This window comes from Mugil cephalus, chromosome 7 (genome assembly GCF_022458985.1).
Source record: "Mugil cephalus isolate CIBA_MC_2020 chromosome 7, CIBA_Mcephalus_1.1, whole genome shotgun sequence".
Lineage (NCBI taxonomy): Eukaryota > Metazoa > Chordata > Actinopteri > Mugiliformes > Mugilidae > Mugil > Mugil cephalus.
Genome location: NC_061776.1, coordinates 11,336,529 through 11,476,219, shown reverse-complemented (window position 1 = coordinate 11,476,219; position 139,691 = coordinate 11,336,529). Strand labels below are relative to the sequence as shown.

The 139,691-nt window shown below is 39.7% G+C and overlaps 4 protein-coding genes and 1 long non-coding RNA gene across 9 annotated transcripts; 1 reads left to right on the top strand and 4 right to left on the bottom strand.

The window, feature by feature from the left end:
* Positions 1–41,197: 41,197 nt before the first annotated feature.
* On the bottom strand, positions 41,198–42,302 carry LOC125011452. Its single transcript, XR_007113185.1, has 2 exons — positions 42,185–42,302; positions 41,198–41,792 (listed from the first exon to the last, which is right to left on the bottom strand). It is a non-coding gene; the product is annotated as an uncharacterized LOC125011452 (long non-coding RNA).
* A 20,367-nt stretch (positions 42,303–62,669) lies between these two features.
* ackr4a (atypical chemokine receptor 4a) lies at positions 62,670–68,540 on the top strand. Of its 2 annotated transcripts, none has more exons than XM_047588590.1 (2): positions 62,670–62,819; positions 67,176–68,540. In XM_047588590.1, the coding sequence occupies exon 2, from the start codon at positions 67,191–67,193 to the stop codon at positions 68,304–68,306; it is 1,116 nt and encodes a 371-aa protein (XP_047444546.1). In that variant the 5' UTR covers positions 62,670–62,819; positions 67,176–67,190; the 3' UTR covers positions 68,307–68,540. The 2 variants fall into 2 exon arrangements, with proteins under 2 accessions (XP_047444546.1, XP_047444545.1); XM_047588589.1 differs by lacking the exon at positions 62,670–62,819 and adding an exon at positions 63,375–63,631.
* A 1,754-nt stretch (positions 68,541–70,294) lies between these two features.
* On the bottom strand, positions 70,295–79,228 carry e2f5 (E2F transcription factor 5). Its single transcript, XM_047589660.1, has 8 exons — positions 78,948–79,228; positions 77,501–77,610; positions 77,195–77,356; positions 76,625–76,733; positions 75,661–75,985; positions 72,725–72,865; positions 72,401–72,439; positions 70,295–71,260 (listed from the first exon to the last, which is right to left on the bottom strand). The coding sequence occupies exons 1-8, from the start codon at positions 79,074–79,076 to the stop codon at positions 71,184–71,186; spliced, it is 1,092 nt and encodes a 363-aa protein (XP_047445616.1). The 5' UTR covers positions 79,077–79,228; the 3' UTR covers positions 70,295–71,183.
* Positions 79,229–79,801: 573 nt separating this feature from the next.
* On the bottom strand, positions 79,802–94,102 carry lrrcc1 (leucine rich repeat and coiled-coil centrosomal protein 1). Of its 2 annotated transcripts, none has more exons than XM_047588545.1 (20): positions 93,881–94,102; positions 93,718–93,792; positions 92,791–92,996; positions 92,564–92,629; positions 92,303–92,470; positions 90,806–90,972; positions 90,034–90,249; positions 89,314–89,507; positions 88,493–88,667; positions 87,785–87,933; positions 86,610–86,814; positions 86,224–86,363; positions 85,570–85,771; positions 84,791–84,976; positions 84,338–84,512; positions 83,562–83,725; positions 83,203–83,411; positions 82,854–82,991; positions 82,131–82,266; positions 79,802–80,045 (listed from the first exon to the last, which is right to left on the bottom strand). In XM_047588545.1, the coding sequence occupies exons 2-20, from the start codon at positions 93,759–93,761 to the stop codon at positions 79,935–79,937; spliced, it is 3,051 nt and encodes a 1,016-aa protein (XP_047444501.1). In that variant the 5' UTR covers positions 93,762–93,792; positions 93,881–94,102; the 3' UTR covers positions 79,802–79,934. The 2 variants fall into 2 exon arrangements, with proteins under 2 accessions (XP_047444501.1, XP_047444503.1); XM_047588547.1 differs by having other exon boundaries at positions 89,323–89,507.
* Positions 94,103–96,478: 2,376 nt separating this feature from the next.
* On the bottom strand, positions 96,479–136,562 carry LOC125011459 (RNA-binding Raly-like protein). Of its 3 annotated transcripts, none has more exons than XM_047590685.1 (9): positions 136,421–136,562; positions 120,353–120,630; positions 103,093–103,168; positions 101,957–102,004; positions 101,063–101,256; positions 100,051–100,164; positions 99,621–99,778; positions 97,955–97,992; positions 96,479–97,255 (listed from the first exon to the last, which is right to left on the bottom strand). In XM_047590685.1, the coding sequence occupies exons 2-8, from the start codon at positions 120,606–120,608 to the stop codon at positions 97,960–97,962; spliced, it is 879 nt and encodes a 292-aa protein (XP_047446641.1). In that variant the 5' UTR covers positions 120,609–120,630; positions 136,421–136,562; the 3' UTR covers positions 96,479–97,255; positions 97,955–97,959. The 3 variants fall into 3 exon arrangements, with proteins under 3 accessions (XP_047446641.1, XP_047446642.1, XP_047446643.1); XM_047590686.1 differs by having other exon boundaries at positions 120,353–120,627; XM_047590687.1 differs by lacking the exon at positions 136,421–136,562 and adding an exon at positions 135,957–136,384.
* Between the last annotated feature and the right edge of the window lie 3,129 nt (positions 136,563–139,691).

The window sequence follows — 139,691 nt, the reverse complement described above, 5'->3', positions numbered from 1 at the left end:
AAGTTCTTTTTTTTTTTTTTTAATTTTCCGCAGATAAAGTCGAATGTTCTGGTTCAAAGGCCGCAGACAAACATCAGTCTGTAGTTCATGCATGAGTGTGACTGACTAAAATATTCTCCAAGAACAACCCGCCATGATTCTGCACATATGCTAGAATAAATACCACGTGATTTGTCCCATAAAGATGACATCTATATAGTAATGTCTACATGTGTAGTTTAATTTATTAGTTATGGGAAATGAAGATGAATAAAAAGAGTTGCGAGGTCATCTACAAACACAGAAAATTAAATTCTGTAGGATTTAATAGAATTTTCCATTAACTGATCTGAAAACAGAGCATGCGTGTCACGACATTTTTGTGCAATTTATTTCATCAGTGATGCGTCCTCTCTTTTTTTTTTTTATAGGTGGTGTAATATCCTCAATTACGTGTCCCTGATCAAACCAAACCAAACTACTGTCAGATAATTGATCATTGACATTTCTTAAGACTTTTTAAACAACAGATGAAATGAGAGAGCTTAAAATATATCGTAAACAGTTTTGCGAAGGAGGTCAACATCAGGGTGTTTGAGTGTGTATGTGTGTTTTTTTTTTTTTGTTCTGGTGGTGCAATTACAAATTAAGTAACAGGTCACGTCAGACAACTCACACAACTTGCATAACAGATAGAACTAAAGGTACCTTCCAGACGCTCTGATGTCACTGGTGATGAAAGTGTTGTTGGTACACTACTTCTTATTTGTCCATATGATGCCAGTGAGTATATAAAGACGTGTGTGTCTTCCGTTCCTCAGCCATGGACAAAGGTTTGCTGCTGGTCCTGTTGTGTCTCCAGGTCTTCCTGCTCATCTCAGCCTTCAGCGCTGCCGATGGTGCAGCTCTGCTCCCTGATGATGATCCTCAACAAAGGCCGCCTGTGGATCTGGTGAGGACCTCGATTCAAATCAGCGTTTTTATTCCAGATTTAATAGTACAGAAGAAGATGGTGAAAGGACGGTGTATAAGTGACCCTACATTTATCTCCATTTTTCAGAGAGCACAAGAAAGCAAGGTGGGGAGGATGAGGAGTCGAATCAAGAGAAGCTGCGGGTGGAAACCAGGATCATGTAGCGCGCTCAGAAAGGTAAGCTTGCTTTACTTTGAGTTTATTTCTATATTTGAAAATGTACAATTTATTAAAAGAACATTGACTATCTCTCTCTGTTTCCCTTTTAGCGAACACCCACAAACCCCCCCAAGACCATTTCACTTCTTGATAGCATAAAAAGCAGACACAAAGGTTTAAGGAGTCAGCTTCCCTGATCAACAGAAGCTCTAAACATGCTCTTCAATGTGGAAGACTGGAAATAAACATTCTGTGTATTTTCTGCAGAATAAAACATTTCAAATCAGACATTGTGTGGCTTCATGTTTGGTACACAGCTCTAGGTGGTAAACCAAAAGTAATTTACTTTAATTTACTTCACTTTACGCTGACAAAACTACTGTAGCTTCAGGAAACAGGTGTGTGAAAGCACGTCCTATAACTGTGTTTCCATTAAAATTGAGATCTTTGATGACATCCTGAACGATTAGTGACACACCTCTAAAGAACTGGGAGACGACTAATAACATTCATGATGGCCGATGTCCCTGAATGACCTGTCTGGTGCGTCGTTTTGTTAAGCACAGGAGCATTTTGTGTCAGCGTTAGATGCGTTTCTCTTTGCTGTTTCGATACATTTTCAAGAACAGAGGTTCTCTTATATGAATGTATTGTGTTATGTCTCTGTGTTGCCAGAAGCCATGGCTGGAAGCATTATGTTTTTGAGCAGTCTGTACTATTAAAGTGAACGGAAAGGAAAACGTTCAGCAATAAACAATGAGATGATAAGAAGATAAGAAGATCAGATAAGATATCTTAAGATAAGATAAGAAGAGACAAAAGTAGTAAGAGCAGTGAGGGGCCCCATAAGCCTTTTTCTGCAGTTCTAAAAATATTATATTATTATAAGTGAAGCACATTGGCTTAATAAATTATTCAATAGCACCTTGTATTTTGGTACATATATTTATTTATACAGCACTATTTCTAAAGCATATTGGTGTCCAAAGCTCTTAACAGTAACAATGACACATCTACCATTCATTCACACAAACACACTCTTGTGCAGTTTTTGCTTCTGCGTCAATGTGATGCCGTAGCTACGGTGACAGTGCAGACAATAAAAATAAAAAAAACAGAAGGGAGGGTGACTCACTGATATAATATATTTAAACTCTCTCTTAATCAAAGTTAAAATTTTTACCGAACAAACAGTTGAATCCAATTAAAATGGAATTAAAACCATGAGGTGGCGTCTAAGAAAATGCTGGAAACATTTTGCTGATGTGTGCAGGTCACTATTAGGCAATGACTATTCTTAAACAATTCCTCTGTAGAAGAGAGTAGTGTACTTTCTCATTCTCCAATAGATGTTTGTTCAAATCACTACATGAAATGCAGACGTCTTGAGGCGCCGTCCACGCCAGACTTCAACACATTCTCGGTGGACTCCAAAAAACCTCAGCAAGATGAATCAGGAATAAATCTTTCCTTTTAGTCGTTTCATGGCCGCTCAGATTTATCTAGTGATTATCTAGTGGGAGCGTCGGCCCGTAAAGTACTTTTACATTACAGTGTATACAAAGTAATGTCATTTTTTTTACTGATGTACTTCATGCCTCGTTTACTGAAACTTTTACTAGAGGAAAACAACCAAGATCCAAGTGCAGAAGAAGAAGAACAAGTTTTTTTTATATTCTCTGCTTTGTCATTTTTGAGAAGCTTCCTTATCATTTCCCTGTGGTTTGTTGTGCAATTCCTACAGTACAGCACCCTAACACACGAGTGAAGCAACAAACCACAACTACCAAAAACTGAAAAGTGTTGAATGATCTTTTGCAACATCTATTATTTCATAGATGGCGAACAACTAAACCACTTTCTGTTGGGGAAGTGTTAATACAGTAATAAGTAAAAGGTTGGTTTTTACTCAGCCCATGGTGAGTATAGTGGTTGTGGTGTAAATGTTTAAAGGATGTAATCTCTTCGTTTCTGCTTTGTGCTTCTTTATCCATTATATTGTACAGGTGTGTTTGCTTTTTGTGGTCTTTTTTCTCTGTGCGTTTTTGATTTTCACACTGGGTCTTTTAGAAGCTGCTTCTCGTGACTAAACAGCACCTTTGTCTCTTTTTGTGGATTTTCGTAATTTTTGTAGTTTGTAGTCATTTTATTTATTTTGTGCTGCTCAGCAACACTAGGTTCTTTTTTTTTTTTTTTAATTTTCCGCAGATAAAGTTGAATGTTCTGGTTCAAAGGCTGCAGACAAACATTAGTCTGTAGTTCATGCATGAGTGTGACTGACTAAAATATTCTCCAAGAACAACCCGCCATGATTCTGCACATATGCTAGAATAAATACCACGTGATTTGTCCCATAAAGATGACATCCATATAGTAATGTCTACATGTGTAGTTTAATTTATTAGTTATGGGAAATGAAGATGAATAAAAAGAGTTGCGAGGTCAACTACAAACACAGAAAATTAAATTCTGTAGGATTTCATAGGTTTAATAGATTTTCCATTAACTGATCTGAAAACAGAGCATGTGTGTCATATTTTTGTGCAATTTATTTCATCAGTGATGCTTCCTCTTTCTCTTTTTTTTATAGGTGGTGTAATATCCTCAATTAGGTGTCCCTGATCAAACCAAACCAAACTACTGCAGAAACTCTGCTTTATATAGGAAGGATGTCAGATCATCGACCATTGACATTTATTAAGACATTTTTAAAAAACAGATGAAATGAGAGAGCTTAAAATATATCGTAAACAGTTTCGCGAAAGTGTTTTTTCTGGTGGTGCAATTGTTCTGGTGGTGCAATTACAAATTAAGTAACAGGTCATGTCAGACAACTCACACAACTTACATCACTGATAGAACTAAAGGTTCTATCTAGGAAATTATTTTTGGTACACTACTTCCTATTTGTTCATACGCTGCCAGTGAGTATATAAAGACGTGTGTGTCTTCCGTTCCTCAGCCATGGACAAAGGTTTGCTGCTGGTCCTGTTGTGTCTCCAGGTCTTCCTGCTCATCTCAGCCTTCAGCACTGCCGATGGTGCAGCTCTGCTCGCTGATGATGATCCTCAACAAAGACCGCCTGTGGATCTGGTGAGGACCTTGATTCACACGTCCTCCCTGCACCGTTTAACTGGAAATGCTGCACAGAGACAGCGTTTTGATTTCAGATTTACATGTGTAGTGACGCTACATTTATCTCTATTTTTCAGAGAGCACAAGAAAGCGAGGTGGGGAGGATGAGGAGTCGGATCAAGAGAAGCTGTGGGTGGAGACCAGGAGCATGTAGCGCGCTCGAAGGGGTAAGCTTGCTTTACTTTGAGTTTATTTCTATATTTGAAAATGTACAATTTATTAAAAGAACATTGAATATCTCTCTCTGTTTCCCTTTTAGTTTAAACTCACAAAACCTGCCAAGACCCCTTCACCTCCTGATAACATAATAAGCAGTTAGAAAGGTGGAAGGAGTCAGCTTCCCTGACCAACAGAAGCTCTGAACATGCTCTGCAATGTGGAAGACTGGAAATAAACATTCTGTGTATTTTCTGCAGAATAAAACATTTCAAATCAGACATTGTGTGGCTTCATGTTTGGTACACAGCTCTAGGTGGTAAACCAAAAGTAATTTACTGAACCCGCTGACAAAACTATTGTAACTTCAGGAGTATGTGGGTGACAAACATGAGAGACTCTCTGACGACATCTGGTGGACAAATGGAGAACTTTAGAGTCTGGTAGACGGAGATGAGCAGAGACATCCAGTATAATTGTGTTTCCATTGAAAAAATAAAGGATTAGGTTAAATAATTATTGATTATAAGAGTAAATTGATATCGTCGAGCTGGACTTTACCTGCTTTTTGTCAGATCAGTTAACTAACAAACCACAACTACACAGACTAAGGTCCATGTCCATTCTCTGATGAGTCCCAATTGTTTTAGAGGCACAAGGGAGACCTACACAATATGTTGTGACTGATTGTACACACAGCAGCTGTAGAAGAAGCAGCTGTTACAATATTCGTCTGAGCCCAAATGACGTGTCTGTTTATTTGCATACACAGGCTGAAATGGTGAGAGAATCTCAAGATGCATTTAAAAGTGTGATCAGACAAGTTTCCACTTGTTTTGTTGTGATCAGATCATGGAGACACATTCAAACAATAATCACTGTCAGGTTCAGCGACCTAAAACATTCATAAACATTGCACAAAGAAGAGAAAGACAAGAGTTCCTTTTTACTCGCGAGGAGAACGGCAGAGATACGTTCAGTTACAATCTCCTACCGCTCTGAAACGTACCTCGCCGTACCCTCTCTTTATTTCCTTAGGGAGGTCCCTGATTTACAACAAGAGTTACAGCACTAATGTGGAGGGGAATACATAGCTTTAACTCTTCACATGATACAAGCATTATCTTCTTCTTGGTACGTGTTTAATCGGTTCGACCTTGTCCTCAGGACTGTATGCTCCGTCTTCAGTCTTATTTCTGTGGCGGAGACGCACTTCCTGCATGTCATTGATGGCTCTGGGACGACTCAGCAGAAATCACGTCTCTCCACTTCTCCTCCCTGCAAAACAACTCCACAGACATATACTGTTGCACATTGGCCTACCTGGAGATTAATAGATACATAAACAATCAGAGTAAATATGGGATAACTTATGTACAATAATTCCAACAACAATAATAAAAAAAAAAAAACTAGAAGGGAGGGTGACTCACTGATATAATATATTTAAACTCTCTCTTAATCAAAGTTAAAATTTTTACCGTACAAACAGTTGAATCCAATTAAAATGGAATTAAAACCATGAAGTGGCGTCTAAGAAAATGCTGGAAACATTTTGCTGATGTGTGCAGGTCACTATTAGGCAATGACTATTCTTAAACAATTCCTCTGTAGAAGAGAGTAGTGTACTGTTTTTTTTTTTTTTCACATTTCCATGCTTCATTTTGGAGTTGCCACTTTCCCATTCTCCAATAGATGTTTGTTCAAATCACTACATGAAATGCAGACGTCTTGAGGCGCCGTCCACGCCAGACTTCAACACATTCTCGGTGGACTCGTGCTTAGAGTGGAGCAATATTTCCTTCCAAAAAACCTCAGCAAGATGAATCAGGAATAAATCTTTCCTTTTAGTCGTCTCATGGCCGCTCAGATTCATCTAGTGATTATCTAGTGGGGGCGTCGGCCCGTAAAGTACTTTTACATTACAGTGTATACAAAGTAATGTCATTTTTTTTACTGATGTACTTCATGCCTCTAAACGTTTACTGAAACTTTTACTAGAGGAAAACAACCAAGATCCAAGTGCAGAAGAAGAAGAACAAGTTTTTTTTATATTCTCTGCTTTGTCATTTTTGAGAAGCTTCCTTATCATTTCCCTGTGGTTTGTTGTGTAATTCCTACAGTACAGCACCCTAACACACGAGTGAAGCAACAAACCACCACTACAAAAAACTTAAAAGTGTTGAATGATCTCTTGCAACATCTATTATTTCATAGATGGCGAACAACTAAACCACTTTCTGTTGGGGAAGTGTTAATACAGTAATAAGTAAAAGGTTGGTTTTTACTCAGCCCATGGTGAGTATAGTGGTTGTGGTGTAAATGTTTAAAGGATGTAATCTCTTTGTTTCTGCTTTGTGCTTCTTTATCCATTATATTGTACAGGTGTGTTTGCTCTTTGTGGTCTTTTTTCTCTGTGTGTTTTTGATTTTCACACTGGGTCTTTTAGAAGCTGCTTCTCGTGACTAAACAGCACCTTTGTCTCTTTTTGTGGATTTTCGTAATTTTTGTAGTTTGTAGTCATTTTATTTATTTTGTGCTGCTCAGCAACACTAGGTTCTTTTTTTTTTCTTTTCTTTTTTTTTTTAATTTTCCACAGATAAAGTTGAATGTTCTGGTTCAAAGGCTGCGGACCAACATTAGTCTGTAGTTCATGCATGAGTGTGACTGACTAAAATATTCTCCAAGAACAACCCGCCATGATTCTGCACATATGCTAGAATAAATACCACGTGATTTGTCCCATAAAGATGACATCCATATAGTAATGTCTACATGTGTAGTTTAATTTATTAGTTATGGGAAATGAAGATGAATAAAAAGAGTTGCGAGGTCAACTACAAACACAGAAAATTAAATTCTGTAGGATTTCATAGGTTTAATAGATTTTCCATTAACTGATCTGAAAACAGAGCATGTGTGTCATGATATTTTTGTGCAATTTATTTCATCAGTGATGCTTCCTCTTTCTCTTTTTTTTATAGGTGGTGTAATATCCTCAATTAGGTGTCCCTGATCAAACCAAACCAAACTACTGCAGAATAAACCCACTCACAGACTCTGCTTTATATAGGAAGGATGTCAGATCATCGAGCATTGACATTTATTAAGACATTTTTAAAAAACAGATGACGCGAAAGAGCTAAACATAAGGAAGATCAGGGTGATTGAGTGTGTGTGTGTGTGTTTCTTCTGGTGGTGCAATTGTTCTGGTGGTGCAATTACAAATTAAGTAACAGGTCATGTCAGACAACTCACACACAATCCATCACTGATAGAACTAAAGATTCTATCTAGGAAAGTATTTTTGGTACACTACTTCCTATTTGTTCATACGCTGCCAGTGAGTATACAAAGACGTGTGTGTCTTCCGTTCCTCAGCCATGGACAAAGGTTTGCTGCTGGTCCTGTTGTGTCTCCAGGTCTTCCTGCTCATCTCAGCCTTCAGCACTGCCGATGGTGCAGCTCTGCTCGCTGATGATGATCCTCAACAAAGACCGCCTGTGGATCTGGTGAGGACCTTGATTCACACGTGCTCCCTGCACCGTTTAACTGGAAATGCTGCACAGAGACAGCGTTTTGATTTCAGATTTACACGTGTAGTGACGCTACATTTATCTCCATTTTTCAGAGAGCACAAGAAAGCGAGGTGGGGAGGATGAGGAGTCGGATCAAGAGAAGCTGTGGGTGGAGACCAGGATCATGTAGCGCGCTCGGGGTAAGCTTGCTTTACTTTGAGTTTATTTCTATATTTGAAAATGTACAATTTATTAAAAGAACATTGACTATCTCTCTCCGTTTCCCTTTTAGTTTAAACTCACAAAACCTGCCAAGACCATTTCACTTCCTGATAGCATAAAAAGCAGATACAAAGGTTTAAGGAGTCAGCTTCCCTGATCAACAGAAGCTCTGAACATGCTCTTCAATGTGGAAGACTGGAAATAAACATTCTGTGTATTTTCTGCAGAATAAAACATTTCAAATCAGATATTGTGTGGCTTCATGTTTGGTACACAGCTCTAGGTGGTAAATCAAAAGTAATTTACTGAACCCGCTGACAAAACTTTTGTGGCTTCAGGAGTATGTGGGTGACAAACATGAGAGACTCTCTGATGACATCTGGTGGACAAATGGAGAACTTTAGAGTCTGGTAGACGGACATGAGCAGAGACATCCAGTATAATTGTGTTTCCATTGAAAAAATAAAGGATTAGGTTAAATAATTATTGATTTTAAGAGTAAATTGATATCGTCGAGCTGGACTTTACCTGCTTTTTGTCAGATCAGTTAACTAACAAACCACAACTACACAGACTAAGGTCCATGTCCATTCTCTGATGAGTCCCAATTGTTTTAGAGGCACAAGGGAGACCTACACAATATGTTGTGACTGATTGTACACACAGCAGCTGTAGAAGAAGCCAAAATGACGTGTCTGTTTATTTGCATACACAGGCTGAAATGGTGAGAGAATCTCAAGATGCATTTAAAAGTGTGATCAGACAAGTTTCCACTTGTTTTGTTGTAATCAGATCATGGAGACACAGTCAAATAATAATCACATATCCACAACTCTAATTACCACAAAAGCCCATCCACGTTTATTTTATGGAAAATAATTCAGTTTTTGTGTTTTTTGTTAAAGAAAAAAAAAAGGCCTTTAATCCTGAAAATTCTTGAAATTTTGGTAGTTTTGAGCAGGTCTTAGGTTGTTTAAGTGATGCATGGACAAAATTTTTCAAGTAGAAAAATATTGATGTATGAGGATTTTAGGGCGGCACATGTACATTTTTGCCACGAGAATATAAATGACATGTGAGAGTAAAAGACACTGGATTTCACAAATTTTACTAAAGAAAAGAGTTCCTACTTCCTCGTTTGTTTGTTTTTGAGGAGGGGCTCAATTGGAGCAAAGGCTGACATCTGGTGAGTTGTCTTTGATTTATTTTGGTTGTCTTATTCTAGCATTCCGACACACTGCAAAAGTTTCTGATTCACTGAGTGCACATTTAATTTAATTTAATTCAATACAATAATTTTACTTTATATAAACGATTCACATGTTGACACATTTTGTCCTTCCTTTGAGCCGGGTTGTCACAATGATATGAAACAAGGACACACAGTCCGCAGAAGTAGGATGAGCAACTTAAAGTAAACTTAATGATGACTGACAAAAATATAGAACAAAAGGCGCTGCAGAGTTAGGCAGGTTAAATCCAGAAACCCAAGTCCAAAGGTCAAATTACACAGGTGTTGTTCAATTCTGGATACAGGCCATGATGGCAGTGTCGTCTGGTTGGTGAGTCAGCGAGGTTGTGTTGGTAGTTTCACTTTCACTTTGTTTCTGAGCAGCCTTGTATTCTTTAGCTTAATTTAACTAGGTTAAACTAAATACATAAAATAATATGCTGCTTGTTTTTTAATTTCTTAGAAAAAAAGGAACAACAGTAATGAAATAATCGCCAATTTAGATATCCATCAGTGTTTGAGATGATAAACAGTAGATAGAGGTAGCTTCAGTTGATTAATGTACAGCATCACTTAATAAATGACCGAAATCAGCTTTTCTATTTGGATGACATATATGGATCTAACGGTATGTTGATAATGTTTAGTACTGAAAGCATTCCCTAGATTTATTCTTGGTACAGTTCCTTTCTGTGAAGAACACATGGCTCAGATAGCATTTACATTTTAATAATAATTAAAATATTTAGGAAAGCTCCAAAGGACGTACTATTTGATTCATTGGATTAATTCACAAACAAATAACAGAATTAAACAGACTGATATATGTGACACCGTAGACAGACACAGTTTAACATATTGTGACAACGCCAGAAACACACGTGAGTGTAGATTTGTTTGAACTTATTGTGTCTCTTGTACCGCATGATCACAAGAAGAAGAAATAAAGAAATAAAAGGAACTGGAATAAAAGTAATTAATCTGTGAGTCAGCGAAATCGTGTTGGTAGTTTCACTTTCTATGAAAGTTAATTTTATTTAAGTTTAATTTCTCAGAATAAAAGGAAAATCAGTAGACTATGACGGACAGGTGAAACAATCGTCATTTAAATGTCTGTCAGTATTTGAGATGTAAACAGTAGAATAAGTAGAAGCAACTTCAGTTGATTAATGTACAGCATCACTTAATAAATGACCGAAAGCAGCTTTTCTATTTGGATGAAATATATGGACCTGACGGGATGTTGATCACGTTTAACCCTTTAAAGCCTGAGCAGCTGATTTTGAATTACCGTAACTCACAGTGGTTTGCGCTACCATAATTCAAAGTGTGGCTGAACACTGGGAAGTTGTGCTTTTGTCTGGAATACCTTTGTGACATCTCAAGGGTGTAACTAATTTCGTTGTTATCAACATATTCATCCAAACAATTCTCTGTTGCTGGCCTGATCCTGCGTCGCTCCCCAATTTACAGCCCACAGCAGCGGTCATCATTACCGTAATATAAGCTTTTTACTGCTACTTACTGTACTTAAGGCAAATGAGCGGTCAACAAAAACACAAATGATACCAGAACCGCGGACGCATCATCGAAGCAGGTAAATGATGGCTTAGATATTATTTATTTTTTTACATTTATGAACTGTTAAACAATGGACAATTTATTTCTGATCATACTGATTGCATTTAGTTACATCTTTAAGGGACTGGACGTGAAGACATTGACACTCAAGTTGACAGCCTTAAATATCATTTTAATGATATAGTAAGCTATAAATATGGTATAACTCTACCATTGATTATTTTTTATGAAACAGAAATACTAGAAATGAAATGATTAACCTGTGAGTCAGCGAAATCGTGTTGGTAGTTTCACTTTCTATGAAAGTCGCAGATCACTTTCTTCGTCTCCAGTCGAAGGTACTAACCATTTTGAAAAGCTATTCTTTAGCTTAACTCGAGCTAGTTGCAATAAAGTTACACTAAATACAAAAAATAATATTCTGCTCGTTTTTTAATTTCTCAGAAAACAAAGGGAAAATCAGTATGAACGACCGGTGAAACAATCGTCATTTAAATATCTTTTAGTATTTGAGATTATATATAGTAGAATAATTAGAGGTAACGTCAGTTGATTAATGTGCAACTTAATAAATGACCGAAAGCAGCTTTCCCATATGTTGCTAATGATTAATACATTCATGTTTGGTTTTACTTTCTTTAAAGAAGACATGGCTCATATAATTTTCTCATTCTCAGCCTCCAAATGAAGGCGATGTACTAACCAGTTATACAACGGTCACATTATCCCAAGGACAAGGGTTTTAATTCTATTTTTTTAAAGGTCTGAGACATGAGCCAATCTTCACCCCTGCACACCATTTAAACATTACTGCAGAAGAAAGGGCAAGAAGGATGAAATAATACTAAATACACACATTATTACTTCTGAAACAGAAATAATACATCCTTTGCAAAATAAATAAATAATAATTTAACAAAAATGTGTATGACAGACTCATCCAGCAGATGTCCCTATCGAGTTGAAGCTTAGATGTTTCATTTTTCTTTTCTAATTCTAACTGGGTTATGATGTCCACTAATTATCAAGAACAAGTATGGATTGTGGATTTCAGTGCAGATGTGTAGGTACTGGCAAACTGTACAAGACCAGTAATAGTCTGGCCATGGTTTTGACATTTGGTCTATGTTTCTTGCCTTGTGATCAAATGGAGTAAAGGAAGATTTTGATCTTTAAACACATAAGGATCACATGTTCACTTTATACCATGTATATGTTATCCAGATGTGAATGTCAGTGCAGTATCAGAGCATAAAACACAACTCATTCTGAACATTACTCCAAGCTGTCTCTGATTCATTTATGTGGCTGTAACCGATTCTTTCCACTAGATGGTGGTGTTACTGCAACTGAAAAAGAAAATGTGATGAAGAAAAGAGGGACCAAGGACATTTGATGACTATTATAAAAGTACAGTTCATGGACGGCATGTATATGTGTACAATGCAGGTGAATACTACAGACCAGTTGGCTGTGATAATATGTACGAGTGTGAATACTGCTTTAACAAGCCAATCAGGGACCGTGAAAAGATGAAGAGACAGGAGGAAGAGAAGAGAAGAGAAGTGGAGAGAAGGAGAGAGGAGACGAGAAGAGGAGAGGAGGAGAGAGAAAGAGAGGATGAGAAGAGAAGAAGAGAGACAAAAAAAAAATAAATCAAAGATTAGAAAAATCACAGCAACAAGCTGAGCAGCAGTATGAGAAAATGTGCAGGAACATTTCAGAAGAATATGAGTCAAAGGAAGATGTTAAGATGCTAATAAAACGCTTGGATGAGTTTAAAGATAGTGATGAATCAGACAGTGATGAATCAGACAGTGATGAGCTTCTAGAAATCCTCTCTTTGAAATGCAGCATCCCACATCAAAATCTCAGTCTCACTCAGCTGACGGTTGATCAACTGGGTGAAATCCTCTCAGGCCTGGACAAACTTCTGTTTGATGAATGGGTTAGTGCCATCCCATCCCTCTACACACTGCATCACACTCAAGTGTTCATCATAGAGCTGTGTTCCCTGTCCCTGGGGAGATCTGAGGGACGTTCCCAAGAAACCATCTCCAATCACCTACAGTCCCTCGTGGAGTCAATCAACCAATCAGCAAGTGATGTTTGTCAGAGTTTCCTGTTGATTCAAGCTCTGTATCTGACTCTGATGCACTTTTTCAATGACGGTAGCTCTGACACAGACGTTGTCCTCATGGCCAAACAATGGGCTGAAGACGAGCTTTCCTCTGAGCAACTCTTCCTTGTAGAATTCCTGAGCACCCTCACATCATCATTGCACGATGCAGTTGGAAGAGTCTCTGTGTTCATTTTAAAGATGGAAATCCAGTGCTTGGAACTCCTTTTATCCATACTCACTCATCTGAATGGAAAGGAAACCTATTCAGCATCCACTGAAATGCTCCTCAAACTCGTACAAACAAACCAATGGACACCAACAGAGGCCCTGAAACTACTACAAGTACTGTCACAGAAATACACAGAGGATGGTTCAATCAACAAAATCCTTACGTTGGTCCAAGTGTATGACATATCACCTGAGTGGGAAGATGAGTCTGGATGCTCTCTCATTGAGACACTTGACTTTGATGGCCCTGACAAATTCTACCAGGATTTACAAAAGACTCTCAGAGAGAAAGATGACAGTTGTCTAGGTGTAGCTCTGGAAGAATTGCAAATGTTATGGAATTTGAATGATCCTTTGATTGATATGATAAAAAACATTACCATTGGTGTCCTGCAATATTCAGAAAATGCACCAAAAGATTCACCCTTTGTGAAGGATGCCTTCAAATGTGCAACACTGGATGAAGGCTACATACAGAGCCTACTGTCTCAGCTCTGCAAAGCGTTTTTTGACACAAAAGGCTGGTGGCCTACAGTGAAGCAGATGATGCAGTGGTGTGCAATGGTGCTGACTGAAAAGAGTGGAGAGCTACAAGTGGTCAGTATTGACACAGACAGATGTGTTACAGCCATGTTTGCAGCATCACAAGTCTTCAAGGGAAACAAGATAAACATTGTGCTGAGTTCTGATGTTCACTCATAGAAGCAAACAAAGGAATGGTTTGACTTCTACAAGTACCTTGAAATGTCTGTCAACACAAACATGAAGATAACTAATGCCTCATACAAAGAGGTCTATGAAGCAGACATTGTTTATGGTACTATGGATGACTTTGTGTCTGATTACATTCTACATGGCATAGAGGTGATGGAAACAGAGAAGGTCCCACTTAGTCGTGGATTTCTCATTGAATAACAAAATCTTAGTGCTTTCCATAATCTGGAACTTTCAAGGCTCAAGGACAATGATTCCCTGGTGTTTGCTGCAGAGGTCCTACAAAACCTCCTGAATAAATTCCACAATGAACCTGTGGAACTGAGATGCAAGTCCATTAAGGCCATTTTTCAGGTGCTCAACACCAACTCAAACAAAGACATAAACACTGGTAATAAAATCATCACCATCGCAAAGAAAATGAATGGAAAGGAACTGCTTTCTAATGAGATCTTCATTTTGACCTTTCTTGAGAATCTCCTGAGACTTCTTACTGGAGAAACAGAAACAGAGAGAAATCCAACTTCTCATGCAGGCAAATGGTGTTTGGAGATTTTATTTGCCTGTGTGGAGAAATTCCAGGACTCAAAAGAACAAGCCAGAGATCTCCTCCAGATGGTTTCAAGCCTTGTAGCACAAAGACTTTGGTCAGCATCAGAGGCCTTGAACCTGCTTGGAGCTCTAATTGACCACCATTATGACAAAGGCTGGATTTCCATCATGAAGATTTTACATTTGATGGCAACATATCAGGTTTCCTCCAAGTGGACAGATGAGAACCATCAATCTCTCATCAACCTCTTACATTCACATGAAACCAAGAATCTGATCCAGCATTTGGAAAAAAGCCTGAGAGATGAGAAAACCATAGGCATTGACACTCTTTTTGAAGAAATACAGCAGATGAAAGAGGTTGATCAACAGACATTGAGAAAGGCATATGATGTAGTAACTCGTGTAACTGACCTGATCAAAACTGGTGAAATCAAAAACCACAAAGATGTACAAAGAGCAAAGAATCTGAGTCACAGCGTGGACTCAAAAGCCCTCCAGGAGATCCTGGCAGTCTTATGCAATGCTGTAAACCTGCACAAGGCTGAAGGGAAGTGGTGGCCCAGAGCCACTCAGATGATAAGCTGGTGCCTCTTGGCCTTGTCTGACACTGGTAAACTCCTGGAGATGGGCACTGGAGAAGGAAAGTCTTGTGTCATAGCCATGTTTGCAGTGCTGCGTGTCCTTCGGGGTGAAAAAGTAGACATAGTGTCCAGTTCTTCTGTCTTGTGCCAAAGGGATGCAGAAGAATGGACCCAATTCTACAAGTACTTTGGAATCACGGTTGACACAAACACAAATAAATCCAAAGATAAGGATCGTCAGGAATGCTACCGGAAAGACGTGGTCTATGGAACTATCGAAGCCTTCGCTGCAGATCACCTTCGCCAGATATTTGAGATGAAGGATGTGAGGCCTGATCGCAGCTATCAGTGTATCGTAATCGATGAAGTGGACTCACTGCTGCTGGATCAGGGAGTGCAGCTGACCTACCTGTCCAGCCCCATGGTCTACATGCAGCACCTGAATGTTATTCTGGCTATGATCTGGGGCCATGTCAGCCAGTATGATTTCCCGTCTACAGGACACCAGACATTAATACAGGGACCTCCTGCTTCATTCTTCAAGGCTATCTTTGATTCAATGGACACAGATGAAACTGAAATAAAGGATCCAATGGACATTCTACCCATTGCTGAAGAATCCAACACTGTACCAAAAGGATTTATGGAGGATATACTGAAAAGTGAAAAGGATGAACTTCTTACAAAACTGAAATCTGTGAGTCAGGATGCAGTGGTAGATTTCTTCCAAGAACTTGAACAGTATGTCCCCTACGGTTTCACTGTTTACACTTTAGAGGACACAGGTGTGCTCTGTCTGAGAAAGAGCAGCCCATACAACAACCAAGAAATTCCACAGCTTACATTTCTTGTCTTGGAGGAAGGCTTGTGTTGCACTCTTTATGATTCAGAAGAACCTCTTATCAAGGCCATTGCTGAAATAATCTCAGAGAAGATTCAGTACACCCCATGCTCAAACATTAAGGACAAAATCAGCATTCCTGGATTTCTGACGAATCTGATAGAGAGCAAAGTGTCAGTGTGGGTTCAGAATGCCTTTCTGGCAAAGCAGCTACAGCAAGGACGAGAATATGTGGTAGAAAATGACAACATTTGTCCAGTGGATTTCAGTTCCACTGGTATGATAGAACTGAATAAGAAATGGGGTGATCGTCTGCAGCAGTTTGTTGAGATAAAACACCAAATCAAACTGAGCACAACTTCAACAGTGACAAATTACATTTCTAACATTTCCTTCTTTGAAAAGTATAATGGAAAAATATATGGCACAACTGGGACTCTTGGAAGCTCAACGGATATTCTGTTTTTGCAGAACCTGTATCCAAGTCTTTTTGTCTGCAAAATGCCAACATACAGCCGGAAAAAGTTGTTTGAGATCAAAGGTACTCTGAAGACGTCAGCTGAAGAGTGGAAATCTGAAATTAAACGTGTGGTTGTGGCTCAGGTTTCCAAAAATTCATACAGAAGTGGAAGAGCTGCCCTAGTAATCTGTGAAACTATCAACAAAGCTAAAGAGATCTATGAAGAGCTGAAAAGCAGCATCCCTGGTGAAACCATTCTCTACTGCCGCAGTGACAAAGACAGTTTGAGCAAAATAGATAAGGAACTGCTTCCTGGAGATGTCATTGTTGCCACAAACCTTGCTGGGCGTGGCACAGACATAAAAGTGTCTAAACAGGTGAACAATAGTGGAGGATTATTTGTGATTCTCTCATTTCTTTCTGAGAACTCAAGAGTAGAACTACAGGCTTTCGGTCGGACCGCTCGCAAAGGGAAACCAGGATCTGCTCAAATTATCATGTCCATTGAACACTTGCAGCAGTCTTTCAGCACTGTGTCCTCTCTGGAGGAAGCCAAGAGCCAAAGGGATAGACTTGCAGCAGAAAAGAATAATCACATGATGAACGATGTTGCTGAGATGAAACTGAGGGAGGACCTGTTTTCAGAGTACTGCACAACTCTTCAAGATATTTATAAGAACACAGATGGAGATGAGAGAAGAGCTGTTGTTGCAATCATGAATGAGTTCTGGGGGATATGGTTGCAAACTACATCAGAACAAATTGAGCAGCTGAAGAGAAATGAATTGGAAAAAAGTTTGAAAGCTGATATGGCATCTGCAAAAACTCAGTGTCAAAGTCAGACTTCACCGTGTTCTAGCATTTATCACTACATCAAGTTTGGAAATATTGCACTGAATGAAAAAAAATGGGACACCAGCACCAGACTATTTGAAAAGGCCATGAAACAAGATGAAAGTTGGGCAGCCATAGCCTTTTACAACCATGCCTACTGCATTATGAAGAAGAAGGATGCAGAGTACCTCACTAAGGCCAAAGATGATCTAAAGAAGGCACAGGAGTCTCTAAAGTATCTCAGTGAGGAATCTGTGCTCTGTCATCAGTTTGTAAAAATGTTCTCTGGAGCATCGGCCAATACTGACCCATCCAGCCTTGAAAAACAGCTTACAACCAAATGCAGCATGCTCAGTTTCTTTGACAAAAACATTAGCGAGGCGATCCAAAAGATAGATGAAATAAAGGAAAAGGGGGGAAATGCAATGGCTAAAAAATCACCAATTTACTCCCTGGTGTCAAGTTCCGGAGAAGATCTCCAGGTTGAAGCATACAACCTCTACTGTCAAGGTCTCAAATATGTATTTTCTGTGGAAGAGGAACCTCGTTTCCCATGGAAAGGTTTGCTGGTGTTCTTTCTTGGAGTTCTACAGATTATTGGAGGAGCATTGCTCACTGTATTTACGTTTGGCACATTTGCTCAAGCTGGCATGGGACTCATCTCTGAAGGAATATCAGACTGCATCACTGGCATAGAGTCCATGGTGACAGGAGAATTCAGCTGGAAAGCATGGGCTACAGAGAAGGCCATTTCTATTGGTGTATGTCTTCTTTCATTTGGAGTTGGAAAGCTGATTGCAAAGGGATTCAAAACATGTAAAATGCCAATTAAAGGATTCTGCAAGAAGCTGAAGTCAATGCCAAAGTTTCTCTCTAATCAGGTTAAAGATGGCCTCAGCACTGTCACAAAGATGAATATGAAGAATGCGGTAAAAGTCACTGCTAAAACAGTAGCTAAGAAAACGGCTATGTATGGAATAGGAAAGTTAGAAGAAAAAATACTGACAGAAATACTGAACAGCGTCAAAGACGAGGTGAAAGATGGAATTCCTGACAAGGTGAAATCCAGAATAGAAAAGGAGCCCCTGGCTACATTAATAGACTCTATTATCCTCTCACACCTTGAAGATAAAGAGCAACTCCTTGACCTCCTGGAGCATGAGAACAGTAAGACTCAACTGTTGGACATTTTCAAACAGTTAAGTAGCACTGCCTCACAGCCATTCTACGCAGACCTCAGCTGGCAGAAACAGCTTATCTCATCCATCTTCACAGTGATGGACAGAGCGCGAGCAGAGGCCAAAGGAGAGATGAAGATAATTCTAACCACCATCCAAAGTGCCCACATGGTGGCCCTAGCAGGAGAAGCCATCCATGCAGTACTCAGCCTCTCTGACAAGTTTTTCTCAAACCTTCAGGAAGAGCTGAATAAGTTTAAAAAACAAGAGGGTTTTTCAGAAAAAGTGGACATAAAGGATCTCTCTGCTTCAGACGCTAAAATGCTGAAAGATTTCAAGCAGGAATTAGCCAACGCCGTCAGTGATTTATTGGCTGATGCTTTGGTGGAAGTGTTCCACCAGAAGTTCTCCACTCATATTGTTTCTCATGTTCAAAACAACATCAATGGCTTCATCACCAAGAACGTCAGGACCGTCTTAAAGAGTGACAGAACAGAGGAACAACTCAGAGCTGGACAGAACAACAAATACATTGCACACATGCCACAAAAAACAAATTCTAAACATCAGCCTGTAGGAGAGACAGGTGAACGTTCAAAGTTACATGCTGAAAACATCAAGAAATCCTCGACTGCAGGTACAATCCTTGATATCAAAGTCTTGTCAGAAGCCAGTGGCACTACGGTTGTCATCCTAACAGAGGATAGCCATGGCAGACTTACCAAAATGCAGGAGGTGAACCCAAGTACTCAATCTAGTCAAACTGTGACACTGGTCTACAGACCAAAGAGTGACCAATACCCCAATGGACATTATGATGTACACATCAACAACCAGACAGTAAGCATTGATGGTAAGGACAAGGGCTGCTTATTTCATGCTTTGGCACGAGGCATGAAACCACAGGCCAGTGAAGAACGGATTGTTTTGGAAGCAGATCGGCTCCGATCTTTGGAGGCTCAAGCCCTCCTCAGACACCCAGCTCAATGGGAGCCTTTCATCAAGCGCAAAGTCCTTACTCAAGGAATCAGAGAGGGAGGCTGGTATATGGCAGAGGGAGCAGCAAGAAAAAAGATTATAAAAAAGATTGAAGAAAACAAAATGATACTCCAGGAAGAGACAGGAAAGGTGACACTATACAAAGAATGGAAAAAATATGCAAATGAAAATCAAGGGATTGGACAGTTCATCAATGCGGACCACCAGCCACCAGTCAGTAGTATACTGGAAGCAAGGAGACTCAACCAGAATAGCAAATTAACAGAAGCCATGCTTGAAGTGGGAACAAACTCTTCTCCTCTGGATGACAAGCTGATAGATAATGTGCACAAATATCATGGTCCCGAACTTCCAGCTGTTTGTGCGCCTAAAGAAGTACATCAAGAGTTACCCAGTACAAGATCAAAAGACTTCAGATCACAGCTAGCTACCGCCATGAGCAAGGATGATGTTGTGGGCACCTTCAAACTGATGATCCTTGGTTCAATGCCAAGATTCAAGTTTCATAACAACTTCAACAAATTTCAGAAAGAAGAGATGAGTAAAACCAGACTTGACATTTTTGAAAAGAGTTATCCACAACACAGTACAATGGTAGTACAGAAATGGTTCAACCTTCTTCAAGGAAAGGGCGTTATGACAGACGACCATCTTAACACCATTACTACATGGATCAACAACAAAGGCTACGATAATCAAAATGACCCACACAGGAACCAGGTCGACCTCCTACAACAGTAAGGTAACATCAGATTTCATACGATGCTAAATTAAACCACAACTTTCATATTGATATGAATGGTACTGGAATATAACATAGGAATGTAGAAAAAATGTCATAGTCCATTGTGTGTAAAGGCTCTAGCCGTGTCTACCAGATATGGCAGGAGGTCAAAGTTCATGAGGGAACAATTGGTTCATCAGAAAACAAGGCACCAGAAATTGCAAATATGAATGGTGTTGATGTAACTCAAACATGTTTGTGTTTGGATTAATCAGTCCAACTATATATCTATGGAAAATAGACTAACGTTAGACAGTGTACTTTTCTTTATCTTGAGCAGTTGACCGAGTGTATTTCTCATCTTTACAGTGTATCGACATCTGAGACTGGTGAACAAGTACAACAAAACCTACAGAGACCTTTCACCCCGGCGGAAGAGACGTATGGATCGCTAACTGAACGTAGAGCTGCCTCTGGCCACTACAAGAAAATGTCAGCATTGGCCTTCTTGCTGAACAATTTAAAGGTGACATCAGATGCCCATTTCCACAAGTTGATAGATTTCTTTTATGACTTGATGCAATCTCTATTTGGTTTCTCAATGACAATGTTAAACTATTGACCTGGTGAAAAACAGACACATTTGTCTGTTTACTGTCTGTACCAGTAAACAGATAATGGACTGAATTGATTAGCCTGTTCCATGCTAGCACACGCAGAAAACACAGCTAAACACCAGTAAGTTGACATACACACTAATATACAGACACACTGAACATAACTAAGTAACAGCATGTTTAACAGGCCTTAACATCCTAACTTAACCCCATGGTTAACGCCACTCTCTGCCATGTAGTAGCCACCACATTAGCCCCATTAGTCTCATTTCATTCTGGTGAAAATTCAAAGTGTAGACGACAGTAAATACATTCAACATACAATCTCACCGTGCCTTATGGAAAATATAATTGTATTAATACCAGTTGGTAAAACGGTCTGGGGTAAAATGATCTAATATTAAAATGATTTCTAGTCATAATATTTTTAGTGTCTATCTATTGGGTTGTGGTTTTGTGATTAATTCGGGGTTTATTAACATTAGTTAAGTCGACCTTTAAACCATTCAACTGACTAATAAGTCTGATAGGTTAATATAGACAACTATTCATCCATTAGGAAGTAGCAAGCAGGAAGGGACGCACTTAGACTTGTGTACAGTTTGTATGTTTTAGTTTAATTATTGTGTTATATCATCTGATATCAAACTATAATCCAAGTTATGAGTTATATATTGTTGTTTTATGGTTGGTAATGAGTAATCGTAACTAACAGAATCATTAATTAATATAATCCACATGTATAGGATTTGTTTTTTTTTTTTTTTAAAGTTGCTCAGACTTTTTTGTAACAAGCCAAATTAACACAGAGGGAGGGGAAGTGTCTTGATTCTTGTACTATAGCCATTTTGCTTTAAAGGGCTTTTAAAAGTTTAACATCACATATTTTCAGTGACATGTATATTTACACACTTCCTTTTCTCTACATTGAGTAAGTGCTGGCTATTTTTTTTTTTTTTTAATGATTATTATTTGTTTAATTATTTTTATTTTTTTTTCCCGGTTTCCCTTGTCTTGGTATTGTGTGTGTTTGTATGTACAAACATTTGAATACATAAAAACATGGGCAAACAACAACTCAAGTGGGAGAAGCAGGATGAGCAACTCAAAGTAAATTTAATGATGACTGACAAGAATATGGAACAAAAGGTGCTGCAGAGTTAGACAGGCCATGTTTCCTCGTCCTTGTTCCACGTCTTGCTACCATGTTTCCTTGCCGTGTTTGATGGTTCTTTTGTATTTTAGGGTTTTTGTATTTTCCTGCCGTGCACAGCGCCTTTTGTTAATTATTAAACACCTTTTGTTTTGGAGATCCTGCCTCAATAGTCCTGCATCTGGGTCCTCACCTACCTCCTGCAACTCCTCCTACTTGACAGTTAAATCCAGAAACACAAGTCAAACACAGGTGAAATTAACAGAAGCAGAGAAAACGGGCAGATTACTCAACAGACAGGATGACAAATATCTGGACAAGAGTACATATAGACACTGAGGCTAACAAGACACAGGTGAGAAAAAGACAGGTGAGTGTAATCACAGGAGCCTGAGGAGACAAATACAGAAAGTAAAACTAAAATAAAAGTGAAGCCCAATTACAAAACAGGAAACCAGACTGGTACACAAACACAATGTCATGACAAACACTGTTCTGCAAGTTCTGCTTTCATTCAAACTCACTGTCAGAACAGTTTTACAATTTACATTTACAAGAAAAGAGAAAAAACATTGTTTTTCCTTGCTTCATTTCAGTGATGCTTCCTCTTTATTTTACAGGTGTTGAAATAACCACAATTACGTGTCCCTAAACTATGACGAAATTAGACCAAACCAAATTACTGCAAAATAAACTGACTCACTGACTCTGCTTTATATAAGAAGGATGTCAAATCACTGATATATCACTCAAAGAATGCCTAAACTATACTCTAAACAATTTAAGCTACCTAAATAAATCAGTCACATTTGTAGCTCTCAAAAATAGCTCCACAAACAATTAGTTCATAAACAAAAAATGAATTGCACATTTTTAAATTTATACTTTCATCATACCAAAGTTTTTTGCAATAACCTCTGTTCATAGTTGCTCTCCTGTGTTAAAAAGAACTTTTGCATGGTGTCTGGGAGTAATTTTGATTTTGCTCTAGGCATTATTTGCATTATTTTATAATAAAATGAAGGAATCATTCAATAATAATCAGTTTTATTGATGATATGTATGTGTGAGAGAGGAGTTTAGGGCCTCAACAGGATGCACTGAACATCCGACACTATGGGAGTGTGACTCCAGTTAGAGAGTTAGGGAGGAAGTGCTGCCTTTATATATGGCTTTAACCCTTTGATGCTCAACGTATGGACACCCCTTCTAATGCACAACATGGGTCAAAAATGACCCGCAGTCATTTTCGAGCATATTTGATGCTGACTGAGGTTTTCTTTGTTCTTACTTTCAAGTTTACGAACATGGGTAAAAAATTAAACATTCATGAAAGTGTGATTTAAAATGAATTAATATTAATTCTATGATAGTTTCAAGTCAATATGGGACCAAATAATTTTGTAATACTTGTAACATGTCTATTTGTCATTTTGTCACACAAACAGAAAATCACAGATATGTGGCTATTGAACTGAACGGTATCAGTATTTTAACAACTGGTGAACTATGACCAAACTAAATAAGAATAAACTGATCATGACAGAAGTTTGTTTATCTTGTTTCTCCTGCTCTTCTTCCCTCTCTATCTTTTCTGTTTCTATCTGGTTGGCCATAGACAGGTTAAGGTTTTACCGGAACAAAATAAATTTGTATCATCTACAAAAATAACATTTTGACAAATTCTTAACATTACAAGTATCATTTATGTAGAGTATAAACAATTTTGGACCTATTATCGATCCCTAGGGTACCCCACAAATGATCTTTCTAAATCCTGACACAGTATCTTTAATTTGCACACACTGATGTCTTCCCTCTAAGTAGCTTTCCAACCAAGGATTTACAGGACCTCTTATCCAGGGTGCCTGTGTGTTTTCTTTTCTTTTCTGTTGTTTTTTTGTACTGGTGGTGCAACTACTTTTGACAGTGTGGTCCAGGGGTCGGCAACGCTCAACACTCAAAGAGCCATTTGGACCCGTTTCCCACAGAAAAGAAAACACTGGGAGCCACAAAACCCCTTTCACATCTAAAATGAAGATAACACGCGTTTTCACCTCTATGCTAGGCCTATAGTGTGTTATGAAATGAAAGACCTGCTACAGAGAAAACGAAATTGCATTTATGCATACATAAGAGCGATTTATCCACGGTTGACTTACCTGATGTCGAAAGCTTCAATAAATAGCGGGCTGGACCTGCCGGCGGGTGTCGCACGTCGGCAGTTGTGACGTATATTTTGAGCGACAAAAAAATTAAATACATTTTATTTTAATGTTACAAGATCACCATCAATTCAAATTTAGAATTATATTTATTTTTTTAAAAAAACTAACGTACTAAAATAAAAATACATTTGAATTAAATACTTGACAGCAACTAGTAAATGTGCTGCAATGCACTGTGGGAATTAAGTGTTCTTTGGTTGATGTTACAACCATGAGTGTGGTGTGGCATTCAGTGTTATTCAGTTGTTGTGTGACTCTCGCTCGTTCACTGATGAGTGACTAGTTGCCGCTATTCTGAGGTAGTTAGCGTCAAAAAGTGAACGGCTTTGATCAGTGTCCTTGCTCCGCACCGCTCGTCACTGAGAGTCGCAGCAGAGGAACGAAAGAGCCGCATGCGGCTTCGGAGCCGCGGGTTGCCGACTCCTGGTGTGGTCAAATCACTGCAACGAAGCAAACAAATTAAGGAACAGTCCACATCTGACTACACACACACACACACACAACTTACATCACTGATTATTTCACATTAACCAAAAACCTTGAAGACACTTCAAGGCTCCTGTCGTCTTCCTCTGACGTCTGTTGAGGATAAAAGCTTTAGGCAACTTGTTCCTAATTCCTTCCTGTTTCCTCTTCACAGAGAGAAAGACCTGTAGAGTTTTTTTGTTTAGTTACAGTGAATATATGAAGACACGCACTCTTCAGTTCTGCTGCTGGTCCTGTTGTGTCTGGATGCCTTCCTAGTAAACAAGTTTGCTTAACACTGCATCAGTCACAGACCCCATAAAGCTCATCAGAGGCTCCCTACCCTCCATCACAAACATTTACCCCACATGCAGTGGGTGGCGCCATACACCCCTCACAGACACTCTTCACCCTCCTTTCATCTGGGTAAAGGGCATTTTGACACAACCAGACTGTGTAGCAGTTTCTTCGTTGAAACGTTGGATTGAACATACACAAATAAGCAAGTCTCACTCACAACCACAATAATATCACATTTTCATTCAGGGGCCGAATACAGCCCAGTCTATGTTTGAGAAGTCTTTGATTTTGATTTATTTTTGTTGTCCTGTTCTAGCATTCCCACACACTGCAAACATGCCTGATTCACGAGTTCACATTCTATTTAATTCGATACAATAATTTGACTTCATTTAAAAGATTCACACATGGTCTTTCCTTTGAGCTGGGTTGTATAGTAATAATATTACACGAAAATAAAACAAAACAAAGACACAGTCCGGAGACGAAGGGATGAGCAACTCAAGGTAAATGTAATGATGACTGACAAAAATATGCAACAAAAGGCGCTGCAGAGTTAAGCAGGTTAAATCCAGAAACACAAGTCAAACACAGGTGAAATTAAATGAAAGAGAAAAAAACAAGTTACACAGAAGCAGCAAAAACAGGCAGATTACTCAACAGACAGGATGACAAATAACAAGAGTATATATATATATATATATACACTGACACTAACAAGGCACAGGTGAGACTAATGACAGGACAAAGACAGGTGAGTGTAATCACAGGGGAGGGAAAAGACAAAAACAGGACGTAAAACTAAAATCAATTTAAGGCCCAATTACAAAACAGGAAAACAGACTGGTACACAAACACAATATCATAACAAATATATAATTTTTATTTATTTTTTTCTTGAATGGGACACGCATAACAGTTTGATCTTGTATTTATTCAGTAAGCGCTTTACAGTCACATGCTCGTTTACACAAATGCACACATGTTCACACAGTATTGCCAAGCACTGGGAGCAGCTTGGTGTCCAGTGTCCAGTTCAAGGACACTTCATCATGTGGTCTATGCCGCAGAGATGTTTGAGTATGGAGTTCAATGGAGGTTTCCCAGTTGAGATTAAACTGAAAGTCATTTTGAGATGAGCACGTGTGTGTGGAGGGGTCATTTTAATGCAGCTCACGCCCTCTTAATGGCTTTTCTCTGCGCAGAAGTGCTCAGTGAACCGTGACTATAAAGATACCTGAGCGTCTCACCACAGATGGATTCAGGCTCTTCAGGTCATAAGAACTGTGACACAACATGGACAGAACTGTGCTGCTGCTCCTGCTGACTCTGCAGGTCTTCCTGCTCGTCACAGCCTTCGAAATTCCTTTTGCTGATTCAGCAAATGTGGATCCGATGGAACCCGATCACAGATGACCTCGTCGTCAGGTCAGAGCTCATGTTGGCCCCATGGTGAGAAGAATTAACGATTATCTGCAACAACAACAACAAAAAAGTCTGTCATGAAAGGATCTTGGCTAGTAAATAACATTTGGCAGAAAGGAGGAAAATCTGAAACTACTTGGCAGAACACATTTTCTTAAAGCCATTACAGGACAGGGAGTTTAATGATGAATAAATTAATGATGAACTTCGTAGAGTGGCATGCTTGATTTAAACCACATCAGTTTTGCAACCATTTTGCAAACGGGAGGAATTTATGCAAGTCTGAGGTTCTTCGCTCGAGTGTTTCCACTTTGAGCTTTTGTTCTTCTGTGGCCTATTCTGTGAGTAATATTATTGTCACATTAAGTTTTTAAAAACGCATAATCCATGGTTAAAGATTCATTTCAATGAATTTGTATAAATGCTGAATCAATACTAACAGAGACTGAAGTTCCCAGAGCAAACACTTTGGAGATGGCGAAAAGGACAAAAAGAAACCCGGAGAAGGGCAGAATGTGCTTGAAGCCAGCTGGACGGAAAGACTGAAAAAAGACTGGGAAAGAGGGCAGGGACAGAAGACAAAAACTAAAAGATATTTTAGTCTGATTCTGATGTTACTCAACATCTGTTTTTTATTCATGTTCAGGTTTGAGCACCTGTCTGGCGCGCATCATGTTTACTGATACGAGCAGAGATGCTACGAGGGATTGCGTCAGAGGACAGAAGATTTACGGGTAGAAGCTGTGATGAAACTGTGCATATATTTGCGTCAATGTGTTATTATTCAATCCCCATCCTTCCTCTTAACCGCCTCCCCCGCTTCCACAGGGAGGTGATTAGACAGGAGGGAGCCTATAAACGCTGTTGTGTCTCCGAGCTGCACCACACTCTGGTCATCTATCTCATCATCAATCTGGTCATCATGGACAGAACTGTGCTGCTGCTCCTCTTGCAGGTTTTCCTGCTCGTCACAGCCTTCTCCTGTGCAGATGCAGCCGCTCTGGGGGCCGTGGATCGTCAACAGCAGACACTGGACATGGTAAGAAGATCCAAACACCAGCTCCAAATTCTGATTTCTGGTCAGGTCTATCAAATATAACATTGAAAAAGAAAAAAAAAAATACAGAGAGAAAATGATATCAGTAAAAATAAAAGCCAAAGCCAAGAAGTCTGGAAGGCAGCGTTTGGTATTAATCTTTCATGTGGTTTTACAAGGTGCTCAGATGTTTCAAATTCCTTTCTCAGATTTTTTTTAAAGCTTGCATTAAGATTAAAACGCATTGTTTTGAGGCGTACAAGCATTGAGTATTATGTAGAATAATAATGATAATAATAATAAAAACATTTAAATGTCTGTTTTGGCATCATAGCAACTAATGCATGTATAATACATATTTCCCCTGACTTTGCTGAAGGTGGAGGGAATAAAAATGGATGAGCGAGACAAGACCAGAAAAAGAACTGGATTCTACGGATGGCTACCAGGTGGATTGTCACTCATCGGCCGGGTAAGACCGCATGTTTCCTCCCTTCCAATTTGTACATCATCAAAAGCGCTTCAAGATTTTCACTGCAGAAGATGTTGGTAACGAATAATTATTTCTGTTTGCTCTGTCACAGTTTAAGCTAGATGATGACTCTGACATACAGGTATTGTGAATCTTGATTTTCAACAAATTATTGTCGGTGTGCGATGTTGTTGCTGTTGGAAGTTGAGCGTTGGAATGCGTTGGATTCCTCCTGACTCCTTTCTCTCTCTCTCTGCTCACAGAGACCATCTCGACAGCCTGCATTGGCTTGAAGTGCAGTGAAATAATGTAAATGCTCTTGATGCATCCGTCGCAAAGTGTAGAATCGGCGCACTCTGTGATTGATTCATTACCCTCAGCTACATGTTTGTCTCTGTTCATTTTCAGAATCGAAGGGAAGAAGACCAGAGGACTGAAGAAAGGAAGACTCGCATTAACTATGTCTACTCTTCAAGAATTTCTATCTTTGCTACAAGAGCTGTAATCTGCTTAGCTGTTTTATATTCTTATAATAACATGCAATGAGTGTATGAGCTTCATAATGCAATATGCACACGTCATCTCCCTGTGTCTGCACACAGGTACCAGCTGACGGTGATCATAGCATGCATTACTTTTTTCTGTAGGACATCCAAAGTTCTTTAGTTTAATATTTGGATTGTTTTACTCACCGAATAAAATAAAATAAAAATTCCAAATTAAAAAGTTCGTCCTTCCGTGTCTTTAACAGGTCATAATAATAATAATAATAATGCATTGGTTTTATACATTGCTTCCATTTTTAGATGGTCAAAGTGCTTTACAATTGAATGCATTATTCATTCGCACACAGTCACACCCTGGTGTTGTGAGAAAAAAAAACTCACAGCTGCCCTGGGGCAGGCCGACAGAAACGTGGCTGCCAATTTGGGCCTACAGCCTCTCTGACCACCACCAACACCACTCACTCACAAGCATAAACCTGGGGGCATAAACCTGCGGGCAAGGTGGGTTAAGTGCCTTGCCCAGGGACACATCATACAGGACACAACATACAGACTAGAGGTAGGGTGGAATCGAGGGGGACTTCAACCTTTGACCGGCTAATAATTCACATCCACACCTACATTTATGTTTGCTCACATGTACAGAAAGAAAGAATGTGCTGATGCACAGAGAGGACTCAGGTCCTTGGTGATGCTTTGTTCTGTTATTTGAGGAGCTGTCATTTTACTCATATGCTGCCTCTCTTCTTTCACAACAATCACAATATAGTCAGTGCGTTTACATGCACGTGAAAAAAAAACGAAGTATTGCCTTAATCGGAGTTCTCATGATCCGATTGAGACACCCAGATAACGCGATTGAATCGGGAGTTTTCAATCGGATGATGCGTGTGCGCATGCTCCACAACCACTACGCTGGCGTGTGACCCCAGAACAAAAACGTCCGATCGCAGAAGAAGAAGACGAGAAACGGAGCCGTCTGAGGGATAGCGCGGATTTTACCTGCACCAGAAGTAGCGCGAACATCACGTACAAGATTAAAAATGTACTATTATCTGTCTGGTTGTTGTTTAAAATGCTGGTCTGCCGCATGAACGACTTTTGTTTATTATATCACGTAATAGGTCAACCCGGAAATCGGGCCGTATTAACGTGGTATTATCCCGCTGAAAAGACACGTATCACCACCTAGTGTTGAGGAGGAGAACAGTTGTTCGATTTTCTTGCGCTGCATGTAAACTGGGACAAGGACTGTAGTCAGAAAGTCGAATTTTGAACATAGCTCGATTAAGCTCTGCATGTAAACGCAGTGTCTATTCTCTGATGAGTCCCAATTGTTTTAGAGGCACAAGGGAGACCTACACAATATGTTGTGACTGATTGTACACACAGTCCGCAGAAGTAGGATGAGCAACTTAAAGTAAACTTAATGATGACTGACCAAAATATAGAACAAAAGGCGCTGCAGAGTTAGGCAGGTTAAATGCAGAAACACAAGTCCAGTGAAGGTGAAATTACAAAGGTGTTGTTCAGTTGGAAGTGGGTTTTCCGGATACAGGCCATGATGGCAGTGTCGTCTGGTTGGTGAGTCAGCGAGGTCATGTTGGTAGTTTCACTTTGACTTTGTTTCTGAGCAGCCTTGTATTCTTTAGCTTAATTTAACTAGGTTAAACTAAATACATAAAATAATATGCTGCTTGTTTTTTAATTTCTTAGAAAAAAAGGAACAACAGTAATGAAATAATCGCCATTTAATTATCCATCAGTGTTTGAGATGATAAACAGTAGACAGAGGTAGCTTCAGTTGATTAATGTACAGCATCACTTAATAAATGACCGAAATCAGCTTTTCTATTTGGATGACATATATGGACCTAACGGTATGTTGATAATGTTTAGTACTGAAAGCATTCCCTAGATTTATTTTTGGCATTTTTATTTTTGGTTTCTTTCTGTGAAGAACACATGACTCAGATAGCATTTACATTTTAATAATAATTAAAATATTTAGGAAAGCTCCAAAGGACGTACTAATTGATTCATTAGATGAATTCACAAACAAATAACAGAATTAAACAGACTGATATTTGTGACACTGTATGTAGATACAGTATAACATATTGTGACAACGCCAGAAACACACGTGAGTGTAGATTTGTTTGAACTTAAAGCAAATGAGCGGTCAACAAAAACACAAATGATACCAGAACAAATTATGTGAGGCTGTTGGCTTTTCTACCGCGGAGGCATCATCGAAGCAGGTAAATGACAGCTTCGATTTTTTTTTTTTTACATTTATGAGACGGTTAAATTATGTTATGACTGTTATTATGAACAATGGACAATTCATTGTTGATCATACTGATTGCATTTAGTTACATCTTTAAGGGACTGGACGTGAAGACATTGACACTCAAGTTGACAGCCTTAAATATCATTTTAATGATATAGTAAGCTATAAATATGGTATAACTCTACCATTAATTATTTTTTATGAAACAGAAATACTAGAAATAATTAACCTGTGAGTCAGCGAAATCGTGTTGGTAGTTTCACTTTCTATGAAAGTCGCAAATCACTTTCTTCGTCTCCAGTCGAAGGTACTAACCATTTTGAAAAGCTATTCTTTAGCTTAACTCGAGCTAGTTGCAATAAAGTTACACTAAATACATAAAATAATATTCTGCTCGTTTTTTAATTTCTCAGAAAACAAAGGGAAAATCAGTATGAACGACCGGTGAAACAATCGTCATTTAAATGTCTGTCAGTATTTGAGATTATATATAGTAGAATAAGTAGAGGTAACGTCAGTTGATTAATGTGCAACTTAATAAATGACCGAAAGCAGCTTTTCCATCTGGATGACATATGTTGCTAATGATTAATACATTCATGTTTGGTTTTACTTTCTTTAAAGAAGACATGGCTCAGATAATTTTCTCATTCTCAGCCTCCAAATGAAGGCGATGTACTAACCAGTTATACAACGGTCACATTATCCCAAGGACAAGGGTTTTAATTCTATTTTTTTAAAGGTCTGACACATGAGCCAATCTTCACCCCTGCACACCATTTAAACATTACTGCAGAAGAAAGGGCAAGAAGGATGAAATAATACTAAATACACACATTATTACTTCTGAAACAGAAATAATACATCCTTTGCAAAAATAAATAAATAAATAATCATTTAAAAAAAAAAATAAAAAACAGTAGGTTATTCCACATTGTTGTGTATAACAGACTCATCCAGCAGATGTCCCTGTTGAGTTGAAGCTTCCAGCAGCTCAACAACAACAACAACAGCACTGTTCAGAACCAGGTGGTTTAGATGTTTCATTATTTTATTTTTTTTCTAACTGGGTTATTATGTCCATTAATTATCAAGAACAAGTATGAATTGTGGATTTCAGAACAGATGTGTAGGTACTGGCAAACTGCACAAGACCAGTAATAGTCTGGCCATGGTTTTGACATTTGGTCTATGTTTCTTGCCTTGTGGAAATGGACTCAAATGGAGTAAAGGAAGATTTTGATGTTTAAACACATTCGTATGAAAATACTCAGTCAAAACTGTTAAATCAATGTAGAAGAATAAGGACAAATGAATATATAACTAACAACCACTGACTAACTGCATGACAAGAATGTGAATGTGAAAATGAGATGCTGCAAGTGTCATGAAGTCCTACCTCCATGCATGTGCTTTGATGACTCTTATCAAAGTACAGTTCATGGACGGCATGTATATGTGTACAATGGAGGTGAATTCATAGAGCTGTGTTCCCTGTCCCTGGGGAGATCTGAGGGAAGTTCCCAAGAAACTATCTCCAATCACCTACAGTCCCTGGTGGAGTCAATCAACCAATCAGCAAGTGATGTTTGTCAGAGTTTCCTGTTGATTCAAGCTCTGTATCTGACTCTGATGCACTTTTTCAATGACGGTAGCTCTGACACAGACGCTGTCCTCATGGCCAAACAATGGGCTGAAGACGAGCTTTCCTCTGAGCAATTCTTCCTTGTAGAATTCCTGAGCACCCTCACATCATCATTGCACGATGCAGTTGGAAGAGTCTCTGTGTTCATTTTAAAGATGGAAATCCAGTGCTTGGAACTCCTTTTATCTATACTCACTCATCTGAATGGAAAGGAAACCTATTCAGCATCCACTAAAATGCTCCTCAAACTCGTACAAACAAACCAATGGACACCAACAGAGGCCCTGAAACTACTACAAGCACTGTCACAGAAATACACAGAGGATGGTTCAATAAACAAAATCCTTACATTGGTCCAAGTGTATGACATATCACCTGAGTGGAAAGATGAGTCTGGATGCTCTCTCATTGAGACACTTGACTTTGATGGCCCTGACAAATTCTACCAGGATTTACAAAAGACTCTCAGAGAGAAAGATGACAGCTGTCTAGATGTAGCGCTGGAAGAATTGCAAATGTTATGGAATTTGAATGATCCTTTGATTGATATGATAAAAAATATTACCATTGGTGTCCTGCAATATTCAGAAAATGCACCAAAAGATTCACCCTTTGTGAAGGATGCCTTCAAATGTGCAACACTGGATGAAGGCTACATACAGAGCCTACTGTCTCAGCTCTGCAAAGCAGTTTTTGAAACAAAAGGCTGGTGGCCTACAGTGAAGCAGATGATGCAGTGGTGTGCAATGATGCTGACTGAAAAGAGTGGAGAGCTACAAGTGGTCAGTATTGACACAGACAGATGTGTTACAGCCATGTTTGCAGCATCACAAGTCTTCAAGGGAAACAAGATAAACATTGTGCTGAGTTCTGATGTTCACTCATAGAAGCAAACAAAGGAATGGTTTGACTTCTACAAGTACCTTGAAATGTCTGTCAACACAAACATGAAGATAACTAATGCCTCATACAAAGAGGTCTATGAAGCAGACATTGTTTATGGTACTATGGATGACTTTGTGTCTGATTACATTCTACATGGCATAGAGGTGATGGAAACAGAGAAGGTCCCACTTAGTCGTGGATTTCTCATTGAAGAACAAAATCTTAGTGCTTTCCATAATCTGGAACTTTCAAGGCTCAAGGACAATGATTCCCTGGTGTTTGCTGCAGAGGTCCTACAAAACCTCCTGAATAAATTCCACAATGAACCTGTGGAACTGAGATGCAAGTCCATTAAGTCCATTTTTCAGGTGCTCAACACCAACTCAAACAAAGACATAAACACTGGTAATAAAATCATCACCATCGCAAAGAAAATGAATGGAAAGGAACTGCTTTCTAATGAGATCTTCATTTTGACCTTTCTTGAGAATCTCCTGAGACTTCTTACTGGAGAAACAGAAACAGAGAGAAATACGACTTCTCCTGCAGGCAAATGGTGTTTGGAGATTTTATTTGCCTGTGTGGAGAAATTCCAGGACTCAAAAGAACAATCCAAAGATCTCCTCCAGATGGTTTCAAGCCTTGTAGCACAAAGACTTTGGTCAGCACCAGAGGCCTTGAACCTGCTTGGAGCTCTGAATGACCACCATCATGACAAGGGCTGGATTTCCATCATGAAGATTTTACATTTGATGGCAACATATCAGATTTCCTCCAAGTGGACAGATGAGAACCATCAATCTCTCATCAACCTCTTACATTCACATGAAACCAAGAATCTGATCCAGCATTTGGAAAAAAGCCTGAGAGATGAAAAAACAAAAGGCATTGACACTCTTTTTGAAGAAATACAGCAGATGAAAGAGATTGATCAACAGACATTGAGAAAGGCATATGATGTAGTAACTCATGTAACTGACCTGATCAAAACTGGTGAAATCAAAAACCACAAAGATGTACAAAGAGCAAAGAATCTGAGTCACAGCGTGGACTCAAAAGACCTCCAGGAGATCCTGGCAGTCTTATGCAATGCTGTAAACCTGCACAAGGCTGAAGGGAAGTGGTGGCCCAGAGCCACTCAGATGATAAGCTGGTGCCTCTTGGCCTTGTCTGACACTGGTAAACTCCTGGAGATGGGCACTGGAGAAGGAAAGTCTTGCGTCATAGCCATGTTTGCAGTGCTGCGTGTGCTTCGGGGTGAAAGTACACGTAGTGTCCAGTTCTTCTGTCTTGTGTCAAAGGGATGCAGAAGAATGGACCCAATTCTACAAGTACTTTGGAATCACAGTTGACACAAACACAAATAAATCCGAAGATAAGGATCGTCAGGAATGCTACCGGAAAGACGTGGTCTATGGAACTATCGAAGCCTTCGCTGCAGATCACCTTCGCCAGATATTTGAGATGAAGGATGTGAGGCCTGATCGCAGCTATCAGTGTATCATAATCGATGAAGTGGACTCACTGCTGCTGGATCAGGGAGTGCAGCTGACCTACCTGTCCAGCCCCATGGTCTCCATGCAGCACCTGAATGTTATTCTGGCTATGATTCTGGGGCCATGTCAGCCAGTATGGTTTCCTGTCTACAGGACACCAGACATTTATACAGGCACCTCCTGCTTCATTCTTCAAGGCTATCTTTGACTCAATGGACACAGATGAAACTGAAATAAAGGATCCAGTGGACATTCTACTCATTGCTGAAGAATCCAACACTGTACCAAAAGGATTTATGGAGGATATACTGAAAAGTGAAAAGGATGAACTTCTTACAAAACTGAAATCTGTGAGTCAGGATGCAGTGGTAGATTTTTTCCAAGAACTTGAACAGTATGTCCCCTACGGTTTCACTGTTTACACTTTAGAGGACACAGGTGTGCTCTGTCTGAGAAAGAGCAGCCCATACAACAACCAAGAAATTCCAGAGCTTACATTTCTTGTCTTGGAGGAAGGCTTGTGTTGCACTCTTTGTGATTCAGAAGAACCTCTTATCAAGGCAATTGCTGAAATAATCTCAGAGAAGGTTCAGTACACCCCATGCTCAAACATTAAGGACAAAATCAGCATTCCTGGATTTCTGACGAATCTGATAGAGAGCAAAGTGTCAGTGTGGGTTCAGAATGCCTTTCTGGCAAAGCAGCTACAGCAAGGACGAGAATATGTGGTAGAAAATGACAACATTTGTCCAGTGGATTTCAGTTCCACTGGTATTATAGAACTGAATAAGAAATGGGGTGATGGTCTGCAGCAGTTTGTTGAGATAAAACACCAAATCAAACTGAGCACAATTTCAACAATGACAAATTACATTTCTAACATTTCCTTCTTTGAAAAGTATAATGGAAAAATATATGGAACAACTGGGACTCTTGGAAGCTCAACGGATATTCTGTTTTTGCAGAACCTGTATCCAAATCTTTTTGTCTGCAAAATGCCAACATGCAGCCGGAAAAAGTTGTTTGAGATCAAAGGTACTCTGAAGACGTCAGCTGAAGAGTGGAAATCTGAAATTAAACGTGTGGTTGTGGCTCAGATTTCCAAAAAATCATACAGAAGTGGAAGAGCTGCCCTAGTAATCTGTGAAACTATCAACAAAGCTAAAGGGATCTATGAAGAGCTAAAAAGCAGCATCCCTGGTGAAACCAGTGACAAAGACAGTTTAAGCAAAATTGATAAGGAACTGCTTCCTGGAGATGTCATTGTCGCCACAAACCTTGCTGGGCGTGGCACAGACATAAAAGTGTCTAAACAGGCGAACAATAGTGGAGGATTATTTGACAATCTGATAGATAATGTGCACAAATATCATGGTCCCGAACTTCCAGCTGTTTATGTGCCTAAAGAAGTACATCAAGAGTTTCCCAGTACAAGATCAAAAGACTTCAGATCACAGCTAGCTACCGCCATGAGCAAGGATGATGTTGTGGGCACCTTCAAACTGATGATCCTTGGTTCAATGCCAAGATTCAAGTTTCATAACAACTTCAACAAATTTCAGAAAGAAGAGATGAGCAAAACCAGACTCGACATTTTTGAAAAGAGTTATCCACAACACAGTACAATGGTAGTACAGAAATGGTTCAACCTTTTTCAAGGAAAGGGTGTTACGACAGACGACCATCTTAACACCATTACTACATGGATCAACAACAAAGGCTACTATAATCAAAATGACCCACACAGGAACCAGGTCTTCTTCCAGCCGTGTCTATCAGCTATGGCAGGAGGTCAAAGTTGATGAGGGAACAATTGGTTCATCAGAAAACAATGCACCAGAAATAGCAAATATGAATGGTGTCGATGTAACTCAAACATGTTTGTGTTTGGATTAATCAGTCCAACTATATATCTATGGAAAATAGACTAACGCTAGACAGTGTACTTTCCTTTACCTTGAGAAGTTGACCAGAGTGTATTTCTCATCTTTACAGTGTATCGACATCTGAGACCGGTGAGCAAGTACAACAAAACCTACAGAGACCTTTCACCCGGCGGAAGAGACGTATGGATCGCTAACTGAACGTAGAGCTGTCTAGTGGCCACTACAAGAAAATGTCAGCATTGGCCTTCTTGCTGAACAATTTAAAGGTGACATCAGATGCCCATTTCCACAAGTTGATAGATTTCTTTCACGACTTGATGTAATCTCTATTTGGTTTCTCAATGACAATGTTAAACTATTGACCTGGTGAAAAACAGACACATTTGTCTGTTTACTGTCTGTACCAGTAAACAGATAATGGACTGAATTGGTTAGCCTGTTCCATGCTAGCACACACAGAAAACAGAAAACACAGCTAAACACCAGTAAGTTGACATACACACTAATATACAGACACACTGAACATAACTAAATAACAGCATGTTTAACAGGCCTTAGCATCCTAACTTAGACCCATGGTTAACGCCACTCTCTGCCATGTAGTAGCCACCATCAAACTATAATCCAAGTTAGGAACTATATATTGTTGTTTTATGGTTGGTAATGGGTAATCGTAACTAACAGAATCATTAATTAATATAATCCATATGTATAGGATTTTGTTTTTTTTTAAAGTTGCTCAGACTTTTTGAAACAAGCCAATTTAACACAGAGAGAGGTCAAGTGTCTTGATGTTTGTATATTTACACACTTCCTTTTCTATACATTCAGTAAGTGCTGGCTATTTTTTATTTTTTTAAATTATTATTATTTGTTTAATTTTTTTTTCTTTTTTTTTCGGTTTCCCTTGTCTTGGTATCGTGTGTGTTTGTATGTACTAACATTTGCATACATAAAAACATGGGCAAACAAAAACTCAAGTGGGAGAAGCAGGATGACCAATTAACAAAGTAAATTTAATGATGACTGACAAAAATATGGAACAAAAGGCGCTGCAGAGTTAGGCAGGCCATGTTTCCTCATCTTTGTTCCACGTCTTGCTACCATGTTTCCTTGCAGTGTTTGATGGTTCTTTTGTATTTTGGGGTTTTTGTATTTTCCTGCCGTGCACAGCGCCTTTTGTTAATTATTAAACACCTTTTGTTTTGAAGATCCTGCCTCAATAGTCTTGAATCTGGGTCTTCACCTACCTCCTGCAACTCCCCCTACTTGACAGTTAAATCCAGAAACACAAGTCAAACACAGGTGAAATTAACAGAAGCAGAGAAAACGGGCTTATTACTCAACAGATAGGATGACAAATATCTGGACAAGAGTAAATAGACACTGAGGCTAACAAGACACAGGTGAGAAAAAGACACGAGTGTAATCACAGGAACCAGAAGAGACAAAGACAGGAAGTAAAACTAAAATAAAAGTGAAGCCCAATTACAAAACAGGAAACCAGACTGGTACACAAACACAATGTCATGACAAACACTCTTCTGCAAGTTCTGCTTTCATTCAAACTCACTGTCAGAACAGTTTTACAATTTACATTTACAAGAAAAGAGAAAAAACATTTTTTTTCCTTGCTTCATTTCAGTGATGCTTCCTCTTTATTTTACAGGTGTTGAAATAACCACAATTAAGTGTCCCTAAACTATGACGAAATTAGACCAAACCAAATTACTGCAAAATAAACTGACTGCTTTATATAAGAAGGATGTCAAATCACTGATATATCACTCAAAGAATGCCTAAACTATACTCTAAACAATTTAAGCTACCTAAATAAATCATTCACATTTGTAGCTCTCAAAAATAGCTCCACAAACAATTAGTTCATAAACAAAAAATGAATTGCACATTTTTAATTTTATACTTTCATCATACCAAAATCTAACCCCAGTTACAGAAATGCATCTCCTTTTTTTGCAATAACCTCTCAGTTCATAGTTGCTCTCCTGTGTTAAAAAGAACTTTTGCATGGTGTCTGGGAGTCATTTTGATTTTGCTCTAGGCATTATTTGCATTATTTTATAATAAAATGAAGGAATCATTCAATAATAATCAGTTTTATTGATGATATGTATGTGTGAGAGAGGAGTCTAGGGCCTCAACAGGATGCACTGAACAGAGCCGGCGACACTATGGGAGTGTGACTCCAGTTAGAGAGTTAGGGAGGAAGTGCTGCGTTTATATATGGCTTTAACCCTTTGATGCTCAACGTATGGACACCCCTTCTAATGCACAACATGGGTCAAAAATGACCGGCAGTCATTTTCGAGCATATTTGATGCGGACTGAGGTTTTCTTTGTTCTTACTTTTGAAATCAATTTATTTCATCACTGAATATTCCAACTACTATTAAAATATCTTGTTTTTGACTACTACAGATCATTACTTCCATTTTTCCTTTCATACTTTATGAACAAACATCATTTTTATATTATTACATCAAGTTTACGAACATGGGTAAAAAATTAAACATTCATGAAAGTGTGATTTAAAATGAATTAATATTAATTCTATGATAGTTTCAAGTCAATATGGGACCAAATAATTTTGTAATACTTGTAACATGTCTATTTGTCATTTTGTCACACAAACAGAAAATCAGATATGTGGCTGTTGAACTGAACTGTATCAGTAGTTTAACAACTGTACACTGGTGAAATATGACCAAACTAAATAAGAATAAACTGATCATGACAGAAGTTTGTTTATCTTGTTTCTCCTGCTCTTCTTCCCTCTCTATCTTTTCTGTTTCTATCTGGTTGGCCATAGACGGAGGTTAAGGTTTTACCGGAACAAAATAAATTTGTATCATCTGCAAAAATGACAAAAATAACCAAAATAACATTTTGACAATTTCTTAACATTACAAGTATTATTTATGTAGAGTATAAACAATTTTGGACCTATTAACGATCCCTAGGGTACCCCACAAATGATCTTTCTAAATCCTGACACAGTATCTTTAATTTGCACACACTGATGTCTTCCCTCTAAGTAGCTTTCCAACCAAGGATTTACAGGACCTCTTATCCAGGGTGCCTGTGTGTTTTCTTTTCTTTTCTTTTGTTTTTTTGTACTGGTGGTGCAACTACTTTTGACAGTGTAGTCCAGGGGTCGGCAACGCTCAACACTCAAAGAGCCATTTGGACCCGTTTCCCACAGAAAAAAAAAAACACTGGGAGCCACAAAACCCTCCATCTAAAATAAGATAACACGGTTTTCACCTATGCTAGCTATTGTGTATGAAATGAAGATGCTACAGAAACGAAATGATTTATCATAATAGAGCGATTTATCCGGTTGTTACTGAGTCGAAAGCTCATAATAGCGCTGACTGCGCGGTGTCGCACGTGCAGTTGTGGATTTGGCGACAAAAATTGAACATTTTATTAATGTTAAATGATAACATCAATCAATTGACATTATATATTTTTAAAAACTAAGTACAAAAAATACTTTGAATAAATACTGACGCAATATATATGTGCTGCAATCACTGTGGGATATCAAGGTTATTTGGTTGATGTTCAAAACCGGTACCTGCTGGTGTGTCGGCATTCGTGAGTATATTTGAGCCACAAATAAAAAAAAAAATTAATTTTACAAGCATCACTGAAACTTAATCAGAAATACACATATATTAAAAAATAATTTAATTAAATCAAAAAACTTGGACATTAAATGACCCCGCAGCACTAGTAATGTGCTGCAATGCATGTAGGAGTTCAGGTATATTTGTTCATTCTCCTGTTTACCACGTTAAACAGAGCAAAGACTTTTTTTTGTTTAGTTACAGTGAATATATGAAGACACGCACTCTTCAGTTCTGCTGCTGGTCCTGTTGTGTCTGGATGCCTTCCTAGTAAACAAGTTTGCTTAACACTGCATCAGTCACAGACCCCATAAAGCTCATCAGAGGCTCCCTACCCTCCATCACAAACATTTACCCCACATGCAGTGGGTGGCGCCATACACCCCTCACAGACACTCTTCACCCTCCTTTCATCTGAGTAAAGGGCATTTTGGCAGACACAACCAGACTGTGTAACAGTTTCTTCGTTGAAACGTTGGATTGAACATACACAAATAAGCAAGTCTCACTCACAACCACAATAATATTACATTTTAATTCAGGGGCCGAATACAGCCCAGTCTATGTTTGATTTTGATTTATTTTTGTTGTCCTGTTCTAGCATTCCCACACACTGCAAACATTCCTGATTCACGAGTTCACGTTCTATTTAATTCAATACAATAATTTAACTTAATTTAAAAGATTCACACATGGTCTTTCCTTTGAGCCGGGTTGTATAGTAATAATATTATACAATAATAACACAAAACGAAGATACAGTCCGGAGAATGATGGAATGAACAAACCTCAAGAGGTAAAAAGTGTAATGAAGGACTGACAAAAAATATGCAATCAAAAAAGTACACTGCAGAGTTAAGCAGGTTAAATCCAGGAGGAAAAGACCAAAACAGACGTAACAAAACAATTAAGGATACAAAACAGAACACTGGTACACAAACACAATATCATAACAAATATATAATTTTTATTTATTTTTTTCTTGAATGGGACACGCATAACAGTTTGATCTTGTATTTATTCAGTAAGCGCTTTACAGTCACATGCTCGTTTACACAAATGCACACATGTTCACACAGTATTGCCAAGCACTGGGAGCAGCTTGGTGTCCAGTGTCCAGTTCAAGGACACTTCATCATGTGGTCTATGCCGCAGAGATGTTTGAGTATGGAGTTCAATGGAGGTTTCCTAGTTGAGATTAAACTGAAAGTCATTTTGAGATCAGCACATGTGTGTGGAGGGGTCATTTTAATGCAGCTCACGCCCTCTTAATGGCTTTTCTCTGCGCGGAAGTGCTCAGTGAACCGTGACTATAAAGATACCTGAGCGTCTCACCACAGATGGATTCAGGCTCTTCAGGTCATCATGGACAGAACTGTGCTGCTGCTCCTGCTGACTCTGCAGGTCTTCCTGCTCGTCACAGCCTTCGAAATTCCTTTCGCTGATTCAGCAAATGTGGATCCAATGGAACCCGATCACAGACGACCTCGTCGTCAGGTCAGAGCTCATGTCGGCCCCATGGTGAGAAGAATTAACGATTATCTGCAACAACAACAACAAAAAAGTCTGTAATGAAAGGATCTTGGCTAGTAAATAACATTTGGCAGAAAGGAGGAAAATCTGAAACTGTTTGGCAGAACACATTTTCTTAAAGCCATTACAGGACAGGGAGTTTAATGATGAATGAATTAATGATGAACTTTGTAGAGTGGCATGCTTGATTTAAACCACATCAGTTTTGCAACCATTTTGCAAACGGGAGGAATTTATGCAAGTCTGAGGTTCTTCGCTCGAGTGTTTCCACTTTGAGCTTTTGTTCTTCTGTGGCCTATTCTGTGAGTAATATTATTGTCACATTAAGCTTTTAAAAACGCACAATCCATGGTTAAAGATTAATTTCAATGAATTTGTATAAATGCTGAATCAATACTAACAGAGACTGAAGTTTCCAGAGCAAACATTTTGGAGATGGCGAAAAGGACAAAAAGAAACCTGGAGAAGGGCAGAATATGCTTGAAGCCAGCTGGACGGAAAGACTGAAAAAAGACTGGGAAAGAGGGCAGGGACAGAAGACAAAAACTAAAAGATATTTTAGTCTGATTCTGCTGTTACTCAACATCTGTTTTTTATTCATATTCAGGTTTGAGCACGAAACACGCTGCTGTCTGGCGCGCATCATGTTTACTGATACGAGCAGAGATGCTACGAGGGATTGCGTCAGAGGAAAGAAGATTTACGGGTAGAAGCTGTGATGAAACTGTGCATATATTTGCGTCAATGTGTTATTATTCAATCCCCATCCTTCCTCTTAACCCCCTCTCCGGCTTCCACAGGGAGGTGATTGGACAGGAGGGAGCCTATAAACGCTGGTGTGTCTCCGAGCTGCACCAAACTCTTCAGGTCATCATGGACAGAACTGTGCTGCTGCTCCTCTTGCAGGTTTTCCTGCTCGTCACAGCCTTCTCCTGTGTAGATGCAGCCGCTCTGGGGGCCGTGGATCATCAACAGCAGACACTGGACCCGGTAAGAAGATCCAAACACCAGCTCCAAATTCTGATTTCTGGTCAGGTCTATCAAATATAACATTGAAAAAGAAAAAAAAATACAGAAAGAAAGTGATATCAGAAAAAATAAAAGCCAAAGCCAAGAAGTCTGGAAGGCAGCGTTTGGTATTAATCTTTCAAGTGGTTTTACAATGTGCTCAGATGTTTCAAATTCCTTTCTCAGATTTTTTTTTAAGCTTGCATTAAGATTAAAACGCATTGTTTTGAGGCGTACAAGCATTGAGTATTATGTAGAATAATAATGATAATAATAATAAAAACATTTAAATGTCTGCTTTGGCATCATAGCAACTAATGCATGTATAATACATATTTCCCCTGACTTTGCTGAAGGTGGAGGGAATAAAAATGGATGAGCGAGACAAGACCAGACAAAGAGCTAGACGGCAACTCTGCGGACGACTACGAGGTGCATGTTCAATCGTCGGCCTGATAAAACCTGTAAGACAAGCATGTTTCCTCCCTTCCAATTTGTACATCATCAAAAGCGCTTTGAGATTTTCATCGCAGAAGATGTTGGTAACGAATAATTATTTCTGTTTGCTCTGTCACAGCCTAAGCCAGTTGATGACTTTGACATACAGGTATTTTGAATCTTGATTTTCAACAAATTATTGTTGGTGTGCGACGTTGCTGTTGGAAGTTGAGCGAATGCGTTGGATTCCTCCTGACTCCTTTCTCTCTCTCTCTCTCTCTGCTCACAGAGACCATCTCTACAGCCTGCTTTGGCTTGAAGTGCAGTGAAATAACGTAAATGCTCTTGATGCATCCGTCGCAAAGTGTAGAATCGGCGCACTCTGTGATTGATTCATTACCCTCAGCTACATGTTTGTCTCTTTTCATTTTCAGAATCAAAGGGAAGAAGACCAGAGGACTGAAGAAAGGAAGACTCGCATTAACTATGTCTACTCTTCAAGAACTTCTATCTTTGCTACAAGAGCTGTAATCTGCTTAGCTGTTTTATATTGTTATGATAATATGCAATGAGTGTATGAGCTTCATAATGCAATATGCACGCGTCATCTCCCTGTGTCTGCACACAGGTACCAGCTGACGGTGATCATAGCATGCATTACTTTTTTCTGTAGGACATCCAGTAAAAATGTGTTTTGTTATGTCGTTGAAGCCAGAGGGTTTTGACTTTTTCTTTAGTTTATTACTTGGATTGTAAAAAAATAAAATAAAATAAAAATCCCAAATGAAAAAGTTCGTCCTTCCATCTCTTTAACAGGTCATAATAATAATAATAATGCATTGGTTATATACATTGCTTCCATTTTTAGATGGTCAAAGTGCTTTACAATTGAATGCATTATTCATTTGCACAGTCACACCCTGGTGTTGTAAAAAACAAACAAACTCACAGCTGCCCTGGGGCAGGCCGACAGAAACGTGGCTGTCAATTTGGGCCTACAGCCTCTCTGACCACCACCAACATCACTCACTCACAAGCATAAACCTGGGGGCAAGGTGGGTTAAGTGTCTTGCCCAGGGACACAACATACAGACTAGAGGTAGGGTGGAATCGAGGGGGACTTCAACCTTTGACCGCTTAATAATTCACATCCACACCTACATTTATGTTTGCTCACGTGTACAGAAAGAAAGAACATGCATATGCACAGAGAGGACTCAGGTCCTTGGTGACGCTTTGTTCTGTTTTTTGAGGAGCTGTCATTTTACTCATATGCTGCCTCTCTTCTTTCACAACAATCACAATATAGTCAGTGCGTTTGTATTGCACGTGAAAAAAAACGTGCACGTAAGGCAAAATTATTGTCTTTATCGGACCATAGCAGGATAATTTAAGTGCATGTAAGCACGTTACTCCAATTAAAATCGGAGTTCTCATGATCCGATTGAGACACCCAGATAATGCGATTGAATCGGGAGTTTTCAATCGGATAATGCGCATGCCCCACAACCACTGCACTGGCGTGTGACCCCGGAACAAAAACGTCCAAGAAAGTCGATCGCAGAAGAAGACGAGAAACGGAGCCGTCTGAAGGATAGCGCGGATCTTACCTGGACCAGAAGTAGCGCGAACATCACGTACAAGATTAAAAAATTTACAATTATCCGCCTGGTTGTTGTTTGAAATGCCGGTCTGCCGCATGAACGACTCTTGTTTATTATATCACGTAATAGGTCAACCCGGAAATCGGGCCGTATTAACGTGGCATTATCCCGCTGGAATGACATGTGTCGCCACCTAGTGTTGAGGAGGAGAACAGTTATTCAATTTTCTTGCGCTGCATGTAAACTGGGACAAGGACTGTAGTCAGAAAGTCGAATTTTGAGCATAGCTCGATTAAGCTCTGCATGTAAACGCAGGGTCCATTCTCTGATGAGTCCCAATTGTTTTAGAGGCACAAGGGAGACCTACACAATATGTTGTGACTGATTGTACACACAGCAGCTGTAGAAGAAGCAGCTGTTACAATATTCGTCTGAGCCCAAATGACGTGTCTGTTTATTTGCATACACAGGCTGAAATGGTGAGAGAATATCAAGATGCATTTAAAAGTGTGATCAGACAAGTTTCCACTGGTTTTGTTGTGATCAGATCACGGAGACACATTCAAACAATAATCACATATCCACAACTCTAATTACCACAAAAGTCCCATCCACCTATTGTTTATTTTATGGAAAATAATTCAGTTTTTGTGTTTGTTTGTTTGTTTTTTTTTTTTTTGTCAAAAAATTAACAAAATCCTAAAAACTCTTGAAATTTTGGTAGTTTTGAGCAGGTCTTAGGTTGATTAAGTGATGCGTGGACAAAAAGTAGGATATAAATGACATGTGAGAGTAAAAGATACTGGATTTCACAAATTTGACTCAAGAAAAGGGCTCCTGCAGCAATTCTAGCCACAATGATCACCAAAAAAATAAAAATTTTGGTAAGATCAGGGTTACACATTGAAAAAAATTGCACATCTCGTGAGTTTAATATACACTGTGACAGTGTCCAGGCATTAAGACCTACTTCCTCGTTTGGAGCGAAGGCTGACATCTGGTGAGTTGTCTTATTTTGGTTGTCTTATTCTAGCATTCCGACACACTGCAAAAGTTTCTGATTCACTGAGTGCACATTTAATTTAATTTAATTCAATACAATAATTTGACTTTATTTAAAAGATTCACATGTGGTCACATTTTGTCCTTCCTTTGAGCCGGGTTATTCTATTCCATAGAAGTAGGATGAGCAACTTAAAGTAAACTTAATGATGACTGACAAAAAGTATTTAGAGCCAATGAGCGTTCAAAAACACAACCTGTGAGTCAGCTTAACTCGAGCTAGTTGCAATAAAGTTACACTAAATACATACATGGCTCAGATTATTTTCTCATTCTCAGCCTCCAAATGAAGGCGATGTACTAACCAGTTATACAACGTTCTCATTATCCCAAGGACAAGGGTTTTAATTCTAATTTTTTTAAAGGTCTGACACATGAGCCAATCATCACCCCTGCAGGACATCATCTTAACATTTTAATAAACAGCGGAGTAAAGGGCAAGAAGGATGAATTAATACTAAATACACACATTATTACTTCTGAAACAGAAATAATACATTCTTTGCAAAATAAATAAATAAATAATAATTTTAAAAAAATGTGTATGACAGACTCATCCAGCAGATGTCCCTGTCGAGTTGAAGCTTAGATGTTTCATTTTTCTTTTCTAATTCTAACTGGGTTATGATGTCCACTAATTATCAAGAACAAGTATGGATTGTGGATTTCAGTACAGATGTGTAGGTACTGGCATACTGTACAAGACCAGTAATAGTCTGGCCATGGTTTTGACATTTGGTCTATGTTTCTTGCCTTGTGATCAAATGGAGTAAAGGAAGATTTTGATTTTTAAACACATAAGAATCGATGTTCACTTTATACCATGTATATGTTATCCAGATGTGAATGTCAGTGCAGTATCAGAGCATAAAAGACAACTCATTCTGAACATTACTCCAAGCTGTCTCTCTGATTCATTTATGTGGCTGTAACCGATTCTTTCCACTAGATGGTGGTGTTACTGCAACTGAAAAAGAAAATGTGATGAAGAAAAGAGGGACCAAGGGCATTTAACTCAGTGGTCAAGAATAGGTCTTCAGGATTCAGAGAAAAGTAAGTAACAATAATTTGACCATATATGAGCATATCGTGATTTTGAGGTTTTATATCAACATTCAAAATTTAATCTTATCTTTATTTTCCTGTGGTGAATTTAGTTATGCACATGTTCCCAATATGACAAAGTACAAAAAGACAAAATTAGCAACATTAAAATTAGAAAATATGACAGATAATTTGGTTGTAACCATTGGTTATTTCATATGACTTAACTAGTTATGTAGTCTGTTAATAAACAATAGTATTCAGGGTCAGTAGTTTCTTATTTTGATTGCCCTAGCTGTTACTGTATTTTCATATTAAATTATATTACTTGACCAAGTCTTCTTTGGCTTTATAACCAAATACAAACTCTCAATGGATGAGTATTCAGCTTGTTCATCTTGGACCAGTGTGTTAATTTTTAACTATTCTACATGCTAAGTAGCTACGCTAGCCTCATTTAAGAAGAGACATAAATCATAAATGGTCAGTGGCCACATAAGATTGGGGTTGTAGTTGAAAGTGCTGGCACCAGATTTTCAGCTTATCAGAGGAAAGTGTTGGCAGTTCTTCAGACCTTTGGTGACTTCTCTTGGAGGAAGTGAATGGAGGAATGGTCGCTCCAAGGGGGAAGACTTGTCTGTTTACTATCAGCATCTATGATCAATTACTGAATGTGGATATACTAATATGGACTGTCATTGTTTTATAAGGGTTGATATATGATCTATGCCATTTGTCTTTCAGGAAAACACAGGTTGTACATAAAAATCAACACTTTAAATTCAAATCATCAAAAATGGGAAACGCACCATCAGAATGTTACATGGGCGACAGCCTGAGATGCTGCAAGTGTCATGAAGTCCTACCTCCATGCATGTGCTTTGATGACTATTATCAAAGTACAGTTCATGGGCAGCATGTATATGTGTACAATGCAGGTGAATACTACAGACCAGTTGGCTGTGATAATATGTACGAGTGTGAATACTGTTTTAACAAGCCAATCAGGGACCATGAAAAGATGAAGAGACAGGAGGAAGAGAAGAGATAAGAAGAGAAGTGGAGAGAATGAGAGAGGAAGAGAGGAGACGAGATGAAGAGAGAGGAAGAAGAGAGACAAAAAAAAACTAAATCAAAGATTAAAAAAATCACAGCAACAAGCTGAGCAGCAGCATGAGAAACTGTGCAGGAACATTTCAGAAGAATATGAGTCAAAGCAAGATGTTCTAATAAAACACTTGGATGAGTTTAAAGATAGTGATGAATCAGACAGTGATGAATCAGACAGTGATGAGCTTCTAGAAATCCTCTCTTTGAAATGCAGCATCCCACTTCAAAATCTCAGTCTCACTCAGCTGACGGTTGATCAACTGGGTGAAATCCTCTCAGGCCTGGACAAACTGCTGTTTGATGAATGGGTTAGCGCCATCCCATCCCTCTACACACTGCATCACACTCAAGTGTTCATCATAGAGCTGTGTTCCCTGTCCCTGGGGAGATCTGAGGGACGTTCCCAAGAAACCATCTCCAATCACCTACAGTCCCTGGTGGAGTCAATCAACCAATCAGCAAGTGATGTATGTCAGAGTTTCCTGTTGACTCAAGCTCTGTATCTGACTCTGATGCAAAGGAAACCTATTCAGCATCCACTGAAATGCTCCTCAAACTCGTACAAACAAACCAATGGACACCAACAGAGGCCCTGAAACTACTACAAGCACTGTCACAGAAATACACAGAGGATGGTTCAATAAACAAAATCCTTACGTTGGTCCAAGTGTATGTACTATGTGTGTACTATCACCTGAGTGGAAAGATGAGTCTGGACGCTCTCTCGTTGAGACACTTGACTTTGATGGCCCTGACAAATTCTACCAGGATTTACAAAAGACTCTCAGAGAGAAAGATGACAGTTGTCTAGATGTAGCTCTGGAAGAATTACAAATGCTATGGAATTTGAATGATCCTTTGATTGATATCATAAAAACATTACCATTGGTGTCCTGCAATATTCAGAAAATGCACCAAAAGATTCACCCTTTGTGAAGGATGCCTTCAAATGTGCAACACTGGATGAAGGCTACATACAGAGCCTACTGTCTCAGCTCTGCAAAGCGTTTTTTGACACAAAAGGCTGGTGGCCTACAGTGAAGCAGATGATGCAGTGGTGTGCAATGGTGCTGACTGAAAAGAGTGGAGAGCTACAAGTGGTCAGTATTGACACAGACAGATGTGTTACAGCCATGTTTGCAGCATCATAAGTCTTCAAGGGAAACAAGATAAACATTGCGCTGAGTTCTGATGTTCACTCACAGGAGCAAACAAAGGAATGGTTTGACTTCTACAAGTACCTTGATATGTCTGTCAACACAAACATGAAGATAACTAATGCCTCATACAAAGAGGTCTAGGAAGCAGACATTGTTTATGGTACTATGGATGACTTTGTGTCTGATTACATTGTACATGGCATAGAGGTGATGGAAACAGAGAAGGTCCCGCTTAGTCGTGGATTTCTCATTGAAGAACAAAATCTTAGTGCTTTCCATAATCTGGAACTTTCAAGGCTCAAGGACAATGATTCCCTAGTATTTGCTGCAGAGGTCCTACAAAACCTCCTGAATAAATTCCACAATGAACCTGTGGAACTGAGATGCAAGTCCATTAAGGCCGTTTTTCAGGTGCTCAACACCAACTCAAACTGACACTCTTTTTGAAGAAATACAGCAGATGAAAGAGATTGATCAACAGACATTGAGAAAGGCATATGATGTAGTAACTCGTGTAACTGACCTGATCAAAACTGGTGAAATCAAAAAACACAGTGTGGACTCAAAAGACCTCCAGGAGATCCTGGCAGTCTTATGCAATGCTGTAAACCTGCACAAGGCTGAAGGGAAGTGGTGGCCCAGAGCCACTCAGATGATAAGCTGGTGCCTCTTGGCCTTGTCTGACACTGGTAAACTCCTGGAGATGGGCACTGGAGAAGGAAAGTCTTGCGTCACAGCCATGTTTGGAGTTCTGCGTGTGCTTCGGGGTGAAAAAGTACACGTAGTGTCCAGTTCTTCTGTCTTGTGTCAAAGGGATGCAGAAGAATGGACCCAATTCTACAAGTACTTTAGAATCACAGTTGACACAAACACAAATAAATCTGAAGATAAGGATCGTCAGGAATGCTATTGGAAAGACGTGGTCTATGGAACTATCGAAGCCTTCGCTGCAGATCACCTTCGCCAGATATTTGAGATGAAGGATGTGAGGCCTGATCGCAGCTATCAGTGTATCATAATCAATGAAGTGGACTCACTCCAAAAAGCCTTGAATAAGGTCAGCTGGACTTGTCGAATTTCTTGAAGACGTTTCGCCACTCATCCAAGTAGCTACTTCAGTTCTGATAAACAAGTGGGAAATTGAGGTTTAAATAGGAATAAACTCTGTGGGTAACACCCACCCGAAACTTGCTTGCCAGAAACTGGAGTCATCAGAACCCTCCAGCACCGAGCACCGACTGTACCCACTAGACAGGAGGGCAAGGACAAGGAGGGACAAAACATTAAACAAACCCTCAAAACATGTGGATATCCCAACTGGGCCTTTGTCAAAGGCGCAAAAAGATATCCCAGGAAAGACAGGGAAGAGGAGCACAGCAAAAGGAAGAACATGACCATCCCCTACATAGCTGGTGTATCAGAAAAACTGAGGAGAATTTTTGACACAAAAATAACACATTTTAACAAATCCTTAACATTACAAGCATGATTTATGTAGAGTATAAACAATTTTGGACCTATCACTGATCCCTGGGGTACCCCACAAATGATCTTTCTAAATCCTGTAGTATCTTTAATTTTCACACATTGATGTCTTCCCTCTAAGTAGCTTTCCAACCAAGGATTTGCCTGTGTGTTTTGTTTTGTTTGTTTTTTGTACTGGTGGTGCAATTACTTGTGACAGTGTAGTCCAGGGGTCGGCAACGCTCAACACGCAAAGAGCCATTTGGACCCGTTTCCAACAGAAAACACGGGGAGTTACAAAACCCTTTCGACATCTAAAATGAAGATAACACTGCATATATCGTTTTCACCTCTATGCTAGGCCTATAGTGTGTTGCATTTATGAAATGAAGGACCTGCTACAGAGAAAACGAAATTGCATTTATGCATATTTAAGAGGGATTTATCTATGGTTGACTTACCTGATGTCGAAAGCTTCAATAAATAGCGGGCTGGACCTGTCGCACGTCGGCAGTTGTGACGTATATTTTGAGCGACAAAAAAAAAAAAAAAAAAAAAAAACATTTTATTTTAATGTTACAAGATCATCATCAATTCAAATTTAGAATTATATTTAAACAAAACTAACGCACTAAAATAAAAATACATTTGAATTAAATACTCGACAGCAACTAGTAAATGTGCTGCAATGCACTGTGGGAGTTCAGTGTTTTTTGGAACGAAAGAGCCGCATGCGGCTCCGGAGCCGCGGGATGCCGACCCTCTGTGTGGTCAAATCACTGCAACGAATCAGACAAACTAAGGAACAGTCCACATCTGACTACACATACACACGCGCGCGCGCACACAACTTACATAACTGATTATTTCACATTAACCAAACACCAAAAACCTTGAAGACACTTCAAGGCTCCTGTCGTTTTCCTCTGACGTTTGATGATGATAAAAGCTTTAGGCAACTTGTTCCTAATTCCTTCCTCTTTTCTCTTCACAGAGAGAAAGACCTGTAGAGTTTTTTTTTTTGTTTAGTTACAGTGAATATATGAAGACACGCACTCTTCAGTTCTGCTGCTGGTCCTGTTGTGTCTGGATGCCTTCCTAGTAAACAAGTTTGCTTAACACTGCATCAGTCACAGACCCCATAAAGCTCATCAGAGGCTCCCTACCCTCCATCACAAACATTTACCCCACATGCAGTGGGTGGCGCCATACACCCCTCACAGACACTCTTCACCATACTTTCATCTTGGTAAAGGGCATTTTGGCCGACACAACCAGACTGTGTAACAGTTTCTTCGTTGAAACGTTGGATTGAACATACACAAATAAGCAAGTCTCACTCACAACCACAATATCACATTTTAATTCAGGGGCCGAATACAGCCCAGTCTATGTTTGAGAAGTCTTTGATTTTGATTTATTTTTGTTGTCCTGTTCTAGCATTCCCACACACTGCAAACATGCCTGATTCACGAGTTCACGTTCTATTTAATTCGATACAATAATTTAACTTCATTTAGGATTATTTTATTTTTATTATTTAAGATTCACACATGGTCTTTCCTTTGAGCTGGGTTGTATAGTAATAATATTATACAATAAAAACACAAAACAAAGACACAGTGGGAAAGACACTAAATTTCCGTGGGGAATCATATATTTTTCGTCTCTCAGAGTTGTAGCTGTAGGTCATGTTAACATTTTAAACTTTAAAAACATCGAATGGAAGAGAAGGAGAGAAGAGAGTAGATCAATTAATACAAGCATCTGGGTAAAGCACACAGTCAAGATATACAGTGTATATGAAATAAGAGTACAGTATGCTTAAAGCCACTAATCATGGAGGACTGACAACTGATAAATGCATCATGCAAAGTGTCCAGCACAGAAACACTTAAACCAAGACTAAACCCCTGCCTGCGAAATGCTGCTTTGTAATCTTTTGCCAAAAAGATGTGACCAGTTCTTATTCACATTTCGGATATCTAAGACGTTTGTATCTCTTACTCCAAAATTCCCTTTCTTACAGAATTAATCATCAGAAAAAGTGTTGCATCTGTGACAATATTATAATGTAGTTTATTGTGATATAAAACACAAATAATACAGAACAATATCAATCATTTGATCATTTTTGTGACGTGAACTTCACAGTTGCAGAATGTCCCATATTTTTATTTTTTAGGTTTTTATTTATTTTATTTGATTCTTGAAGTTGGTCATCTCGTCTCTACGGGGTTTTTCACTACCTTTAACTTCTTTACCTTTGGAAATTCAGCCGGCTCTGACTGGTCTGTGTTTACTGTGCTGTTTATTTACTGATGAGCAGGAGAAGTCACGAGTTTGCAGCGTAACGAAAGGAAGCAGACATATCTGCAAAGTTTCTCAGCTGGGATTAAACTGAACGTGTGGCCAAATAAACTGAGATGAGCATGTGCATTTGATTGAGTTGTTTTGATGCTGCTCAATAGAAATCTCCTCGTGGAAGTCGTCAGTCAGCAGTGAGTATGAAGAGGCCTGTGCAAGAACTGTGCTGCTGCTCCTGTTAACTGTACAGGTCTTTTTTATTTTACACAAAAGCAAATGTGTATTGTAACACACTGAAATCCTACATATAAATGGGACTCTTTGGCTTCCAAAAGACAGTTTTGCACGTGTATGTGTAAAAGGTAATGGTCTTTCTCGATGTTGCATTTGTGCATTTCTCCCGTAATGTTTTGACCTAAAACTGACCTGCAACTATGTTTTCTGCTGAGGGAGGATTAAGCACAGACCATATAACATAAAATAACGATTGGTATGATATTAAAAATAAAATTATATTAAGTATAAAATGAAGGGTATACATTAGACTTCCTCCATAGAATGTAAACAATAATCGCGTGTATGGGATGAAAAGGGGTTGAGGGGAAGACACGAAGGTGGAAAATGTGTAGAATGATGATGGTAGAGGAACCCATGAAGTGAGACTCTGTAAAAGAGGGAGAAAGAAGAAGACATGGCGTGGTCTAGCTCCTGAACTACACACAACGGAGGCTGTCCACTGTAGAACACATTTTCTTAAAGCCATTACAGGACAGGGAGTTTAATGATGAATGAATTAATGATGAAATTTGTAGAGTGGCATGCTTGATTTAAACCACATCAGTTTTGCAACCATTTTGCAAACGGGAGGAATTTATGCAAATCTGAGGTTCTTCGCTCGAGTGTTTCCACTTTAAGCTTTTGTTCTTCTGTGGCCTATTCTGTGAGTAATATTATTGTCACATTAAGTTTTTAAAAACGCACAATCCATGGTTCAAGATTCATTTCAATGAATTTGTATAAATGCTGAATCAATACTAACAGAGACTGAAGTTCCAAGAGCAAACACTTTGGAGACGGCAAAAAGGACAAAAAGAAACCTGGAGAAGGGCAGAATATGCTTGAAGCCAGCTGGACGGAAAGACTGAAAAAAGACTGGGAAAGAGGGCAGGGACAGAAGACAAAAACTAAAAGATATTTTAGTCTGATTCTGATGTTACTCAACATCTGTTTTTTATTCATATTCAGGTTTAAGGACACATTAATTTTCTTACGAAACACGCTGCTGTCTGGCACGCATCATGTTTACTGATACGAGCAGAGATGCTACGAGGGATTGCAACAGAGGAAAGAAGATTTACGGGTAGAATCTGTGATGAAACTGTGCATATATTTGCGTCAATGTGTTATTATTCAATCCCCATCCTTCCTCTTAACCGCCTCTCTGGCTTCCACAGGGAGGTGATTAGACAGGAGGGAGCCTATAAACGCTGGTGTGTCTCCGAGCTGCACCAGACTCTTCAGGTCATCATGGACAGAACTGTGCTGCTGCTCCTCTTGCAGGTTTTCCTGCTTGTCACAGCCTTCTCCTGTGCAGATGCAGCTGCTCTGGGGGCCGTGGATCATCAACAGCAGACACTGGACGCGGTAAGAAGATCCAAACACCAGCTCCAAATTCTGATTTCTGGTCAGGTCTATCAAATATAACACTGAAAAAGAAAAAAAAAATACAGAGAGAAAATGATATCAGAAAAAAATAAAAGCCAAAGCCAAGAAGTCTGGAAGGCAGCGTTTGGTATTAATCTTTCAAGTGGTTTTACAAGGTGCTCAGATGTTTCAAATTCCTTTCTCAGATTTTTTTTGAAGCTTGCATTAAGATTAAAATGCATTGTTTTGAGGCGTACAAGCATTGAGGATTATGTAGAATAATAATGATAATAATAATAAAAACATTTGAATGTCTGCTTTGGCATCATAGCAAAAAAAAATGCATGTATAATACATATTTTCCCTGACTTTGCCGAAGGTGGAGGGAATAAAAATGGATGAGCGAGACAAGACCAGAAAAGGAGCTAGACCGCAATTCTACGGAGGGCTACAAGGTCAATATTCAGCCATCGGCCGGGTAAGACCGCATGTTTCCTCCCTTCCAATTTGTACATCAAAAGCGCTTTGAGATTTTCATCGCAGAAGATGTTGGTAACGGATAATTATTTCTGTTTGCTCTGTCACAGCCTCAGCCAGTTGATGACTTTGACATACAGGTATTTTGAATCTTGATTTTCAACAAATTATTGTCGGTGTGCGATGCTGGTGCTGTTGGAAGTTGAGCGAATGCGTTGGATTCCTCCTGACTCCTTTTTTTCCTCTCTCTCTCTCTGCTCACAGAGACCACCTCCACAGTCCGCTTTGGCTTGAAGTGCAATGAAATAACGTAAATGCTCTTGATGCATCCGTCGCAAAGTGTAGAATCGGCGCACTCTGTGATTGATTCATTACCCTCAGCGACATGTTTGTCTCTGTTCATTTTCAGAATCGAAGGGAAGAAGACCAGAGGACTGAAGAAAGGAAGACTCGCATTAACTATGTCTACTCTTCAAGAACTTCTATCTTTGCTACAAGAGCTGTAATCTGTTTAGCTGTTTTATATTCTTATAATAACATGCAATGAGTGTATGAGCTTCATAATGCAATATGCACACGTCATCTCCCTGTGTCTGCACACGGGTACCAGCTGACGGTGATCATAGCATGCATTACTTTTTTCTGTAGGACATCCAGTAAAAGTTCTTTAGTTTAATATTTGGATTGTTTTACTCACCGAATAAAATAAAATAAAAATCCCAAATTAAAAAGTTCTTCCTTCCGTGTCTTTAACAGGTCATAATAATAATAATAATGCATTGGTTTTATACATTGCTTCCATTTTTAGATGGTCAAAGTGCTTTACAATTGAATGCATTATTCATTCGGACAGTCACACCCTGGTGTTGTAAAAAACAAACAAACTCACAGCTGCCCTGGGGCAGGCCGACAGAAACGTGGCTGCCAATTTGGGCCTACAGCCTCTCTGACCACCACCAACACCACTCACTCACAAGCATAAACCTGGGGGCATAAACCTGGGGGCAAGGTGGATTAAGTGTCTTGCCCAGGGACACAACATACAGACCAGAGATAGGGTGGAATCGAGGGGGACTTCAACCTTTGATCGGCTAATAATTCACACCCACACCTACATTTATGTTTGCTCACATGTACAGAAAGAAAGAACGTGCTGATGCACAGAAAGGACTCAGGTCCTTGGTGACGCTTTGTTCTGTGTTATTTGAGGAGCTGTCATTTTACTCATATGCTGCGTAATATTTTGCGTAAGGCAAAATTATTGCCTTAAACTATAACAAGATAATTTAAGTACATGTAAACACGTTACTCCGATTAAAATCGGAGTTCTCATTGTGCGATTGAGACACCCAGATAACGCGATTGAATCGCCGTTTTCAATCGGATAACGCGTGTGCGCATGTCCCACAACCACTGCGCTGGCGTGTGACCCCGGAACTAAAAACATCCAAGAAAGTCGATCGCAGAAGAAGAAGAAGAAGAAGAAGAGAGAAACAGAGCCGTCTGAGGGATAGCGCGGATCTTACCTGGACCAGAAGTAGCGCAAACATTACGTACAAGATTAAAAATGTACTATTATCCGTCTGGTTGTTGTTTGAAATGCCGGGCTGCCGCGCGAACGACTCTTGTTTATTATATCACGTAATAGGTCAACCCGGAAATCGGGCCGTATTAACGTGGTATTATCCCGCTGAAAAGACACGTATCGCCACCTAGTGTTGAGGAGGAGAACAGTTGTTCGATTTTCTTGCGCTGCACGTAAACTGAGACAACGACTGTAGTCAGAAAGTCGAATTTTGTGCATAGCTAGATTAAGCTCTGCATATAAACGCACTGAGTGTCTGAAGTCAACATTTGATTCCTGTCCAACTTCAAAAGCTAAAATAAAAGCTATTTGACCTGAATGGCTAACTTGCTCCACTTAAGCGAAATAAACATGTCAGTATGATAGCGGTTGTTTGTTCGTAGGAGCACAATTTAGCATCTTCCCAATGGGAGCTGACTACCGCTCAGGGGTCAGTGACACTGATCCAGCTGTGGAAGCATTAGTGTGGTTAGTTCGCTGTGGAAAGCTACTTCAATCTGTAAATTAAAGTGGAGGATGTGTACACTGCGCATTTTGTGTTTTTACAACAACACAACTGTTTCATCTTAAAAATATAGGTCAAAGGGAAAAATAGCCCCATAAAGCCATTAAATATGGCTTTTTCTTGTGTATTTAATTTAAATTTGATGGCATTTTTAAATTGCTCATCTAGATTCAACATAACTAATGTGTATAATTATTTGGCTATTATTTGTTTTTTTATGGTGTTTTTCTGGCCCTAATATTACAGGAAAATACACTTTTGCTTGAACACACATAAAAACAATCTTTTAATCAGCCATAACATAATGACCATCTGCCTAATATTGTGTAGGTCAATCTTTTGTCGCCCAAACACTGTAATATGGACAATGTGTCGCCACTTCATTGCATTGGCCAAACTGATTCTACTCTCCTAGGGACATGGACGATGCCATCTTGTGAGTTTAGCGCCAGGGTCTGCCCTGTTTTGGTATTGATGACCTAACCCACCAAGACTTCCTCCAGACTCACTCGTGTTTTTGTTTAACTAATACTACACTCTGCTCTACCTCCACCAGTTACAAGGAAATGTTGGATTATATGCTGTACTTTAAAAAATAAATAAATAAATAAATCTCACAGCCTCACGGCACCACCAGCGGTTGGCGTGGCAATTAGTGTTACGTTTCTATAGCGTCAAATAACTGACTAAAACTAGACTTATCCAAAATATTGTCACTCAAACATGCATCAACATTAACATTAACTACATAAAGTGACAAAACCCATCCTAGGGGGGAAAAAAAAAATAAAAAAAAATAGGTGTATTTTAGTGTTTTAGTTTGGTGTTTTAGCAGTCCCATCTGCTAATATGGAGCTTATGACCTATACTGTAACCACACACCAGGGGGAGCTCTACTTGCTCTGGCTCTACTTTGGAGGAGCTGTTCCAGTCTGTGATCCAGACCCATTCATGCATGGACTGCTCAAGACCTCTGAGGGTGTGCTGTGATATCCGGCACCAAGATGCACATCCGTCAACAATTTGCAAGGTGGGAGGGGCTCTGTGGATCAGTCTTGTTTGTGCCTCATGTTGCTCTGCTGTGATAATGAGATGATGGGTCTTGGTGTGAAGACTGTATTGTGTGTCTCCCAACCAAAAAACCACAAAGATCATCTCAAAATGTAAAATGCACGGTTTGTGGGCGTTCCAAAAGGTAATGTGGGATCTCCTGCAAAAAACAAATAAATAAATTTGAAAAAAAAATCAGCTGTCATAAAACAGTTAACACCCCCTTCAAACCTGCACCACTTCCGTAGTGACAGTGTACAACAGCATGGTCGCTAACATGACCTTGTTGAGAGGTCAGAGGTTGATGTCTCTGCTTCAACATGTGCATGTTTATTAACTACAAATCTCCAGGTTGCAACGTGACTCTTAACCATCAACAACGCTGCCATCTTGTGACCAAATTCTACAGTGGAGAGTGAGACCCTATCAGAACATCTAAAGTCTGCTTGACATTTTACTTGGATAACAAAACCATGTGAATAAAAGTGATGAATTTCAAAAAACGAATGCTAAACGAATGAATGAATACACAGTGAAGATATCTCTTATTAAATTTAGAGTTCAGTGCAACATATTTTCAACTACGTCCATGTACAGTCACCTCAAACGCAGCTGCATAATTTCTCCATGAAGCAGCTTGTTTGTTTTTACTGACGTGAACAGGAAATATTCGAAGAGAGGGGGGAGTGGAGATATCAGTTAAATACACAGTAAACAGTAAACATTACAGTTAAGTTAGACCAAGATCGAATCAACAGTCCGTTTGCATGTACGCCTATTTTGTAACAGCCCACCTCTGAGTTGCGTATGCAAGTGACTTGTTGTCAACGAGAATATAAAGAGCCGTGCGTTTCCCGACTCCATCAGGACTCTATTGTTCATCAGTCATGGATAAAACGGTGCTGCTGGTCCTGCTGTGTCTGCAGGCGTTCCTGCTCATCACAGCCTCCTCTCCACTCTCTGCTCAGCAGCATCCTCTGGTAACAAAGATCCACTTTGTGAAACTTTGGATTTGCTTTAGAGCAAGTACAATAGGAGATCTTTTTTTTCCCCCCAGGCACAGGAAGGAACTGAGCTCGTCATGAAAATGAGAAACCAGAGAATTAAACGAAATCTCAACTGCCTTTGGAGACCAGGACGATGTGGAGATGTGGAAATGGTAAGAACAAATATCTATTAACAAACTTCAAATCCACATTTAATGGTCAGATTTTTAAAAATGTATGTTGCTCATTACCTATTATTCTATCATTATACTATCTACATATACTATAGTACACTATTATACACCATACTATCATTGTTCAAATGTAGCTGAAATGCAGCATGTGGTTTACTTTAATTTTATCTATTGTTTTTTCGACAACTCTGTTTTTCTCCTTATAGACAACAGAGCCACCAACAACCCAGCCACTGCCGACAAAATCAAAACGCAAATCCCCCAGGAAAAGTCAGAAGAGGTAACTGCTTATGTGAACACAAATATGTGTATTAACTTCCTCCACCCAGCTGCAAATGTCAACTGTTTGAGCAGGAAACAATACGTGGTATTTATTTTGACGTGAAGGTAAAGACAGTGGGAGTGATTTAGGGTTTGGAATTGTTTTTGTTCCATCCAGACATCGAGCAGGAAGTAGGTCTCCTATAATTCATTAACACCGAAGATGGGTTGAACGTGAAAGATCGGATCCCACCTGGCGTGTAAGTTATCGACACTCGGTACCGCAGATATTGATGATATATTTTACACTCAGTGACTTTTCTCCTGTGTTTCTGTCAGAGATCAGAAGAAGAACAACGAAGACCGACGACACGAAGACCTGCGCTATTTACAGCTTTTTTTCAAGGAAGTTACTCTGTTTATTATGAACTGTATCTCTTTTTCTGATATCTGCAAAGTATTCACTGCATGGAATTTGCTTTGGTAACAAAAACCTTCAAAAATACTGCGTGGTATTAACTATATTGACAGCAGCTTTTAGTGTAGGACGACTGTTGGACCAGTTAATGCTTCTATGTTAAATATTGCTTCAATAAGAAAGCGGCGCATGCCTTTCTCACATACCAAATGTAATGACAGGAGTGCTATAGAATGGATTTGACTTACATTATTCTTGTTGTTATCACATGAAAAGTTATTACTTTATCCACTTTCACTCTTGTCTCAGTGTACTGTCGTTATTATTGTTCCAGAGATATATCCCACTTCCTAAATAAAGTGTTACTGACTTTAAAGCATAACATTCAAGTCACTTGTATTTTAAATATGAGGTTCACCCCAGGCTTCACAAACCCATATCTGCCTCATTTCAACTAATCTTTTTGCATCTGGTCTGTGGGAGGAGGCCGTGTCAAATTAATTGTAAATAAACAGAGACTTTCAGGCAACGCCCGCCAAAGGAAGAAAAAATAATTGTTTTTATCTTGACTTCATTACAGATGTAGAATCTTGGTCCTTGTGACTCTGAACAGAGGTCAGTCTTTGGGAGTACTGCTGGCCCAACACATTTGGGAGGTTTCAACTTGGCAACAAATCGACCAAATCATTCACACAGATTCTCGCAGATTTTTATTTACTTATTTTTTTCAAAGCGGTACTGGTGTCTTATTGCTGGTACAACTAGTTAGAGCTATAGGTCCAGACATTCCTATGAAACATAATGTATCAGAAACACCTGGAAGGACTGACCTTTTAGGGAGAGTGAACGAATCAGAAACATGTCTTTATCTACTGTAGGTATCAGAGTTTCATTTACTTTGTGTTGCCAGCATTGCCCTCCCTGAAAGATTTGGCAGAAACCACCCCCTGGCCTATTGCCCAGGCACATCAGGACTCGGGGAATATTTTTTGGGAGGTTCCAGCTCTTTTTTGTATCCACTCCCTAGAACACAGTTTTCAAGTCTTTGCTTTGCACAATCATAAAATATGGAAACAACTGCTCAACAACAGTTTCTTCTCACATGCCACAAGACTGCTTAACTCCTTATAATATTTTCCCTTTCCTCCTCCACATACAGCTACACAGGACTGCTTGATAAAGGGCCTCTGTGCCATATTGCTGTAATATTACCTGGAAATTAGACTATGGATTATATTTATATTTTATCCAAATGTTTTTATATGTTAGTATTCCTGCTCTGAGCCATTGCACCGAATTTAATTTTGACAATGACATATAAATCTAAGTGTCTAAGTTTATTAGTGGGTGTTTTGTACTTGACTGAATAGTTTTTGGATGTAGTTTAATGTTGAGCAGAACTAAAAGATGATACTACCACCTGCCCGCTCACTAATTCTTCCTGCTGACAGAGTAAAGAAAAATGATGCAAGATGTAGCCCCTCCCAACTGGTATAAACCTCAGAGGATCTTAAAACTGTTTGGTCTCAAGGCACCTCATTAACCCCTTTAAACTTTTCTTTTAAAGGACCACTGTGCATGAATTACAGCCACCTAGTGGTGAGGTTGCAAAGTGCAAGCACCGAGACACAGACAACAACCAAGGTCATTCCAAACTGATCAGATCATTATTCCTTAATGAAAACTTCTGAACACTATACTATAAATACTATACTCCAGTTCTGCTTCCTTATAAATTCCAAATGGTGGTCCTTTAATAGGGGCCACATATCTCACATTTGCCCCATATTATGCCCACATGCACATTCATCTTGGAATAGGCAACTTAAATTAATTCCTAAGAGAATTTTTAAAGGTTTAGGTGATGGGTGAAGACAGGGTGTAGTCCCTCCCAAGGGTAAGAAGATTCATCATCACCAAATAAAAGTTTGTTCCAATAAGTTGCATAAAATGGCAAACGTGACAACACGATCAGCAAAAATGTTATTATTCCTGTTGTGCCTTTTGCCCACTCCTTGCCAAGCGTGGCAGTCAAGCCCATGCACCACCTGAGGGCACTTCCTCTCCAATCCCAGTGGGGGTGCACAATGGGGATCAACTCACCAGCTACTACTTTTACCTAACGTGCATTTTTACTACTAAACATATCCCCAAGTAACCAAACCAGTTTCATTCAGAAGACAAGAGAGGAGACATATTTGTGTTCTCAGTTAATTAGTGCCTCGCAGAGAACAGAAGTATGTCTCTTAAAAAGGAAACACTGCAGCTCTTTGCGGTTTTAGCTGCAGGGTAATTAGCACTCTGTGTGTTGAGGTAAATGCTTTTTATTGGCAGGGCTGTGCTTTAATGATAACTAAATATTTAAGTCATCATGTTCTTTTCTTTGTCAGCATCTTTTTTTTTTCTGCAGAAATCTCCTCATTGTTATACTTCCTGTTTGAAGCAATGTCTTGTTGTTTGTGCTGCTCATCTGGTGTTGAAATGTGCTTTCCTTATGAGCGTTTGTCTCACTGTAAACATGTCCCTTCTTGCTCAAAAACAAAATATGCTCTCAGTGACGATCACCACCAACAAATGGATAAGACTGTCTTAGTTTCTGTCTCCTGTCATTTGACTTGTCTGAGTCATCCTTCTCAGAAATGTACTCACGCGACACTGCACACTGGACCGGAGGGACTATTTTAGCTTCTCACTCCGTAATCGGATTAAGTTTTATGAGGTAAACCTTTGATTTTTATCTTTTACTGGATTACGGGGGTGGATGCTATGTGTAAAATGAAACCTAGTGTGAAAGAAAAACACACTTAATTCAACTGTATTTGCCTCCTTTCTATTGAAAATAGTTTGCTGCGTCCAAACAAATCAAACACAGCTGCTCTCTAACATATGACTCACATTATAGTTTCAGCCTCTTTTTTCTTTCCTCTTCTTCGTTGTTGTGTCTGCACATATATCTTGGTACTCGGAAACATAGGATGCTTCACTTTAGACCCTGAAATGAACTGTCAAAAGGGGGTTTCTTGTAGTCAAAGAGCATCAGGTGATACTGAAGATGCCGTTTACCCTGAACTACCCTTACTATCTAGAAAAAAAACACAGAAAAGCAGAAAACATGCCTCTTTCATAAAAGTGTAGTGATTATATGCCTGTATGAGGACATTTCTGGGCCACTCTGCCGTTTGAGTGAGAAGACTTGTGAGTTAGTTTCGTGATTTGGGAATTCCTCCGATTCGTGTAAGAGACTGGGGGCGTTTTATTTCCAATCCAGATACAAAGCTCAGCCCTCATTCGTTACTGTAAATTAAAATTCCACTTGCTTTTCTTTCAGGGGTTTTACTCAACATCGCTCGTGTCGTAACTCTCCGCCCACTAGCGCTGCGCAGGTGTAAAAAAATAAAAATAAAAAATCAAACTCGCCGCTCAGACAGACAGACAGACAGAAAGACACCGCGCCAGGGACAAACAGCTGCTTTAAGTGGAGCTCACTGTTCATGGAGCAGACAAACGGGATTGGTAGTTGAATAAAACACCGTGAGTATCTATTAAACATGTGTATGTGCGGACTTTGACGAGTGAATACGTCTTTTTTTGTGTGTGTGTGCTGTGTAGGTTTACTGTGAACTCTGCTTACACTGTCGATCACTGCCGCCATCCATTGATTTTTAATTAACTATTAACTCATTTCAAGGTCTTCGTGTAGTATGTTTCAAATGATTTTTATTTTTTTATTTTTGTACTCAATGGATGTAAAATGACTCCATTACAATAAGAGCACAAGAAGCAAGGCATAGCAACAAAAGGCACTAATTGGACGTAATTAACAGTCCAGAACAATATATCATTAAAAATATCGTTAATTATTACTTATTTTAATTGTTTTGAACTGTTTTAGTTCCTATATTATTGTATCAAATACTTATATGTTATGTGTCTTGCAGTATTTACAAGTAACATTATTGTTATTATTATTTTTGGACATTTCCAGTGGAAGAATTTTACTTTTTGCTTTACTTTTACTAATTTGTAGCCTTTTTAAGCTGCCACTCAAATGTCTATACACATTCATTTTCAGTTTTTATGCATAATTTTCTAGAGGTCTGAACCAGAACAAAACTGAAATGGGTTTTCTTCACATTTCAGTTTATTTGTAAGTGAAAGATGGCAAATAATGTGTACATGGTGACATCAAGGCCACCATCTACCAGAATAATTACCAATAATTCCCCCTTGAGCAGCACTCTGTGACAGTGGGGAGGAAACTCTCGTGTAACAGGAAGAAACAGAATCAGGGTCAGGGTGGGCGGCTCTCTGCTGAGACCAGCTGGGGTTATTTAAATGACTCGTATTGATATACACTTTGTGGTTAAAAGTCTAAACAGCAATTATAATTACATGTCCTGGTGTGTGTAACGTCAAGTACAAGAACTTATATTCGAAAACTTGCCAGTAACAATCACCAATAGTGGTGCATGATAATAATCCAAAACAGTTCATGCATGTATTGTAGTAGAGTTGGTTTTCTGTGTCAGGGAAGTGTTTTCTCAGCTGCAGCTAAGGCTAATCTTCATTGTTTGGAATGCTCAAATCACTTTAATGGCTGAAAAAAGTCTTCCAGGTGGGAGCAGGCTGAGGCAGAAATCATAAAATGCACTGTTTTATGTCCAACTGCATCAGCAACACTTATTTGAACCCCTAAAACTCCCCCTAACGGTCGGCTAACCTGCAAAGCACCATCTACCTCCATTTTCTTCTTTTTCCTTTTAAATTAATTGGCGGTTGGCAAACCGGCTTGGAGGTGCATTACTGTAACCTGCTCCTACCGGACGACCTGCACGGGTAACAATAGGATTATTGTCAAACAGTTGTATTGGGCGTGTTGTCTCAGAGCTGTTTTATAAGTGAGTGCAACAAACAATGAGTGCATATTAAATACTTGGACACTGGAGCACCGTACCCTAAAAAATAAGTATTACATTTTTAGACTTCTGACTCAAGCGCTTCGTGTCTTGATCAGATAGTACGTGCATAACCTGCAGTCCTGTGTTCAGGCCAAGCACCAACTTGTGGAGTTTCAAAAATGAAGCTAATGTAGAGGTTTCAATAAGTTGCAGTTCCACAAATGACCACTGGGGGTCTCCGGGTTGAAATGCGGGTCTTCGCAGCAGAAATAAACATATTTACAGATGGGAAATAATAAAATTAAAAGTAGTAATAATAATAATTCCTTTCATGGTAAACATTTACAATATTAATTTCTATACAGCTACTTTGAGTGGCAGGTGTCACCATTTTTTTTTTTTTTTTTTACACAAACTGGTCATACTTTAAATATGCAAGTAAAGACATGTTTTTCTCCTGCACAGAAGTCAAGTGTAACGGCAACGGGTGCATTTCTCACAAACACTTTTGATAATAAGACGCCTTTCTGCAGGCGACCTTTAACCACTGCTGTCAAATAACCGGAGAGAAAGATAAAAGATGTGAAGAAAGTAGTGGAGTGGAAGTTCGATGTACCGTAGAGAGATGAAATGGAAATCTCAGGAGGAGTATCTCCAGGGGAATTTGATAGTTTATAGCATCTACTTTTGTGGAAACTATGAAGCCTCCTCTGCACTTATGTGAAAAGTTCAGGTCAGGACACAGTGTCCAGATGTCGACACCAACGGTATCAGGCACTACAATTAATCCACATTCACAAAACTGTTTGCAGACTGCAGTATTTCTTCTTTGCATGTATTTTCCCAAACCAGAGGAATGTTGGTGTTCATGTGTTTCCTTCAGTGAGGAAAGGCCTGGTCACAGCTCAGCTGTGTTGCATTTCTTCATTGCATCGATTAAATCCAGACATTAGCTCTACGATAGGTGGAGTTGTAGGAATGAATTGTCACTGACATTTGCCAAATTTATACTTTGATCTAGACGTTTCGTCTGTCAAGTCATTATTGTTGCTCAAGCAAAGGGATACATGTTTAATGAGTGAAAATATAAAAAGACCATCATCTGTTGTTATTCACCACTCTTGCAAAACGCAAAACCTTTTCTGAATAATCTGACTGAACAGACTGGTAAAGTCATAACGTCACAGTTCAGAGAATTCTCTCATTTGGGCGCCTCTTTCAACACTTGTTTGTGAAAACATGAAGCGTGTTCCTGTGGTTGTGTCATAGGAAGTTGGGCACACAAATTCCTTGGTATCATCAGCTGGAAGTCGTGAGAACCCCTGCTGGCATCCAGAGCTGTCAGCGAGGCAAAGAAATGTGTAACTCAATGAAGGAAAGGCTAAGGCGTAATGAGATGTAATGAAACCGTTGGGAATACCAACATTTTTCCTTGGATATCTTGTGACGATTCAGTGTTCTGCTGGGAAGCTTTTGGACCTGGCATTCATTCGTGTGGATGTTACTTAGACATGTAGCACCCACCTAGACCAGACCAGACACCCTCACCCCATAGCAATGACACTCCGTGATGGCAGCAGCCACACACACACAATAACAACAATGGCTTCATACAGAGCTTTTCTAAATACCTAAAGATGCTTTACATTGAATACATTATAAATCCGCCCACACTCTGGTGATGTTAAACTACCACGACTGACAGAATCACCAAACCACCTGTACATTTGACCACAACCAAACACTAGGTGTCTTGCCCAAGGACACAACGGACAGACTAGGGACAGGGCAGAATCGAACCACCAACCTTTCGGTGGACGACTGCTCTACTTCCTGAGCTACTGCCATCCCCCCCTTATAAACTTCTTTGGGACGATCCACTGAGTCCTCTCCTCTCAACCCATAGGACCCAAAGACCCCCACTAACAACACTGTGTTGCCAGACACCACAGGACACCCTCAGAAGGACCACGTCCATTCTCCGATGAGTCACAACTGTGTTAGAAGCACAAGGGAGACCTACACAATAATAGACAGTGTCATAATGTTATGCCTGATCGGCGTAAACCTCCCTCTTGCGCCATTTCACTGAGAAATACAGATGTGCGTACAATGATGTACATGGTGTGAATGTGTAAAGTCTAAAAACGTGTCATCTCTAATGTGCTTCCTCACAGCTTCATTTGAACAGCATGGACACCTTTGAGGAGGACGACTACGTCTACTACGAAAACATCAGCCACAACTTCAGCTACGATGACTATCCCTCTTTGTGCGAGAAGGGCGACGTCCGCTCTTTCGCGGCCGTCTTCCTCCCCGTGATGTACACGGTGTGTCTGGTGGCGGGCCTGGCCGGAAACGCTTTGGTGGTGGCGGTCTACGCCTACCACAAACGCCTGAAGACCATGACCGACGCCTTCCTGAGCCACCTGGCCGTGGCCGACCTGCTCCTGCTCTTCACGCTGCCCTTCTGGGCCGCAGACGCCGCGAGGGGCTGGGAGCTGGGCGAAGTCGTGTGCAAGGTCGTGTCGGCCTGCTACACGGTCAATTTCACCTGCTGCATGATGCTGCTGGCCTGCATCAGCTTCGACCGGTACTTGGCGTTAGCTAGAGTTCAAGGCAAAGACCAAAGAGGGCGCCTGCAGAGGGCGTTCACCAGGAGGCACTGCTGGAAGGTGTGTTTGGGCGTCTGGATGGCGGCTTTCCTCCTCGGCCTTCCTGATTTAATACTCTCAGAAGTGAAGTGGGCATCTAATAGAAATGTTTGCCTGGCTATCTATCCTTCATCCATGGCTCGAGGTGGTAAAGCCGCCCTGGAGGTCGTGGAGGTTCTGCTGGGGTTCCTGCTCCCTCTCCTGGTCATGGTGATCTGCTACTGGAGCGTGGGCCGAGCTCTGAGGGGCCTCCCCGTTGAGAGCAGAGGCAAGAAGTGGAAAGCTCTGCGCGTTCTTCTAATAGTAGTGGCCGTGTTTGTGGTCACTCAGCTGCCTTACAACACGCTGAAGGTCTATCGCGCAATGGATTCGGTCTACTCCTTAGTGACCCACTGTGAGACGAGCAAAGTGCTGGATCAGGCGGCTCAGGTGACGGAGAGCCTGGCCCTCATTCACTGCTGCCTCAACCCCATCCTCTATGCCTTCGTGGGGTCGTCCTTCAGGCAGAACATGATGAAAGTGGCCAAGAGGTTTGGACAGAAGAGGAGGAAGAAGAGCAGGAGAGGAGGGGAAGCTCCTGCGGAGGAGGAGGGAATGGAGATGTCGTTCAACTCCCACAGTGCATCCCAAGAGACAAACACCTTCTCAATATGAGTTACGACCAACAGACCTTATTCACCAAGAAAAGGTAGAAAAACTGCCCTGCTTTTAATGGCTTTTCTTCACATTAAAAAAAAATTTCATTGTTTACTTTACCAATGAAACTGAATTTATGCACAGTGTTCTTGTTTACTTCTGAAAACTTTATTTTAAAGTTCTGTAAATAATTAATGATGTGCTGTTAAATGCTGTTTTGTAAGAATATATATCTTTGTATGCAACTTTTTTTTTTAAAATAAAAGCATCTACAGAATTGGTAGCTCGCAAACTAAATTTGGTTCCTTTTTAAATTGTGTGGTAAAACATCACCTCATCAGCAAAAATCCACATAAAACAGTCACATATTTGCAACTGTGTGGACTTTCACATTCAAAAAAGACAAAAAAAAAAAAAAAAAAAAAAAAACAAGACTGAAATCTTTATACTTTGTTCAGATGTTTAGGCATTTGAATGTTTGAGCTACATGCGAATTATCATGCGAGCATCCTGGTGTTTAGTGTCAGTATTGCAACGTTTGCTGAAATAAAAAAAGAAAGAAAGTAAAGACAGATGGTCCTGGATCTGAACCACAGCACGTCTCTTCACAGCAGGAAAAGTACTGGTAGCACAAAAATGACTCACTCAAATGGCTTAGCTCACTCAGACGTTCAGTGGGACTCATTGTACAGGTTCTACTGTGGTGTGAAAAATCTGATGACTGCAAATCAAAGAACTGTCTGAGCTGATAGTGGTGTAAGATTAAAAAAAAGAAAAGCGATAATGTATGAACCAAGAACCTCAGACACTATTTGTTGTTCATCCTAATCTGAGTTAACTGGTGTTTTTCCAATAGACTTTTCACTCCCACTCCGTCCACAAACTCTTGAACTTCGTACCCTGCATTGCTCTCTAAACACCCACAAATAAAATGGAAAGAAACTAATCTTTGTAGAGCTATGCAGGAGCTGGAATGTCTGTCTTTCGTAGCATAACTCCCAATTGTTGAAATAACTCTTGTTCTATATTTCATTATAATAAACATGAGTAAATACTCCAGATGCACTCGATGTCACACATCTTCCAAGCCTGTAAACAACATACCCGTCTGCACCTATTAATCAGTGAGTGAAGACACTTTGCACCTCAGATATTTTTCCAGATAAACTCTCATCTTGAGAGGAGCTTGGAATTCCTGGAAAATAAAAGATAGCGGATATCAGCTCACTGGAGCGCCTGTACATCCAGTGGGATTCGAGTCTGTTTGATGTGGGAAAGCCATATTGTTTGTTTCCTGAATTCCTTTGAACATCTGAAACCCACATTTTCGGCTGCACGTCCGCTTCCCAGTTTTCCCCCTTGAGCAGCCATGGCTACAAAACAAGCTGAAAGAAATAATTTTTTATGAGGCGAAGACAGGATGATAATCAGATTGTATCACTATAACTATTTTGTAACACTGATTTAAGACGGAAACAATGTGAGTATCCACATGGGGTGCTGCACAGAAAAGGGGCAGACATTTGTAGTCCAACATTAGCATGATTAACTCAGGCAGGTTTTTATAAACATCGTTTTACACAGTTACACTATTTTTGTTTTTAACTTCTTGTAGAAAAATATCCAACTAAATGTTCAAGGTTATTAATTCTCCACTTATTGGTTGTTTTTTTTTTTTTTTTTTTTTTTAAACTTTGCCTTCCTGGAGCCCAGCTGGTATAAATCATGCTCTTTCTCTCCCATGTGGAAACCATCTATTTGAGGTTTACCATCTGTTAACAGAGCAAAACAATTCACTCAATCTAAAGGGAAGAATTAAACGTTTTAAACCAGTGGATAATGTTTGATAAACGCTACCTTCAGTACGCTTTGAGGAACCCCAACAACTCGCAAACAAACAAGTCTTTCACATGGAAAGTCCACCACATAATTTGGGATTTGTGTTTTCCTTTTCTAGGTTTGCAAATTAAACTCTGCTCAGTGCTCATCAGAAAAGGAGTGTTGTGTTTCCAGATTACATGAGTTTATTGAAAAATAAACTTTCAAAAATGTGCAACAAAAACATGGAATTAAAACAAATATAAATATACAAAAATGCCACCCAGGGCTCTTAATGTTTGATAGTTTAGATCAGGAATACAGCAAATTCACTTCTTTTAAATTACAATTAAGGCAGTCAACTAGCCCCAGCTTCATCAAAGTAGAACCTCTTTTTCTTAAATTAAGTAGAAAATATTAATTATTCATACAAATAACTCTAAGGATAAGAAAGAGAAAAAATTCTTAACAAAAACTTTGAGGCCTAAAATGGCAGCATCACAATAATTTAGAAACAAAAACTGGCATTTTCACAAGAACAAAGTAACAAAATGTAGACGAAAGATTCCTTAAATATTAAATGTCTGTTCAAACTATTACATTGGTTATGTGAAGATCCTTATGTTCCCTGAACTACATCCATCATCAACTGTGTGTTGAAGTTTTTAAAAAGGAGCCAATACTGAACTGTTACAAGTTACTGTAAATATCAACAAAAGCAAAACGCCGCCTCAGTCAACGTTGTTGATCTACGCAAACTAAAGCTGATTTTCCACCAGGTGTGGAAAAACAGAGAGATACAGAAGTGCAGCAGGAGGCTGAGAGATTTGTCCCGGCTAACATCTACTAAGGCTCCTCCCTCTGCAATGTTGTATTTATTTACCTGGTAAACCATCTAAGTCTTAATGGAGGCACAATGGCTCATGGTTGCGTAAATACCCTACGGTAAATTCATTCAGGCACTTCGCTTTTTGGCAAGTAGTAAACTGAATCTGTAAGGTGTTTGGTGAACAGCGCTTACATGTTGTTGTTTTTTTTTTAGGATGGATGTTAGAGAATCTGTAGCTGTCACAGTCGTCAGTAATTGAGGATCTGAACGTCAAACAGGTCACTCACTCCCTCATTGTCGTCCAGGTTGAAGCTGTAGTCTATACCTGTGTGTGGAGAGAGGGATCAGGAGTAATACAGCAAACACAAGAACTGAACACACAGTAGATTTCCGCCCACGCTATCAGCATGACTGCATGGCTAAGGAAGGAAATCATGGACTGGCAGGAAATACTTTAATAATTAATGGAGGGACTTCCATGAAATCTAGTACTAATATACTGTACATGATACCCTGACTTCCATGAGCTGCTTCAGTTCTATCATCAAGTCGACTTTTGGAACAATAAACATCCAATACACATGACAATGTTCTTGCAACTTAAGTAACTATGTAAGACATAGTTATAGCACTAGACAGGCCTCTGGTAACAACTTCATGCTACCTTGACCTTGAACTAATGCACTCAAGAAGCCGGTAATATCCAGAGCTGTAGCACACTGAAATATTCTCCCCACACACTTGATCACAACTGCTGGAATATCGAGTTTTAAAATGAAACTGAAGGCTGTGATTCATCATGAAATTATGAGTTGAACAATACTATGAAATTACGAAATCATGGATGTTTAAGGTGACATAAAATGTCATATCATGTTAAAACATTTACTTTGAATGATTTAATGTCATTCCGTTTTAAGTATGTCAATACATTCACGTTGAATGACTGATTTTTCCATATTTAAAACTTCCATATTCATGTTAATATATTTATGTCGTATGATTTCATGTAATTCTTTTGTGAAAATGCTGTAATGTTGTAATCGTCTCTGTTTGATCTAATGTGGACGCCAGGAAGAATAGTCTTCATTTGGATTTAAACTAGTGAGGATCCAAAAGATACAATAAACAATATGTCATTCCCATCACTCTCCTATTTAAAATATTAGCACGCTAATAAGTGGAACACAACCATTTTTGTTTCTAAATTGAGCTCAGTGAGTTAAGTGTTTTATTGTAACTAGTTTTATTAAAGGCTTCATACTTTAATTAGCCACACTGTAGTTGGTGATTTATCGGTTGCAATTTAGTGCGGTTACACGAGCACAAATTATTTTTAACCACAGCCATCAGTCATGCGTCAGGACTGAAACTTTGAAGTGGAGCCTTTTAGCCTTTTAGCATGATGTTAGGTATAATTAACATGATTTATGAAATCGGTTAATCCAGGAGTAGTGATGCTCACCATCAGTAGACATCAGCTCATCTATCAGGTCGACAGCTCCTGCAAGAGAATTCAAAACGTGTTTCTATTACACAGCATAGCATCATTCACATTCACCATTATCATCATTTGATTGACTTATATATCACATTATTTGCAAATAATTCAGTTTTCTCTTTGCTCACTTGTCCATTTCCTCTTTGAGGGAAAAAAAAACTCAATCACAACTTAGGCCTTAAACATTCACCAGAATCAGAACAAAGACAAGTAAACATTAAACTTCCCCTTAGCTTCACTGCTGGCTGCATTTAGAGCATAAACTTGGTCCCCTGCGTTCACACCCACCCCCTCCGTCGTCCTTCATGTGGTCTCCAGCGGCGCTGAGCCTCAGCAGGGTGCTCACATCCAACACAGATTGAAACTCTGGGCCCGCCAGGTCTATCTGCTGCTGCTCCAGTGATGCAGCTACTGACTGAATGTGACACTCTGCAAGAAGCACAGAAGGGGAATCAAGAGTACTTAGCTGTATAGTACAGGGTTTGGTTATTTTAGACCTAGAAACAGCCGCCTTACAAAAATTGATAATTTACTTGTTAATTTTCATGCAAAGAGTTGGACCCACTATCTGGGTTCAACTAAATGTGTCTTAAAGCTTAGCTCAGCATAAGAGATACTGCTTGTCAAAACAAAACTCTCTCTATATGGCTCTAAATATAAAAATTCATACAATCCTTTCCTTTTGAGTAACGGTCAGTTCATTCAGTAACTGTCTTTTGTGTTCCTCTTTTTGTCTGGAAGTAAAGGCTGACTGTGTTTCACTTTGACAATGCCGTGACCTGCTGTTACTCAATCCAATTTTATCTATACTTACACAACTGGTGCGACACTGACTCATCCTTTTTTTTTTTTTTTATAAACCTACATCCGGATGTGGAAGTGGTTTGTCCTTCAAACATACGGGAATGCTCTAAACCGGGAAATAAAAAATAAAAAACCCAGTTCCTTTCACGTGACATGAGGTGTGAAGGGGGCAAACCTTGAAAAAAAAATATTTTAATGGAAATCCAGGACACTTGGACTGAGATCTGTGGAATATGGAAGCTAAGTCAATACCCTGAACTCTCTGTGTGTATTCCTCAAACCATTCCTGAACAATTCTTTGGAGAATTGACTAATTATTCTGCTGGAAGAGACCTCTGGCATGAGGGGGTATAATCTTGAAAGGAATATGAACGGTCTGCAACAATGCTTAAGTGGTGTTACATGTCAGTGTGTTTTCTGAGTAAACTAGGCATAAATACCAAGCCGTCTTTGTAAAATAAGATAAAATGTGATATATTAGACCAGGGGTCAGCACAGACACCCCGACAAGTCTAAGACTACGCAGCCCCATAAAAACAAACAAAAAAACTGTGATGCGCTGTGTGTCTGACTAGGAACACCATACAGTATACTAGATGCATTTCTATAGCCAATTTTCTATCCAACAAAACTTCCTTTATACTACTGTTGTAAAAGAAATGCTGAGTTTAAACCACCAAGTGCAAAGCCTCTCCTTCTTTTTATAACAACAGATGAGAGTGTGGTGGTCTTTTTGCTTTATTTAATTAACCCACATGCATGTGCCTTATCTGTATTGTTGTGCAGGGTATTTTATTAAGAATAACATTTTTAACCTTTTATGTATGATCAGTGTGTTTTTTTTAATATTACCGTACATAGTTACTGACTGAAATGGTTTTAGCCATGTTACCATATACACTGAGCGCTTAAGTCCAACAGACTTTCAGTGGCTTTTCTGCAACATCTCTACACTCATGTAACTGAAATAACTCACACGTCAGTTAGTGTTATTGTAGACACCTAACATTTGTGATCTGAAAGTGACACTGACTACCGCAGCAGAGATAGACTTTATTTAACAACCTTTTACTTGCGTGGGTGAAGGGTGTTATTTCATATAAATATGAGAATCTGAGAAAGAAAAATTAAACCGTCACACAGAGTTATTATAGGGCCAGAGGGTGGGAACTGACGAAAAATGATCTGTCACAGATCATTAATTAATCAAAAAGCCACTGAAGTATGTCCAAGGTCTTTCAAACTGTGAACAGCTACACTACTATTTTTTTCAAATGTATATTTTGGATTGATTTGCGATCTGTGCCATTGATTTAGTTCATTTAATGGAACTATGACAGATAAAGGGATTTTAGTTTTGTTTTAATATTATCACCACAGAGTATAACAGAAGCAAGCTGTAACTTCTTTTACACTATTCAGGTCCTTGCATGTCAAGACGCTGTGACATGTGATACCTCTGAGTAACTGCTGAACAGCCACCTTTCTACAGCAAGAACCAACCAAATTCACATGATCCGTTTCATAATGTCAGCGTCCGCTTATTCATAGTGGCAGTTTAATTTCCTTGTTCATGGTGTGTGACGTTATATTGCTGTCATATACTTATATTATGTTATCTTTCACTATATTACCTTGGTAATACTGACATTTCAGGCTAGGAGACCTTTTTCCCCCTTGCTCACACTTTCACTACTTTCTGCTCAACTGCAGTTTCAAACATTTTGTAATCATCCTTTTGGTTTATATCTGTCTGTTTCTGAGTCACGCAACAGTCATTATGGCATCTGTAAAACACAAGGAATGTGCATTCCAGACACTCTACTGTTTCTAAATGTGGCATATAGTAAATATGCTACCCCCCAACAACTCTCCTAATGATGGTTTTAAAGGTCTGGCACACAACTCAAGAAAGAAAGGAAATCTAAACAATAGGTCCGTGTAGATTGTCAGTCATCTAGCTATTTGAGCCATTCATGTGAGCCTCAGGTCACATGAGTTTCGGATGAGTAACCACAGATGGCCAAAAATAAGAACTAGGAACTCCCTAGGAGTCAGAATTAAAAAGTAAAACATCTTCAAGAACAAAGAAAATCCAGCTGTTTTCTGTACAAGCACTCAGAGGACAAAGCAATAGAAAACACGACTCTGTAATCCTTGTGAGGTAACTCATAGGCTGACGACAAAATGAACTGAATCAACACTTCTTTTTTTAAGAGCGTGAACCATGAACCACTGTTTAAGGAATACTGTATGAAACCTGTGTATTATATTAGTTTTTCAAGCTGCTGAAGATGTTAGTTTATAAATATTTTTGTCCTACTGCATGTTTTGAATCAGTACAACCTTGAAAATTGCATGTAGTGGTTTTCTAGAGAAACTTCCAAAACATCCTCGAATCCCAAAGCCCCAGCCCTTACCCATCTGCACGTCAGGAGGGGTGGACAGTGGTGTCAGCGCTTCATCATGTTCAGGCAGCACCATCTGGTGGTCTGAGCAGAGAGAGTCCTGGCTGCAATAGGCGGAGGAGGAGGAGGTGGTGTTGGAAGTGAAGCATGCAGACGTTGAGAGGGGGAACCTCTGCAGACTGGCGGGCGTGCTGGGTGGCGATGGCATCAGACAGATGTCGTCCGATGGCGGAACAGGAAAGACTACAGGTAACGCGGTGTCCGAATCCTTGTTGATCAGCATGACTTGGATAGGAGCCGAGTGGCTGCGCAGATTCACCTGGTACTTCTTCTGACCCTTTGGAGCATGAGCATGTCAGGAAATATCTAGTTAAAGCAACTAGAATCAATAAGTAAAGTGTTGAAGGAATTGCAAAGTTAGCATATGACTGTAATTTCCCTCAGTTTTACTGGACGTTTTAACTTCTCTAAGCTCATGGTTCTGCTTTATTGCCAATAGGCTTACCGTTTTGGTTAACGGTCACAGCAACATTTCCAGACTGAGCAGCCAAATTTTGTCAACCCACAGTACGACAACACCAAATAGAGCCCATGGAAATACAAACACAATTACACGGCAGCGTTTGGCAGTTAAAAACATTTCCCTTCAAAACCAGAAAAGTTTACTCCCCTTTAGCATCACCTCTGAATGAACATCTCTCTAAAACTTATTCCATCATATTGTAATTGGCATTCAAAACGTTTTAAATAGACCTCTTAAATCACTCCAGTACAGCTACATGTTGACCAAAGTAACAGCAAGTGTGTTGAGAAAACCCAGCTCCCCAAGCCCCTGTCAAGCCATTTCTCCAATTCCATATTCTCCAAGATCTAGATAACTAATACATTTGACATGTGCCCAGATTTCTGACGACAGTTTTATATGAGTGCGGAGCAAAACTAAAGTCTACATGTAAAAGTCAGTGAAGAAAACTACCATTTCAGGTAGAGGCACCTCCAGCTGAGTCCCGGCAGGAGCCACAACAGCAAGAAGAGTGTCTCCACTGAAAGCACTGCAGATGTCTTCATGTGTCACAAACTTATAGGTGGAGTAGACGTTAAGGAAATAGGATTACTTTTGGGAGGAAAACGGAGACAATAAACTGGATAAACGAGACCGTGAGCATTGTGCAAGTCAGGATTAGCCTGGCTGCGATTTCAGTGACTGACAATAGCAATTATATTTATAATCCTCCCTTTATGGCGTTTTCTTTGTTTGATAAGCAAACAATGTAAAAGGATCAAGAAGGGATTTCTTTCCTCTGAAATTAGTAAATAAGGCCCCAAGAGGAATAGAATTACAAACTGTCGAGGGGGCTAATGAAAAAAGGAAAAAAAAAAAAGTGACATTTCTATGAAAAACATCAAACGCAAAAGCTCAGTAACACGTTTCATATGCAGCAAAAGAGAAAGCAGTAAGCTGATATATGGTAATTTTATGAAGTGAAAAAGAAGAAGACATAGCAGATTAAAGAAAAACAGAAAAAAGGACATCATGAAAGGATATGTACTGGTGATGGGATCGTGTTTAAGGCGTTTGATGTTCTCCTCCAGCCAGGTCTTCTGGTTGTCCAGCGCTTTCTCTTGGGCTTCTAGCTCAGAGATTTGTGCCTTTAAAACTTTTACCTGATCCAGCACCTCCTGAGTTTGGCTGCCTGTGTTCTCACCCCTTGACAGGAAGAAGACAAAGGATGAGAAAACATCTCAATCAAATGCTGCAATTTTTCACTATGAGAGTGTTTTTTTTTTAACTCATCTGAGTTGACACAAACTGTAACCAATTAAAAGTAGGAAAGCATCTTATTTTTCCAACCTCCACTGGATTATATTCTTGTTTTTCTTCTCGATCAGCCCGACACCTTCCAGTACATTGGTGATGTCGTATATCCTCCTCTTCTGCTTCACTGCCAAGCTGTCTGCAGCCTGTTAATTCGGGCAGACATCTCCGTAAAATATCTTAAGATGAACCCTTATTCATGACACGCATCACAGATTGTTTTAACAGATACTGCCAGGAAGCTTCCTTGGAAAACATAGCATGAGGTGAAATACTCTAGCGAGGCCAACAAATGAAGGATTTGGTGAATTAAGCTGCACAAACAGCAAATCAAACTCCTTGGCAGAAGAGGACAGTTATACAATAGCAGAGGAGGAGGGAGGAGGGAAAGGTTTCGAGGAACCTGCTGTGTAAACATTATCCAGCTTTGGCGCGCAAGTAGAGAGGGAAATCTCTTTATCACTGATGGGGGAAAAAAAAGAGACCATGTTTGTACAAATTAAAGTTTCGTGTACATCTAAGGATGATACAGTCAGTTACAGTCAAAACACTGAAGGCTGCTGAACCTTCTGCTATCACTACAAGTATTTTAAAAGACGTTGGCAGTAGTTGATAGCGTGGAGTGATTGGAAAACTCATTGTAAAAATATAAATAGGCAAATGATGAATGAGTTACAGGCTTCCAGCGCGAGAGACAGGAGAGCCACAAGATGAATGTGATGCGTAGCAAAAACATCACAAGGACAGGCAGACAATATAAATAAAGATTATTTTCAGCCAGGCAACCCTTTTAATCGAAGCCTCCCCAGCCTCTAAGGACAAAACATCTCTCTCTCAGGTTGCTTTGGTCATTATTATAGACATGTGCAACTACTGGCATTGAGTCACAAGCAGATCCAGTTTTATTTGAAGGGTTATGATCCAAAAAGACAGGGAACCACTGTGGAAGACAGTCAAACTGATAATAAAGGGAATTGCCAGGCTTAATATGAAGTCTGCATCCAAATCAAGACTAGTATTTTCACAGTAATTCACTAAATACTAAACAGGTTGTTTAGTTAGTTGCTGTTCAAAAATATGTAGTTTTACTTAAATGAACTGCCTTACACACGTTACACATATTTGGCCTGCTGCAGATGTACAGAGGATAATACAAGATATAACATTTTTATCACCATGTAGAGGATAAACGAGCTTGTTGCCTTTAAGCATGTAACTGAACTGTTATTTAATTGTAAACTGGCCCTTTTTGACCCCCTATTTCTTCTGTGTTTATGGACCAGAATCTTTAAGGCCGGCTAATGGCGGCTAGCTAGTCCACCTGGTAAAATAAATCAGTCCACCTGGTTGACCCCACTTGTGACTGACAGCCCTTTGTTCACATCTGTTGTGTGGCCGGTGGCACTGCTAAACACGGATTAATGCTCTCTAAAACAGCCCACGAACACGAACACCGAGCCCGTCCTCTCTCCGTTTCACTGACCACTTTCAAATCAAGGACGCCATCCTTAGCTTCTTGCAGCAGACTGACAAACTTCATGGTGAGGAGCCCCAAACTTTTCTCATGGCGACTCGGTGTCGAGCGTACGGTCTCCGTCGTCTCAAATTCCATCTTCTTTCATCAAAAGAAACCCTCACTTATTATTTATTTATTTTACCGTCTAACTACAAATAACTATCATCTTTTTCGTCTCTGTTAACTTCGACGGGACGACCCAAGTACCTGCAGCCTTTTTAAATCAACGGACGTTACGTTAGGTTACGGTTGCCACGGCAACCCTTGTCTCGCTCGTGCCGTGGAGTACCCCCCACCCCCGCCAAAAGAAGACCCACCCACCCCGATGTTGACTCCGCCCCCTCTGGAACCGAGCAGACACCACTTCAAATCACACCGACCAAATCGTTAATTGGGGTGAAAAGTTCGCAAAATAATAAATTAATTAATACTTACAACTTCTGGTTGTCTAAATAAATAAATAAATAAAAAAATGCATAACAGGTGCAAGAACAAATAGAAATCAAAACTTTCAAAAGTCATAAGTCAAAATAATGTTTGTATTATAATTTTTAAATATTCAAACATAATTTTTACTCATACTAAATCAAAAATGTTATATCTCCAAAGTATTAAACAAAATACTTACTTACTACTAACATCCGGTCTTCCAGACTTATTTTTTCAATTGTGATTTCTGTGGACTACTCCACTTTCCTATGAATGAGACAACAAATCTGCAAAACTGTACTGTTTAGTATAACTTAAACATCCTTAAAGACTACATAACATGTCCACCAAACCCACGGGCCTCATCTTACATTACAAACAGGAAACAAAAATATGCTCACGGGAGAGTTTATTTAGATAAAGCAAAATATACTGTTCTAAAATGTACAGAAATATAAGTTTGAATTTAAATATCACAAATATTTTAAAACAACAATGGCGGAGTGTTGATTCACAGTTCACGAGTTAAAAGTCCTTCAAGACACTCGTGAGACGTTTCATTTTGTCTTCCATGATTCTCTTGTTGGTTTCCGTCTCTTCTAGGAGCTGACGCATTTCTGTCTCTACTTCAAATACCTGCGGGAGACAGGTGAACAGACGACCTCAGCAACAGAAAACACTCCACAAAGGGTTCAATACTATATGTTTACGGTGCTTTATTCATAAAATTCAATAATTGTATTGTAGTAGTAGCCTGTCAGATTCAACTCCATGGCACTCAGATGACGTTTATGACTACATCGCTGCATAAAGTCCAGCCAAACAATTTAATTGGCCCTGCAGATCTTTGCTGGAGCGTAATCAGCTCCTAATGGATCAGTTCCAGACTAAATTTCTGACCGGCTTCCAGCCTTGTGTAGCATAGTCTTTTTAGGTGAAATGCAATTAAAATCAGGACATAATTAACGACTAGTTTAACACGTACACTACCGGTCAAAAGTTTTAGAACACCACACTTTTTCCAGTTATTTACTGAAAATGATTCAGTTTTTGTGTCACTGCACTCTGAAATAAAAGCATAGAACAAATAAGCAATTTGAGTTGAAAAAGAAATCATGGAATCAATTTATAGACCAAAATGTATTTTAAACCTTTGACTCATCAAAGTAGCCACCTTTGGCAGATACAACAGCTGAACACACTCGTGGCTCGTTCTTTCTACAATAGAAATCAAATATTCTTCATAAAACTTCTTCTCAAGTCTGTTGCAGAAGTTCCCATAAATGTGTGGCACTTGTAGGTTGCTTAGCTTTCACTCTTCTGCCCAGTTCATCCCAAACCAGCTCGATGGGATTTAAGTCTGGAGACTGATGTTTTCAAGTTTACCATCTTGTTCTTTTTTTCTGAGGTAGTTTTGACATAGCTTGGACTTGTGTTTTGGGTCATTATCTTGCTGTAGGATGAACCTCTGACCACCTAGGCGAATACCAGGGAATACCATTGTTGCAGAAATTAAATTGGCGTTGCAGAATGCTGTGGTAGCCATTTTGGTTCAGGGTGCCGCTCTCGCCTACTCGATGGTGTACAAAGATCCTGCGTGATGAACCGAAGATTTGAAATTTTGATTCATCAGTCCATAATACCTTCCAGTTTTCAGTAGTCCAATGGCTGTGTTTCGTGGCCCAGGAGAGCCTCTTTGTCTTATTCTGACATCTTAGCGATGGCTTTCTTGCTGCAACTTGTCCTGACAAACCTGCAGCTCAAAGTCTTCTCTTCACAGTTGAAACTGAGACTTGCTTACTACGACTACTATTAAGCTGCGCTTGAAGCTGTTGTCCTGTGAGCCGCCTGTCACACAAGCTGTTAACTCTCAGAAACCTGTCCTCTGATTCAGTTGTGGCTTTGGGTCTGTCAGACGGCTTCCTGTCAGAGTTTCCTCCAGATTCTGAGAGCCTTTTGATGGCGAAGCAAACTTTACTCACTGACACCTTGACTTTCTTTGCAATTTCCCTGTAGGAAAGACCTACATTTTTAAGTGTTATGATGGTCTGTCTGTCTTCCATTGTTAATTGCCCTTTTCTTGCCATTTTTCAGCAACACACTATTTTCTGCAGTAAAATACAGTTCACCTGATGCTCATGAGGGTCTCGTACCAGTGTGTTCCAACACTGCTTTTATGCAGACAGAGGGGGTTGTAAGTAATCAAGAAAAGTTGGAAGACCTGCAGGAATTAGTAGCACCAGCTTTCAAGGCTGATTCAATCTTCATTGCTGCAGAAATTAAATTGTTAACCCACTCCATGTTCCATATTTGCCTGTTTGTTTAATTTTGAAACGTACATTATTTTTCAGTTTTGGGTAACGAAACATTTTTTTTTAACCTCTGGCTGTTCAGTACTTACCTTTGTACCATTTCAAGCTATTCATTGCATGACTTGAATTGTAATAAATTAATGGAAAAATTAGGGTGTTATAAAACTTCTGACCGGTAGCGTACATTTTGAAACAACAGCATTGTCCTCTAAATCTTGATTTTTTTTTTTTTATTAACAATAATCTGCTATGGTAAGAATGTCTGTATATATTCTGTATATATTTTCTATGATTATCTATGATATTTTCTATTTTTTGAACTTCATAAGTAGATGTATAAACACACTGCTAGAGGGCAAATCTTAATCTAGCATGAAAACCACTTCTGTGAAAGTTGTCTACACTTTACCTTCTGATTGGCTTGCTCTATCTTTTTTTGTTTTTCATTAGCCAGTTGTAGCAGCTCAGCTTGATGGGCGACCTGGACGGACTCCAGTTGTCGACGAAAAGCATCATCCACACAGTGCAACTTCTCCAGTGCAGCTCTGCAGGATAGACAACCACAAATTAAGCATCTTACATAAGGTGAACTTTGGATGCTGTCACAATGGCCGCGGGTAAAATACAAGCATGAATTACTGTGGGTGGGTGGGTGGCTGGAAGGGCAAGCCTATGTAATGTAGTGTTACATTTAAAACGAAATCATGCTCTTCTTCTTTCAAGGGAGACGTCGCACAATAACCTTAATTACACTCTAAAAGAAAAGCCAAAGCATACTGTGACCCCACACTTTTTAGGAACCTTGTCATAACTGGTTCAGATTTTTCAATGACAGCAATTCAATCATACTTCAAGGCTTAGGGCGAAAAGCAATTTATCATCTCGTTTGACCTAGGAAAGAACTCTGTTCTCCTCCTGGATTTACCAAAGCTGCAGAGCTGTCTTGGCCTGTCCACAGCAGGCAGGTGAAGATAAGGCACATATCTTTAAAACTATCACTATCAGACCAAACAACACAAATATGAGACCAAAAAATATATATTGACACACTTTGCAGCAGCACAAAAGCATAACTTAAACGGGTTAAAAATGCAGCTAGAATAACTCGACCATTGTTGATATTGTAGCATACTTGTGTGCTTCTGCTGCTTTATCTCGTTCTTCCAGCAACAAGCGCTCCTTTGAATCAAAGTTCTCCTTCATACGCTTCACCTGGCTCTCCAGTCGAGTGAGCAGGTCCGCCTTCTCCTGCCACTTCTTACTGGACTCACTGAGAGATGAGACACGAAATAGAAAACATAAATACTTCAGAAGCTACACACAGCATTAATATTTTATTGTCCTGAGCAGCACAAGTGTTTGGGTCAGGTTACATTAATATATTTACTGATTGTAAAGCGCTTTAAACTTTGTGTCCTCGTCTCATTTTATCTTACATCCACAGTCACCATAGTGCAAACTTTGTGTGATGGGACATTTACTTGTAAACTCTTCTGACTTCCTCGAGCTCCGCCTCCTTGTCTTCCAGCTGCTGTTTCAGGTCTTCCTTACGCAAATTCAGATGTTCCAGACGTTCCTTCATCTCAGTCAGTTGGTTTGTTTCCTCCTCGTGCTGCTGCTGGAACCTCTTCTGCACTTGGACTGCGTCCTCCCTCAGTTTGCGGATCTGATCATCACGGTCCTGTAAGGACTGAGCAGGGGGAGGGTGGAGGATGAACTTAGCTAGACTCAGCGATACACATAAACATAAAAATCAATGGACATGACAAAAACTAGATGGATTCTAGCAGAACGTTTTTGCTGTTTAGCTTTGACTTCAATAATATATGCATGAAAGTACCTCTTTGAGTTTGCGAATAGTCTCTGTCTGGTCGTCCATGATTTTGGTTTTGATTCTAAGGGCGTCATTGTCCCTCTCATTCTGTTTCTTCTGCGTCTCCAGCTCAGTGCTCACTACCTCTATCCTGGCCTCCAGACGACCGCGATCCTGAGCCAGGGATGCTCCTAGTGAAGAGAAACACATTAAAATGTTAGTTTAAATTTTTTTTAATATGTTATGTAATTGCAAATAAAAAATTTTGGTAAAAAAAGCTGAACAGTTCCTGTGTAAAAGGTTGTCTCCTAAATAACCACTAGATGGCGGGCTTTACTTGATACGTTATATCAAAACTCATTTTAGCTTGGAGGCCACATACAGTCCAGTTTGATCTCAAGCAGGCCGGACCAATAACATATTAACCTGTAGGTAACCACACCATTTTTTTAGTCCAAAGAAGAGCAAGTAAATTGGGAGAATGTTTACATTTAATAAACTATCCTTTAAAAAGAATAAGTGAAATTTGGGTACAATTCTGTCCACTTTTGGCCTGCAGGCTGTATGTTTGACACATGTGCCTTATATACAGTCTATGCTTGATAAAAAATGAAATAAACCAAATAAAAAAATATGATGCTTCCTTCATACCAGCTATAAAGTAGAATCTACAAAACATCACCAGCAAGTCACAGATCTGTGCATTATAGACAGACTCATGGGACAACATGAAGTAGTAGTCTCCCATACGCTTTAAGGCTGACTCAAAGCACACAACCAGTGTCCTCCTAGTCGTGTCCTACCTTGCTGCGCGAGCTCCTGTCCCCAGATCCTCCTCTCTGCTCTCAGACCGTCTATCACCGACTCCTGAGCTGTGAGCTGTGACAACAGTCGCGCCTTGTCTTTCTTGAGCAACTCAAGCTGCAGGCCAAGACGCCGGTCCTGTCCCACCTCTGCTTCCAAGGAATGCAGACGGCTCTGGCAGAGAGACAGACAGTATTAATGATCAACGGCCATCTGTCATGGCTGGCAGATGGAAAGGCAGCTGGACCATTCAGTATTCATGACGTCTCAAAAGTAGTCAGTCTTCTACGGGCTCAGGGTGAACTGAAAAGGTAAAAACAGAAGGCTCACTTCCTAGCTGTCATATAATGTAATATTTTAAACCCAATCAGGCAATGTGGGCTCTTAATTTACTCGAATGGCATGAATAAAATAAACCCCACGTCTCCCCCTGTGTCTGTAGTGCTTCACACCTTTAGATCTGAGACAGCTTCTTTTTTAGCTTTGATGAGCTCAGAGATGCGGCCCTTCTGTTCTTTGACCATTGTTGTGAGTTCCTGCACCAGAGAGCCTGATTTCTTCTCCCTCTGCTGGCACTGGGCGAGGGTTGCCTTAAGCTCCATCACTTCGGCAGTGATCTCATCACACGCCTGCTTCACCTACAGAAGGAAAGCAAGGGTGTGGGACTGAATGTCAATGAGAAATCTAGACGTTGAACAGAGCGAAGGACTTGGACACTACCTGAGTTTACACTTTCATCAATCAGTATCAACACTGATGTTGACAAAATAGTTTCCAGAGTTGTGTATTTACAGAAAGTAGTGGCTGGTAATCTGTATCTTATTCAGACTTTTCTCAAAGGTCAAAAATGGCTGCCTTAAAGAGAAAATTGTGCAAGCCGTAGCAATCAAACATAACATTACATTTTACGTTGAGGCTGGATGAACCACCAGAACTTCTGACTTTAACAAGAGAATGTGAATTGATTGAAATCTTTTTTGTAAAGCTTCCTTCTTGTGGTAATCACAGAGTACTTGTCCAGAGTCAAATGATCCTAATTCAATCTCAGCGTGAGGCTGAAATAAATCCAACTTATCTGTGACCATAATGGAGTCAATTCAAGTTCAGCCATTTCACTTTTTACTGTACAAAGTAATCACCCATCAAATTAAACAATGTAGTGTAAAATCCAGAACAACATTACAGTGATTACAGGCCATCTGGATGGCAGGTGTCCATCTTTTTAGCAGACCTCAGAGAAGCGAGCAGCCTCGATGGTTAGCGCCATGCGGAACTCGTCCTCCAGAGCGACGTACTGTTTCCGGCCCGCTGCCAGTTTCTCCTGCAGGTCCGTCTCCCGGTGCCTGTGTCTCTCTTCCAACGAAGCCACCTCCTTCGCCACTGCCTCGCGAAAATCTGCGCCGCCAGGTTGTAAGCGCAGCTCCAGCTGTTTTCTTTGGGGAGAAGAAAAAACTAATATAGAGAAGACACTGACCCATTTGTCTTTACAGAAATGAGACAGCCTGCATGTTTTAATGTGTTTTAACATGAAACATGAACAGTAACATAAAATACAGAGTGTATATTCCAAGTTCGCTGAATGCTGTGAGAAGTGAGCTCAATGCTCAAACGTGTTAAATTAATATCATAAATGTGTAGAAGAATAATGCTACAATTAAAAACCCCTAATTTCTCCAACCAAGTGCACCTAAAATAGCAACGATCAATGTATGGACGCCAGAACTATCATCACATTTCTGATTCAAATGCTGATAAATACCACCGTTGCACCGTTGTAGCACCAAAATAAGCACATGATTTAAAAGAAGAGGTTGCCAGGGACTTTTAAAACAGGAACAACTTCCTTGCAAAACTAGTGTTTCACAGTAAATCCCTTCATTTGTACCTGTGCTCTTGTTCCCTGGATGCCAGCAGTTCATGCAGCTGCTGTATTTTGTCTTTGTGCTGTCGTACCGAGGATCTCTGGATATCCAACTCCCTCCTCAGAGCTGCTGCCTTGTTCTCCAGCTCCTGGTGCCGCTTCATCTGAGGGAAGGCCAACACATGCTTTGTATGTTTGCCTGACTGTGTCTCTGCAGAATCCCTCGGCCTCTCTGTACATAACCACTCTATGGGCTACATTAATGAAACAGTGGTACTAATAATGAACAAACAGCTTGTAGGAGAAGCAGAAACACTCGGAATAAACTCGCCTTAGTTGAGAGCTGATTAACATCACCTGACTACATCTTCATCAGTGTGATGCGCTCTGAGGGAAACTACCATCTGTACCTCTTCAGCCTGCTGGCAAGCTCTGAGTGCTTCTCCGTGGGAGATGCTTTCCTCCAGTCTGCGCAGTGCAGCCTTGTGTTGTTCTTCACTGCTGCGGGCCTGCTCCAGCTGCTGAGTTAGAGACCGACACCTCCCTTCCAGCTCCTCGACACGAGCCTGCAACTCAGAGCGGCCCGATCGCTCTTTCAGCAACAAGTCTTTCAGCCTGGATGGACAGGAAAATTTGATAAGATAAAAACCACAAATGAAACTTTTTGCTGTATATACGTATCGGGAAACCGCTACCAATTTTTGAGATGCCCTTCACTGTCCTCTGTCTTTTATCTCCCAGCGTTAAATATGTGATAACAAGTGAAACATTATACCACAGTCAGAATCTTATTTCAGGGGAGAGACGGTGGAAAGGGAATGAATCAGCACAGTGCACAGCAAAGAAACACCAAGAATGTAGAACTATGTCACAACTGCCCTTTTTCAATCTACCTCGATGAGCCACTTCTCCGTCATCTGTCTCCTGATGAGAGCAGAAGTCAACAGACACAGCTGCGTTCAGTGTCATTAGAAAATGACAGCTAAGATTGATTTGCGTTATACTGCTGACATACGCACATCACCAGGCCTCTAATTACAACCATAACGCAGATTTATCTCAGCAGGACATGATGAAAACAAAGCACAGGACAGTCACACCTGCTTCTTTGCTATATCTGCACACCACAGAAGCAATATGGCCTCACGTGTGCAACAATAGAGATAGGAATTTTTAAGTATAGATAATTACAGCCTCTGGAATTTAAATATGAGGTATATAATCAGGGAGAATGCGTAGGCTTATTATCTTTACACTAAATAGGTTTATTATCACATTCAACTGCAGCCGTACTTATAGAGGTTTGGGGTAATGGAGCCAAAATGTGCGCTTGATTTCATTAAAGGAATTCTAATGGTGGAATGGACACTCATTGTTCAAGAATGAGACAGGCGACAGGCCCTGGGCTCGAGAGAGCCAGCACAAAAGATGAAGAAGGGGGAAATGGATCAGCATCCATTATGCCATTGACAACTCAAATCCACAGAGGCAAGCTCAACTTTTTTTTCAGCACGATATCGGCTTTAGAGCTGCTGCGAGAATTCACGTGGAAGGAGGCGTCCACGTGAATGAGGCTCCTTCTCACCGGTCTGTGGTGTGCAGGGCCATGCTCTGGAGATCTTTTTCCTCGCCGACCTTGGTCTGCATGCACTTCAGCTCCTCTGTTAACTTCCTCACAGCTTGTTCTGCCTTCCAGCGTCTCTCTCTTTCCTGGTCACGCTCCTCCACAATTGTCTGAGCAGCACATGTACAGAAAAAGAGAAAACATGTAGTATAGCTTTGGCTTCAAGATGAAACATGGAACAACTTGACTTTGAGTCAAGTGTAATTGCATTGCGTTGTGGGAAATGTAGGCTTTGGGATTTTGAGGAAAGAAGGGAAAATATAACAAAAAGGAACAGAGCACACTATTCAGTAGCATAGAGCATACTCACAGTAATATAAAGTAAAAAAAAATGAATATGACAAGATAATGAGATGTAAATTGTTGCATGTTTGGCTGTAGCACTTATTATTAGTGGAATACAAATATACGATTTATTCCACCAAAGATAAACTGTTATCACAAATAGGAAAGAAAAAAAAAATCCATTGTTGTTATCTTTGTTTTGTTGTTATCAATCCATTGTTGATATCTTTTATACCATTTCTCCATTTTTATTTACTGTTGATACTGAGGCAAATCTACCATTTTGCCCTCTTCTTGTAAGGCACATAACCTTTTACTTATTACATTCACACAATAAAAATAGAAGAGTCCATTCAGCGTGTAGGTGACCTATCCATGGCGTACCCTGTAGGTTTCCTCCTCCTCAGCGGACTTGGTTTTCACATCGCCTGAGGCTGCCGCTGTTTTCAAAGGTCCCTTCCTTGTTGGCCTTGCTGCCTCTGTACCTCCTGTGCCGCAAGCCTTCCTCCTGGTGCCCGCAGCAGACTTTGAAGTCTTCTGTTTATGATTCTCCTGATCGCTGCACATAAAACAAATCGCAGGTATTGAACCGGCAGTGAAATTGATTCTCGACAGCCCTCCAGCTTAAGTCTGGCTAAATAAAGGTCAAAGCAAAAGACTTGCTCGCCTTCGTAGGTAAGCAAAGTTTGAACGACTTTGCATTGAATTCGGAGATAAAATCACCTTGGTTTCTGATGAGGACAGTTGTGAGATTGCTTAAATTAAATTGCCGAATCTTAAGCACGTGTCATCAGTGGCTGATGAAGTAAGATGAGGGGGTAGTACACAGTGGCATGGCCGTTAATCATGGGAGTGAGGTGACAGTTGTAATTTCTAACAGGGAGGAGGAAAGTTTACAACACTGCTCGGAGAGGAAAATTTATCACCTCAGTTCAGCCCCCCGATTTCCTCCGTCATTAAGATACCTGATATTAAGTCGATGCGTGTTGAACACACTGAGACACTCACTGCGGCATATTTGTGATTCATAATTGTAGATGCACACTGTCAATAATTACATCACAATCAATTCTGTGTCAGGAAATTCTGACACGTGTGTAATTGTGTTTATCACCACTCCTTCGTGTTATCAGCTTTGTTATAACAAAACCAGGCAGTACACGTGTAAACATGGCAGCTGAAATTTCTTCAATCTGATGAATCACCTGTCTGACCTCCTAGCCCTGGGCTCCTTGGTGCTCGCTGTAGATGTTAAGCTGTTACGATGTTTGGGAATCCTTGTGCGCCTCTTGTTTTCCTTCCCGCTGTCACACTCGCTTTCTGACGTGCGGTCTGTGTCCCTCTTGGCTTTGCGTACAATCGCCACCGAATGGTTAGAGGACGTACTGGCTGTGGGGGCCTGGGGCAAATAAAAATGTAGTCAGTAAATTTAAGCAAATAATTTCATACAAAGTAAGAGAACCATAATGCAATTAATCTGTTTCAGACGATTGGTTATGACACCAAATTCTCTTTTGGTACACATGCACGCAGTTTTGTTAAGGCAGGTAGGTTATTCCAAGCACACAGGCAAACAGTTCCTCCTGTGGATTTGTCACAGTGTCTTATTTCTCCTCATGCAATCCTTGACTGATTCCCTGATGTTGTCACCAGGGCTCTGTATGAGCTGTACCATCTGTTGGAGGAATCTTTGTTGTTCTTTTGGCTGAAGACAGTTCTTTTTAGGACTCTGAATAGCTTTTTCGGAGTTGATTTGTGAGCAACCTGACGTCTCCCGGATTGTATTGTGTACACAAGCTGGGATACAGTCCAAACACAACAAGTTAGTGAGGTGCTGTTTAGTTTTAAAGATAGAGGATAACCAACACAATACTTACACCAACCAATGCACACTTATTAAATCAGTGCTAGTATTAAATGTGCACCTGCTGAATGAGTCGAGACACCTGGTGCTCTAGTTTCCTGATGCGCTGTTCATTAGCGGGGGCTGCTGTGTCAGCCACGGCAGAACGGATCGGATGGAAGCACCGAGGATCTGAATGTGTGACTGGATCTGGGAGCGCTTCAGAGGCAACACGCTGGCGAAACTGGGTCAGCAGCTGGTCAATGCGGGGTGTTGTGAGAGGGACATCACTTTTAACCTATAATGGCAAGTTTCATCAATATTTTAGGCATATGACATTTCAGGGCACTTCTGAGGGTATTTCAGGGTAATGAGGAAAAGTGACACTTTATACATGTTGTAGAGTGTCAAACTGCAGCCGGTCTTGCTCAAGAGAAAAACAGATGGAAGTCCTTATATGGAAGAAACTTTTTGGTATAAAGATCAGAGTCTTGAGCTTTCACTGTCCTAGTATAAATCCACTAAATTACATATAAAATCCTGCTGATCTGTGATACTCAGATTCTTCTGCATACTTGACTTAAGTTCAAGTGTTTTTTAGGTTAACATTCATGATTGGAATATTTTAAAGACAAACTTCATGACTTTGAAATGACAGAAATGATCTAACTGTTTTAAAAATCAACGCTTTTTCTGTCACTGGTCTCGTCCTATTTGTACTACATTTAAATGCTGATTAATTAATTTTAAGAGACTCTGATTAAGTAAATGTTGATATAATAAAAAAAAAATGGAAACCTGATTTTATAATATAATTGAATTATAATCAATGGTATCATGGCATCAAAAGTTACCGCTTCATTGTGGCTTGTATCTGAGGAGAGCAGGAGGTCCACATAGTCCTCAAGACCGGGGATATCACACGGACTGCCTAGACCTGGAGGTGATGGATCTCCCAGCCGGTCTAAGCCATCCAGAACAGAGATCTGAGGAAGCGACTGCATAACAATCTCCCTAAAACCTGCAATAATCCAGGAACACAGATGCATTACAAAGCCTTGACCATTATTCAGCAGCACATCAATGGCCTTCATAAAACATCAGACGGTGTAGCAGTTTTGTCGCATATGATCAAATAATGAAATGAAGAAGAGTAACCTCTGTATGTTATCCTCATATGCACTACTGATGAACCTTACTTAATGGGAACCAAACACAGCTTATGTAAGTGTGTGTATGTGTACCGACAGAAAAGCTTGTAACAGTGCATTGAGTATGCTTTCTTATATTAAAGAGATGAAAAGAGACACTTTCAAGAGCTGCTGCTGTGAATGCGACATGACAGGAAAGGTATGAATAATGGCTGCACAGCATTACTGAACAGTTTTTTTTCATTAATATAACTTCTGTCAAGCCAACTAACAGAAAATATGTAACCAAAGATATAAAGAGAGATTAATGGACTACAGTGGCTCTACATACTAAGGTTTTATTACAGACATCACAAAGAAATCTATATACAGTATAAATCTATATAGCGAGTACTATCAATGGTTATTTATACAGTATGGATAAAATCCTTTCTATCTATATAAACCTTATATATTTTATAACCATCATTATCATGTTGAACATTTTCTGTACATGACAGTGATGTTCATCGTTGACTAATGCAGAAAATAAAATAATGTCAAATAAGAGTACTTCAGTAGAGTGATGTTCACTCTCACTGACTTGCAAACTTAGTTGATTAAAGTCATTTAACAGAACATTATTCTGTATAAAACGACAAATGTGTTCAGCTGCTCTGTGTCAATCCTTCATACATTATAGTAAACTGAACTTCCCTATCAAAAACTAATGCATTGTAATATAATAGTTCTGCACTAAATCTCCTTTCATGACTGCTAATGTTTAGTTTATGCTGAAACAGTGTGAGAAAGGCAGTAATTCAACTGTATGATCATTTTATAGGATGTAGTTTGTGGTGCTGTTAAATTAAATAGAGAGAAATAGAGTTTCTGTTATTTAGCCCAGCAAACTGATTAAAATGGGGTTGTCAAAATAATAGAAACTATAATAATAATATAACATGCGCCAGTACAACAATAGTATTACTAACCTCAGCCTCCAAAATGAAAACATAGTTGAATCAACATCTCCCTGAGTTATTTCAAACAAATGCTGGAGACCATAACCTTCATGAAGCTATGATTTTGTGCTGGACTGTTATATTAAAATGCAGTGCTGATGATCATAAGTGCACCAAATGAACCGGCAAGTTAGTGTATAATTATCCATATATAATAATATTGCACAGTATACACAAGTGGTAATGTTTCTTGTCCTACCTGGTGACCTACAGACAGGGTTGTCTCTGCCATCCTGGCTCAAAGTGACTTCTCTTAAAGCTTGTAATCCCAGAAGGCACTGCAAGAGATGATCGATGTTGTCCAGGTTGTTGCCATGGAGACTGAGGTGCTTTAGCTTGTACTCCGTGCCATGGAGATACAACAAGCCTAATGAGGAGATGAGGAATCAAAAGCATTGAATTATCTTCTGATGTCAGCTTTCACATTTGGGTGCAGGAAAAAAGACGGCAGTCAACTCACCAGTGAGATTATTTATCCGATTGTAGGACAAGTTCAATCTTGTTAGGTTCACAAGGCCATTCAGTCCTGTGTTAAAGGGAGAGGACATTAACAACTGAATGATGTACCAGCTTGTGGAGCAGTGACAGCAACGTCAGAGTAAACACAAGATCATTTAATTATTACTTGGAGAACTTGCACAAGGCTGCAGAATTTATTATTGCAATAAATGGTTACCAAGGACTCACCTTCAACCTTGGTGATTAAGTTGCAGGATAAATTTAGAGTCCTCAGGGAAGTGAGGGAACTTAGACCCTCAATCTTAGAAATGCAATTGGAAGAAAGGTCTAAGTGCCGCAGGTGCCAAGCTGAGGTGAGTCCCTCGATGCTTTGGATGTGATTGCAGTGCAGATTAAGTGATGTTACAGTGGGACTCTGTGGAATATCTAGCAAACTAGACAGAAGGAACCAAAGTCAGATTCACAGGAGAAGGTAAAACTCAGTGCACACAAGCATCTGCTTATAGGGCGATTTGTACCAATGAATGATTACTTTATTACTGTGTAGCTTTGTGTATTAGTGATTTTTAATTATTTGGTATGATAATCAAAAAAACACCAAAAGCAGCCTTTTCTGTCCTATAACGAGAAACAAGACAACATTTACAAAATTGCTGCTGATTGACTGAAAAATTAAAGATTTGTGTTTACAACCTTTCGGGATTGCAACTATGAGGGACTATGAGATCGTTAAATTTAAAAAACAATTCTCTATCTCAGTTTTTTGTATTTATAGGGTTTTTTAAAGACCCTATAGAAGTGAGAGTATTTGAGCAACACAACGTTAACATACTACCGTATTAAGTAGCAGTAACTCAAGTGTAATTAGAAAAATATGTACTAAACGATTCGCTGATTGAGAGAATCACTGGCAAATAACTTTCATAACTTTCACGTTCATAAATACACACTCTGATTAGATTGAAATTGGTTCTGGTCTTTGAATAGGATGAATATTTTTCGTCCACACATACATTACAGTGCAAAATGTTATGCAGTTGGTGTGTCAATACTATCATACCTTAAACCTATTCGCAGTTCGCACCACAAATAATAAACTGAACTTTTTATACAACTGAGCTTGATTTTGCATTATAAAGGGTTAGATGACGTTACCTTGTTATTTTCTTATCAATAAGACACAGCTCTTTGTCTCCCATAGCGACTGTGCGCAACCATCAAACGTGAAGTCTGCGAACAAAACATTACTTAACAACAAACTGCGGCTACTAAAAGGTTAATGTGCATAAAGCTTAAGATAAATCTTCAGCTAAGTTACCTAGCAGCCGAGCAGAAAGTTCAGCCGACATCGATGGAGCACAAAGGAGGCAAACTTAACGCCCGCAAAGAACAGCTTATCTTACTTCAGTAGGCAACAAGTCGTGAAGACTTTATTTTCTGACCGCCAACTCGTCATGTGTTCGGTTTGTTTCAATATTTGTCGTCGTTCAGTCCAACAGAATTAAACTCGCCGCTTCCAGGATTTCACTTCCTGTTTACATGACGCTGTTAATGGTAACATCCGGGACAGCGTCTTAGCTCCGCCCACTGCAGAATCAGCGATAGGCGTTGTAGGTTTGTCTACTTTACTTCCAACTGCATCGGCACAGCTGCATCTTAAGAGCATGCAACATTTTTATGTTTTCACTTATGTGCTTGTATGTGTACATGGGATTTAGTTAAATAATCTCCCCTTGAAGTCTATTTGGTACATGCTCTGGTTCTTTCACAACACGTGATTTTCCTCGGAAAATGCTCAAAAAAAGAATATGCTGAGGACAGTGTTTCTATTAGAAGTTGAGTTTCAAAGGTGATATTTTAATTTTAATTGAAAGAAGAGAACTCGGTTTAAAGCTGAGGAACTCTATTAATGGTATTTTCAGCCATCAATATATTTTAAAGCAGCAAGAAACTCACAAGTGGTCAGGAAACAAAACTAGTCATCAGTGACCACTGGTAAAGGCATCCCTGAATCTAAACTGACTTTTTTCCATGAGACTGGGATAAAAGATAATACTAACCACAGCTGCATTTGTGCATGGAAATGTCATTAAAATCAAATCAAATCAAATCAAATCAAACTTTATTTATATAGCATTTGTCACATATACAAGATGCAACTGAAAGTGTACACATATAAACGCATGCAACCACACACAAACTAGGGTGAGTAAATGTGTTAACACTGACCATGCAGAGTAAATGCTAAAAGCTGGGGATTATGAATAATTCATACAGAATTTAATTATGTAAAATTTCTCATTTTATGCTGAAGATGTAACTCATTAACTTCTCTATATTAGCACTTTGCCAGTTTTTGACTTACAGTATAGGTCTGTGAGTGGTGCATCCTCGTTCAGCTACTGCTAATCACAGATGTAATGTAAAGATCCTGACCCCTATTATACTCATAATTTCTCCAGCAGTTCCACGGGCTGGTGATTGATTCAGTTCATCACACAATGAACATTGTCCATATCGGAGCAGCTGCATGAGTGATCATTGTACTCACTGGCTGCTAGCCAGCGATGATAGAACCAATTATACCTGCAACCCAGCCACCGGCCCTCCTTAACCTGTGAAAATGATGATCTGGCGCTAATGAAGTGACTGAATTAGAAATGCCATCTGTTGTTGTGTCACCATCACCTCGCTCATAGGCTGTAGCTTTCAAGGGCAATGTATTAAAAAATAGATGAACACTCTCATAGCCAGTTAGGGAACCAGACTAATGTACAAGAATGTTATAATTAAATGTGAGTGGAAATTGAGCACATTTTGCATTACTCTGTGCCTTTACCTTCCCCCTGTGACTCATTTGGTTTGAAAATGGTTTAAGGTTAAAAGAAAGGTTACACAGAAGTTTAACTTTGGGCTCAGTCTGAGTTTATGCGAGGTTAATGGCAAAAACCTAGAGTCAAGCTAGTGGTTCTGTATACTTTTGCACAAATGCTAACAATGGCAATGTTAGCATTCAGGTGTTAGGTATATCTAAAAGCAAGAGGTAAACATAAAGCAGGTGGATTTAATAGATCTCAAACAAGCCTTTGTTTTTACATTTGTTTCCAGATACAGAGTGAGCTGGATGATTAAGAAGCTTTGCAGTTATAAGGAGGTATGTTTTACTATACGAGTTCAGCTTGTTAGCATGTTAACCTTTGTTACAACAAAACGCACAAGTACAGTATTGGCAGGAGAAAATGTTTCAGTGCTGCAAGTATTGTGAAATTTCCCAGTTTGGGATCAATAAAGCATCTATCTATCCATCCATCCATCCAGTCATTAACCAGAGCTGGACGAGTTAAAATTACGATCTTGCTATTACAATTTATCTTGATTGATCTGAACGCCTGCAGTGACAGAGGAAGCAGTGCGTTCAGACACATCACAATTAACATACATCTTCACATAGCTTGTTTATTCTGAAATTATATATATATATACATATATAAATAAATAAGTGCAAATCCTCTCATTTAGAAATATTTTACCCTTTAATCATATCACTAATATTTTCTTGTTTTTAATCAGCACAATGTGTCCAGCTGACATGTAGACGTCTAGAATTATTGTATAAAAATGTATTTCCGTAGAAAGGCAAAACTATCCATATGATATAAAATGAATTACTCACATGGTTTGTGTAGCACATTTGTTCAGCTTTATCTCTGCATCACAATTAACGGAAATACATTTAGTTTTCAGGCGTTTCAGTCAAAAACACAAATGTCAACGACACTTCTCTTTGAGATTTGACCATAAGTGTGTGTTTCATCACAATCTGTAATCATTATGCAGAGCAGACATCCACTATGTGGATGATTTTTTTTCTCCTTCACTTGTTTGTGAAAATGAAAGCCACAAAACTCAGACAATCTTCAGTGGGGGTTGGGAGTAGGTTTATGTCAAAAAATTCTTATCATCCATGGCTGTACAATGGATGCAATGAATACAAATGATCCATAATAGCCACATTTTTTTTTATCATGCTGGCAGCATAATTTAGTCATTGTTCGACTACCATAAACATAATATACAGAAATGGATCTCAGCATGTAGAACAAATAACAAACGTGATATGTGTACAACAGTGTGGAGACATTGTGAAGAAATTACAGTGTACATTTCATCAAAATGTCCTAATAAATAAAGCAGGTGTCAAAGAAGATGTGTTATCTTACATTCACATTCAGCTTTCAGCCAGCATTGTGGCTCTTCACAGTTTTTCCAATGCACAGAAACATACATTTGTGGTACAACAAAGATATAAAGTAGACAATTTTAATCAGATTGATCACGTAACTGTATTTTTATGCACAATACAGACCATAATATATTAAGCACACAATATACTGTATTGTCCATGTTTTGCAGAAAGGCAATCAGTTTGAGGGGGAATCATTGATTGCTCCTTGTAGTTGATCTCAAAGTAGACCGGAGTGTATTTATACCCAGCATTTAGATGAAGCGTCAGGAGTGTCATGTTATAATGAGGCAAATGAGCAACAAACAAGCACAAAACAAGCTCGAAAAAAAGTCTGGTGTCAGTCACTTCACTCATTACTTTCCCTTAAGGACACCTCCTTGATCAAGAAGGTTTTGCTGGTATTTGTTCTCCCAACTTCTTGTACTGTCGGCTTCTTTTCACCCCCAACTGAAATTTCAAAAATGTAAAAATTAAAAACAAAAATACTGCAGTGACAAAAATAAGTTTAATCACGCTGTCATTCACGCAAAAACTGTGTAGAAAGAGTGGCCACAGTTTTTGGTGATTCATCAGCACAATCTTATTTAACGGTGAAAGCACAGATGACAAACATTAAATAAAATAAATGACATTGATGATATCACCTGAAATTCTACAATCACTCCATTATCTTAATGACCGATCGTGTTCAGATAGATTTACGTTTGTGGGCACTTGAGGACAGCCGGGGGGGGGGGGGGGGGGGGATGTCAGCCGAGAGGCAAATTAAATCATGCTGCCGTTTGTGAGATTTAAATGTCGTTTGACGAAAGGTGCGTGGATGAGATGGAGTCCTACATCTGCGGCTGTTCAGACAGTCACCACAGATAACGGCGGAGAAGCAGCCTTTCGTTTCGCTCGCAGACACGAGCAATGACAGGTCATTTAGAAGAACAGTGTGGAGGATTAAACTGGAAGGTGATGAGCCGTGTTTCTCACTCTCCTTGAAAGCGGAAAAAATAAGCCTGTGATCTTTTAAATCAATTTTGCCGCCGACTACACGCTGCTGGGCATCAAAAAACGCTACAGCGCGTGTGCTTTCCAAACGCTTTCTCCAAAACAAATTGGCTATTTTGTGCATCGTTAAAGCGGAGATTAAATACTGACCTTACTCAGTTGTCAATGTCTGATATGTGGTTCTCTATCTGCAATATAAGAAAAAAAAAAAGATTTCAATATTAATGACATCAAACTAGTAGCCATTCTTGTAACTAGGCAACGACATTAAATAGTAAATAATATAACTAATAATAAATTAGTTGGATTTTGTCTTCATCACGCAATTGAAAAGTATTTATTACTTAGAGCATTTAAAGCTTTTAAAATGATATATAAACAACATACGACAGAAAAAAAATTTGGAAAAAGAAGAGCCCTGTAGAACAAAATCTGAAATATACATGTATACGTTGTGTTTGTTGATGAGAGGTGGTTGGGTATCTTGGTCTCCAGGTATTTAACATAAAGAATGAATATTTCAATCAGATGTACAGGAGGAGAGGGAGTTGTCAACAATTGGGTTTTCTGTAATAATAAAAATATACTTTTCTAACTTGTCTATAAAATTGACAATTCTATCTTTAGATGTTGATAATTTCACATCATCAGCAAAAAAATAACTAAACTGTTACGCTCTGAGCTGATTTTAACGATAACCCACACTTCCTCCATTTGCTAAAGATTCAAGAAGTTTATTTTCATATACACTACCAGTCAAACACTTCTCATTCAATTCAGTGAGAAGGTGTCTCCAAACGTTTGACCGCTGGTGTACACTGAGCAATGAAACGCTTATTTTGCGAGTTCCCTTCACACAACTAAAATAAAGGAAATGAACTTACTATGTAAAAAAGGGTATGTCAGTGTAGTCAGAGTATAAGGTGATTGGTATTAGGCGTGCAATTATATCACAGTGGTGGGACATCAGAAATATGGAAATATGGTTTAGGTTGCACAAACATTCAAAAAATCCATTGCTTCCAAATCCAATTCCTGACAGACCTTGAGTGATCTGAAAGGCACCAGCCAGTTTCTTAATATGCTGATTAGTGATTTCCTCTGATTAATTGTATAATACTGTGGCTGTCAAAAGAATTTAGAGCAATGTGCTTGAGTCATCGGCTCCACATAAATCCTTCAAATTTACCCTGAATTTACCAGTTCAAATAAAAAAAAAGGCATTTTATTGGCATCAATATGTAGACTGTATACACACACACACACACACACACACATATATATATAATTTATAAATGCAGTATACACTACACACCATCCAGTATATATCATAAAAACAATAGTGCGCCAATGTAAAAAAAAACAAAAAAACAAAAACAAAAAGAGATCTTGCTTGAGTAAGTAGTTGAAATTTATGCAAAACTGGTCCTGTACAGGATAATTGCCACAGTGTTTCTATCCACACCTCTGAAGGTCATCAGCTCACGCATTAAATTGTTTTCAGATAGGCTACCTATTTCTTCCTGTCGCAGATCTGCTGTCTGCTAAAAGGTTAGTAAACATATTTTCCAGAAATGTTGAACTACTCCATTAATGTACAAGACCGTGGCTTTAATCTTCCAGAATGAACATGGTGAAATGTGCAGCTGATGAAAACAAACACCTGAGTGACTGAGATGCTCCAAGTGCATTAAGAACCATGTATATTTTTTAGATTCAGACTTTCAAACACGCAGCTGAGGCGCAATATCCATCATAGGCCGGAGGACCCACTATCTACTTAGTGAGACTGTAAATGGGTACTTGGCCTGCTCACCATGTCGCTGGTGCCTTCATCTTCAAAGTCGTCTTCACCGCCGTCCGTCATCTCACCCGCCTCCACCTCGGCCGTCCCCTCTGCTTCCTCTCCGCCAGAGTGGTCTGCAGCGTCACCATGGAGACACTCGCACACCTCCTCCTGTTTCCTCTGCATCTCTGGCAAAAAGACAGCAGGAAGGTTTGGCAGTTAAAATCCTAATAGATTGATGTGATTTATATCTTCTTTAAATAACGGAACAATCTGTCTTTCAGACAAGCTGCTCGACACATTTTTATTTTATTTTATTTTTTTGTTACATTTTCTCTGCCCTCTCGCCTCAAAGACCGTCTGTGTCTTTTATTCCAATACCAGACAGACACTCTGTCTTTCTCCATGTATATATGGATGCTCCTCTCACAGACAGGCCCTCCCCTCCCCTATCTCTTACCAGCGTCGGAGCGATGTTGCCTCTCAATCTTATCCAGCCTTCCCAGCAATGAGTCGATCTTGGTCTTGATCTGTGACAGCTCCTTCTTTATTGTTAGGAGTTGGTCCGTCTTGACTGCAGACAAACATCAATAAAGGTAAATAAAAAAATAAAAAAACAGAACTAAAGTGTCTTTTAACAAGAGACATAGTTGCACTGCTCAGACATTCCTCAAGCTCTTTGACAGAAATGTGGCTGAGGCACAGACAGTTGATGAAAAAGGCAAGGATGGGTTGGAAGCTATAGTTTAAGAAATGTCATCACGTTGCATTGTGGGGAGAATACTGATTGGACTCTTTCAGAGTTTCAGCAGCAGTATTACACAATCATAATCCCGTTTCGGTTGTTAGTGGCAACGACTATCCCAGATGTCCTAAAACTGCATTAACCAACTTCTGTTTCTACATTTCACACACTGAGCAGTGTTATTATTCAGCTGTAGTTCTGCCCTGGCCACAACATGCAAATATTCAACATATTTTTAGCTCTGTTTTTAATCTCCACCAGGAAAACTTTCATTATTTTATGGATTAAATTCCTTTTTTTTTTTTTTTTAACTCGCATTACATTCCTTTTTATAATTAACTAATCTGAACATTTACGTCTCATATGTGATAATAAGCTGCTGTCTGTTGTCTAACATCATAGTCGATTTAACATCTTTGGGTTGTGGATTGTTGTTTGAGCAAAATAGAAATCCTAAAGATGTCAGAAAAAATGAAAGGGTCAGGGTTAGTTTCTATTTGTCTTAATCCATCCAAGAAAATAACTGACAAATATATAAAATTGTTATTTTTTGTAACCCTCCACCTGACTGATGTTGATATTTAACCATGTTGTTTGGCGTGCTATTGTTTCTAGATCGCAGTGTTTACAGTGATGAATACATTTGAGTTTGAACTGAATCTGAAAACAGGGCATGAAAAAAAATTGTAGGAGCAAAATAAGCAAAAACAGGACAAAGAAAACCTACGTTTAGGGCCAGTGACGGAGGCGCCAGCATTGATCGCCCGGGTGGACAAAGATGAGGATGAGGAGGAGGAAGAACAGGCCCTGACTGGAAAGGAGGATTTGGCTCTGCGTGTAGAAGGGACAACTAGCCGCGAACGTTTGATGGGGATCACAGCTCTGGTCGGGGGCACAACGCGGCCGTGGTATTCAAAGAGTCTAAAGAGACATGGAAAATAAAGTAACAACAATAGAAACACGCCATGCACAACGTCCCACAATGCAGAGAAACACATTTCTAAAAAGAATCAGTTAGATGTTGTTATTCAAGCAACAAGCAACAAGAAACACTTACAAAAAGCCCCCAACAGACATTCTGCATAAGATGTTCCAACGATAAAGGCACATATTGAATAGCGCCGCAGCCATCCAATCAAATCTTGTTCCCAGTTGCCTTCAACATATCAAATTGCCAAAATAGCAATAATGACTCAAATCTAACGGAACTCAACTCTCGGGGATATTGCAAAGCAAAGGAAGTAAACAAACCAATGAAAATGTCAGAATAAAGATACATTCTCTTCCTTGCCAGTGCAAATGACCAGCCGGGGGACTATCTGACATTCAGTACTCGCCTATGAGGATAAAAGCATCATTAATAAGCCCAACGGAAAAGGAAAGAAAAAAAGAAAAAAAAAACCTCCCCAATATGACATTCATTATCCCTGTGATAATGTACTTACTTTGCTGCAGATGGAAATGCGGCTAGTCTGCTCAAAAAGCTTTTTTATTGGAGTTTAGAAATGAGGAGAAAGGAGGGTGCAAACTGAAGGGCAAAATATCAGAAAGGAAATGCACTTATTGGAAAAAAAGGAACACTATAGGTGATGTTTTATTTTTATTATTTATTTTTACATACCTGCTGTAGAAATCATCTCTGTAGTAATCATAGTCAAACTCGTAGCCACTGTGAACATAAAGAATTTTTCTGTGTTAAACGGAAACCATAAGCTGAAATTAGAACTGACTGACTTTATCAAATGCTTTGACATTTTGGAAAATTACTCTGTCTTTTGAGAATACAGGAAGGACCCAACAGTAAAAATAAGGTTTGTTAGATTAGCTTGGCTTCACATCAACACTCAGAAGGCACCTTTAAAAATACACAACTGACTAAAAGATTTTTAAGATTATTATTGCTCAATCTGAGCAATAAAAACTATTTGTGTGAAGTTAAGCTAGCAACCTGCTTACACCATCTTTAAATTTGATAGATTCTCACCAAGCTCCCATCCAGGAAGTGAAACTGAATTGAACTGTCAAAGCATTACCCTGAATATTAGGCACTAAGCATTGAGACTGGAAACAGGGAAGGAGAAGCTAGCTTCAGTCATTTCATCTGTAACGTCATCTGCCTAACAGCATCTAGATACAACAACAATTTAAGTGGCTTCACTTTACCCACAAAATTAGCATTAGCATAACTGGAAATGGGAGGCACAGTTAGCACAGCTGGCTATGCTTCAGCTAGGCTCTGTTCCCGGAAGAAGAAATGGTCATAACTTCAAATTAATTCATGACCTATTAAAGTCATACTTGGTGATGCTAAGTGTATTCAGCCAGCTACATGGCCAGCTAACCGCACAGATTCAGTTTCCAGCCTTTACGATAAGCTGAATGCTAAAAAAAAAAGAAAGAAAGAAAGAAGCTAAATACGTCTTTTTTCAAAATGTACAAAAAAAATCTTTTTTCCTTTCGCCAGTCAGTCATATTACATCATGAGCCTCGTATTTTTCTCTTTTTTTATATGCTTTCAATAGGTCCGTAAAAGTGTAAAACAGCGTATGTGTAACAGCAACACAACAGCGACAAAAAAAAAAAAAAAGAGGCACTAATAGCACAGTTGCGGAGTTGCGTGTTCCGACAAAAGCACCCAGTCTGCCACTGAGGATCATGAGCGTATATTTTAGAAACAACAGGCAGTACAAGCACGAAAGAAAAAGTAGGTCATGAAAATGGATATCCAATCGACGCAGTAAAGTAAGACACACAGACCTGTATAGGGATGAAAGGGGCCTCTTGGAGCCCATCTTTGGCCTGTATGGCTTTGGTTCTCCTGCCATGTTGATATCTGGAAACAAAAGCCAAAAGTCACAGTGTGATACTATAGTATATACTAATAGTACTGTATTTTTTTTAAGAAAACATCTAAAATCTATGTGAATATGAAAGGCTTCAGCATCAGTGCAACTCTATGTTGAATATGGGGCCAGAATCCTTTTCAGACTGAACATTTTTGCCTATTAAATAACTGTCTGTTAAATATTTGTGAAGATATAATAGATGAATTTTACATCGTCTTACTGTCTAAACAGGGTTAACTTTGATCTTGGCCAAAGACCAGTATAAAATTCTTGCTAGGCACACGAATCTATGCACACACTTCTCAAAAGTTCCACACTTTTATTTAATTAATGAGGGGGGGTTTAAATTAGAAACGGTTTAAATAATTATTACAGATTTGGTTAAGATTGGAAAGGCAGCATCGAACTTTGTAGGAAAACATGCAAGTAGCACTGAATGATAAATTAAACAAATTGCTTCTTGGTTTAACGCCATTTGCTTATGCTTCCTTATTCCTGCTTTGATTCAAATATTTTAGTTTGATGGTCAGCTTGGGTTTTTGCACATCAAAGACTTTGTGAAACTCGGGTCATAAAAGTAGAGTGCATGAAAGTAGAGAGAGTTGCTGAGTGTTTGCAAGAGCTTTCTGAAGAGATTTCCATGAAATATGACGGGAACATCTAGATAAGAAGAGTCTGCACATGAATTTATTATATATAATATAGATAAGGGTGAGTGCGTATATATATATTTTGGCATAAATTATTTCTATCTATTATTAATGTTACCGTTCTTTATATATCTTCATTTCTATTTATTCCCATCTCCTTAATAAGACATGTTTTTTTTCCACTGTGATGTGAAGGATCTCGTCTTGTCCCAGATCTTCCATAAAGTCTGATTTAACTTTGCTCATTAATGAAAGATCAGTTATAATTTTAGTTTATTATACATTTTTACTACATTTTTCATTGGACTATTTTAAGAAAAATATATAAATTATTAATTAGAGAAAGCATTTCTTTTAAAAAAAAAATACTATTTTAAAAAAAAAGTCAAATATGAAGCTAAGCATTGTCAAAGAAAGCTTTTCGAGTGGTAAACATAGGCTTGCAACTAACAAATGTTTTAATGTATTCTCAACTCATTGGTTTATTCTTTAAAAAAAAAAATGAAATGTGTCTGAAACCTATTTTGTTTTGTGCCACTCAGGTGAAACCCTGGAGACATTCAGTTTCCAGTTGTGTAAAATTGAGAAGTCAGAGCAGGAAGTAACGGACGGCAGTGATTAAATAACGGGCTGATCAAACTACAGCTGAACTTGCAATGAAAGTGTTTGTTAGAGCTGTGTAAGCACCTGTCAGGCTCCGCGCGATGGGACTAACCAGGTGCACTGAAGTAAAAATCATTGATTCATGTAATGACTTCACTTCAGTCCATTGCAGCGCTCAGACTGATGAGGAGGTCTTGGTGAGAGCTCCGATGGCCTTGAGACAACCGAGAACAATGACTTCAAGTCAAGGTTAGGACAGTGTTGACTCAGGAATAACAAAGAAATCCCCTTCAAATGCATTAACAGACCGCCGGGGACTCATCTGCACACAACTCATGACTGACAGCTCTTTCTACCAGCCAAGAACCCAGGTGCATTAAACCGGGCTGCCATCTCTGCCTTTAGTCTGCTGCCTTGTCGTCGCTGCTTCTGCTCAAACTCGGCTCAATCAGCCTTGAGTGCCGCTCAAGGTCATACACACAAACACAAACAAAAAATCAGACAGCCTCCTTTCCGCGCGCGCAGACTCACGTTAAGAACGCCGGAGAGATTACTTTCTGACGGATGAGTCACCCTTGAGTATTGGAGTTAAAACGTCAGCTCTGGGGATCACGCTGTAGCAAATGTCATGAAAGGAGCCCGAGTCAAGTCGTTTTGCCTGAAGCGTTGCAGACGCAGATTCGTTTGGTTGTTTTTTCAGGGGGAAAATTACTTACTTAAGGCACTGAGCTTATGAATTAAAGAGTGCAAGATATCTCAGACTATATATAAGCTTGCGTTTCCTCACACTCAAGTATTCACACACACACACTCCGCTGGACTCCGCTTCCCACCGTCTGCAGATTAACCATGATGCTATGTTTTGAACCCAGATATTCTCATCCTCTCTCTTTCTTTAAATTCCCTTTTTTTTTCTCTCTCCTCATGCTCCCTAATGGATTAATGGACTCTGGGATGTATTGGTAGCTCTCAGGTGCACCAGGCTCAGCTGTGTCATTATCATTAGGATGCAGGAAGATGTGAGGAACGGTTCGTATTGTAAAGCACACTCTCCTCTGGTCCCCTGCTAGGGTCATTAAAGAGAGAGCGGAGCATTAAAAAGCACTCTCAAATGAACACTGCCACCTCACAACACCCCCAAACCCTCCATCCACCCCTCCGACAGACACACACTGAGCCTTTGATTAATTACAGTCATTATACTAATCATATATAAAAGTGGCATGAATAAGAGCGTGCGCTCGCAGACAGACTTGTTTGTGCGCGTAGCCATAAAAAAGTTGAGGCTGGAGATAGAAGAGACAGAGCCTGTGTTGCTAAGCAATAGCCCCGTCGGGCTTGATTGATACTATAAACTGTGTGCAGCATCATATTGAGGGGGAATATAAAAAGTTACTCCGTGCCGGTTGGCCGCAGCACAATAACACAGAGGAAAACTCAAGAGCACAAGAAAAAAAAAAAGTCTGAGCCAGATATTGTACGAATACTGGCGACTCCTGAGAGGCTGCACTTCTTTGACAATAACACAATGTTGACTGTGCTGTTGTCGGGAAATGTCGCAGCGGCAGCTTTGAGGGACTCCGCCGACTGAGGCTACTCCACCAAATATGTGATTAAAAAAAACAGAAAAAAACAGATAAAATAAACGGGAATCCTGTGTATAAAGTTGAGTAACTGAGTAAAAGTTGAGAAATCAGTTGCCTGTATCGCAAATAAGGCACATTTACATTTGTGTCCATCAGACAAACATAAGCCCAACAGTCACTCTCCTCTTAGCTGTTTTTGGTCCAAACCAACTTCCAAGGGCAACGTGTGAACCTTTTGTTGTTAAATGGTCCACTGTGCTGATCAGCTAGTTGCCAACCTCACCAAACTGACAGTATCTTGTTTTTTTATCTTTGTATTTAAACAGTAGCCTTGAAGAAAGTGATTAAAATTGTTGGTGAGAGAAAAGACTCCGGGCTGTAAAAGCAAAACAATCAAAACAACGTAAAGTTGTTTAAACTGAGTGCGTTCATCGCTACACGAAACCGTGTCCACGCTGCACTTGGACATCGGATCAATTATTAATATAAAACTATTGATTGGAGCAGCTTTAAGGATAACAAGGACTGTTGAGTAAGTGAAACTTCAATTTGTTTTTTTTTTGTTTTTTTTTTCTTCATAAAAAAATCTATAAACCCAGGGTTACAAAGTGGTGCAAAATTATTTAAAACCAAGACAAGGACAGCAAGTGAGGAAGACCCAATAGAATAAGCTTTATAGACATTTTATTCGCATTATCACAGTATTCCCCCAGTACATATTGATGGAAAACTATTTTAACTTTCAGCCAGGTCTCCTCCTCCTTCTTTCCTTCCTTCTCTTCGTAACAGAGCTAACGTTCACCCTGGAACACTCTCGCCAGTCTTACCTCATCAGTGCGAAGAAGACAAAAGCGCCAATTGTGGACTTTAAGGGACCTTTATTTTTAACGGCGCGCCTCCTACGCGACAGATGTGGCCGAGTTCAGTAATAGTTTCATCCGTCTTCGCTGGATCACCCAAGAATACAATCATCAGCACCTCAGGGCTCTCTGACTCACTTCACATTCATTCATATTAATGAAGCAGGGCTGCATTACCTGTGAGTGCATCCCTGTGTTACTGCGTGTCTATTTTGGTTAGATATAGAGCCCTCGGCTCAGCACAACCATGAGCTCTTTGTCTCTCAAGGTGCAGACAAGCCATTAAAGCCAGACTGGACACAGACAATGAGAGTGCACACACATAAATCTTAATAAGTCAGCTTTGATGTGCCTGGTTAAAAAAAAAAAGAAAAAAAAAAGACAAAACTAAATGGAGGTGCTGCCCTTAAGCTGCTTCTATTTAGCAAATTGCAAGCTAGCAGCGCATTTGAAGACACTTTATAAAGAAACTGTCTTCCTTCATGTGCAATAGGAACAAAGCTCTGTGTGCAACTGCGAAGCATTTGGGACAGAAGAGGTAAGTGGCGTAGGTAATATAGTCAAAGAAAAACGGACACACTTCCTCCCCCAACTAATGCCTAAGCATAATCTTTTGGCAGGAAAAAAAGATCACTCCTGGCACAGAACAACCTCCGTCTCTGCGGCTACACACATCCTGAGAGCAGGCGAGGTATATTCGATTAAGAGATCATCCAGGCACCTGTTTGAATACAAATGCGGGAGTAAGAGACATCCTGCATGACAGCGGTCGCAGATTCAATCTTAGGCCGTGTTCTCGCGCCCTGTAAATCTGACAGAGGAGACTTGAATAATCTCCGATCTCGGCTCCAAGGCACAGACCGCTTCTTCTTTTCATTACACCCGAGAGTGCGTTTCCTTAAACAGGCCAGGGTGAGTGACGGGCCGGAAAAGCAGACACTGAATATTTGCATATGCACCGAATGTGTGTGTGTGCATGTGGGCACGAGGACCTCTGGTTCACATCGTGTTAAAATACAATTTCTACTAGTCAGACTACGACACTAGATTTGATCATGTGCCACCACCAGTCACAAGCTTGGACACGCCTGCATTCAATGTTTACTACTTTATAAATTGGAGATACATACTGAAGACATCAGATACATGACGCAAGATATAGGGAATGATGTAGCAAAAATAAATAGTTAAATAACTCTAAATCTGTTTTATATTTTAGATTCCTCAAAGGAATCTAAAAGGGTAACATAAACCCTTGGCTCTCTCTCAATGGGCTTCATGATGTAGTCACCTGAAATGGTTTTAACATCACAAATGTGCCTTGTCAGGGTTCATTTATGGTATTTCTTGCCTTCTTTATGGGGTTGGGACCATCAGTTGTGTTGTGCAGAAGTCAGGTTGTTACGCAGCCGACAGCCCTGTTTGACAACTGTTAGAATTCATATTACGGCCAAAGAACCAATCAGCTAAGTAAAGACAAACAAACTTTGTATTCAAGGACCTTAAGGACTGAAGGTCAGTCAGTCCAGAAAATTACAAAAACTTTGAATGTGTGCCCAAGTGCAGTCGCAAAATCCATGAGGCACTACGGAAAAAGCTGGCTCACATGAGGACCGCCCCAGGAAAGTAAGTCCAAGAGTCACATCTGCAGCTGAGGATCAGTTCATCTGAGTCACCAGCCTCAGAAATCACAAGTTAACAGCAGCTCAGATTAGAACCCAGACAAATACCACACAGGCTTCTGGTAGAAGACACAATTGTGCATCGACTGTTCAAAGGAGAATGCGCCAATCAGGCCTTTATCGTCGAATACTTTCTAAGAAACTACTACAAAGCAAAAACAACAAGCAGAAAAGATTTGTTTGGGCCAAGAAACACGAGGAATGGACATTAGACCAGTGGGAATATGATGAGTCCAAATTTGACATCTTTGGTTCCACCTGCCGTGTCTTTGCGTGACACTGTGTGTGGGTCTCTACATGCATGGTTCCCACCGTGAAGCATGGAGGAGGAGGTGTGACGGTGTGGGGGTGCTTTGCTATTGGGGATTCATTGAAAATTGAAGGGACGCTGAACCAACATGGCTACTACAGCATCCTGCAGCAACATGCCATCCGGTTTGCGTTTAGTTCATCATTTATTTTTCAAGAGGACAATGACCACAAACCCACCTCCCGGCTGTGTAAGGACTATTTGACCAGGTAGGAGAGTGATGGAGTACTGCACCAGGTAACCTGACCTAAACCTAGTCGAGACGGTCTGGGATGAGATGGACTGCAGAGTAAAGGCAAAAGAGCCAACAAGTGCTCAGCATCTGTGGGAACTCCTTCAAGATTGTTGGAAAACCATTCAGGTGACTACCTCATGAAGTTCTTCGAGGGAATGTCAAGAGTGTGCAAAGCAGTAATCAAAGCAAAGACTATTTTGAAAAATCTAATTCATTCATTTCATATGTGTTCATTCATAGCTTTAATGTCTTTAGTGAGAATCTACAATTTAAATAGTGATGAAAATGAAAAAAAAAACATTAAATGAGAAGGTGTGACGTAGTGAAGTAGTTTTATCAAGTTCTTCGAAGCTGGACCAATCTTCCATGAATTCTGGTTAAATCGTGTATTTAAATAAAATAAAATAAAATAAAAAAACAGCCAACAGAGAAGCACATCACTGCACTCAGCAGAGCATCACCAGAGAGCGTTTCCTATTAGCGTGAAATACAACATCAGCATAAACTCTGAAAGCGGCGCAGACCTGTGATGTTGTGGCCTCTTTATCTCGAAGGGCTCAGTGCTTCTGCTAACTCATCAGTCAGGCTCAGGATATCTCCTCGGACAAGTTAATGATGTCTAATATGCCGCTGCACATTTCCAGAGGAATCCCGCAGCCTCTAAAAAGAAAGGTGCTCAGCATCATTTTTAATGAACCCCAATTAAGACGACACCTTTCCTCTTTTTCTTCCATTTAGTGGCGCGGGACAACTGGTGTCGCTTGTTACCACAGAAATATGAGTCCCAGTTTTGTGGTACGGCCAGAGTGACTATAAATAACTAAGTACATAACTTTGATACGATATAGGTGATTTAGCTTAAAAGCAAATGCCTGCCTATATAGCTAATGTTTTAAATAGATGCTGCTGATTAGCTACAATTACTGACATGCAGCATGGAAGCGTACCTGTGCTGGTCATGTGGGTTTTTTTTGTGGCATTTACCATTATTATGTAGTTGCTAATTGTAGTCACTGCTGCAGTCTCATAATCCTGTGAAGCGGGAGAGTCCCGAATAATCACAACTACATTGAATTTACCTTGAATTTGAGCTGTTTAGTTAAATTTTAATTTGAGATTAAATTTAATTGCCGACTTTGATAATTCTTTGAGCAAGATTGCCATTTTTCCAGGAAATTTGTCAAATATTTTATATAATTCTCTTTTCCTTTTCGCCAATTTTGTGATGGTTTTTCAGTATTTCTTGACACAGCATAAAACTAAGTAAACTGAAAGATTTAATTCCAGACTGAGCTGCAGAGTCATCTGTATCTTTCAGCTCATTCTCAATACTCAATGGAATTGAGTAAATCTTGAAACAGACATTTGACTAGTCAGCGTGTTAACTGAGTGAAGTTAAGAGTGACCACTCATAAATGGACCGCAAATACATTTGATGCACGTCCCACCAATGTTAAAAGCTCCTGAGGGCAGATTATAATTCTACAAGTTTACTTAAATTAAATCAGGGGGAGAACCTCGAGGCTTTTAATGTTTTTATTTTTTTTTTGTTGTTGTCTGTACGTGCAGATTAATTGCTCAACAGCTTGTCGTCCTTCTGTAATGACTTCCTTGTCCTTTAGTCTTTGTCCTCCCTCTTAAGGAAAATGGTTAGTTGGCAGTGCATAAATTTGGCAGCCCGTGTTCAAGTTCTTGAGCATTTAATAAAGTTCTTTTACCTGCAGAGCTACCGTCCATTAAGTAGGACGTGATGATAGTCTGCTAAATTTCTGTGTTGACTGGACTCAGTATATGGCACTTATTAGTAGGTAGAAGTTCTTAAATCCAAAGACATAAACTCAAAGCACAGAGGACAACATTTCGACATTGCTCTGCTACGTCCCACCGCTGGTATGTGTTGATTTTTGCATTAATCCTAATGAGCATATTGCCGGAGCCTGAGGTGAAGATAATTTTGTCTTTCATCTCTCCTGAGCCATTAATGCACTTTCTTCCATTTCCATTTTGGCATCGTTTCTCATGATGTAACTGCGTGGCTCTAAAGTGCAACACTTTGAAACATTTTAGCCCCTGGAGCCTGTCCATCACTTCCACCTAAGCACATGCTCATTAATCTGAAAACAAAGTGGCAGCTGCCACCTGCTTGAAACTACTTGAATGCTGAAACCTGGTTGCCTCATTTGGGAGTTCACTGGGAAACATAAAGCATTATATAATGGAGGACGTCACAGAAACTGATTCTTTGACAAAGAGCTGAAATGCCAAGTTGATTTATTGTTCGTTAATGGGGAGAAAGCATCTATTTGGGTGATTTATTAATTGTTTAAGGCAGTGGGTTGCCAATCTGTGGTTAGTGCCGCCCCCCTAAAATGTTTTATTACCCTTACAAAAACATGTCCATCATTACTTAGCCTCACACAGGTGCACCCACACCTGGAGCTGCTATGTGCAGCCAACCACCTTACTCATATGCACCTCAACAGTAAATGTAGTACATTTATTTTTTAAAATCTCAAGGCAATGAGACTTTTTTTTTTTTTGGTTGCAGTCAGAGAATAGATTAAAATAATTGGCATGCTCCTCTGGCAACAATTGCCTGCTTATGATTAAGTCTCCCAGACAGACCCGAATTGGCATACTAGCTATTATCCTGCGCGATTATTATGGCTGCCTATAACCTGTGTGTCACGTATGAGTACAATGCCAGCATTCACAATGGGTTTTAAGATGAAATGAGCTTCACAAAATCCATTTACATGTTAAAAAAATGCTGAGACACACAGAGACAACTTCAGACCAACACTGCAAGTGCATGGACAATTACCAAGTTTCTCAGGAAGCCGCCATTCACTTCGACTAAATAAAGTGGAAATGCGCAAAGCAATGATACCGACCGTCAGAAGAGCCTCAGTAAATCAACTTTTACTCAACATGTAGCGTTCATACTCACATCTCTGGTTGCGACGCCTGCCTTTGTACATGGTCATGACAAGCCTGGAAACAACGACTGATGCTCTGGGCTGACTCTGCTTCCTCTTCTTACCAAAAACTAGACGGACTGGAGAAGCTCTTCTTCCAGCCTCAGACTCTCAGCAGAGCCGCTCCGGACCGTACCATTAATTCAACTATTCCAGGGGGAGCCCTCGACTCAAATACACGGCTCAGCTCCAAAAGCAAGAGCACAAGCTTAACTAAAAAAACAAATTTTGCCTCTCTGTCTGTCGGTTACCGTGTTAGACTTAAAAACCTGTTTAATTACGATTCTGTATGAATGACAGAATCTATTTAGTACTTTTCTCCCCTTAAAAACGAAACGTGTCTCATAAATTTCAGCAAGAGGTCGTGGAGCAAAATAAACACCAAAAGCTGACATCACTGAATTTTGAACACCTTTTTATTTGTTTAATTTTTTTTCCCCCAGTAACTTACCATTTTGTATACATTATTTTCCTTATTAATGCGTTTGCATTACAATAACAAGTAGACTACATTTCATTTTCTTACATTAATCAATTGTTCTTGTCTAAGAGCCCAAAGCCACACTCATCATTTTATTTTTTTCTTTCTTTTTTGTCTGACCAAAATGACGTATAGTAATCATTTCACCACAATACAAAAGAAAACCAGAAAATACTTTTGTTCTTAAATGTGAAGCAAATTAAAAGAAAGTAACGATTATAGGAATGACTAAAGATTGAGAAAGTGGTAAAATTCAAACCATCGTTGCATGTGCATTTTTCTTTCTAAAGGCTAAATTTAATAAATTACAAGTGGCTTACAATTCTGCTGTTTGTACATCATGGTGTTCCCACCTTAGAGGCAGTTCTTAGGAATTGTATGTATAGTTTTATGACCTGGTTGAAGAACTCAAAAAATGAAATCATTAAGGCCCTAGCCATGACTAGTGAGAGCAGTACCATGTACTAGTCTTTGGAGGCACTGGAGAGAGTGTTTGTATGTCTTTTAGACACTGATGTTTTTATTTATTTATTGTCTTTTTTTTATTATTATTATTATTCCTGTTGCTGTTTGTCTCCTGTAGTATTTTTTTTCTCTCATATAAAAAAGGTGAATTTTAGCTAACAAAACAGCAGCATCAAATACTTTTTGGTCACGTGCGGGCAGTGATACAAACAAACACTTTTATAAAGTTAAAGTGGGTAGAATGTCATGTTGTCTATATGCATATTCAATAAACAGGGACAGTGCTGTGGTTCATGCTTTGGTCTCCACTGTCTCTTGAGTGGAGTATTCATCAGCTAGACTCTACTTAGGTGAGTTTAATAAGACCTTTTCTTGTGAAGTGACTGTTTCTCCTAGAAAAGGTGATGAGTGGGTGATGAGACTGAAAGAAAACATGAAGCTGTGGGATGTGAAGCCAAAACAAAGAGCTCAGTTGATGCTGACACTCTGAAGGAAATAGCACAGATGGGCACTTATTATCCTCATACATGTCATTTGGACCAACACCAATGTGTTTTAATGTGCAGTATATGCGTGAACATACGTGTGTCATGGTTTTGACTTTTGAATATTTTCTGTGACCCTGTTTGTTTCTTATTTTTGTAAAACTTAGCCATCTTGTTTGTTTCTGGTTTGTCATTATTATCCTGCGTCTGTTTTGTCGAATTGTTAATTCAGTTGTTTGTGGTATATACAATATTTTTTACTTCATTGCATCTGTACTTTCCTGCTTCAATTCACTTCTTTCTTTTAGTGAAAGTTGCATCGCTTTGTCTAGTGACGCTTCAGTGCTTCAAGGTTTTGATCTGAAAATATAACGCAAATATAAACGGTGAACAAATGAATACTTAAAAAAGCAGGTACATGGTGCAAAATGTAATAACGACAAAAGAAAACTGAGAAATTTGGAAATCAAATCATTTAAAAACACTTGAGAATATCTTGCTTCGGGTTTTCCTTTTATGAAACACATTAAAACGCGCTTAATAATTCAAGTGCAATTCAACACAGCTTTGCATCAAATTAATAAGGAAAATCTAACGACGAGAGTCACAAATATTTATTTTATGTTCAAGGTTTGTCCTTTAGAATAAAATCTGCCTTTAAATTCTACCTTTAAACCTGCAGAACATTTCTGTTTGGCCTTGCTAGTCAAACACCGTGTCTCATTCACTGGAGATGCAAATCAGTTTGCCATTGCCACTCTCACACTCATCCCTGTGTTTTTAATTTAAAGTAGATGGGCTGTGGGCAGATTGAAAAAAAAAAAAAACCTGAGCTCTCAGGGGTGAAGCAGCATCCTGATTCCCCAGCTGTTGCAGCCTTGTGGGCTCGAATGAGGAAGAAGCCTCGTAATTGTAGTATCTAATTACACTGACAGGGAGTTTGCAGCTGTCTCATGCACAGCCTGATGTCTTAATAGGTCCCCGGCCTCTTTGTTCTAAGTAAGAAAGAAGAAAAGACAAAGCACTAAAAGCTCATGAAAGAGAGTGGCAGAGCGTGATGGATTCGTGGCATCAAGGCTAGTGTCATCGACTATTGTCTCACTTTGACATCTTAAGTGAAATATTAAAAGCACATGTGTAATTATTTGAAATCCGGAGGGAAATGCAGCGACAGAAGAAGAACAAAAACATGGAAAGAACTCATTTATTTAAGACGGTTATCGAATTATGAAATAGTTTTGACTCTTTATCTTCAACCTAAATATCTCTATGAATGGTGTCATCATATTTTCATTGAAATATCCAACTCTGTAGTTCTCTTAAAAAAAAAATGTGATTGCGTATTCTGTGCAGGATGCTTAGCAGAGTTTTTTTTCCCCCTGCTGGAATACTGAGGACACAAATGAATGATGCATGCAGAGGGAGAGGAGTCCCAGTTATGGTCACGGTGCTATTCTCTCAGCACCATCTAGTGTTCATGCAGATGTGAAGTTGAGTGTATGACCAAAACAATATTGATACTGATACTGGCAACTTATAGACAAAGACATAGAATGCCTTCTACTATAACTGTGCTGCAGTAAATCTTCTTGCCAAGTTTCTTGAACGCTGATATGATATTCAGAACTTGTATAGAATAACTGAGTGAGCTGTTGATTCGGCTGTGTCTTTACTTTTAAGGCTGTGGTCTGTAGTACTATTGTATTGTACTCACACATGATTGTATTATTTTGATTTTCAACATAAACTGAACATTATAATAGTCATGAAGGGGGATTTAGTGCAGGACTGTTGGAATACCTCTGTTTTCACTAGTGTACCTAATGAACTGGCAAGTCAGTGTATAATCATCTATAATATTCCAAAACTCGTGAACATTTATAACACTGAACAAAAAAAAGGGCAAAATATTTTAATCAGTCATCTTTATTTTAGCTTTCATATTATTCTTGTTCTTTAAAGCGTACTTTCACAGTTCGTCGTACCTTTATGCCCTTATTTTAATCCTGTGAACCACTTTATGTTTTAAAAGGAGCCGTCCAAAAAAATAAAGGTTTACATCGAGCTTGAGATGTCTGTGCTCTTATTTTGTAGTAGTAAACGACCTTTGTCTTTTCATCACCTTTTCAAGGAATTTAGAGAAGAAGACGCTGATTTATTTTGCTAATATCACAAACAAACCCCTTAGGAATCTCATCTTATCTTCCATACATACTTCCATAATCCTCACTAGGGTCGCGATGGTTGCTGGAGCCTATCCCAGCTGGCATCGGGCGAGAGGCGGGGTACACCCTGGACAGGTCGCCAGTCTATCACAGAGCTAAACCACCTTTGAAATCCTGTGATTTAATACAATGTTCTGCAGTTTGTATTTTAACCACAGTGAGGCGCTCAAACACCACCAGAAAGCATCCACACGCCAAAGCCTCTTATACATTATGAACCAAAGCAGATATGATCACACAAGCACTGATTATATAAAGAAAGAAAAAAAAGAAAAAAAAAAATGAACGTGGAAATATCGATGCATCTATGTCCAGATTTTATCCGCATGAAGCAGAAACCAGATGGAGGAATGCTGAGGCGGTGAAACTGGAATGAACTGAGCTCTTCATCATCAGCAGACATCTTCATCAGGATCTAAGTAGCTGCTGGTCGAGGCCAAGCGCCAGAGTGATTGAATGTCACTTTTATTTGCGAGAACTACTTAAAGTCATCGTGCCGGCAATCCAGTCATGTCCGAAGAAATTAAAGTGAGTAAAGCAATCGGTGGAGCTCCAGTGTCTCATTCCTATTAAATCTACTCAAGCATGATGAGTTGTTGTACCTCAGCGGGGGCCGAGCGGCTCGCTGCATATTCAGGACATTACACATTTGGTTCCGACCCCCGTGACCTTCCTGTCACACGTCGTGCATCCAACCGGCTGCCTCTCCTGTCACTCTTCTCTGAGTAATTTAATAAAAGGGGCGAAATCTTAAAGAAAATATCAAGAATTCATATCTTGTGCAGGCTATGCCCGCCTCTGGCAGTATAGTGCAGGAGCCTAATGAAATATAAAGTTCATGTTTAAAAGATAAGGCGTTAAGTTTCATAAGGCAAGAGAAATTATTTCCACAGCAGATGGAGACATTACTGTAGGCACCTATAGTACCTCTGACATCCGTGGTGCATTGTTAATATGCTGGATTTATTGTGTGTGTGTGTGTGTGTGTGTGTGTGTGTGTGTGTGTGTGTGTGTGTGTGTGTGTGTCTATAGAGGCTTTGAGTTTAGGACACAAGGAAGAGCAGCCGGCGGAGCTGCAGCTATGCAAAGGAATATTTCCCTTTATCCCCCCGGGCTTACTCTTATAATAAAATATATTAAAATAAATATGATTGTGTTGTGGTTTGACAGAATTCTCATTAATAAGAGGCAGCATCTTTAAGAGGGTGCAGACGGGGGTATGTGAATTTGTGCCGGCAGCGCTATGAATATTTCTGTGGTGTGTCAACATAAATCGCTGTGGTGTGAATGACTATGATCCATTTGTCCTTAACTTGGTCCTATAAATGAATTAACAGTCTAAATAAGGAACCGTTTTTTAACTGTGGTGCTACTGTGAGCCCAGGCAACATTTATATACACCGATCAGGCATAACATTATGACCACTGACACCAACTTTTGGACCCGGTATTCATGTGGGCGTTACTTAGACATGCACCATCCACATAGACCAGACCAGGGCAGGCGCCCCCACCCCACAGCAATGACACCCCAGCAGGATGCAGCCTGACACAAACACACACAAAAACGGTTGAGGAACAACTAAAAAAACAGCACAAGGCGTTGACTTGGCCTCCAAATTCACTAGATCCTAAACTGGTCAAGTATCTGTGGCCCCTCCCCTCAACCCATAGGACCCAAAGACGCCCCCACTAACAAACAATCTGCTTCCAAACACCACATGATGCCCTCAGAAGGTCCATGTCCATTCTCTGATGAGTCACAACTGTTATGGAGGCACAAGGGAGACCTACACAATAATAGGAAGGTGGTCATAATGTTATGCCTACATTAGAATGAATACATTAAATCTTTACAGAAAGCAAGATGACAAAAATGATAGCAGCCTTATCTGTGTACAGTAATTACAGAACTAGAGCAGAATTTGATTGATTTAGCTACATGGACATTCTTGGTAAAGAGTTTGTGAGTCGTAAGTAATAGTAAATTAATATATGCAGAGTTTATTCTGTAAATTTAGAATCTGCCTCAGACAAAAATGACATACAACACCCACCTGCGCAAGCATCAAGTGAAAACTCATGCACACCAATTTTACCCCGAAAATCCATCCACAAGCCTGTGGATGCCACAAAAGAGAGCTGTTCATATGCACTTATCTCGGGAATGTGGTAAACACAACCCATTTGAAAGCAGAAATAAACACAGAATTAATTTTTTTGAACACACACACGCTTCTACCAGGTTTCATGCTAAGCTAACTTAATTACCTACTGGCTCTAGCAGCATATTTGACTTTCAGGCATGAATACAAATAATAATATTTCCCTCAAAACTATTCTTTTAAAAGGTAGCCAAGGACATGCTTAGTTTTTCTAGTGGTGTCCCTTATTTCTGACAGCAGCGACAACACTATAGACATTCACATTCAACAAAAACTTAATACTGAAATCTGCGAGCGCCACAAGATTACTACCAGCAACCGTGCTGTTTAGTATTTTTTATTCATTCAGTGCCAATGTTTAATCTGGCTGAGTTAAATGCTTCATCCACATTCATACAGTCATTCTTATATTTTAACCACTGACATGCATCAAAATTAACTTGAAATTAATTGATTTCTAAAAAATCCGTTTAAGTTTTAGGCTTAAGCCTTCATAGTCATTTCTAGATAGAGGAAAGTCACTGAGTTTATTTACATTAGACTTATTAGACGATGGCGTAATGACACATAGGACCAAAAATAACACCAAATATGTAAAACCAAATGATCTTTGAACTCTGACAGAGACGGATCACCGAGCACTTAATGCATTAGTCACAGAGACCTATAATAACACTAGTTAGTGAGTCATGTAATTGTCTGTAACTGTGAACTCATCCGTGCAGTTTCCCATTCCCACATGTGATTTCGTAACAAAAAACAACAAAAATATGCACTAAACTCAGCAAATACAAGGTGGAATTACAGCTGTGACTCCCACAGTGCTCTTATTCATATTTAATGAGAGAAAAGTCTTGGGAGGGACTTTTATTTTCCATGAAGGAAGCTGAGAACCAATCAATAAGTAATATAAAGAAGATTTACACCTATCCTCTGAACTCCCACGAGGACTGGCCTCTGGATGTGTTTGCTTGTTACCAACCATCCTTCTCGTCTTCTTCCTTTCACGGATGTTGGCTCATGGTTTTTAACTCTTTCTATATCCTAGAACATCCACAAGCTATAGCGTGATTTATTACATCACACTGACCATATTTAAGTTTTTTAAAAAAAAAGTATATACAGTATTTCACTGACTCCAAGCAGAATGGGCCAGATGGTTTGTTTGAAATGTTCAAGCTGCATTGATTAAGAACGAGACGATCATTTGTAAACCACTCAGACTCTGAGAGTCTGAAACGAAATCAGGGTTCATTTTATAGGGATTTATGAAATGATCTTTTATTATTGGTATTGACCCCAGTTTTATGACTCTTGTCTTGTTTTTATGTGAGTTTCTGTCTTTGTTTTTATTGGTTTTGCTGTAAAGGTTATTTTTGCTTCATTGTATCTTATTTATTTTGTTTTCACAGGGCTTTATTTTTCGAGCTGCCTTGAAGTTAATTAAATAATCTTTCAATAGTAATGTTCAGCATTTACAAATAATCTCTGCAAACGAGAGCAGAGCAAACTGATTATTTTGAGTGTATTTTTTTTTTTACAACATTCTCCTGAGATCTATGCATACTGGGCCAAAAATGTCCCAGATACATGGACAACTAAGAGACACAAAACAGCTAAAACACAAAAATATAGACATAAAACAGCTCAAGAAAACAGACAGACAGCTACACAGAGGCTCATATCAGAAATACACAGCGCAACAACAAAATAAAGATACAAAACCACTACCCTCAAACACACAGCTGCACAGAGACACCAACCAGCTACAAAAAGACAGAAAACAACAACAAAGAGACACAAAGAGACGCAAAACGACTTCAAAGGAGCACAAAAATACGGAGAACTGCAAATCCACACAAAACAACTTCAAAGAGACCCAAAACAAACACAAAGAGACATAAAACCACTAAAAGATACACGCAGCTACACAAAGAAAAACGTATGGTTACCACAACGTACAGACCAAGTACAAAGACACACAAAACAACTTCAAAGAAGCACAAAAATACAGAGAACTACAAAGAGACATAGAGTCACTAAAAGATACACATAGCTACACAGAGGAACCTAATGACTACAGAGAGACGCAAAAGAAAGACAAAATGTTTTCAGTCTTTCAGTCTTGCTGCTTAAGAGGAGTGACAGGGGGCCTTTAACAAGTCTGAGCCCCAGGGGCACTTGTCTAACAGTCTCAGAGCAGCATAGTACTAGTGTAAACATTCATAGTTTATTTCCCATCTGTATTTTCAAGATCCAGTGTTGACTCAACAGTAAAATCTAAACTAATGTCAGACGACAGCCTTGATAAAGACACTTCCTCCAGGACAAGACCAACAACCCCCCACGGTGGCTGAGGCTTTGGGACATGGGTTCAGTAAATAAAACTCTGTGCATCTTTTCTAGATACCATTACACCAACGCACGGAGCAGAATATTTTCCTACCTAGTGACTGTCCAGCGATCACCCTGGTGTTCTCCCCGGCGACGGCCGCCCTCGCGTTCCTCTCGCTGGCGTACTGAACGAAGGCGTAGCCCTTGTGCACCGAGCAGCCCACTATCTTTCCGTACTTGGCGAAGATGGCCTCGATGTCGGCCTTGGTCACCACAGCCGTGTTGAGGTTGCCGATGAAGACTCGGGAGTTGAGGGAGCGCGGGTCATTCTTGTTGGTCACGTTGCTGGTCTGGGTCTTCCCAGTCATCCTAGTCCTGCAGCTCTGCCTGCTGGGAGACACAGTTGAACACCGCTCAGAAAGCCATTAGGGTTAGAGTGCAGAGGTGGAGACACAGAAACGGTGAGAACCAGTGGGATGTAAACAGTGGTCAGAGCTGAAAACACAAACCCTAAATAATTGCAGGGCTTTTGTTATTTTATGTGCTTTATGTGTCATGTTTCTGTCCATTTGAACCTATTTCTGGACTTTCTTGTTTCCCCATTTCCTCTTTACTTAACAATATGATAGACTCTTACACTGTTGCATCTAGCAATATTTAATTAGGATCTGATTTTAAGGATTACTTGGTGATGTGTTGAGATGTCTGTTGAGAGGTTGCTTCACTTTTAAACTCTATACTCTTCCCAATCCTCATGTCAATCCTTTAACAAAATATAAATTTCCCAGAATCTTGGTTTGTCCCGCAAAAAAAGTAGGTGTGAAACGAGAATTTCTTTTTCTTCAAAGGTCTCAGGTCAACTAACAAAACAATTGCCGATATTTCTATGTTTATCAGCTCAGTGCTGACAAGAAATACAGCTTCCGTCACAGAACACAAAGAGAACAGGCAAATACACCTGCACTCACGTCCACCCTCCGCTGAGCACATAGGCAGAGACAGATTGCTGTCTGCGGGAGGTGAGAGGAGCTCTGACATGCAGGCAGGTGAGATTCAGACCCGCGAATCTGATACATTTCACTGTGCGCGAGGGCTGTGTGTGCACTGTGTTCCCACGTTTGAAAATAGAACATCACTCTGAAATCATGAGAATCCCCACTCCCCGTTGTACTTTGTGTTCGCCGCCTGCTACGATCTATGTGAGTTTTTAATGTTTCATAAGATAAGATAAGATAAGATAAGATAAGATAAGATAAGATAAGATAAGATAAGATAAGATAAGATATGCATCCCACAGTAGGGAAATTCTCATTGTTAACAGCAGCAGGCATTCAACATTCAACATCACAAACAGCGCATATATGGGTGGACCAACAAATAGAATATAAACATATCAAAAAAAAAAATATATATAAAGGCTATATTACAACAAACAAGTAAGGAAGTGGGTATGCAGACAGTGCATGTAATCTTGTTTATGTTTTACTGGTGTTCCCTGCTTTATTTTTGTTGTCAGTTTTCTTGTTAGATTTAAGTTTTACTTCCTCTTTGTGATTTCACTAACGTATCTTACCTTGTGTACCTTTTGTCCCCATGCTCCTCTCCTTATTGGTCTCACCTGTCTATCATTAATCCATCATTCCTACCCTGTGTTTTTTCTCTGTTTTCTGTTCCTATGTGTATTTTGGTTTTTGCTCTTTGCTTGTTTCTTTCGGATTTGTGTGTTAATTGCTTCAGCGCCTTAAATACCGTTTTTCGAGTTCGTGTTAAAGTCATTTTGTCGCCTTCTCCTACCTCCCCTTGCTACTAATCGTGACAACCCATCAGTTCCAGGTATTAATCAGTGATGGTGTCTGTGCTTCTCTTGAGTTGTCAGAATCAAAAAAAATAAAGAGCAAGAGAATAAAATCACAAAAGTGGGTGAGCAAAAGCAGCATATTGTGTGCAATGGTGCCAGTAACATCATAAGAGTGAGATGAATGGTGATAAATATCAAATTATAATAAAAAACAAAATGTAAACAATAATATGTAAAATAGTATTTAGGGTTCAGCAGTAAATGATGTGAAGCATGGGTTAAATTAAGAGCGACACTGTAATACTGCACATGAGGACATTATTACTACTCCATCCTTCTACTACCAAATATAAAAAATGGTTAAATTAGTACAGGAACCTAAAGTGAAAAGACGAAATAAATGAAAGTGATTTTGTGCAGCTTGACTTTATTCGTCTTTTCTCAATACTGAGCTCATGACCTCTCAGATTTATTTTACGACCCTTTGGAAAACTCTACACCTAGTTTAATAACCAGCAGATTAAAGTAACCAAAACCGATTAAACTAGTCTCATTTCAACCTGCTACACCAAAAAAAATAAAATAATAGTGATAGTGTTTCAGTGACGGATGACATTTTATTGCAGAACGAGTTCTGTTAATTTGGTCCTACTTAAGCACATTTCATTAATTATACTGCAGGGTTTTAACTTTAATGCAGGATGTTCCACCACCGGCCAGCTCATTGCTTTCAGCTAGAAACCTGCTCAAGCCACAGGAAGCAGGACGTTACTGGACACCTTAAAGGAATTTTCCAGTGACAATAAAGCCAACAAATGAGCTTATTACGAAACCCCGCAGCTTCCCCTGTTGCCTCCCATGTCGCCACAGGATGAGCGTCAGGAAATGTCAATAATCTGGTAAATCCCCTCAAACATAAAGGAAGAAACTCTCAGGGTGCTATTTCTTGGAGTTCTCTGTTGGCGATCACCTTTGTGTTGCGGCCATGAGTCTGTGCGCACTTCCGCAGTGAACCCTTTTTTAACCCACAAATTGTAGACACGTTGTCGCCACATGAGGCTTACGAGGCGTGTGAGGAGAGCAGAGAGTCTCGAATTTCCACACTCAGAGAGAAAAAGAAGATGAGCGGTTTACCTTGTAGCTGAAACAATCAATTTCCATAAAATCAGTTGTGTAACAAACACAACTTTCTGGTTCCACCTTCTCAATAGCAAAGAGTTGCTGCCTCATTGTTCTGTGCAATTTCTAAAATGAATGTCTTTGGACTGTAATTTGTTTGAAATCTATTCTTTTCTGCACTCTCTGATGTTTTGATCTGATGTTTTACAGCTCACAACCAATTTCTGTGCTTGTTTGAGCTCCTCCTGGTAGAAAACGCTCTCATGCTTATGTGCTAAATACGAAGCTACAACCTGCAGCGAAACAATTTCCTAGTCAGAGCTGTTTTTTTGTTTGTTTTTTTTTTTTACTTTTTTTTTGCACTTTCATTAAATATTAAATACACATTCTGTGAGTGAGCTTTAAATGTGCTGCTCTGTGGATTTTGCCACCTCTGTCGCGCCAGCTGTTTAACCCTGTTTCCAGTATTTATGCTAATCTAAACGGCTACAGGAGTAGCTTCATGTTTACTATGCAGGCACGAGAGTAAACTCAGCCTCCAAATGTGATTCTTAAAACAACAAACTACTGCTTTAATAAATAAGTAGCAGCTGGTGACGGGTTTTTCTCAGCTTCTTGTTATGATCCCGCGGGTGAATATACTGTATTATTTTATGCTCTTTTGTGAAAAGGTGCGATGGCTTTAGCTCCCATGCATAACCTGAACAGAAATATTTATGTACAGGAAGAGATGTAATGGTATCGGCAGTTATTTTCTAAAAATATGACCCGACATTTTCCCTGCTGGAGATGCAGGAGCAACCATGCAGAATGATAGTTCCCCTAAACATCCTCAGCCTCCCTACATCCCAAACACACACACACAGTGACAGTCTGCAGTCAGTCTCCTCTCGGAGTCTCTTCACGTCACAGTTTTCTCCAACCTACCTCTTCTTTGCCTCCACCCACACATAATCCATTCTAAATCTCCTCTGCTGCTCTTAAAAAAAAAAAAAAAAATCTCCTTTTGCATGTCACAGAAGGGAAGATAATTTACCACTGAAGCTGCCGCGCGTTTCCATAAAGTGGCGGTGCTGTTATTGAGTTTTGTGGAGTTAATTGGCTTAATTATCAACAGAGCAGAGCGAGGAAGTAACAGTCAAAAGCGACGCCAGTCAATCCAATCAAATCTCAAATCCCATTCACTCCGTCTCTATGTTTAAACTGCCTCAAAGCCCCCGGCGCCTCACCCAGCGTTCACAGTGACTGACAGGTGTGAATTGAACTGAATGGACCTCTTTGAGAGGAATGTGTTCAGAGGTGAGGCCATTAGGTGGTAGGCGGCTGATTAAGCAACCAAGAGACCATTTTAAGCGGATTTAATAGGCGAAAATGTGAGTTTCCTGATTCAGAGACATGCTGAGCCGGGGATACAGCGCCGCGAATGAAAGCTCTGGTCTTTGCTCATTAAATATTAGTTGAAATGTTGAACAGTGTTAGAAGGACTGGAGAAGTCATAAGGAAGTTCATAAAAAAGAAAGTAAGGAGCTGTTTTATATCTTTATTCCTACTTTGTTGCATTGTGTCTCTTTTACCTCTGAATTAGTAGGAAGGACAGGAGACACAGGTTAGGAAATATACTTAAAGGTGCCTTCTGATTATTAACAAAAATGATTTCCCTGCCTATTCACTGGAACACATTAAAACCAGTCACACAATGCTAGCTGCATTAAATGTATTAAATGACAGGAGTGTAATGGATCAGAGTCTGTCTGGTCAAGTGGGGGTCACTGGAACAGATCAAACAGCAAATGTTGTAATAATAATCTCTACGGATCTTTACAAGCATCCACTGAAAGAACCAAGTAGGGTTTTACTCACGGCACGATCCAAAACGTGCAGCTTGCTAGCTTGGAGGTTTATTATTGTTGCCCGTAGCAAAGAGGATTTTAAAAACTATGACAGACAACAGAGGAGAATACTTCCTCCCAACTGTCAAAACTCAACTTCCCGACTGTGAGAGAGACTAATACCCCCCCAAGAGCATGAGACAGAGTGAGACTGTGAAAGACAGACGCTGTGTCTTTTTCCCTATGAAATGTTTATGGATTCAGCTACCTGCTGCTAAATACTAGACCCAGCCTGTCAGTGCGTGTATGTCTTTCGATCAGCCACAACATTAAAACCACTGACAGGAGTAAGTAAATAACACTGAACGTCTTGTGACAATTCAGTGTTCTGCTGGGAAACTTTTGGACCTGGCATTCATGAGGATGTTTCTTAGACATGTAGCACCCACCTAGACAAGACCAGGCACCCACACTGTCCCATAGCAATGACCATCCCCAAGACACACAAAGGAAACCACTTTAGGAACAACTAAAAAAAACATGACAAACAGCACAAGGTGTTCAGCACAAGCACAAATTCACTAGATCCCGACCTGATCAAGTATCTGTGGGATCCACTGGAACAAACCACCCAAGTAGCCCCACTAAAACTCGGCCCCCATTAATAACATCCTGTTACCAGACACCACAGGACAACCTCCGAAGGCCCATGTCCATTCTCTGATGAGTCACAACTGGGAGACACAAGGGAGACCTGCACAATATTAGAAGGGTGGTCATAATGTTATGCCTCGTCATCCCAAACAACAGAAGGACCTGGAACAGAATAAAATAGGCAAATTGCTTCGCAGATGTTTTTGTTTCTGCGTCTGAATTTCAAGCCTGACGCAAACTTGCTTATGGACACAAGACATTAGCCTGACTAATGGTGTGTAGTTTCCCACAAAGTCTGTAAACTTGTCAAACTTCTTCCGGCGGCAGACAGAGTCAGAGAGGCACAAAGCAAACCACTGAAGCGACGCTCTAAATAACCGCAGGCTGCATCTGGTGCAAAAACACAACTGCAGGCAATCTACGGCCTGTTAAGCAGACATTCATAATATTCTTTCAGACTGTGTTTCGAATGCCTCGTCGCAGAGCAACAATCCATAGTTGCTTCAGCATTATTTTGTCAATTACCCTCAAATTTTGATGAAAATAAACACAGGGAAAAAGGGGGTGACATTATCCCTCTCTGAAAAGGAAAAAAAGGAGACTTCAAAGATGATTCTTCTGCAATATTCATTAGTGTCTAAGATCCTCAAAGCCTTTTAAGAAGAAGCATGTGGCATGACGCTGAGTGGAAAACGTCCCAGGCCAGAAAAGTCACATGCACATGATTCAAAACAGCCCAATAAGCAACGCATAGAGAGAGGACTGGATTCACCCTGGCTCACAAATTAATGCTGTATAACATCTTCATGCATCAGTGGAGTTGTGAACACATTCCAGCTCATCACTGGCATGTTTTTTTCCACACACAGACTTTTTGTCTCTTAAAAGTCTTTCTCCTAACAGAGAGGCGACGGCCTGACAGTGATGTTTTTTTTGTTTGTTTTGTTTTGTTTTTTTATCCTACAGCGGCTTCTACAGCATCCTCCCGTGTTGCAGAGGTTCCAAGTGTAAGTATTTCATGGATCCTCTTTGGTCCTTTCACGCCGACTGTCAGAGGCTTCAGAGTCTGAATTCTCTGGAGATAAGGAAGCGGATAAAGGAGAGGATAAAGGAGCGAGGAAGTGGCGAAGGTAATCATTTTAGCACTTCCTTTCTCCCTGATCTCTCCTCACTGACTCATGCTCCTGTCTAAGGAAGAAAAGAAAAAAAAAGAGATGAAACTCCCCCCTCCACCCATCTGAAATGACAAATACATATGGGATGGTGAAGGATGCATCCAGGCCACACTCACTCTCTGCTGTCTGGCTGTTGCACTGCAGCATTTAATCTCAAGCGGGTTGACAGTGTACAACCGAATGCGCCTAACCTCAGCTGTCGCCTCAAAAAAATAAAAAAAATAAAAGCAGAATAAGTCAGAGTTTAATTTGCGGATGCCTTCATCAGCCGTCTGCACAGAGGCATTGACACATGTCACCTTCTGCCTTATCAGAATCAGGAGAGAGACTTTTCTGAACCAAGTCTTAACTTTGTGTGTCCTTACGAGGGGGGAAAAAAACGTGGCTGCATAAAGAAGAAAGTAATATGGGTCTATATTAAGACAGTTTCCCTTCTTTTTTGCTTCTTTCGTTTGAATGACAGCCAAACACAATACAAGGGAATAAATGTGAACTGAAATCTTATTTTTACACCGTCTAAATTTACAAACTAGGCTGCGGTGCAGGTATTTGGTTTATTTGTCCTCTTTTGGGAGAGCACGCGCAACATAAAATATGAGCATATATTAGAACACTGGGGGGAATATGTAAAAGCAGAAAATGGTGACCCACCTGAAAGTAGATCAGATTTACTAAGAATAAAGGCTTAATCTGAAATGTTAAGATAAATTAACCAACCACAAAACTGTTTGCTTTTTGAGAGTTAGAGGAGAAGATTGGGTCCACTCTTGTGACAAATAGAAAGTTACACTTAGCTTAGCTTAGCATAACACCAGGAAAAAAGGGAAACAGCAAGCCCAGCTCTGTCATGAACCAACACCTCTAAGTCTCTCTTTTTGACATTTTATATTCGCCTTGATAAATCTGTTTAAAATATATATGTTGCAATACTGTCTCTAAAGAATCTGGATTCAAGAAATTCACACTCTGGCAGGTTGTGAACAAACTGAAGAGACTTAAGATGTCAACAAAGATGCATAGTTGCACAATAATCTTATTAGCAGCTAAGGTTCATGAATCCACCATCAGGAGAAAGCTCAATAACCATGGAGTGCACGGCTGAGTGTCAAAGGTAAAAAGCCACTGCTCTCCAAATACGACATTTCTGCCCATCTGCAGTTTGCTAAGCATCATGCATGCAGAGGACTCCTGGGAAAATGTTTTGTGGCTGTAGAAACCAAAATAAAATAATTTGGCTTAAATGAGAGGCTCATGTATAAGAGACCAAACACGCCAGAACCTCATCCCGTCTGTGAAACATGGGGGCGGTAACGTCCTTGTTTGGGGCCGTCTTGCAGACCACTGTAATTCAAAATACATCCGTGAAGGCTAAAAGAAAATGTCAAGACATCTGTTTTTGAGCTGAATCTGAAGATTAACTGGGTCATGAAGAGAGACAACGAGCCCGAGCACACAAGTTCTTTTAGATGAGAACGGTTAAAGGGGAACAAAATTCACTTTTTGGAACGGCAGAGTCAAAGTCACGACCTTAATCTAATAGAGACGTTGTGGAAGGACCTGAAGCAGGCAGTTCATGTGAGGGGAAAACACAAACATTTCAGTAGTTCTGTATTGAATGATGGGCTGAGATTCCTCCCAGCTCCTTGTGACTGAACAAGGGGGTCACATGAAGATAATAAAAACAAGGGTTCAGTTACTATTGCACCTCACAGCTATGTACAAATGATGCATTTTCTTAATGAATAAACAAACACAAAAGTGTAATATTTCTGTTTCATCTGTTTGATGAGGTTCTCTCTGGTCCTTCTGCACGCAAGGACGGTAAAGTCATTCTGATTCAGATTCTTCTTCTACTTTCAGGACTCGTGTGAAAATCCCCTGATGTTTTAAAGCCATTTTTATGCAGAAATGTAGAATATTCTCAGAGGCAGCCAACGCTTCTGAGAGGCGCTGTATATAGCGCGAGCTATAAAGATTAAACGCTGCTGAAATCAACGCTCAGAATCACTCGGTGACGCACCAGCTTATTACTGGCAGACATGAGGGCAGGAATAATGACTGCAGGAGACATGGCTCCTTCAATTTTCCAACTGACATTCACAGACAACGTCAGAAAACATCATCGGAACGAATGTAGAATTTCTGCAAAAGACAAAATAATACGCCTAATCAAAAAAATATTAAATCGCACATGGAGTGCAGAGTCAAACTGCGTTAGGGCTAAATGGAGTTTAATCACAGAGCATAATGAATTTAACTCAGACAAATGGTGAAAGTCAGCAATTAAAAGAAGAGCATTGTACAGATTTTGAGATAATATAAGGTGGCTGCTTAACAACAATGCTCTGCAGCCACCAGAGCCCTTTTAATAACACTATCTCACCCTCGTTCACTTTTTTTTTTTTCTCCTGCTGCCTTGCATCCATAAATTACTCAGCTAATGCCCCAACAGCAACAGCTATTGCTGAATCATTCAAAGACCTCAATTAGCAATTAAGGACTTAATGAATAGAGGTCCTTGCTGGGCCATTTTGCTCCCAGCCCAGAGGAGCCCACTGGAATCTAATCTGTCCTGCAGGACTCGTACAGTAAATACTGGCTAACGGTGCAGAAAGGATAGAGGATATCGTGTTATTCCACACATATAACAAGCAACTAGCCCCGCAGCTGTGCGCCCTGTTTACTGCGAACCAGGAATTTTGCTGAAACAGTTTTGCTGTGGATCTTAACAAGGAAGGATGGCTGTCAAGCACTATTCTTATATTTCTTTCCTTCAGCTCCTACACCCCATTACCTCCTGCATAATACCTGTCTCGAGTTCGAATTGAAGGAGGAGAGTGGAAATTGCAACAAAAGCAGGGAGAAAGAGATATAGAGGCAAGGAGAGGAAAATAAAAGGAGGTGAGATGGAAAGAGGGAATGTGCTAAGTTCAAAAAAAGAAGGGGGGGAAAAGGACATTTGCAATGCCAATCATCTTCAAGGAGCTTAGAACTGGGCCTCGGACCGGAATATCAAAGATGGAAAATGCAGGCATGCATCATGCGGTAGGTAGGTAGTGGTAGCTTATAAATTATTACTGTGACTCTATCCTTTTATATTACCATTCCATCAGCCTTTTATCATTTACATATTTTTCATACATTTAATGAACTGACTTTTTGAACTGTAAGGCTATGCTTCACTGTGCCGAGAGCCCACCGCTGTACGACTACGCCGAGGTACTGCAGAGAAAATGCTCTCCTATTTCTATCAGCTTTATCCCCCAGTTCATCACCCCCTCCGGTGAATTTATGGGGGCTCTCTGAAGCATGAAGACTGAGGGCAGATGATCACGGGCCTAAAATGAGTAGTGCCATAATCAGATTTGAGCAACCTCGACCTGCGACGACAGCGCCGAGATAAAGCACAACGTGACCTATGCGGCGAGATGAAGCTGCATCCCTGGAAGACGCTTTATCTTGCGTCTGACGATAAACGCGGGGATGATTATCAGATGAAAATCTGTGCACTTTCATTACAACACCAGGAACCTGATCTTTAAGGTCAGCGTGTGTGTTTTGGAAGTGGTGCACGGAGCTGCTTTCTGTGTGACTTTGATGCAACATAAAGGGGGAAAAAATAAAAATCTAGATGTTTATTCACTGATTCCACAGAGACATACAGTTTTTTTAGGGATTCTGCTTGAGAAATTTGTTTGTTGCATCATCACATCTTCTGTGACCACAAAAGTTTATTAATTTAATTTTATTTGGACTTCCTTCCTTCCTTACTGTGGAAAGTGCTTAAAATGAAGGATTACTCCCAGTTGCGCTGTGTGAGTTTGATTGAACAGGGCTGAAAGAGGGGGTAAAATAAGACTCCACCCACTGTTGTAGCAGGGGAGTCCACAGCACTGCTTGAGGGCGGACAACCATATGCTGCGCTTTCCCATACCTCCTGGCACGGATATGTTTCTCCATTTCCTTAATTCTGCTCTTGTGTTTCTGCCAAATATAGCTTCCGCTCCACCAGGCTAAAGTAACTGGGTCACTAGGGCTGTGAGTAATTAGCTGATAACAAAACACGTTTCTGCTTTGCGACACCACCAGGCAGCAGACCGAGGTGTAGGAGTCGCGCTGAGGGCGCGGCGTGACGCCGAGGGCAGAAGGTCAAAGCTGGGTGAGAGGCTACAAACGTGAGGAGGAGAGTTCTGCAAACGATCAAACGAATCAAAAACATGCATTCAGCCACGCTTAATGTGAGCAACGCTAAGTTTTCACACCATGAATACTAAAAGCAACATGACTAAGGGATGATTATAATTTCATTTCAGGGACAATTTGCAACTTAAATGGGAAAATGGCTTATTGTATAACACAGATTTGCGGTGCACGAGGGCAGCGGGGTGAATAAATGCGATGTTACAAACACCACATAATGATGATTTAAATCCAAATAGACACGATGGGATCAGGAAAGATCACTTTTTTTTTTTAAAAAAAAGAACAAAACCATTACAGCAGGTGTCAGTTTTCACTCCTGGTGATTGACTGACTCTCTAGTTTCCATATTTTTTTTCCATATACAGAGATTCATTCAACTCAAAGCTGTGAACATGATTTCTGCGGTAAAATGTAGAATTTTAACACGGAGGTGTTTTGGAAACTGACACAAGTGGAACTTATCAAAAAATGTCATTGGCAAAAACATTACTCAAAGAGGAAAAAATAGTTGCAGTTGAATCTGTTGAGGACTATTTTCCACATTAGGATATATACACATTAGTTGCTGTGGCCATAATTTAGAGTAGCTGGGTGGTGTATTAAATAAAGGATGGGCAGAGGTTAACTTTGTCAACAGTTTGGCTCATTGATGAGTCTTTTAATACATTTCGTTCAACGCTGAAGCTCTAGTTCCAAACCTTCTGACTTACCATCAGGTACCTCCTCAACATTACACCAGTCTAACGGTGTTTTAAAATCCAATTTATGTAATATTGTCACTTATTTAAACAGATAATGTTACAGTATTTGTACATGATACCTTCAGCGATAAATTGAAACAGTAGCTGCTGGTCATTTGGACCGTTCATCAAGCAGGTGGTGGCACAGCTGGATCAGACTATTGTGAAACAACTGCCATCTGCAGATGTTCTATTGTAACAGGTAGATCAAATCATACTTTCTATTTTAAATTAGCCGAGCTCCTCCACAAAACCCTGCTGCCGGTCCTCTGTAAAGATAGTTCATCAGATTAAAGTGTCCCTGATTGTGAATTCCTGCTCTGAGACACAGAGGGTTATTCTAGATCAGACTTCGTATACACAAGGAATACCTGCCGGCTGGTTTTATTCAGTTTTCCTCTTTCATTTGTATATGCATGTGTGTGTCTTTGCAAAATACACGGATCGGGCATAACATCACCATCACACCATCCTAATATTGTGTAGGTCTCCCTTGTGCCTGTGGTGTCCTGTAGTGTCTGGTAACACACTGTTATTAATGGAGGTCTTTGGGTCCTATGGGTTAAGAAAAGGGCCTCTGTGGATCAGACCTGTTCTAGTGCATCCCACAGATACTTGATCAGTTTGGGAGCTGGTGAATTTGGAGGCCAGGTCAACACCTTGTGCTGTTTTTCATGGTTTTTTGGTTGTTCCTAAACAGTTTTTGTACGTGTGACTGTGTCAGGCTGAATTCTGCTGGTGCTGTCAAGGAGTGTCATTGCTATGGGGGGGTCGGGGTTCCTGGTCTGGTCTAGTTGGGTGCTACATGTCTGAGTAACATCTATATGAATGCCAGGTCCAAACGTTTCCCAGCAGAACACTGAATTGCCACAAGATGTTCACTGTTATTCACTTCTCCTGTCAGTGGTCATAATGTTATCCCTAAGGTGAAATTTCTTCTTTAACTATAGGAATGAAGCATTACATGACCAACATAACAATACAGTGGTGTGACCTTGTTCCCTTCATAATTTAAAATTAAGAAAAATGAAAAAATGCTCTTTCTGTTTAATTGTGTTATTTCTGCCAAATATTTAAATTAGTTTGATGATCTGAAACATTTAGGTGTGACAAACATGCAAAAAAGAAAGAAAGAAAGAAAGAAAGAAATCAGGAACTTTTTCACACCACTGTATTCCAGTCCAATACAAATGAATTAAAGGTGCATTTGAAAAATTCATAGCATTTAACCCCTTGACACTCACAAGACGCAAAACACACTAAAGAAAATTCTGCTGCTGTATTTACAATGGAACTGGCAGACATTATAAATCTTTGAAAACTGCAAAGGATGCCAAGGATTTTTAAGATACCAATGCCACAGCAACAGTTCTTCACTTTGCAATGAGTCTAAACAATCATAACATTACTACACAGGAGCACATACTTAATAATAATGTATGTATTTTTTCTAAGAATCCAATGAACAAGGCGTTTCCAGGGCTTTTAAAGAATGCCATGTCAAGCTGATGATGGTTTTCCAGTGTCAGGCTTTCGGTTAGCATCTGTAACCCTAGTTTTGGCGATGTCTCCTGCACCACTGCATCTAATTGGACGCCTGTCAGCAGCTTTTTTTTTTTTTTTTTAGCAGATTCAACATGTTGAATGGTCAGAGGTAACACTCTGAGTGTTCAGCTCAGTGAACCAGCACAAGAGAAAAAAAACATGAGTATATAAAACAGCATGATCATAACATAACATAACATAACATAACACAACATAACATAACATAACATAACATAACATAACATAACATAACATAACATAACATAACATAATGAGTAAACTATAGATCAACTGATCAAGTGCATCGCTTTGATATCTGATTGGTGTGTCCATTCCTTTACTTATTTCTTAAGCTGTGTTGGTCAACTTTATGGTAAACTTACTGTAATAATAATTCTTGTTATTCTGGTGACAAAACAGCACATATCAACTGTGTATCTGTTAAATCGTTTTTGCCAAATGTGTTTTTTTGTTTGTTTGTTTGTTTGTTTTTTTTCCAAATTTGGTTTAAAAAAACGATTACAGCTTTTTCAACTAGTAAAATAAATGCAGAGGAGCCCTTTCTGGGAGAGCAACAATGTGTTGTTTCTACTTCTTGCGTTGTGTGAAATCACTCCTTTCAAAGGAGGCAGTTCACGAGTGCTACAATGATTTTCTCAAGTGTAATTAGTTACAAAGCGGTATGTTTACAAGCGCTGAATGTTTCTGACTATAGATAAGTTTGGCTATATTATATATAGATAACACATGCCCTTAAAATATAAAATGCATTTCTGGTTTGGTTAAAAAAAAGGAGAGTAAAGTGATTTTTTTCCCCAGCATTTCTGACCCCTATGGGATCCCATTCTGTAAAAGAATTCTCATTTAGTTTCTTATCTGGGGTGAACCCCTTTCTCTAGCCTTTTGAAACGGGGCGCGGAGCTGGGAATATCTCGGAGTAAGACGTGTGTGGGGAGAGGGGCAGAGGTTAGTGAGCAGAGACACTCCACACTTCCAGGCAAGAATAAGCTCGCTCCAGCTGCCAGGGTAATAAAGTGCTGGCAGCTGTCCATGGTGCTGAAATCAACCACTATCTCTTTGAATGAGGGAATAAAGGGAACTGGCCGTGGTGCTGAGATACCGATGCTGCTGGGCAAATGGCACGCCTCACAACACAACTGAGCATCAGGTGCATGCATATAGAGTGGCAGTTGTTTATCTAAAAATGCTGCTTTACAGACACTGAAAAGACACTTAGTCCTCAGAAATGCGTTGCGTATGACTAATGCAGACGTGGAAATAGCGCACACGTCCAGGAATAGGAGATCTAATAAGGAGCAGAGGGTATTGCCACATGCATAATGTAACACAGAACTCTTCTATGTGAAGAGGGAATCATACATGAGCTACTAAAACACACTCTTTCACGATCTTTCTTCTTTCTGTTTGTCCCCTGTCTGCTTCCCCCTTTCCCCTTAACTCTCACATGTAGTGATACAAGAAGAGACAGGAAGAAGCAGCTCCCCTAATCTGTTCTTTGACCTGTAGTCTGAAAGCCAGGGCTGCTCTAAAATGTTTTTCATCCGTATCTCTCTGAAGATGAACTCTGTGGAGCTCAGCTTCAAGGCAGTCCACATCGCGCAGCTGCTAAGGGTCAGCGATCATCCTGGCCCATGGGCGCAGAAGCGTAAAGACGGGCCTCCACTGGACAGAGACAGATTACTGACCGGCCCAGAAATGCCTGGCTAAACTTTATTCCCTCCGTCTCCTCTCTGAGCTCATACTCATTCTGTGCATGCGTATATAGGATGGCTATTCCAGTGCCAGCCTTCCTAACCTCATCCACCAGTGAGAGATAAGTATTGTTTGCGTAGCAGCACATTTCATGCAAGACTTCCTCCACCTGTTCCCTGACCTGCAAAGTCTGAGGGCTGGAAAAGCTGTCAAATGTCTCCACACGTATCTTTCAAGGGTGACTGAAACGTTTTGTCTTGTTGTGAAAGTTTCCTTTTTACAGAGTTCAAAGAAAATACTTCAGTCAAGGATTGTGAAGGTTGTCAAAACAGTCATTTCAAACTTTTTGTGGGTGATTTTGTGTGTTTCCTTGGATTTGTCGCCACCAGGTTTGCAGGTTTGCACAAGGTGAGCTCTGGTTGCACGTCAAGGTCAAATTGTTAATCAAATCTATCAGGCTGATTTGCATAATGAACTGCTGCAAATTTTGTCAGGGGCCTTGAAATCCCCCTCCTCCCTCCTCGTTCACTGACCCATTCAGTAAGTTCAACTTTCCGCTGGGTGATGTGTGCCAGAAATTTATCAATCCCAAACGCTATGAAGTTTGTGAGTATAGCAAGCGAGAAGCAGAGCAGAGGAGCACAGCTGTGTCTGCTCCATTTGGCAGAAATATCTATTGTTTTGCATACAGAAGGCAGACAACATGCACTTTTTTCAGCCAGTGATGGAAAGATGTGTGTAACTGTGGAACACTGCTTGACGCCTGTTTCTGCTGAGTTTTGCCTCATTAAATGGTCCAAAATTTGCCATTCTGTGACAATTGAACACAAATCCAGCTACTGTATGTGTGAGGCTCTTTAAAAAAAATGAAAAGTTTAGACTGTATGAAGAAGTACAAAGAAAATGCCAAAACAAACTTTGGCGAAGTTAAATCTCTCACCTATTAGAAAAGCAAAATCCTCAAAGATGAAAATCAAAACTGTTATTTTTGCGCCAGCGGAGGCGTGTAGCCTCCGACACCAGAGAAGCACTGCGAGATCAGAGAAAAGCACCAAAACCAAAACCACACCAAAACAAGCCATGATAAAAGGAAAAAAAAAAAAAAAAAAAGAAGAGCCCGAAACAAGCAAAAGGCTGGGGATGATAACAAGTGTGCTCGCAAAGAATCTGCTGAAGAGGAAGAGAGAGAAAGGGAGGTACAAAAAAATACCAAGAGCGTCCGTAAGCACGTAGAGCTATTTCTCAGTGGATGTGGCCGGAGCACCAACACTCAGCACCCAAGATTTAAAGCATTGCATGCAGAAAACATTTTCCCCCGTGTCGGAACAGCAAGACAAGGACGGAAGAAAAAGAAGATAAAAAAAAAAATATGCGTGAGAAAATGGCAGTGGAAAATGTACTCACCGAGCGCGAGTAAAAGGTTTCAAATAAAAAGAAATTGGGCGTATAGCGGTGGAGTGCTGGCGGTGCGCAGGCTTGTGTACGCCGAGGCTCTGCGTCCCCCTTTGCGCTCTCGATCGCTGCCGGTGGTTGAGTCATGTGACTCGGGATTGGCCAGAGTTTTTTGAATCAGTCCGAGATTTCCTCGTGTGCACCTAGATGTACGGTGCTGTAAATACACAGGAGCTCTTCTGGTAATGTCATTTATTTTTTCCTGCACAGAGCCTTTGGAGTCTCTCAAATAGGTTCTGAGTACCACTATACGGCTCACTTAAGGTTTCCCTATTCATTCGGAAGAGCAGGGTTTATTTGTTCTAATGTCCATTATTACCAAAGTTAGTAAACGCATAACACGTGACTACTGTGCAGATACGTGCAGCCTCAAAGACATAAATACAAACAGCCTGATATCTTGTGCTCTGTTTGGTTAATGACTTCCTGTGTTAAATCTCATTAATGTGGCGTTAAAGCTCTGCACACATTAAAAAAGAGCCGTTTATCAATCCTGAGTTCAGTGCTCAGATCAAGCTGCTGCGTCCGGTGCCAAAAACTGCACTTCCTCAAACGACCACTTAAGGATGTCAAAGCAAGGCAGCCCTCTTGGAGCTCCATGTTTAAATACTCAACTTTACAGCAGAAATAATGGTAACAGTTTTGGTACCAAAACGGGTTTGGTCTCTGTAGCTAACATCCCTTTTTATAGAGGGTATTTATTTATTTATTTTTTTACTTAACTCAATCTTTTGCAATCTTTTAATGGTTAAATGTGAGGGGTTAAAGGGGGTCATTACTGTGGACTAGCTCCACGTAGGCTCCACCCCTTTGATAGTTTTGGAGTTAGCCAGTGGTCCACACGCCAGTGATAAAACACTGAGCTTCAAAACTGATCTTCAAGTATCCTATGGGTGGTGTAAATGATGATTCATTTATAAAGTCAGTGATCAGGATCCTTTCCTTCAGTATTCACAGATCATGTAGGATTCAAGTATTGCCTCTATAACCAGGATTTGGTCTTTGACTGTTCATAGCCTGTGGAGAAACCAACTCTTTTACCTTTTAAATGTTAGACAAAATTTTACCTTAAAACAAGAGCCTTAAGGGCACTGGATGATATTCACACGGTTAGCTTAGCTTAGCTTAGCTTAGCATCAATACAGGAAACAGAGAAAAAAACACCTTAAAATCGTCAAATTATTGCTTTAAAAGATCATTTATGTACGTAAACGTATACAGCTTGAGTAATAATCCTTCTCTCTCTTTTTTTGTGTATTGAGTAAACCTTTAACAACCATCTTTTTATTCATCAGTCCCATATTTCAACAACTCACTCAGTGATGGCACCAAATGTGGTAAACGTGATAACATGAGAGATAAAATCTTTTTTTTTCCACTGCCACATTTTCACTTCATAATTACCATCCTCGCTCAGGGCAGAATCGTCCTCTAAACGACTGAAAAGAAAAATCTGTGTATCATCAATTTAACAGCTCAAACCTCTCTCATTAAAAACTACTTAAAGGATTAATCAACGCAATTTTCTCTCAGGCCTTATGAGAGTATCGATGATCGATGAGGATGTCAACGGTTTAAAATCTCGGTTGCTGTTGAGTTTGTCTGAGGCCCATAGGTGAGGAGCAATATTGACTGAGCATTTTACAAAGCATTAAGGTAACTCCGGGAGATGAAAGATGCAGTGTTCCTTCAGTCTGGAAAACTTGAGCCCAGCTTGTCATCGTGTTTCATTTGATCCTGCTGTGTAAGGATGACAGCTCCAGGGTTTCTACCCCTTCTTGACGGAAACGCGAGTGGTCATGCTGTCAGGGAGGAACGAAAATCTTTGTTGTTGCTGCATCGTCTGCCGGGCATATGAGCAAAGGGCCTGTATGGATCAATGACTTCTCAAGGGGCTGATAGGCAGAGACAGACAGATGCAAGGGCAGCGCGCTTCCTACCACACATCTTTGTTTTCTTTTTTCAACGAGTAACTGCTTGATAGATTCTGACAAAAATCATGAGAGCAGCACCGAGAGCGGACATGCTTTTGCGCTCCAGTGAGTTTATGAGGTTAAATTAGGGATGATGTTAAAATCTCACCATGTGGAAAAAATACGGTTGCCCATCAGTGATACACATGAATAACTCACTAAGATTAAGCTATGGTCAAATCTAGCCACGTTGTAATGGAAATGGTTACAAGGTGGAGATGTGTGCTTTACAAAACAAAACAACACAAGACAAAAATGTGTAAATACAGATGAAATGTTGGTCATTCATCAGCGTAACAATGGCTTCTTGGGTTCAAAAGTGACCTGTCCAATGAGCGCTGCAGAGGGGACGAAGATTAGCCAATCAGAGCAAAGTAGCACTAAGGGTGGTGTGAAAAATGTTCATGCTGTGCACAGTGGGTGCAAAAGTAGGAATAACAACACGAAAAGAAAACCTGAGGTAGCTTCTTTTATTCTCTTATTCTATTATTTTATATAGGCTAGATAACAGAAACACTTAATTGTTTAATTCAATCCAGTTAAAGAGCTCCACAAATGACCATACCATTGATATTCCCTGTTACATTAGAATGCATTGATTTTCAGTAGTGTACCAAATGACCTGGCTGTTGAGTGTATATGCCCTTATAGCCTTATATTAACGTATATGTGCATACCAGTGTTTTATTGTTGACAGTTTTATCAGATGTTACAATAACACCAGATTTATATTTTTCTTATATTTCATCTGAAGACACCGGTGCTTTGCTTTTTCCACACGTACTCTCATCCACCCCTCACTGATGTTTCTTTCAAGGATGTTCAACAAGTTCTCAAAAGGGCTGAAGGTGGCCACAGCTTGTTTTCTCCTTCTATTCCCATAGCAACCACGGTCAGCGGTGTCTCGTGACTATAGCGTGAAAAGATTAACTTCACAGGACACCACAGGTCTTCTTTTTGCACCGTAGCAGGCTGTGGCCAAGTCTGCACATTTTGGAAAGGTATTTGTGACACCTTCAGGATCGGTCATGTTCAGGTTGCACAGTATTTCTTTCCATTAACAAGTGTCAAATTATGGCGTGACAGATTCTTGCAGTGGCTTCTGGCCGGGAGACACGGCAGATGCCATGCTGGTCGGCAAATAATCAGAGGCTGGTGTCTTTCCCGACGTGCAGCACGTCAATGAAGGTGACAGTATGGGAAACAAGAATGACATCCAAAGCGGCACACAGGTCGCCGGTTTTCTTACA

Excerpts from the sequence above, each read along its gene's own strand:
- ackr4a (XM_047588590.1), top strand. The coding sequence starts at position 67,191 with ATGGACACCTTTGAGGAGGACGACTACGTCTACTACGAAAACATCAGC.
- LOC125011459 (XM_047590685.1), bottom strand. The coding sequence starts at position 120,608 with ATGACTGGGAAGACCCAGACCAGCAACGTGACCAACAAGAATGACCCG. Across the intron at positions 100,165-101,062 it reads CTCCGTCACTGGCCCTAAAC|TCAAGACGGACCAACTCCTA; the intron begins GTAGGTTTTCTT and ends GTTTGTCTGCAG. Across the intron at positions 97,993-99,620 it reads ATGAAGGCACCAGCGACATG|ATAGAGAACCACATATCAGA; the intron begins GTGAGCAGGCCA and ends CTTATATTGCAG.
- e2f5 (XM_047589660.1), bottom strand. The coding sequence starts at position 79,076 with ATGGAATTTGAGACGACGGAGACCGTACGCTCGACACCGAGTCGCCAT. Across the intron at positions 76,734-77,194 it reads CACGATCCCATCACCAGTAC|CTATAAGTTTGTGACACATG; the intron begins ATATCCTTTCAT and ends CGTCTACTCCAC. Across the intron at positions 72,866-75,660 it reads CCCTCCTGACGTGCAGATGG|AGTGTCACATTCAGTCAGTA; the intron begins GTAAGGGCTGGG and ends TGCTTCTTGCAG.
- lrrcc1 (XM_047588545.1), bottom strand. The coding sequence starts at position 93,761 with ATGGGAGACAAAGAGCTGTGTCTTATTGATAAGAAAATAACAAG. Across the intron at positions 92,630-92,790 it reads CTTAATCACCAAGGTTGAAG|GACTGAATGGCCTTGTGAAC; the intron begins GTGAGTCCTTGG and ends CCTTTAACACAG. Across the intron at positions 88,668-89,313 it reads AGGGCTAGGAGGTCAGACAG|CGATCAGGAGAATCATAAAC; the intron begins GTGATTCATCAG and ends TTTTATGTGCAG.